At 44.9% G+C, this 144,179-nt stretch overlaps 2 protein-coding genes across 2 annotated transcripts; one reads left to right on the forward strand and one right to left on the reverse strand.

Moving 5' to 3' along the window:
* Window positions 1–18,062: 18,062 nt before the first annotated feature.
* Window positions 18,063–24,588, forward strand: GPHB5 (glycoprotein hormone subunit beta 5). The gene is made up of 2 exons (XM_042841278.2): window positions 18,063–18,410; window positions 21,209–24,588. The coding sequence occupies exons 1-2, from the start codon at window positions 18,177–18,179 to the stop codon at window positions 21,395–21,397; spliced, it is 423 nt and encodes a 140-aa protein (XP_042697212.1). The 5' UTR covers window positions 18,063–18,176; the 3' UTR covers window positions 21,398–24,588.
* A 16,466-nt stretch (window positions 24,589–41,054) lies between these two features.
* RHOJ (ras homolog family member J) lies at window positions 41,055–113,171 on the reverse strand. Its single transcript, XM_008168225.4, has 5 exons — window positions 112,472–113,171; window positions 57,955–58,013; window positions 46,850–47,014; window positions 44,008–44,103; window positions 41,055–42,258 (listed from the first exon to the last, which is right to left on the reverse strand). Exons 1-5 carry the CDS (start codon window positions 112,647–112,649, stop codon window positions 42,112–42,114), a joined length of 645 nt encoding a protein of 214 aa, XP_008166447.1. The 5' UTR covers window positions 112,650–113,171; the 3' UTR covers window positions 41,055–42,111.
* Window positions 113,172–144,179: the final 31,008 nt, after the last annotated feature.

Here is a 144,179-nt window from a genome sequence, read left to right on the forward strand (position 1 = left end):
TTCCTGTGATTCTCTTAAGCATATCACATGACTAAACTATTCCCAAGTTATTTTTACTATGCTTGCATTTCATTAGACGCTGAGACCCCATTTAAAAAACCCAAGTTCTATAACTTCAAGAGGGCAAATTCTGCCTTTAAGCACATAAGGCCCTGGTCCTACAAGCTGCTTTGTGTGGGCTGCTCTCTGTGCAGTGGAGTTGGAACAATTTGTATAGCAGGCATTGTGAAAGCCGTTGAACAAAACTGTTAACACTGTATATGATGGAAACCACTTCAAGCCAGGGGGTGCAGCAGCGTCCTTGCCCCTGTGCCCACGTGGAGCCCTATTGAGATCAGTGTGGCTCCGTGAGGGTGCCTCAGTCCCCAGCAATACAGCATAACTTGCAGGATCAGGGATTTAAACTGGAAATGCCCTGAGCTGCCAAGTTGAAATCCAGATCCAAATTTCCCCAGAGATTGGGGGGTGGTCAAGTTATGGGGATTGGTTCGGTCTGTTCCAGAGATTCTTGGCGTATTGTTGTTTAGGGCTATGCCTGCTGGGATCCTGGCTCTGAACGTCTCCGGAGTCAGGGGCTGTTCACGGATTACTTTTTCCCCCTCCTGATGGTGGATTTTGACTAGTATAGTAGCTTTGTGAGATCATTGTAATTGGAGTCAATGGAGGAGACAGTTAGATGCTTTGTTTCAAGAGGCCTCAGTTCCAGCTCTGCCTGTAAACTTCACTGATCACCAAGGCAATCTGGAAAACAGAGCATGAAAACTAGTGGGATGCATGTCGGAACAATGTGTCTGTTTTCTGGTGCACTGGACATGAACAATAGGGAAATTAATGAATTAAGATAACGTATCTTTGAACTGCTGCAGTTTGATTATGGAGCTTCATCTTCAGCTTTTGAGCCTAGAGGAGGGGATTACTGGAGTTATGTCATTGCCCAGCAGGTTGTCAGGAAAGTCTAACACCCTCCTTTCAAAAGACCATTAGAGGAAAGCTATGGAACGCAGAAATGATTTGAGTTAATTGCTTATTGTCAGTCAGGTATAATTTACATAGTACCTACATTTATTTGGCAATATGTTCCAAGTTCTAATGAAATTAAAGTAGATTTCCAGGTAATTACATGAGTTAGAAACACTGCACCCAATTCTGATTTTACCTGCATTGGCCTTGCACAGGTGGACTCAGGTGGAACTGAACTCTTGAATTATACTGGACTAGATGTGACCAGAATTGGGGCCAATGAAAGTCAAATAAAAAAAGCAAGAGATTTTGGCTCCGGCTCCAGCAGGTTTATGTGCGTACATCATCTCAAAAGTTGGAGATTGGGGATGCAGGTGTCGTTTCACGTAGTGCCCAATACTTGAATCCGTTACATTAGTACAGATTTGATAACTATCATAGAATAATAGAAGATTAGGGTTGGAAGGGACCTCAGGAGGTCATCTAGTCCAACCCCCTGCTCAAAGCAGGACCAACACCAACTAAATCATCCCAGCCAGGGCTTTGTCAAGACAAAACCAGAAAAAAGAGCTGCAATACTTAAGGTTTAGATTCCAGTTCCTTAAAAATATAAAGCTAAGTGAAATGAAATATTACAATTTGAGCATATTTGTCCACTCTTCTAGGTGTTTGGTGGTGGTTTTTTTTAATGGCAATATGCAGCATGTGAAAAATGGCTTACATACAGTTCATGCAGGAAAAATCATCGTAACAATGTGCAAAGTTCATGGAACAATGATCTTTTTGCCCTTTTGAACAGCAACTTGTGGATCTAACCCTGCAAGCATTGCTCGGGCAATATTTCCTGTTGAGTTTGCCTCATTTAGGATCAAGCAGTAAATAAAGGACAGTATTGATCTTGGAAGCTTTCAGAGCCCCCTAAGTTTTGCTTTGAATTGTGGAGTTCAAAAGTGCCCAAAACTAAAAGGGAGCCAAGAATTTTTGCATGGATTTGATGCAAAGCAACAGTTAGTTTGAGTTTTCGAAGGTTTGCAAACCTTTGATGAATCTGGGCTGAGTTTCGAATTTGTGTCTAATTAGATCCATTTTCTGTGGTTTCAAGGCATGCTACCCACTTGCACTGATTTAAAAGCTCTAGTGAATTGCAGGTTTGCTTTGGGAGTACTGAGTTCAGGAAAATCAGCCAATTTTGATTTACAGTATTTTTTCCCTGAATGTTTTCCCAAGGTGTCATTAAAATGTGCAAAGAGCTGAAAGAGAAATATGGGTTGTTTGTTGAATGCTACTCACTAGGTAGGCCGAGGTAAAATTTACAAAAGTGCTCAGGTGAAGTACCATTGTACTGAGCCCAATAACTTGTTTGCCTAAAACATATCTTCCAGAGAAGTATTCAGTCTTGATTTGAAGACAACACAAAGGTAAGATAATGTAGCAAGAAGAATGGGTACTACTGGACGAAACAGGCCAAGCCCTGAGTGCTTGCTTTCATAGATTCATAGTTTAAGCCACAATACACCTTTAGATCATTGAGACTAACCTCCTGTATGTCACAGGCCATTAACTTTCACTTCATTACCCTCATATTGAGCCCAATAACTTGTATGACTAAAGCATATCTTCTAGAAAGATATCCAGTCTTGATCTGAAGACATCAAGAGATGTAGAATCCGTAGCTCCCCTTGGCGGTTTGTTCCATTGGTGAATCATCCTCGCTGTTAAAAATTTGTGCCTAATTACTAATTTGAATTTGTCTGGCTTCAGCTTCCAGCCATTGATTCTTATTATGATTGTCTCTGCTGAAATTAAGAGCCCTTTAGTATCCAGTACTTTCTCCCCGTGAAGGTTCTTATACATTGTAATGAAGTCACCTCTCAATCTTTTTTGATGAGCTAAACAGATTGAGCTCTTTAAGGGTATGTCTACCCTTCAGTCTAGAGGTGTAGTTTCCAACTCAAGAAGACATACCTGTGCTAGCTCTGATAAAGCTAGCATGCTAAAAATAGTGTAGAGCTGTGAAATCATGAGGCACGGGAGGGGCTAGCCGCCACAAGTAGGTATGCATGCAAGACACTAAGGTACAACTCCCCGTTCTGTAGGCGCAACCAGAATTCCTTGTTCCTAGATATATATAACTTGGCACTTAGCTATATTAAAACTCATTCTGTTAGAATGGGCCCAGGGTTATCAAGTGATCTGTGTTGCTGCCCTGTCCTTGTTGTGTACCATGCTGCCAATCTTTGTATCATCCACAAATTTTATCAACAATGATTATATACTTACGTCCAGATCATTGATGAAAATGTTGAATAGTGTTGGGCCTAGAACCTCACTAGAAACACTCTCATGTGATAATGATTCTTCACTGATGGCCAGTTTTTGAGATCTATCAGTTAGATCACATGTTATCAGTTAACATGTGCTCTGTCAATGTTGTACAGTGCACATTTTCGAATCAGAATGTTGTGAGGTACTAAGTCAAACATCTTGCAAAAGTCTCAATACTTTACACCTACGCAGTTACCTTTATCAACCAAACTTGTTGTCTCCTCAAAGAATGAGATCAGGTTTGTTTGACAAAACCTATTTGCCATAAAACCACACTGACTGGCATTAATTACATTCCAACCCTTTTAAAATGTTTTATTATTTGAATCCCATATCAGCTTTTTGATTATTTTGCCCAGGACTGATGTCAGGATAACTAGCCTATAGTTATCTGGGTCATCCCACTTACCCTTTTTGAATACTGGCACAACATTAGCTCTCTGCCAGTTTTCTGGGAAATCCCCTGCATTACAAGATTTATTACAAATTAACATCAATGGGCCAGAGCTATCCTTAGCCAACTTTTAGGATACTTGGGTGAGAGTTATCTGGCCTGCTGATTGAAAAATAGAGTAGATGTTGTCCGAGATCCTCCTTAGTTACTAATAGGCTGAAAATACCTCATCATCCTCATGTAATATGAGTACATCATCCTGCTGCTTTCCAGATGAAGAACAGAAATATTTGTTGAATACTTTCTGCCTTTTCTTCTTCATTATTAACAGTTTTACCGACTCCATTTAGTAATGAGCCTATACAATTTCTAGTGTTTCTATTGTTCCTAGTTTAAAAATTTCCTTATTGTCCTGAGTCCTGCCAGCCATGGATTTTTTCCAGTGTCTCTACTTCCCTTATCAATTTTCTGCACTTCATAACTTCCAACTTATGTTGGTTGCTATTTATTTTCCATTGGTTATATGTTGCTTTTTTATTTTTAACTGATGCTTTCACTTTGCCACTGAACCAGAATGGACTTTTAGCCAAAACTGCCCTCTTTCTTGATTGTGGAATAGTGGCTTTTTGGCCATCTAATAAACTCTTCTTAAAGGACTCCTGAGGCACACATGGGGACTCCGATGTTCAGCGCAATCTCCTTTCAGCAGTGTCTCTTCATTTGGACTTTACTCTGGTTTTCAGGATTTGGCCCATAGGAATTATCATTAAGGTACTGTGGAACCTTCGTCTACTGCAGGTGCAGAAAACCGACCAAGCTCCGGCCCCATTGTGCTAGGTACTGTATGAACATGTAGCAAAAGACAGGCCCTGCCCTGAAGAGTTACAATTTAAATAGACAACACAGACAAAGGAACAGAGGCCCAGAGAGGTGAAGTCTCATGCCTAAGTTCACACAGTAGGTCAGTGGTGGAGCCCAGGAATAGGATCTAGGTCTTTTGGTCCCATTTCAATGCACTATTCATTGGACCACATTGCCTCTCCTAAGACCACACAGGTAACTAAGGTGCTTTCCTTGCTCCAGTAATACTGTGGTAATATTTTTGTAAGAAGGGCCATTCTCCAATCTGCTAAGTAATACATGATTTATTTAAACACCAGGCTTGAAATATCTACTTTTCTGACCCCCCCCCTTTTTTTTCTCCTGGACACGTTACATTTCAATCAATTTATGTTCCTCCAAGTTCAAGAAGCGTGATGGGCAAATCTTCTAGAGCAAGAGGAAGTTGAGTTATGGATCCCTGAAATCTTCATTTAGGGTTACTTCCCATTGTTATCAGGGCAAGTCAGTATTTATCTAGCTACCATCTGAGAATACATTTCCTGATTGCTGCATTGTGACTACTCTGTTTATACTTGGCAATGTTTCAACTGTAACAATTAGCAGAACTTTACACATTGTCTTTTATTTTAATTTATGATTCAGCCATATCCTTTCAAAATTAAACCTGTTTCAGTTCCTTTCCAAGCCTGTTCTCTATACCTTTTATACATTTAGCAAATTGCGAAAAGACACACCCCAAGACAAATATGTACCAGTTGTGAGGACAAGGAAGAATCTTAAAGTATTTGCTGGCAATGATATTCTTACAAAACAAGGGTTATCTTCCTTATAGTGCTATAAGCAAAAAAATAAACAACCCACTGAAGCACAGCCTAATGTGGACAAAATTGATGTGGGGAAAAAATGAACTTTGCACCATTTCTTTGGGTGATTTCATTTGCTCAAACAGCTTCATCTACCACCTCTACACTGATGGCTCACAAATCTGTCATTCTACCCCTGACGTGTCCTTACATCCAAACCTCTTTCTGAGCCTGTCTCTCTGATACCTGCTTCCGGTGGTTTGCCATCAACTTCTTATCACCCCATCCACTCCTCTTTCTGTAGCTTTTGAACACACCGCCATCTTTAAAACCTTCTTATCCCACATGCTCAGGTGTGTCCAGATCTTCCCTCCTCTTCTTTCATGAGCTCTTCCTCCTGTCCATCCTTCGTCATGTCTTGATTACTGCCAACTCATCCCTATCCCTATCCCCCTCCTACCACCACTAGGTATTGAGTCTGGTCTCAATTTCCTGTTCATCATCTTCTTTCACAGCAAAGTCTCTGCTCTTTCTTTGGTGCCTCTCATATGGATGTGCTTCACTTTCCAATCCCTCCTCCTCACCCACATCTGCTTGATGCCAACAAGAAATTGGGCAACTAAGAGTGGCAGCTTAGAGTGGGCTGTTGAGGACATTGTCAGAGCTGCTCAGAAAATGCTGATTTCCCCCCTCCTGTGAAGCATTTCAATGAGAACCAAAAAAATGTTCATTTTTCGTCAACATTTTTCATGGCACGTTTCAACTTTTTGTTGAAAAACTTGAAATTTTTTGACCAAAACGGTTTTAGTTGGAGTTTGGTTGAAAAGTTTTCAGATTCTCAACAAAAAGTCAAAATTTTCTTTGGAAACCAGATACCGTCCACAAAATGTTTAAGAATATTCAAGAACCCAATTTCCCATTGAAAAACAGTTTTTGAAGGAAAAATTTCAACCTGATCTAGTTGTCACTCAGAACAATTCAGATGTGCAGAATCATTCCCTAGACCACTTTCCTTGCGCACTGGTACCTCTTCCCCTATTTTTTGTTTGTCTGTCTCTTTGAACTGTGAATGCCACAGCACAGGACCACCCATCCTACATGGTTGCACAGTGTCTAATGTTTTGGGGTCTACTGAAATAATAATACATATGCTGATAGGGTAGAGCCATTAAGACAGGCTGGGACAGAGGGAGACATGACAGAGGGACAAAGATGGAATTTAAAAAGTCCCTAAACAGTTTCCGAATTGGGCATCCAGATCAGTTTGGAACATCCCGGCCTTGGACCTTTTTTGGTGTTGTGTGGGAAGGACACCACAGACGGTGGTATTGGTGTGGTTCTGCTTCCTGGGGGGCAGGGCACAGCTGGGGAAGGCTGTGTGGGGGTGGCCCGGAACCCAGCCCTTTGAGAGGTTCTAGGGCTGAGCCTCAATTAGACTTCCTTTCTGCCACGGAGATCCCTCGCGCTCGGCTGAGTGTCTGCGGAAAAGGCTCGTCCCTCAGAAGATACGTTTTGGAAAGTCTTCTAGAGCAGAGATGTGGTGGGTTAGGAGCTTTGTCAGTGAGTGAACTATGGTTTGCTGGTCAGAGAACAAAAACATCTTCAGCACTGACAGGGACCATTTTGGGTTCAGTCCTGCAAGGGGCTGAGTGTCATCTACTGCTACTGGCATCGTGGAGTGCTCAGGCCCTCCCAGAAAGTGCATGGCACCTTGTTTGATCAAGCCCTTAGTAGGATGGTGTACATGCTTTATCAGCAGCTACAGCATTCATTGCTGGAGGGTGCAGCAACAGAGTGGTCCTTCCCCACAACAGTATAATATAGAGTACTGAAGGAGATTGGGTGGGAAGAAAGGACCGGGAGGCCAGGAGATGTCCTCTACTGTTTTGGATTAGTCTCCAAACTCTGAACATGCTCAGGTTCCCTCACCACTAAGTTTACATGGAGTTGGGCAACTCTGGGCCTGTTTCATCACTGGTTTCATGTGAAGGGCAGCTTTGCTAATGCTGGGATTTGCATTTCTTGTTAGCCATTCCTCTTGCAGTCATAGTGGACAGGCCATGAGTTGCTCGTGGTTTGTTGATAATTAGGTTGGCTCACCACAAATATTTGTGTGTAACCCTTCTGCCCATCTAAGTTGGCAGCAACAAGGGCCGGGTTCTGTATCTAGGGGTTCCGTTTCAATAACGCAATGCAAAACCGGCTCGAGCCCCCACCCAGTGACCTGGGACAATTACATACCACCCCCTGGGCACCTCTAAGAGGCAATACTTCCCCTCTCGCAAGCACGGAGTCTGAGTGTAACAGAAAATGTTTAATAACATGAGGTAAACAACATCAGCATTAAATGGAAAAAACACCACAACTAGAGTTTTTAGACCAAACCATGAGCGAAGACCCACCCCAGCAAATTGGGCCGCGTCCTCTCCCGTTGGTTCTTGAAACCAGCGACCCAAGAATCACCAAAGTCCCAAAAGTCCACCAATCCCAAAGTCTCTTGGGTCCAGCAACCCAAGAATCACAAAAGTCCGACAACCCCCCAAAGTCTCTATCCATGATCAGTGCAGCCCCAGAGTTCAAGGGGGGGGGTGAGCAGGGTGTTAAGGGGCACCTTACGTGATCCGAGGCCAACCGGTTGCTTCTCCGTGGCTCTTCACTGCAGCCTTCACCACGAACTGCTCCACTCCACCCGCAGTCCCACGAACTGCTCTGGCAGCTGCTCCGCTCCGCTCCCCGACCTGTGAGCTGCACCGCTCCGCTCACCGACCTGTGAGCCGCTCCGCTCCGCTCCGCTCCACTCCACCCGTTCCTTGGGCCGCTCCCACAAGGCTCTGCTCTGCTAGCTGCTCCTCCAGCCACTCTGCTCACCGACCTGTGAGCCGCTCCGCTCCGCTCACTCCCCGCTAAGCTAAGTTAGCTTAGCTATAGCTTCAGGCTCCCCCACTAGTTAACACAGCCTCAGTGATCTCAGCTCTTAAATAGCTTTAGCTCTTTTGTGATTTCAGCTAGTAGTAGGGGAGCCCCAGTGCTGGTGCACTATTGGCCCAAAGCGAACTCAGCTCAGCAGTCTGTAACTAGACTCCTAAGGGAATCAAAGTTAGCTCTGACATTCAACAGTGGAGAGAGGAGGTAGTGCAATTGGTGTTTCAACCCCCTTGGGGAGGGGGCCACACCATCAGGTACAAATACCTGTCCCCATCCTCTCTCAACTCACTGGGTTTTGTAACCCATGCCCCTTGACAAGCAAATGCTACTTAGGTAATGGTGAATGACTCACTCAGTCCTTCTGTCATACAACAGTTCCACTGGCCTTGATTCACAGAATCAGGGTAACAAAACTTTATTCTTCCTGCCCCAATAACAGAGAAACTGGGGATCCCACACCAGCCAAAGTAACCACTTTGAGTTGCTGTGGTTTCATGCCAGGCGAGTGGGTGTGCCTATGCAAACAAGATCAGCCCCTGGAGTTCTTTTCCACCCTCGCCATAATTCACCACCAGATGTCAGGGTAGAGCTCATCCTGACTCTGCTTACATCCGGTATAATCACAAATAACCTATGACAATAACCAAGATGCCTTCAGCCTGATACTTGATTCCTTTGGCCTGGCTGTGCAAAATTGTGAGGAAAAGTCCCACTTCCCTTGGATGGATGGGGGCAGGATGCTGGTAAAAAGCCTAGTGACGCTTCTTGTAGTGAAGCTCACACCCACACCTGACCTAGCTGGCATTAGAACTAGGGATGCTGGGGATGAGGCAGCATCCTCTGGCTTAAAGTGACTTCCATCATAGACAGGGTTTACAGTTTTGTTCCATGGCTTTCAGCACCCCCACTATACAAATTGTTCCAGTTCCACTGCATGTGGCTTTGTGTCTACACATCTGTGTATATAGCTCTCTCTAAACAGGTGTGTGATTAACTATTTGTCAGTCTGTCTCTCCAGCTCCTCTCACCACAGGCCAAAATCACCAAAGATGGCTGCCATAGTCCTTCAGTGTGACACTTCACATGGGCAAAATGGATCACCTGAACTGCAAAGGCTTTAGAATCCTGTACATTTTTAATTGAAAACAATATTTGGAAGGCTCAAAACCCACAAAAAGTAATGGGTGAAAATTGGGAAGTCCCTTCAGGTCTCTGTGCCTCAATTTCCCCATCTGTAAAATGGGGATAATGATACTGACCTTTTTTGTAAAGTGTTTTGAGATCTATTAATGTAAGGTGCTACACAAATGGTAGCAAAACTGGTCCCAGAGAGTTATCAGTGGTTCACAGTTGAGCTGGAAGGACATATTGAATGAGGTCCCTCAGGGATCAGTTCTGGGTCCGGTTCTATTCAATATCTTCATCAATGATTTAGATAATGGCATAGAGAGTACACTTATAAAGTTTGTGGACGATACTGGGAGAGGTTACAAGTGCTTTGGAGGACAGGATTAAAATTCAAAATGATCTGGACAAATGGTCTAAAGTAAATAGGATGAAATTCAATAAGGACAAATGCAAAGTACTCTACTTAGGAAGGAACAATCAGTTGCACACATAGAAAATGGGAAATGAATGCCTCGGAAGGAATACTGCGGAAAGGGATCTGGGGGTTATAGTAGATCACAAGCTAAATATGAGTCAACAGTGTAACACTGTTGCAAAATAAAAAAAAGCAATCATCATTCTGGGATGTATTAGCAGGAGTGTTGTAAGCAAGATACAAGAAGTAATTCTTCCTCTCTATTCCACGTTGATTAGACCTCAACTGCAGTATTGTGTCCAGTTCTGGCTGCCACATTTTGGGAAAGATGTGGACAAGTTGGAGCAAGTCCAGAGAAGAGCCAAAAAAATGAAAGGTTTAGGAAAAAAACGACCTATGAGGGAAGATGGAAAAAACTGGGTTTGTTCAGTATGGAGAAGAGAAGACCAAGATGAGACATAACAGTTTTCAAGTATGTAAAAGATTGTTACAAGGAGGAGGGAGAAAAATTGTTCTCGTTAACCTCTGAGGACAGGACAAGAAGCAATGGGCTTAAATTGCAGCAAGGCAGGTTTATGTTGGACATTAGGAAAAACTTCCTGACTGTCAGGATGGTTAAGCACTGGAATAAATTGCCTAGGGAGGTTGTGGAATGTCCATCATTGGAGATTTTTAAGAGCAGGTTAGACAAACACCTGTCAGGAATGGCCTAGATGATATTTAGTCCTGCCTTGAGTGCAGGGGACTGGACTAGATGCCCTCTCAAGGTCCCGTCCAGTCCTACGATTCTATGATTCTATAAGAGCTAGGTGGTGGTGGTATTTTATATATTACCCCACCTAGGTGTGGCACTCTGACCTCATTCCCTGTTCTATCTTCAGAGAAGTCTTTCATATAACCTACCTCACGCAAATGCATGAAAATAGGCTTTGCATGATCCCCTACAAGGTCAAACTGTGCTCTCATGGACTGACAAGGGGAGAAAGTTCTAGAGTCACGGACACTCTCTACCAAGGACACCCTGCCTCCACTTCCACCATAGCAAAAATCTGGGGGCTCTCAGCCTCATTCAGACTGGCTGATGATGGCCAGGGAGAAAGGGGATATCTCTTAAGTCTGTGAGCCTCTCTCATGCATTCAGAATGATGGGGTTCTCTCTTCCTGGCTGTTTTAGGTACTTTCTTCAGGAAGAGCCCCGTGTATGCTTTTTTTTTTTATTTGTTCGAAAGAAGAAAATGTGTTTTGTGGCTCATTAAGCACCTTGTCATTTCTGTGCGGGCAGGCACCTGTCTGCCGTGCCCTCCAGGAGTATGTGGTTCAAAAAGGGGACAGTCAGGTAAAAGTCAAATATATTCATATTTAGCAGCTAAAGTATACATCCTCTTTCATTTGAAATAAATCTGAAAAAGTTGACAAAAGGGTAAGCCCCCTACCTTTTTGACTGTCTGGGGAAAGCTTTTCTTTCTCTCCTAGACCCACCCACTTACCAAAAAGTCACACAGGTGGTTCATTTTTTCTATTCAGTTTAATAATAATAATAATAATAAAGTAACCATGGCAACTACTACATTGCAGGACAGTGATGTTACCCATTAGACATGACGCAGCGCCTTAAACACCAGCACCTGTCCCATGAAGAGCGAGGGCTTTTGAGATGCGGGGAGGGGTGGAAGGAATAGGTTTGCAATAGAATGGAATTTGTTTCCAACTTGTTACTGCTCATTTTATTTTATTGTTTTAATTGATGCAAATGATGACCAGGGACCCCATTCTCGACAGCTGAAAGATCCAGCCCTTCTTTTTCTAAACACTGGAGCCAGGGGAACCTGTCAAAGGTGTCAGGTCTAAAATCTCACCCGTTTTTTCCTTTTTTGGAACCTGGGCTAACGCTGGTAAACCCCCCCCCCCCCAAAAAAAAAAAAAAAAAAAAGCAACAACAAAAAAATCATGTAAACTTTTTTTTCTTGTAATGAGAGAGAACTTTCTGAACACAACGACTAGTTTTGTGGAACCTTTTTGTTTTGGTCAACATTTTTCAATGAAAAATGTTTTTTCCCAAAACCAGACTGTTTCTGTTTTTGTTTTTTAGTTGGAAAAAAGGGCAGGGGCAGCAGAAAATTTAAAAAAGGATATGTGGGGCTTGCTTTTTAAATTTTCTCTGAAAAATAATTGGCAGTTTGGGATCAACTCTAAGCTGAGCCTTTGCTCGTGAAGTGCCTAGTGCTCCCATTGATGTCGCTGGGATTTAAAAGTCCTCAGCAAGGCTCAGGATTGGGCCCTCGGGGAAGAGCCTGGGCAGGAGGGAAGGAATAGGTCAGATTTTGGGCCTACCACACTTATCAGCTCCTGTTGATTTCATTTGGAGATGTGGTTGCTCAGCACTTCTGATAATCAAGGACATGTAGGGCTTCCACTAACCAAATGTTTACGTAGTTTTTCTAATCAAATAAGAGGCAGCACGGCCAAGCACTCGTGAGCAGCAAGAATTACATTAAAAGGGCTCCTCTACAGCAGCATTTCCCCCTCGAAGACATTAAACAAGAACAAGCTGAACTGGGCATTTTGAAGATTTCTGACTTTGGGTTATAGCGTGGTATGTACCAATACATGGGCAATGAAACTAAGGGTGGGACATAACCATACACTGGTATTTATATTAAAAATCCTCCCAGTTCTTCTAGCTTCTCTTTACGACAGGCTCGTCAATAGTTCCTGAGAGGGAAGATGGTCTTGTGGTTAAAGCCCTGGACTGGGCTTCAGCAAATTCCTGGCTCTCTCTGACTTTGGGCAAGTCGCCTTCATCTCTTTGTGCCTCTGTTCTCCATGGGCCTGTCTCATACTCCTTGTCTGTCTTAGCTACTTGAACTGTAAGTTGATGGGGCAGGGTCTGTTCACTTCCTACATATAGAATACCTAGCATGATGGGGCCTCAATCTGGAGCGGAGCCTCTAGGCTCTACAATAGCACATAAGAACGGCCATACTGGGTCAGACCAAAGGTCCATCTAGCCCAGTATCCTGTCTTCCAACAGTGGCCAATGCCAGGTGCTTCAGAGGGAATGAACAGAACAGGTAATCACCAAGTGATCCATCCCCTGTCACCCATTCCCTGGCAAACAGAGGCTAGGGACACCATCCCTGCCTATCCTGACTAATAGCCTTTGATGGACCTATCCTCCAGCATAAATAATATTAATAAACAACGGCTTGCTAGGGTAGCATCAGGAGTGTCTTTAACCAAAATCTAAACTGTTTTGAGCTGTCTAGTTAAACTTCTGTTTGCCTCCCACAAAATGCCCCTCATGTTTTTCACAAAGTAAATACATCTGTTGGAGAAGCAGCGGCTGCAGCCCTAGTCCTGTGTCCTGGTTCATGACCATACATAGCACTTGCACAACACTTGTCAAACACGAACAGTCTCCCTGTTCACTGCTGTTTCACACACAGGCAGGGGTGAAGTCAAGCAATGACTGTCTGTTTCACATTGGCCACAGCCTGGAAACTGTATCAGGAATTGGCAGTGCTCAAAGAGAGTCAGAGCCTACACGACCTGAGCACCAGTACGCTCTTCTAGCACACACTGAGAGCCAATGCTTCTCTGCTGTTTCATGTCCCATGTGCTGGGTAATAACATGGAAGGCCTCTCTGTTTCTACAATGAAACTGGCTCTTCATTGAGTGAACTATTTACAGAGATGCTGCAACTGCAGCTAGCATCCCAGCCATGGCCATGTGGCATAGCTTCCTGGGGCCTCCACCAAATTAATCTGTCCTGTAACCTGTGCTCCTGCCTGTCATGATGAGGCATGGATCCTGATGGGGATCTCTGGGTGCTACCTTAGTAACTATTTAAATATCCAATATAGCTGCAGGTTAAAGGGATAAACTTTCTGGGGAAAGAATCAAGGAGAAAAGAGTGAGTGTGATGCAATTAAAGTAAGAGGATGTCCTGGCTCAGTTGGCTAAAGCATCCGCCTAGGAAACAGGACCTCTTGGCAGGGGCAGCTCCACGCACCAACGCAGCAAGCGCGTGCCTGGGGCAGCAAGCCGTGGGGGGGTGGGGCGGTGTGCCGGTTGCCGTGAAGGCAGCAGTCAGGCAGCCTTCGGCGGCACGCCTGCGGGAGGTCCGCCAGTCCCGTGGCTTCGGTGGCAATTCGGCAGCGGGTGCGCTGAAGGCGTAGGACCGGCAGATCACCCACAGAATCGCTGCCAAATCCGCGTGACCAGCGGACCGCCCGCAGGTGTGCTGCTGAAGGCCGCTTGACTGCCATGTTTGGGGCGGCAAAAAACATAGAGCCGCCCCTGCCTCTTGGTTTATATCCCAGCGGTGCTTGGTGCAGGATTTTGTTCAGTCTGGTTAGCTTGACAAAGAAGATTAAGGGCTGTTGATTACAATCTAAATGGGGGATAAAAATTGGATAATGGGCTCTCCAGTTTAGCAGACAAAAGTACAATGCAGTGCAATGTCTGGAAGCTGAAGCTAGCCACGTTCAGACTGGAAATAGGACATAAATTTTTAACAGTGAGGGTAATTAACCACTGGAGCAATTTACAGGGGCTGTGGTGGAGTCTCCATCACTGGAGACTCCATCATTAAATCAAAATTGGATGTCTTTTTAAAAGATATGGTCTAGTTCAAAAGGAATTATTTGGGGCAAGTTCTTTGGCCTGTGTTATACAGGAGATCAGACTGGATGAACACCGTGGTCCCTTCTGGCCTTGGGGGCTATGAATCTATTCTGCATAATTCAGTCTTGCTGTAGCAGACACCACCATACAGGGACCATTAGCTTAGACCTGTACTCCTGCATTGCGTCTTTCAGGGCCAAATCTGCAGTTCTTGGTTGGACAAAACTCTTGCCTGAGAATGGCCAATAGGATTGGGTGCCCCCATCTAATTTAAATAATGGAGGCCAAAGTCAGAGGTGATGTGCATGAGGGGTGTACCTCAAATCAGTGGCAGTGAATATAAACTGGTGTCATTTACAGGCGGAGAGATTGGCAGGACACCACTGTGGCAGGAAAAGCAACCAACAGGAGGATATAAAAAGGTAAAGAAGGGAGACCTTGCTGCCTGAATATTTTCAGCAGCATTAGAATATATATAGACACAAGTCTTGATCTGCTACTGACCCGTGTCATGGACTCCTGTGCCTAGCATAGTCAATGGGCTCTATATGGGCACATGATTCTGCTCGTGGATGCAATTGCAGTATCGGAGCCTGTATTACTGCTGTAGGAAAAATGCAACTAGAATCCTGAAACTTGGATAGTGCATGAAGAGCATTGTTAACCTGTGTAACATACCTGCACGTTGATGGAGCTCTCGGTTGCCTTCTTTGGTGCTGAATGCTAAATGATTAATGAATAATGCATTTATTGGTTGATTTCTAGATACTCTCTCTGGAGGCACGTATACGTCCTATCAAAAGGGCATGCAAGACAAACAGAAAGATCACCACCATCGTGCCCGGGAAAAGAGATGGGCTTTGCACTACGTCCTGGAGGCCAGCAGAATTTGGCTTTGTCAAACCAGTGGTGGTTGGGGGTAAATTTGAGTTGAGATCCTTCTTGTCCAAAGCTTTCTTGTCTCAAGAGTGGGGTCCCACTCCTGGTACCAACTGACCCTTTCAGATTAGCAGTGAGCAACTTGATGGGCTTGTTCTAATAACTGGCACTTGTGTAGTGCTTTTCTGAGATGCACAGATCTCAGAGCACTTTGCAAAGGTGAATGTTAGAGATGGAGAAACTGAGATTGCAGGGAAGTGAGATGACACATGAGCCTCTGACAGAATTACAATGATTTGCATCTGGACCCCTTTTCCTAGTTCCACGTTGCCTGTTGTTTCTGCCCCAGGACTGGATGAAACTTTTATATGCAGGGCAAGGGAAATGGAAGAGTTTCCTAGTGTGAGCCTGGGCACAAGGCTATATTTGCATAAGTGGTGAGGAGACTTTTGCTTTCTGTGAACATTTTTGCAAACAAAAAATATCACTCACTGATGGTTACAGAAAGTGACTAGAAAGGGTCTTGTTCACAGTGTGAATTCTGGGTTTTGTGTGCATGACTGTTTGTGAATACTTCCTTTGTGGTGTTTGCCCATCTCTTGCTGACTGTGGGATAATGATTACCTGAGTGTCTGACTACAAGCCGAATTGCAAGGGGTTGAGATTTCACTAAGGCAAAGAAGATCCATCTTGCCCCAGTGCATGCTCATTATTCCACTAGAATTATGTCACTCACCAGATACCCCTTTTGTTTCAGTGGTGATGTTATGAAACAATTCCCTTTAAGTTAATCAGTATTGGAAAGCTGAGGCTTGCTTTATAGTCACTGTCTTTGATGTCTTCGGTAGTTCATGTAAGGATCTGCCTCTATTTTGCTTTGATTGACAAGCCCTTTTCTATAAATTTGAGCAATTAAACAGCCCAGTAGCAGCTGCTAAGGAGATCTGCTAAGAGCAAACCTGACACAGACTGCTGTGCGGGTCTCCTGCCATTCACTTTGACATTCTGAAACACCATCTGCAATTTAAAACTGCATAGGCAGATTTGTATCCGACAAGTTAGGTAAGTGTACTTCTGTGTTTTGCTGTATGTCACTGCTCCAGCTCAGGATTAAACCAGGTCTGGCTAAGGTGGCAGAGAATAAATGTTCAATTTGTACTGAAATCTGTTCTCAAATATTACTATTTAAACAAGGAATTTTAGGATTTCTCTACATGAGAAACGCAAGATTAACTCATACATACATGTATTTAAGTCAGTATGTGCATATAAGGTGTGTATGTATATGTTTATATATATGTCTTTCCAAAGTTTAACCTCAGTGCATGAAGTTTTCCACACTGAAAACTTCATATTCATATGTGTGTATACTATATATGGTCAGTGTGTGTATACACGCATACAAATATGAAGTTTTCAGTGTGGAAAACTTCATGCACTGAGGTTACATTTTGGAAAGACATACCAAACCGAGCTGTCAGGTCGATGGGACTTAGATAGTCAAGCGTCTATTTAATCTGGCATATCCTCCACTGGTGTAAACTGATGTAGCTCCATTGACTTCAATTGACACCGATTTGTACCAGCTGAGAATCTGGCTCAGTGGGTGCAGTGCTATTTTCTGTACGGTTGGCTATGCCCCCAAGGTTAACTTTCAGTAGCTGGGGTTTTTACCTGGAAAACTTTATATGAAATAAAGGCTTGAAAAGTAAAGGAGGAATAAATTGGTGTAGGGCTTGATTCACTCATTTGTTGCAGTTTCCATCTCCCTTCTCTGGGAGGGGAAGCCGCATTGGGAAGGGGTGGGGGGTCCTTTCCCAGTGGGTTTTGCTGGGCCGAAGCAAGTTTCATAGAAATTTGGTTAGTGGAAGTTGCCTACAAGATGTGCTGAATCAAGGCATCTCTCAGGTACCTTGGCCCGGCCCTCCCTTGTCTAGCAACAGTCACTTTTTGGGCTGCATTGGCAGGTTAGCTGCCCTGACCAGCTCTGTCTCCTGGCAAAGTGTGTGGGTGGCAAGTGGCATGTGTTGCTGCATCTCTGTCGGCCTGGGCTGCAGCCCCCAGGGAGTGAATTAAGCGTTTACATTCTGGAGAACAAATGTGTGTGCAAAATATTCAGGGTATTCTTAGCAACAGGTATACTGTGGTAGTGCACTCCCTCCCATCAGGATCAGGGTTTACAATCTGAAGACAAATGAAACATAGGAATGAGGGGTGGGGAGAGAAGACAACTGTTATAGACAAAGGTGTGTTTGCAATTGCCCCCCGTTAATTTATTTTAGAGTAAGTCCCAACTGTCCCCATCTGTCCCTGATGCCATTATGAATTGGCTGTTATTTTTTAACAAGCATTTCAGCAGAGGTGAGCCTCGAGGAGGAGACCCTGGCTGTTCGGTTCAGCCTGTTTCCTTGTTCCTGGCAGGGCTGTTTAGTGAGCCTGTGACACCGGGTTTCCTCCCTCCCGCCTGCCTCTCTCTCTCTCCACTCCACCCTATTTCCAGTGAAGCTGGAGCACTGCCTTGCCTGCTGCTCTGCAAAATTTGCTATGCTCAGGGGTGGGGAAACCAATGGCCCACCGCGCTCGATAAACCCCACAGCTAAAGCTTATGAGTTTAATCCCAGAAGTTATAGCAAACTCAGCCACTGCCCTGCATTACCTAGCAGCACTGCCTGGGTTGTACAGAGGGAGGAATAAGGGGATGTCATCTTCTCACTCCTCCTCACTACTGGATGCATAAAGGAAATGGGTGGCTAAGAGGGGATGGTGCCATCTCTTCCCCTTCCCTTCTCTTCCTAATCTCAGCACTGCAGATACAGTACACACGCCCAGGACTAAGAGTGCTATCTCCTCGGGGCTGAGCATGTCTCACAGCTCGCTATGTGTCTCCTTTTTACCTTGGGGTGCAGCATGAAGCTCCGTCATGTGGTCCTGGGCTCCCTGCCTCTCCTGATACTGGCTGGCTGTGTCAGTGCACTCAAAGCCTCCAACATCAACCTGCGCACCTTCATTGGCTGCGCTGTGCGTGAGTTCACCTTCCTGGCTAGGAAACCTGGATGCAAGGGGATGCGCATCACCACGGACGCCTGCTGGGGGCGCTGCGAGACTTGGGAGGTGAGCAATCCCTGAGGGGCACCTTGGGGGACAGAGGTGGCCTAAGGAGCTAGCTCTAAACTAGTGGTTCTCAACCTATGTACCATTGTGGGCTGCATGTGCAGCTCTGTGTGTTATGTGGGTCGCATCCATACAATATATATACTACCTGTATGGGCCTGAGGATGTCACATGGGCCGCAGCTGTGTGCTGATTGGGCCACAAGCAGGCCGTGGGTTGAGAACCACTGCTCTAAACAGCACCAGTGTTAGTGTCGCTTTATTATTTTCAAATGGAGATTGGCAAGTGGTGCAGGAAGCAGCTTATGATTATTCCCTTAGCACCAGGGAGGCTGGTCTTGTGGTGAAGCCCCTGACCTAGGACTCAGGAGATTCGCATTCGACTCCTGGCTCTGCCACGGACTTCCTGTATGGCCACGGGCTAGTTGCTTAATCTAGCTCTGCCTTGGTTCCCTGACTCTAAAATGAGGATATTTCCTTTCTCCCCGCAGCTAAATCACACTTAGATTGCCAGTTCTTTGGGGCAGGGACTGTCTTTACTATGTATTTGTACAGCACCTATCACGATGGGACCCTGATCTCAACTGGGGCCCTGATGCACTATCGTAATACAAACAATAAATAACCACAATGACAAGACCGTGCTTGCAAGTCAACAAGTCAGCATGAAGGCCCCTGGTCTGGTGAATGACGGTCAAAATACAAGTGCCAGTGACTGACAAATTTGCCTTGAGTTATTCATTTGAACCATTGTTCAAGAGAAACACCCGCATCATGTGGTAATATTTATAAAGTGCTTACGTAATACTCTCATTATGCAATTTGAAAGCCTCTTACGGCTTAAACACTTAGGGGAAAGAGCCCTGTATGACTTTACCGAAAGAAAATTCCTTTGAGATTAAAATGGGGCCCTTGATTCATGGGTAATATATTTTGTTCCAAACAGCAAATCCCAAACAGAATGTCTTTCTAATTTGGTCCCATTTAAATTGCAGCCCAGGATGAAAATGAGGTAGTTCTGTTCTGGATGGAGGCGTGGGGGTGAGTGGGCGAGAGAGCAAGTCTACACACATTAGAGATCAAACTCATGACTCATTTTAGCTTGCTGTAATGTAAAAATTTAATGGGCTGGATCCGTATGCCTTTATTCAGGGAAAATCCCATTAATGTCAGTGGGGTTTCGCTGAGTAAAGCCGAGGGACTCATTCTGCTGATAACCGACGGGGAGAAGTTTTTGAGTTTTGGTTCAGACTTTCCTACTCCTTCTTTTATTGCCTGGGGGTGAGGAGGCTGGGCCGCTGTTTGCTACCCTTCCCCTGTGGAATAAACTGGGGAAGTGGGGACGGGGGGGGGGGTTCCACCTCCATAACCTAAGGAGCCTTTGAAAGCCACATGCATCTTGTCACCTTGCTCCACCAGCTCCCACTGCTCCTTGGAGAGCCACAGATGTTGCTGAGGCCCTTACTTGACTGCAGCTGCCACTGGAGCAGAGTTAAGCTAAATTTATAAAGTTTTTGGCCCTCCTGTTCCTAGAGAGTCCCCGGATGTATTGTATGGGGGACTTAATAACATGAGGGACTTCTGACGCACATGGTGTCTGTGATCAGTGTGCCCGGACACCTGGGACTCCCGTAAAGAGCACGGCAAACCCTTTCCACATCACAGAGGGGAAACAAACACAAATTAAACTATCCCTATGCTGTACTCACTTGTGCTGCTTCCCCCTGCAAGTTGGAGGGGGCAGGAGAATCCAGAGGAGTCCAGTTGGCTCCTTCGTATCCCTCTGCCCTCCATCCTGCCCCACCCACTCTTTCAAACTTCTCGTGAGGAGAAAAGAGGGATCATGCTGCAGAGGCATAACTTCCCATCCCCATCCACTGGCACAGGCTGCCCTCCCCCTGCAAGCTGCAGCTGTGCTGAGTGCAGGGAGCTCTGGTCAGACCACGGCAGCCCATCCCAACACTGGAATGGATCAGAAAATGGGGTGCTTTTTTTGTATTAAAAAAAAAAAAAAAGTTTAGACTTTTCAGTGAAAGTCAAAACCACAATTTTTTTTGGCCCCAAACTGAAAAATAAATCTCACGGGTGTTGTACTACAGGTGCCTCATGCTCTGTTCTCCCTTGTGGGCTGGGCCAGACTACATCTCCCATGATGCACTGTGGTTTCCCCTTTTTGCTGAGCCTCAGTAGTGCATCATGGGAGTCCCATTGCTGCAGTGCTTTGGGGACTCGATAGGCTGGCTGGGGAGCCTGGGGAGCCTGGCCCATAGAGGAGACTGCAGCATCCAGACTACAACTCCTCCCACGCAGCGTTGTTATTTGTTTATTTATTTTAGTTGTTATAAATATTTATGAATATTTTTTTGTTTTCAGGTGTTTGGGTTTTTTGACAAAACGTCACAATTTTCCACAGAAAGCAGCGTCACTTTTTGTGCAATATTTCATGTAGCTGAAACCCCAATTTTCTCTTAAAAAAAAAATCAGTTTTGAGAGAAAAGGTTTTGACCAGCCCTAGCCAGCACCTTCCATTTCAAAAGAATTCTCAGGGAAATGGTCATAAGCCAAAAGGGAAATAGTTTAGTGGTACCCATACAGCAATCAGCCTAAGAATTATTTCTAGACAGTCTCTTTATGGGCCTGCAAACCAATTGTCCCTACTTTTGTGATTAACCCCAGGGAAGCAACTGGGACTGTGGGGGTTGTAGGATGTAGCCCCAGTGCTATTCGTGCCTGCTCAAAGCTATCCTGAATTCCTCTTGCCTTTGTCTGATGTCAGCATTTCCCCCTCCCACCTAACAGAAGCCTGTGCTGGATCCCCCGTACGTCGACGCGCACCATCGAGTTTGCACCTACAATGAGACTAAGCTGGTTACGGTGAAGCTGCCGAATTGTGCTGATGCTGTGGACCCTTCCTACACATACCCTATGGCCATACGGTGTGACTGCGGGGTCTGTTCTACTGCAACTACTGAATGTGAGACTGTCTGAGTCCCCCGCCCCTTGCTGGACAGCTGCTCTAGGCATTTGGGGCCAAACTCTGTCCTGATGTACACCCAGTGTAACTGCAGGATTGCGGGTGGTGTAAGTCAGCATGGAATTAGCTTGGCTCTAATGCTTCTTCACTGACCCTTCTGTACAGTAGAGACATAAGCTTCTCCTAGCTGCCGGTTGTTTAACGATCTAGTTGATGCAGTAAAGTAATAAGGAGCCTCACAGCAACATATCAGCTGGAAAGTACTGATACAACTTGCTCTAGCCACAGGCATTTCACAGTGTGAACTTGCCTTATGCATAAAGGGCACATTTAATTAGAAGTCATAGACACGTTGAAATTGACAAGAAGAGCATTAAGGGCTTAGTAACAATCAATTTGTACATTTCAGGTTTTATTTCTCCCAACCCTGAGCCCTGAATGCAACCATGCTCAGCAGAATCCCCTCAACTCCCATTAGGCTGGTTTCTCTTCTAATTTACATGGGTGTAAACCAGGAATAACTACATCAAGGAAAATGGAATTATAGGGCTTTGAGCCCAGTATCAGTGAGACCAGAATTGGGTTCCGAAACATCTATAATATGAATGCTAAGATAATTGCATCATAATGACCCTGATGGCCCCATTCCTTAGTTTAATGGGAATGGACTTTGGCACGTGCTTCAAGTTGGCACGTTTACATGTTTTGCTGAATTGGGGCCACTGTGCATGAAATTTTACGCAAAAGCCAAGCCAGGAGAAAATACCTGGAAAAAAAAAAAGAAAAAGCACTTCAAATCTGAAAGAAAAATTAAACATTTCTTCCCCATGCTGGTTCTGCTTGGAAAGAGGGCAACGCCTGATTTAACGTAAATCAAAGAGGCTCTCTAGGGCCTGTGAGTCTCTTGATGATCTCTCCCACTTTGTCAAGATGATCCCAACCACAGGCCCAAGAGGGGCTATGTAGGATCACTCTACAGTCCCCTGTGCAGCTTAGCTCCATGGAGACCTGTTCTGTGGGAGGATGCACGTGCTATGGGCTGGGGTAATGCGACTAGGATGCTCACCATGAAAGCTTTAAAATTGTGCCTCTGATGCCCAGCTAGCATTGCCACAGTATGTGTGATATTCCCTGTGCTTAGTGCAGGAGTTTCATTTAGTTACAAAGACCATAGCAAAGTTTCCAAGCATGATCCACAAGTGCTTAGAGATCCACTGGCCACCACATGGGGAGGGGGATTGCAGCTACTAGTACCCCAACCATGGCCCCTGACCAGCTGCATAGCTGTCCTGTGCCCTGGCTCCAGGTTGAAGAGGGGGATTTGGTGTCTTCTATCCCTGAATTGTTTCACTCTACATAAATGGTTGGTTTGGGTTGTTGTGAGAACAGAAATTTTGCCCAGTGTGAGCCGTTAGCAGGAGCACACAAAATAAAACAACTTTCCAACATAGTTGTTCTGATCGGATTTCTGACCAGATTAATGTTAAACACATGGTTTACCCACCTAAACCCTGATTAGGGCTTGAAAATCAGGCAAATCAAACAGCCTTGTCTCTTAGTTAGATTTTCTTCCCATCCCATGAATGCATGCTCAAAACTACCACGAAAGCTTACTTGAAGTTTCTTCTGCCCTTTGAAATATATCTTTTAATTTAAGCTGTAATTTATTAAATGCTGTAATTTTGTGTCTGTTAAATTGTAAAAGCTGCATGCCACTTGTGTAGGAATAATGGTGGATTTGAATAGCTGTGCCCTGCCGATCCTTTGAATAGGCAGACTGCTGCCCTGAGCAATAGGGTCGTAGCAGTTTTCTGCTGACCAGGATGTTAACTGCCTTTAACAATTCTGCAATTTGTTTCAAGTTGCAGCTCCCATCTCTCCAGTCGTGGTGGTGGTGTAAACGGTATTGCTCATGTCCTGAGCAACTTACACATTTCTCTGTGTCCTTAATAAATCTGAACTCATACTATGAAAGCAATTTGAGACACTCTTCTGTTTCTGACTTCTTGGTTAGCTAAACTGCAGCAAGGCAAACTCTTCTGGACACCTGCTAAAAACCTCTGTGAAGCTCAAATTCTGGTCATTTGCCTCACAGATTGATGTCTTACCATGAGCCTGATTGCACTGTCGCTGGTAGTCGCGGGATTAGGACTGAGGTTTGAGAGTGGTGAAGTGCTCTTCAGAGCCAACAGGGTATTCAGACTTTTCCCAAATGTAGGAGGAGATATTACACGCGATGACTGAGCGTTCTGACTGATGATGGGGCCAGACAGATCAGGAGATGGAAGAGGGAGAGTGGGAAGGAAGAGCTGAGTGATTAGAACCAAAGTAACACTTACAGATGCAAAGAAGCTGAATGACAGACAGCTAAGGTAGTGGGAGGCAGGAAAAAGGTGAGAGACTGAGGCCACCAATTTATTTCACATGAACTACACTGAACTCCCATCAGTTAATTGTGGGCACTGCTAATCTGGGTGGGTTCATGGTGCCCTAGAGGCGGAAGATGCTATTGCTTATTTCCTATGCAATTAACGCTGGAGATCATAGAGTGGGCAGGACCATAATAGTCATGTAAGGGGCTAAACTCAGCACTGGTATGAACAGGCATAAATCTGGGGTTCAATTCGGAAGTCTTTACTCATGCAAGTTCCCACTGATCTAGTCCTTGGAATCTGGCCTCTTAAGTTCAGCCGAGGAAATATCCTTTTATGCCAGGGCTGAATTGGGTCCTAGGCTCTCTCGCGCTCTCTCTTTTAAGGAATTGTTTTGGTGGGTTACAGAGATGATGCTGATTAAGAGTACAGTTGAAGTTGTCTGAATTCTGCAACCGTCTTTGGTGCAATATAGACAATTCACAAGTGGGTGTTGGCTAGTGTTGCCGCCTTGCAATGGTTTAAAGGAGGACAGGCGCATTTTGTGACCTGTGCAATACTGGATCTGCACAGTACTGTATCCAATACACCTGTGAGAGAAAACGAGGATAACAAGTATGTGGATAAGGGGCAAACACTTGACTTTGTGATCATCACCACTCATTGGGGATCATTTGGAAAGCCATCTGGCAATAGTCACTGGCAATAACTTTCCAAAGCTTAGCTGAAAAATGCATCTTTGACAGATTACCCATGGCAGCCAAAATGCCCAACAAAGTTCAGTGACTTTCAGTTCAGTGTGTGGAATGTACTTACCAACTTGGTCTTTATTTTCACTGGTTTCAGAGTAACAGCCGTGTTAGTCTGTATCCGCAAAAAGAAGAACAGGAGTACTTGTGGCACCTTAGAGACTAACAAATTTATTAGAGTATAAGCTTCCGTGGACTACAGCCCACTTCTTCGGATGCATATATATGCATCCGAAGAAGTGGGCTGTAGTCCACGAAAGCTTATACTCTAATAAATTTGTTAGTCTCTAAGGTGCCACAAGTACTCCTGTTCTTCTTTATTTTCACTGTGGCACACTGACTGGGGCTTACGTGTCAGCCAGGTCCCCTAAAGCCAGAGGTTCAGTTCTCAAATCTTCATCCATCCAAGGTTGAGAAACTGACTTCCCCTTTGTGGGCAATAAGCTTCTCTTTGTAATAGTAGTGGTTCCTTGAATGAAAGATTCTCTTTTCCCTAACTCTCACCCATACCTTTGTTATTCCTGGGCAAATTCTGCGCACAATATTTTCAAATTCTGCATATTTTATTTGTCAAAATAACACCATATAATCACACCGGTTTCAATTATTTTTGGTGATTTATTTCAAAATACCTGTCAGCAAAAATGTCTGTAACAATACAGATGACAAAAAAGATTTGGAATATTTTTTGACAAATAGATTCCTTACTAGGCATATTAATACAGAACTCTGAATCTACAATACAGAACCATATTTCCTGCACCTCCCAGAAGCAGGGTAAAGGCTGGGGGGGGGGCGCAGTCAGGGGTAACGGAGTAGCTGAGGAAGTGGGAATTAATTGCTGGGAAGGAGCCTGGGTGCCAACTTTGAGGGTTGTTGGGTATGGGTGGGAAAAGTATGGAACAGGTTTTTTGCAGGGGCTGGGAGGGACTGTTAGGGAGCTTCCCCCATGCAGATCCTGGCTGACTCCGAGCCTCTCCCATTCAGTCAGGCACATGTGTTCCTTCATCCCCACTCAGACACCCACTCCCCCATCCCAATGTGTCCTTGCACCCCTGTCCACATGTCCCCCCACCTCCACTCAGAGACCCAGTCCCCGCATCACCATGTGGCCCTGCACCTCCCTCCTCTCTGTGGCTCTGTGCCTACACTCCCATTCAACCCCTGCCCCAGTTTGTTGTCCTCCACTAGCCCTTATGAGCCCCTGTTTGACCCCACACAGCACCCCACGCTGTCTGTCTCCCCATAGCTCCTATCTCCTGACCTGGCCCGCTGTGAAGAAGGCTCTGCAGGCTCTTTCTCTTCCCTAGCTGGCTGGGAGCTGCTGCTGTGTTCTATCACCACAGGCCCTCTGGTGGGAAAAAGGTGGAATTGCAGAAGTTATTTTCTGCTGGTAGCTGCTGCTGTGTTCTATTGCCACAGTGCCCTCTGGTGGGCAAAAGTCAGAATTGAAGCAACTTTCCAGCAGAAGCTTTTTTCTGTGCAAAAAATTAAAAATATGTGTGGCTCGCTAATTATGCGCACACGCAGTGGTGCAGAATTCCCCCAGGAGTATTTTGTGGAGCACGCTGGTTATCACCTTCCATCCAAGACTATCCATTGGAGCTGGTCAGAGATTTTCAAAATTAGAAATTTTGACCAAAAAGAAGGGTAAAATTTCATGAAAATGTATTCTGACTCTTTGCTCAGCTTCACTTTCTGCTGTGCAAAACCAAGATATAATTCTGCCTTTGAATATGTAAGGTGGCCGTTGGCTTTCATGAGACTTGCGTATGCACATCTGAGAGCAGAATTGTTCCGAAGAATGAACGTTACAGGTGCTTCTGCTTTGCAAAGTCTGGACAGAAAAATGTTACTCACCTGCTGAGAGACACCATGGGTCTAAGCATCCATGTCAGTTCAGTAATTTTTCTAATGAGGGTTGTATTTATATTCTGAATGGTCATGAAAAGAAGGATTGTTTCATGATTAAGGCACTGGGCTGGGACTCAGAAGGCCTGTCCTCAATTCCTGGCTCTGCCACAGACTTCCTGTGTGACCTGGGGCATTGCATTTAATCTCTTTGTCCCCCAGGTCCTCTTCTGTAAAATGGAATTAATGATAACAAATCTTCTTACCTCCCTTTAGACTGTGATGTCTTTTGGGGTGAAATTGTCTCTCACTGTGTGTTTGTACAGCGCCTAGCACAATGGGGTGCTGATATTGGCTGGGCCTCTAGGTGTTACCGTAGTGTAAATAATAAATAGCGATAGTAATAATAATATGTCAGCTTTTTTTCTTTTTAGACATTCATTATAAATGCTCATTGGATTTTGAAGTGCTCTCTCGCGCACTTGTTTTGCTGTCGCGATTTACTCCAGCACATCTGAGAAGAGAAGCTCTGCTATTACATTCTACCCCCTTTTCAAACCTCCTTTGCTAGTGGTGCCTAGAGGAGGCTGCGGGAGGTCCGATACAAGCACCTGCCGGCTTTCTGGCTGGAGAATGGGAGCATCTGTTACCGTGTTCTCGTATTCTCCTTGGACTTCCTTATCCTGGATACAGCCTAGCCCTAGTATCTGTGATGTCTGACATCAGACTCATGAGACTTCACCAAGGACGGTTACATTAAACAAATCCAGGGCCATATTCTCAGCTAGTGTGAATCAGTCTAGCTCCATTGACTTCAGTGAGGCTATCCCAATTTATACCAGTGAGTTTCTGGCACATCATTTTAGGAGCAGATCTTGTTGCCCTTCCTTTTCTCTCCAGTGTTAAGTTCACCTAGGCTGCTGCTTAAGGTCACCCAGGTTCTCAAGGTGGGGAAACCTGGCAGGTTTCAAAAATGTCTTTCTCAAACAAATATGCTCTAACTCAACCTGACTTTACTGGCTGGATTCAGGACGTACTGGGTGAGGTTCTCTGGCCTGTGACGTGCAGGAGGTTCAGACTAGATGATCACAACGATCCCTCCTAGCCTCGGAAGCTATGAAAGGAAAAGGTTTGACCATAAAGGCAGCGTCTTTTTTAACAAGTTCTCATAACTCTACTTTGAAGCCCCAGAATGAGGCCAATCAGATTCTTGTTTCCATCCAGCAGATACGGGCTGCCTTACCCGCTGGACTTTCTTTGGCCCCTGAAACATTTCACTTCCTTTCCCCCCACCCCTTGTTCAGGAGGAAGGTTATATAACTAATCATCTTTCTTGTCATCAATAAGCTTTTGTTGGAGGGTTTTTATTACCCACTAGTTAGAGTTGTCAGTGAGTTGCAGAAAACTGACACTTGTGTTAGTTATTAATAGCTACTGTACCAGGAGTGCTCGAGCTGTCTGTTAGACTGCTTCACGCTGGCTTCTTTCCAAAATGCCGTTAATATTCCCAGCCACACACACAAAAGCCTGTATGATACTGTAATGTTCAGGTAGGGACCTGAGCCAATAAGGCCAAGTGACAATCTGTCCTTCACTAAACTCCTGCTTTTAAAAAGTGCTACCGTCAGCTAGAGAGATGGAGCCACTAACGTGTGATTTTCTGAGGTGTGCTGATTAATTGTAACAATCCCAATGCTGTTTGAATACAAGACATCAAAGACACCACTTAGAACTTCAGGCTACTCATAGCTGATGAAAGCCAACTGGGGGAGAGGGGGAACATAGCGGGGGGTGGGGGTCTGGTTCATGGAGATCATGAATGTCTCCCTTAGAGATGACAAGCTGCCAGCATACCTTCAACATGCTGTGGCCTCGCTCTTGCTCAAGAAACCATCTCTCAGCATTAACAATCTTGCCAAATACTAGTCGGTCTCTAACCTTTGTGGAAGTAGAGAAAGAACTGACAGGCATTTGAAGGGGATTTCAAATCCATGCAGTCCCCTTGCGTGAGCAAGAGTCAGGCTAGATGTAACCCTAATAACACGAGATTTGTAGAAGCGAGGATTGGGTGAGGCGAGTGGGAAAGAACTGTGTGAGAAGTTGTTGCGACCTTGTGTTAGATAAGTATGGAATGTAGGCTATAGTCTAAATTGTTGAGGAAAATAAAATATCAGGAGGACATATGTATAAACAAAATGCAGCTGTCGCCCATTATTGTATGTAACAAAAAGTATAAATGCTTGTTGTAATTGTTTACCTGGAGAGAGACCTGTTCTGCTCTTTCCTTCCACGCAATTGCTAGAGAAATAAAGTGTCTGACTTGCTGCACCCAACCTGAGAGCGAGAAGTCTGTTTTTCTCCGACACCTTCCATTCTTGTGAAAGTTGAGAAGGGAATAGCAGGCCAATTCCAGCATCGGCTGATCATGTCCAGTCTTTAGCTATCTACCTATGCTGCAGAAGTGGGCCTGGCATGGAGATAGTGCTGGGTGAGTGAAGTATGATCTCAGGGTTACGATATGCCCCATGCTGATCTCGTTGGATCTGTTGATAGCCTTCAGAAATGCTGTCCAGCACCCCGTGGGATCTCTTCCAAAAGAGTGTCTGAAACCATCATAGTGACTTTATCACCATTCTCCCCATTCAGGGCTAAGAACATATGAATGGCCCACACTGGACCAGAGCAAAGGTCCGGCTAGCCCAGTATTTTGTCTTCTGACAGTGGCCAGTGCCTGATGCTTCAGAGGGAAAGAACAGAACAGGATAATTATCAAGTGATCCATCCCATGTCATCCAGTCCAGCTCCTGGCTGAGTTCGGAAACAGTTCTTCCTTGACCATTCCCACCTGTGGAGTCAAATAAACCTCTGTATTGTCCCTTCTTGTTCAAAATGTGTGAGGCTGAGAGTGTGGGTTGCAGTGCCTTCTGGATGTGACACTAGATGTTTTTGCAGTTCTTTTTGTTGGCGCATCTGTTTACTGGAAATGTCCTGAAAACTAGAGGTGATTAAAGTCTGTTTCCATCTGGGTAAATAAATATAGAGGCATTGGACAGTTACAGAGTCCCTCTCCAAATAATACCATCAAAAGACCTCGTTTATTTTAATGGAATAAATGTATTACTATGTACAATACAAGATATTAATGAGTTGTTATAATATACAATAATTACATGTTTAAAAGAGGGTAAGCCAAAGCATACAGAATTCTGGGTTTTAAATAGAAAATGAACACTGTTAACAAACTTTTGAATAAGCAAAATATGACTGTTGAAAAAATGTATTTGCTTGGTTTCAAGTTATTTCTTTAATTTGAATTTTGAAACTGAGTCAACATCTAGCAAGGATATGAAACCTTCATGTCAAATATAGCTGTCTACCATTAAGCCTTTGTTTTAACCAGACCCTGAACCCATTTGTATCGTGCATAGAATGCTTCTAGGAAGAACTTTTAGCAGACACCGAAATTCAGTTGCTTGTATGAAAAAAGTAAATGTCTCAGTTCTTAACCTGCTGTCTTCTCAGAAATTGGCTTATAATATGATAGAGGGAATACTAGAGTCTGTGTCGTAAGCAGGTGAGTATGTTTTCTTCATGTTTTCTTCACTACCGGTTTCAGACAAACACAGTGGGACTATGGAACTAGTGCTGAGAGCCGGCATCACAGTCCTGCTATGAATATAGTCACTTACTCTAAAAACAAACCATTTCTACAGTCTTCAGGTTAGTATTTCTACCTGTTTCTCATTAGATTGTCTGTTACATTTTGAGACAGGAAGATTGCAGATCAGTGACAATAGTTGTGAATCACAATGCAATCAACCTTGAATCAAAGTGAAAGTGAATCAATGAGGAGGTTACAAGTAGCCCAAGCTGCAACCTGGGCAATCAAGTACAAAAGTAAAGGTGGAAGTCTGCATAACACACACAGGCTGACGTGAAACAAATGTGATGCCAACCAATCCAATGTCAACCTCTGAAAAATATTGTTACTATAATGACTTTTGCCATGGTCCTCAACAGGGACTGGATCCCAAAGCTAAAGCATAGCCTCAAATGCTTGAACTAAAGAACTAAGGCCCAGTGCTGAAAAGAAGGAGTCTAACTCCCATTGAAATCAGTAGGTGCCTAAATACCTTTAGGGATCTGGGTCTAAGTCCCATGGGGCATGTCTACACTGCAATTAGTCACCCACAGCTTGCCCATGCCAACTGACTGCGGCTCACAGGCTCAGGCCGAGGGTCTGTTTAACTGAGGTGTAGACTTCTGGGCTTGGGCTGCAGCCTGAGTTCTGGGACCCTCCCACCTCGCAGGGTCCTAGAGCCAGGGCTCCAGCCTGAGGCAGGAAGTCTACATTGCAATTAAACAGCCCCTTAGCCCAATCACGAGTCAGTTGACATGGGCCAGCTACAGGTGTCTAGTTGCAGTGTAGACGTACTCTTAGGTAATCCTTTGGAGACCAGGTGCAGAGGGAGACATGTAACACACACGGAACAGTGGGTTACATTAAGTTATGGATAATCGTGCTTCAGATGCCTGACAATTTCATCACCGAAGACTCTATGGGTCCAGTCCTGCGGACATAACCCAGATAAAACACCCCAACCAACAGCCCATCAAATTTCAGTGAGATCTTTCCCTGGGCTAGAACTGTTGCCTTGGGTCTTAGCTGAACGCTAATGCAAAGGCGGGTGCTCAGTTACCTTCCACTGTTCTGTTCATGCAGCATTGACAATGACAGAGGAAACTACATGCAGTAAGTAAGAAAGTAAGTCCTGCTTTAAAAACAAAACAAAAGAGTTGTCCTCGCTGCCCAGAGGGCAGGGGTCAAGATTACAACTAGTCAAAAATTTGTTGTTGACTTTTTTTTTTTTTTTTGATGAAAAACAATTATTTGGCTTTTTGACTGGATCTTTTTTGTACAATTTTCCTTTTGGTCAAAATGTTCTGGGTTCTGATGGAAAAACCAGAATCCAAAAGGATTTCCTTAAAATAATTTCTATTTTTGGATTTTTAAAAAATCAGTTTTTGGTTTTTGAAAACCAAAATCTTTTACCAAAAACTGATTTTTTTAAAACCAAAATGGTTTTAGAAAACTGAAAATTGTTTGCAAGATTTTTTTTAAAAAAATGAAATTTTTAAAATGAAAAATAATTGGCATTTTCCAAACAACTCTAGTAAAAACGCACATCTACTTAAGAAACTGCTTTTAAATTCTGGACATGCATTGCCAGCAGATCGAGGAACGTGATCGGTCCCCTTTATTCGACATTGGTGAGGCCTCATCTGGAGTACCGTGTCCAGTTTTGGGCCCCACACTACAAGAAGGATGTGGAAAAATTGTAAAGAGTCCAGCGGAGGGCAACAAAAATGATTTAGGGGTCTGGAGCACATGACTTATGAGGAGAGGCTGAGGGAACTGGGATTGTTTAGTCTCCAGAAGAGAAGAATGAGGGGGGATTTGATAGCAGCCTTCAATTACCTGAAGGGGGGGTTCCAAAGAGGATGGAGCTATTTCACTAGGAGGGTGGTGAAGCACTGGAATGGGTTACCTAGGGAGGTGGTGGAGTCTCCTTCCTTGGAGGTTTTTAAGGCCCGGCTTGACAAAGCCCTGGGATGATTTAGTTGGGAATTGGTCCTTTGAGCAGGGGGTTGGACTAGATGACCTCTTGAGGTCCCTTCCAACCCTGATATTCTATGATTCTATGATTCTAAGTAGGTCAAGAACAGCTTGCTGGATGCATAGGCAAAACTGACTAACTTAAAATAGTTGCAGCTAAGATGGGGAAATCAGGGTACATCTATACAGTAAACAATCTTCTGCAGAGTATCTCTAAGTGTTATATGGTCAGCTGTATTAAAATACTTCATTACAAGGTCACTGGAGTATCCTTGGCTCAAATTCAGCCCTCGTGTGACTAGAACCGAGGATGGAATTCGTTCAATCTGTCTATCTGCTCAAAGATTTGACAGCCTTAATAAAGAAGACAGAATATGGGGGAAATTTGAAGAGACGTTTTCAAATGCACTCAGCATTGGCCTAATTCAGCTCCTAATGAAGTTTTCCATTGACGTCACTAGGAGCAGAGTGAGGCCAATATGTAAGGCTGTCACGGAGGTCACAGAAATCATGTATTCCATGACTTTCTGTGACTTCTGCAGCAGCTGGTGCTGGCTCAGGTGCTGCGTGAGCCGGGCAGCCCTATGGCCAGCAGCAGCAGCAGTTTGGGTGTGTAGAAGGAGGTGCAGGGGGTTGGGGTGTGGGACAGCGCTTACCTCGGGTGGGGGGCTCCCCGGCTCCCACCGGCATGTCCCTGCAGTTCCTAGGTGGAGGGGCCAGGGGGCTCCGTGTGCTGTCCGTGCCCATAGGCCCTGCCCCCACAGCGCCCATTGGCTGTGGTTCCTGGCCAATGGAAGCTGCGGAGCCAGCGCTTGTAGTGGGAGCAGTGTGTGGAGCCCCCCTGGATTTCCCTTGCCCTAGGAGCTGCAGGCGCACTCCTGCCAAACCCATCCCCCAGCACCAGCGGTGGTCCCAGGCCACCCCTCCACCACCTGTGGCACCTCCAGACCGTCACCCTCTCCCCGAGCACCCGCAGCCACCCACCCAAGTTTTAGTTAGGGGTATATAATAAAAGTCATGGACAAGTCACAGGCTGTGAATTTTTGTTTACTGCCCGTGACCTGTCCATGACTTTTACTGAAAAGACTGTGACTAAAACGTACCCTTACCAATAAGAAGCACTTTTGAAAATCCCACGCTAGAGTCTTTAGTTAGAGCATTCCGATGGAGATTGCTATACAGACCCCTCCTACCATACACAGACTGTTGTGCAAAGTGATTCTTTCAAGGGGCAGTAATTACTAGCAACATCTTATAATATTAAAACAGCACTTCAAAACTCAAGTGGACTTGTCCTGATTTATGCCCACTTATATAATGTTTGCATGACTTGGAATATAAAAACTAGATTTGTTAGTTCTTTTTCTGTTTCTAGTAAGTTTCATGCTATGGTTCCTATTATTGCTGTGTTTGGGGTCCCAGACTAGCCCGGAAAGTTTACCTTTGCACCCACGGTTCAGAAAATTTTAACTGACATTAAAAACAAATACTGAAAGCATTTCTATCAATAGCAGCTATTGGATACCCATATGTTCCGCAAAAATTTCCGCAACTCAAAAATTCTATTTCTGGCTTATGGAACTTTATCCGTAAATGCTAATTTGCGTAAGTCAGGTCTTGCGTAACCCGGGGAGCGTCTGTAAAAGGAAAAACTTAATTTTGGGGGCCCAAATTTACTGATTGTTGTCTTTGCAATGTGGCTTTACAATTCTGCTCCAGAAAATTATAATGAAACTTACCATTTGCCTAAAATAAATATCACACTTTCACTGCATTCCTTACCTGACTGGCTTTTCTATTCATTTTGACTATGCATAAAAATTTCCATGCATATTTCATTTCATTATGTTCTGTGATAAGAATGGAGGTTGCAAACCAGCAACACTGAAATCAATGGAAGTTTTCCACTGACTTCAGTGGATCCTTATTTCCTCTAGAAAAATATTTGCTTTTGTTACAGATTTTTTTTCTTAATTTTTACACAGTACAAATACATCTAGAAACTGTCTTTGATCTAAATTGTTTTGAGCTCACTTCCTGGTAGAAGAGATGCTGCTCCACTCCAGCGAATGCTATGAAACTAGAAAGAGCTCAGTCATTTACAGCTGTAGGAAGGAGATGAAACATGACAGAAATCCCCTGGGACAGGGCAAAATTTTATAAAGGATAAAGCACGTGCAGTGAGGCACATGTAATCTACTGATTTATATAACAAACAGCACCTGTGTTGCTGAGAGTGCATGCTGCATTGCTTTCATGCTGCAGTGCAAACGTGCTTTCAAACCAACCTGGTTTACTGTGAAAAGAATCAGCAGCAATTCAATTTAGTTTTGAGCCGGTAAGTTCTAATACTATGAACAAGGAGCCATCTGTTCCCTCTTCATAGTAAAAAGGCTAAGAGCTACACCAGTATTACACAAAGCTGAGCTGTGTTAATTAATTGGTATTATCCCATACAACTAGGAGAGAGTTTGCAGGCAGCAGCAGCCAACCTGACTGTAGAGAGCCAATGAAGAGCTTTTCCTGCAACGAGGCATGTGAATTATGGAAATGGCAGCACACTTTTCTAAGAACTTGTCCACACTGAGGATTTGCCCCAGCTACCACCGCTGGTGTTAACACCAGTGTAGCTACACGAGCAACAGCCAATCCTGTAAAAGTGAACTACTAGACACCACAATTTGCACCAGTGTAAATGAACCTGGTTTCAAGCAGGTCTTAAGCTGCTCCAATGCATATGGTGGTTATAGCCTACGTTAGAGGTGTGCATTGAAACAACTACACTGCGGGCTGCCACCATTGGTTGAAATCTCCAGTGTAAACAAGGGCCAAGAATTTCAACAGTGGCTAGTGACTATGGGTGCTTCAATTTCTGGGGGTCCAACTTGAAAGACCTGAGAGGAGCCTAGTTTTCAGAACGGGGTGTTCAGCGCTTTCTGAGCATTGGGCCCTTTAAGGTACCCAGAGATTGAGGCACCCATACTTAGGAGTCACTTTGAAAATCTTGGCCAAAACCAAATTGACACTGCTAGCCATGTGAGATGAAGCACAGACACACCCCACAGTTGAGCAGATAAGTCCCTGAATACTGAAACATCCACTGTATAGGTCTGGTTCCATGCTATGATGTGGAATTTTGCTCCTGCACTTAAAACGGAAGAATCCCATGCTATAGACTAGGGACCGAGTGGCTAGGCAGCAGTTCTGCAGAAAAGGACCTAGGGGTTACAGTGGACGAGAAGCTGGATATGAGTCAAAAGTGTGGCATTGTTGCCAAGAAAGCTAACAGCATTTTGGGCTGTATAAGTAGAGGCATTGCCAGCAGATTGAGGGACATGACCATTCCCCTCTATTTGGCATTGGTGAGGCCTCATCTGGAGTACTGTGTCCAGTTTTGGGCCCCACACTACAAGAAGGATGTGGAAAAATTGGAAAGAGTCCAGCGGAGGGCAACAAAAATGATTAGGGGGTTGGAGCACATGATTTATGAGGAGAGGCTGAGGGAACTGGGATTATTTAGTCTGCAGAAGAGAAGAATGAGAGAGGATTTGATAGCTGCTTTCAACTCCCTGAAAGGGGGTTCCAAAGAGGATGGATCTAGACTGTTCTCAGTGTTAGCAGATGACAGAACAAGGAGTAATGGTCTCAAGTTGCAGTGGGGGAGGTTTAGGTTGGATATTAGGAAAAACTTTTTCACTAGGAGAGTGGTGAAGCACTGGAATGGGTTACCTCGGGAGGTGGTGGAATCTCCTTTCTTAGAGGTTTTTAAGGTCAGGCTTGACAAAGCCCTGGCTGGGATAATTTAGTTGGGGATTGGTCCTGCTTTGAGCAGGGGTAGGACTAGATGACCTCCTGAGGTCCCTTCAAACCCTGATATTCAGTGATTCTATGATTTTGATGGGAGACACTGATCAAGCAAATCTCTTTGGTGTTGCGGCTTGTCTTTCAGGCACCTGAACCTGCTCTTGTTGAACTCAGTGGGAGTTTGGCTACTGACACCAGTGGGAGGAGGCATGGCCCCTAGGGCTTCCTTTCTCAGCTATCTTAATCTTTAGCATTTAATTATCAGATTATTAACAATGCAGGCTTTCAGGGTCGAATCCAAAACCCACTGAAGTCAATGGAAAGACTCCCATTGACGTCACTGGGTGCCGGATTGGGCCCTTCTTGAGAAAAACATTTTGTTTCTTGATCTGATGTAACAGCTTGTTCTTTACAAGTTGCGCGGTAGATATTTAAAAGGCAGATCAGTGAGAGATATGCATACTCACTAGGGCTAGGACCTACAGGGCAAAAGGGAGAGAGACATACTGGTGCTGTGGAACCTGCTACTGCCCATGTGCTACAAGGGGTGGTATGACACACAAAAGAATAAGGGTGCGCCTCACACCCCCTTACTCCATTGCACCAGCGTGCAGGGCCAGCCACAATCTGACCCACACTAAGTCAGTAGCATCCTCTCCTACATGACATGACAGGGGAACAGGCAACATGGGCAATCTCGTTAAAATAGATCACAGAAATACCACTAAACATAGTGTATATTATTGTTGAATTTAGGGCCTGATCGGAAGCCCATTGAAGTCAACTGAAAGGATCCTATCAGCATCAGTGGTTTTTGGATCAGGTCTTTAAATATATGTGTGCAAACATTTTTCTTGTTGCTCCTCATTAGATACCACTTTGGTACCTTTAGGCTGAGAGATCCAAAGATGCCTAAGAGAGCTGAATGCCCAATTCAGACAGTTCTGAAAAGATCAGCGTTAGTTTTCAAGTCCAGGCCACATTCCCCAGGCTCTGCATTCAGTTTTATGGACTTAAGAATGTTTGTATGTTAAGAGTACCAAGCTTAACAAAGTTTGTCGCTGGTGGCAGCTTGGTTCAGAATTGTTCCCGTAAAAATAATAATTAAGACAAAAGCCTTCTTCCAAATTAATTAGAAAAGCTCTTGAATTTTATTAGGCTGAAGAAATTTCTCATGCAAGACAGACAAGCCCTCCTATCTGCAGGAATATATTTTGTTTAATTGCTAAGTGCCCTCTCCTGCATTACATATATATACATAACTGAGGTTGAAGTCTCTGGAAGTCCTGTAAGCATTAGGATTGTTTGTTCAGACCCGGAGTGACAACAAAGCATCCATTTATTGGCATGCACCGTCAAAGAGCTCACCACGCAAATTTTTGCTGGGACCCTATTTACATTTTAGTTATTAATTAAAACCAACTCTTGATAGAATATGTAGGTTTTTTAAAAAAGGCCCAGGGTAGGATTTAGCACATTCTTTTTAAGATCTGAAAGCATTTGAAAAGATAATAGGCTATTAACAAAAGTAGGTCTGTCAGAAACGGCTTTGACATCAATTGGGATAAACTATTATCATTGTCAAATAATTTCTTGGAGTAGTTTTTACTCTTTACTTATTCTAATAGGCTTTAAAATAACATTTGCCTTCCTTATGAATTCAGGGCCTGATTTCCAGTGGGCACTGCAGGTGCTTGGCACCGTAACATTAGATTGCTGGTCTACAGCCTTTCAGTAGGCAAATGTTTATTGTTTCTGTTGTTTCTAATGGTGCTTGAAAAATAATCTGATGTTTCTATTCATTTCCGTGTTTCTGCTTTAGAACCATCAGTGTTGTCACAACAAGTCTTTGCTCATCAGTTCATACTCCATCTGCTGGCTCCGTAGCAGAAAAGGTACTGTAGGCCAATTTTCAAAGGTCATCCTTAACTCTGCCCACAATATTTGGAAAGGGCATCAACTTGTGCCTCACATTTACCCATGCAAGCCAAGCTCCTTCTCTCAAAAATACATAGTGAGTTTTACAGCTGGGAAGTTACTGGGCATAGAAATATGTGCACTCACAAATACAGGGCTGGGGGACAAGGGGGCAATTAAAGAGGCTTTTTGAAAATTTGGCCTTGTAGGACCTACATAAAGTGTGGGTATATTTAAAACATTTCTTTTTGATGGCAGGAAATTAAAAAATACATAGAATCCAGAGGCCATTTCTAAGTGGATTGTTACCCTTTGAGGATAGGTCAAATTTTGGTCATAAGCAGCTTGAAAGCATCACTTTAATTCACAGTTTTATCACCTTGCAAAATTGATTTACTTCACTTTATAAGTGCAAAAAAGTCTTGCCTCGCATTAATTAAAATATTTTTTCATGAATAATAATATTCCTCCATCTGCTTTCTCTGCTATGCAATGATTTGTACAGAGGTCTGTAGTTTTCAATATATGAGGATATTAGCATTTTAGCATCTATTATCACAGTATTTAGTTTCCCAAAATTACTGCAGTTATAGTAATGATATAATTGGTAATTTAATTTCTGATTTAACATGCCTATCATATGTCATACCATCATTATTAACAGGCACCATTGATATTAAACAGCACCCAAACCCCATCATTCGATTATTTGTGGCTTCCTCAGAGGCACGATGGGAATGATATATTGCATTTTTCCAAAGTACTTATTATTTTATGATAAGCTCAGCTGTCAAGCTAGAGTTTTCGTTTCTCTTCAGTTTAGAGAAGCTGTAACATTATCTGGCAGATCCAACCTTAGGGCATGTATTGCAGTTCAGGTGAAAGACACTTGGCCCCCATTTCTCCCATGCCCAGGGACTCATAGGTATATGTATACTGTATATCGACTCAATTCCCGGGGAACAGAATAAGCATGCCATCTTCCATTGAAATCAGTGGCAAACCTCAGTGAGGTCAGATTGAGCTCTAAATCCTTGATACAAAGTCCTTTGAAACAAATTGATGGGGGAGCGGGGCTTTCGTTCATGTCATGGGGATTTGGGTCAGGCCCTAAGTCAATAAAATAGTCCCCAAACATTTCTATATTCAATCTGCTCCTAGCTTTCCTGCTGCACCTCTGATACGTGGGAGTCCAGGGAACCCACTGCCAGACATGCTACCTGCAGCCCAACTGCACTAGGAAATTAACACATTCACCTAACTGAGATGCAAACCACAGCTCCTTTCGTACGGAAGAAAATGGCATCATCGCCGGGCTCGCTTTCTGGTCTGAGCTACGTTTCCCAAACTTTCTGTCAACATATTCTAAGGCAACCCCTTTGACAGGATGAAACGGGATCCAGAGTGTTCACTAGGGATTTATACCCTAAGGCACACACAGGATTTCCTTTAGCATCTCTGACTTACTACAACTTCATTTTCAGCCATGTCCACGGAAAGTGACCCAATGTTTATCACAATTCCACTGTGTAATAATTAAGGTTAAGATTCTGTCACGGGTATTTTTACTAAAAGTCAGGGACAGGTCAGGGGCAATAAACAGTTCCTGACTTTTACAAAAAAAATACCTTGCGGGGGCAGGATGGGGGACTAACAACCAGTGCTACTGGGGGCTGACCCCGCTGCTGCTCCATTCTCAGGAGGGCTCATCCAAGCCCAGCCACTGCTCTGGGGCAACTGCTGGCCAGCTGCTCCAGCTGCCCAGGGATTGCTGCTCCGGCAGCTCCAGAGCTGACCGCTGGCCAGCTGCTCCGGCAGCCTGGAGGATCACTGCTCTGGTGGTCCTGGGACCGGCTGCCATTCCAGAGGCTGGGGGACTGCTGCTCTGGTGACCCTGAGATCAACCACCAGCTATCTGCTCCAGCGGCCCCAGTGGGGCTGACCACTGGTCGCTGCTCTAATCCTGCTGCTGCTCCTGTGGCAGGGGCTGACAGCTGCAGCTTCAGCCCCAGTGGGACTGACTCAACGTTGGCCGTTGCTTCAGCCCTGGAGCTGCTGCTTTGGCGGTCCTGGGGATGACACCTGCTCCAGCCCTGCCCTGGAAGAAGTCCCGGAGGTCCCAGAAAGTCATGGAATCCTTGACCTCCACGACAGAATCGTATCCTTAGCAATAATATAGCAAAAGACGCTTATTTACCAATACCATAGCTAAATATCCCTTGCGTCTCGGAGATAATGGGAGACCTGTACTGATATAAATGTTTTGGCATCTGATCCTGCTCCTCTTAGAGTCAACGGCAAAGCATAAATTAGTGTCCTTAGGATTGAGGGCCCTTGAATTCTAATGAGTTGCATTTACTAAAACAGAAATTGCTTCATTTACCCTTAAGTTACACCCAGTACATTCTAGCCATGTACTCCCCACTGATTTTAATGGGCGCCGTGCAGCTGGAATCCAGAGCAAGGCTTTTACAATATAATGACAACGATCTCACATAGGAAAACCTTCTATAAATATCTGTGTAGTAAAGGATACTGTCATCACTGAAGTCAATGGGAGTTTTGTCTTTGATTGCAATGAATATGGGATTGAGCCTTGTATCTATGGTGTTGCTTACTTTGGGCCGAATGCTACAGTCCTTACTCAAAATCCCACTGAAGCCAGTGGGAGTTTTGCCTGAGTAAGGACTGTAGGATTGGTTCCCCAATCTCCTGTTAATGGCAGAGGCTGTCTAGCTGCCCTTCTGTAGACTCAAGCACTGTACAGTACATCCGAAGAGGAGAATGCTGGCTGTTCCAAGCACTGGGTGGGTAAATTAATCCCCGTGCTAGTACTTTGCTGGTGAGAGAGGGTGCAGTTCCATACTAGGGCTGGAAACACTGACTCTGGCTGTTGCTTTTTTCAGGGAATTACTTTATAGATCTAGAAACATGGATTTGCTGGCACTGTAATTGTATGCCTTGGAGAGGTACGATCAGAAATGAAATCCATAACAAGACAGCTACATGGGCATTTCCAAGGCACTCGTAGGCAGATGTAAGTAATAAGACACCCTCACAGTTCACCTCCGAGTGTCTGTGGTATAACGGCATCTTGTTGTGATGTGCAAAACAACAGGCTCCCTGGAGAAACCTTAGCAAAAAGGCCCACTTTATTCAACAGTAAAGAGTGCTTATTGTCAGCTTTCATTCCCTTGAGGTTCAGGCTTCCTGTCTCCGGACTGCATGCCGCAGCACATCATCCTGCATATTGTCTGAAAGAAAGTTCCTGAGTAGCATACCCACACTATACCTTAACTGCTAATTGCAATAATGAACATGGACGACACAGACAAAGCAATGAAGAGCAGAGAGAGGACTACAGTAAATAGACATGTTTAAAAGTCCGCTCCAATTAATACCTTTACACAAGATCATTTCTAAAAAACTATTTCAAATAAGGCAACTGGATCATTGTAAAGCACTTCACATTAATGTGACTTTGGCTTGTTTGTTTTTGTTTTCATCCACTGGGTGAGATGTGGAAATGCACCCAATCTGTAGAGTGACTTTATAATACTCATGCTAATGCAACATCTCCCTGGTTTTTCATGTCTGTCACAAGATTTTTTGTTGATATGATCACTTTGTTTCTGCAAATTTATGCTACAGTTTTTCACTTACACTGTTTTCCCTCACCCAGCTTCTGAAAACCTCCTGGCCCAGCCTGGACACATTCTGTGTAAAACAGCGATATTTGTCATTTTGTGTAGTAAAAAGAACATTCCTTCAATCTGGAGGTAAATATTGATCCATTTTGATGGCTTGATGCTGTAACATGAGTTAAATGACTGGGAATTGGAGTCACTACCGCTTTGCTTTCATGTCATTTTAAACAAACTAAAGTAGATCCTGAAATTAGTGAGTATTTTATAAAGAAAAGTAATTTGAAAGTATATCCTATATATAATGTATATGATTACATATTAAACTCCTAATGATTTCTCAGTGCTTTTGATCCATTCATATTTAATTCTTAAGTATTATAAATTTATACTTTTGATCAATTCTTGCTTAAGGCCACAAATGAAGTTTTTCTTGGTGGTTTTACAGTGTCTTTAAAGTTTTCAACACAGCACCCTAACCTGATTCAGAGTCAGCCATTAGCAGACATCCTGTTTTATACTGGCTCAGTGCAAATGAGCATAGTGTGGGAACAGGCTGCATACAGCTCTATAGGGTTAGGAAAGCAAATAGACATTAGCTGGCTAACATGTTACAGCCTGAGGTTTCACAGAATGGAGGAATCGTATATGATTTAATAGGTCTCCTTTCTGGTCATGTTCCCCATTTCAGTTTGCGTGTGACGCTCATTGCCATTCTAACCTGGGGGGTTTAGTTGAACAATAGCACTGTCCTGCTTTGCTTTTCAAGTGACCTCATACAACTGTACAGCAGCTGTGGCACGTCACGCAGCGTTTCTTCTTTTTCTTAGGGTGAAAAATGGTGAGGATTGCTTCATCGAAGACTGTTTTAAGGCCTTTCTGTGTCAGGGCTGAACATTCCAAATAACACTGTGCTCCAATCTTAAGCAGGAGAGAAAGACAGAGCGAGAGAGGTCATAAATACACAGTTTGGAGAAGAAGACAATAGGACATGTTTATGACCCACAGATCCTGTTGTCCTCATGTGCACATAACTCCCTGATATAGAGTGAGCCATGCCTTTAAGATGGATTAAAGTCCTAGCTCTGCCTTGGGCCTGGCTTCCTATCTGATCATGGGACTACCAGTAGGCCTTGTGGGACAGGAATTGAGAATAGATGCCAGAGCATTGTCTCAGTGCAGAGGGAGATGTGGAGGGAGCAACAGTCTGCCGGGGGGCTGGCCAGAAAGAGGAAGCTCCATGTATGCCAGCTGAGAGTTTGTAGGAACTCTTCCACTGCATAGGGGTTCCTCTGAACAGAAGAAGCTGGATCTCAGGGTTTCCAGGAGGCATTGGATGGATCGCAGGGTTTCCAGGAGGCATTGGCTCAAGTGCTCCCTGGCAGTGTGGTTGAGTCACTTAACATAACTATCCTTAGCTCCCCTTCCATGCTCTCGGCCTACCCTATCAAACTCCACAGAGATGAAGCCGTTGCGGAGGCGCTTCTACAGGCTCAGGGTGATTGACGGGGGCATGCCACTGAGTCAAAAATACCCTCCTGTTCTGTGGGCACTTGCACACGTGTAGTGTGGACCTTGAGCCTGCCTGTGGAAATGAATTTGGATAAATGCAAGTCCTCCTGCTTTTTAGCTCTGCTTGGTCTTTTAGAACCCTCCGACTAAATATCCGCATAATCAATACGTGCAGTGACGAGCTGGAACGTGCTTGTGTCTGAATGCAGATGCTGCTGGCGTTGATGTACATACGTATTTCATGTTCATTTCTCCATCCCTTCTCCTTACCCAGAGCAATAATACATTATGAACTGAAAAGAAGATCCCATCAAATAGAGGTCTATGGGCCTGAGTCTTTTTTATGGCTCCCGTACTTAGCTGTGTAAAGTGGCCTTAAGTGTGTAAACGAGAATCAGGCGGGTTGTGTTTGTATGGGAGTGACTAAGAGTAGAATTTGTCCCATTGTGATTAGCCCATGTAGCACCAGAGAGAATACATACGAGCGTGTTATTTTAGACAAGCTTTAGTAACCGTCTTCTACATATGGGCCTTAGTGCTAAAAAGCTGGATCCAAACACACTGAAACTTTGGGACTGCTCCAGTCCAGATGAGAACTTTCCAGCTCATTCCCATCTCTACAGCCTAAATGCAGCTTTTGTAGTTTGCGATTCATTTTTTTTTTTTTTTTTGCAGCGACTAATGTTACTTTGCCAAACACAGATGTACATTTTCTCCCAGGAAAACCACGGAATGTCTTTATAGGCTCACATAAACGAATAACATACACAACGTACAGTTTGTTTTACCGTGATGTGTAAAACAACCTGTTATGTATCCGTTTTGTTATGACCAAATACGGTAAAACACTGCAGTGGCTGATCCTAAATCAAACATAAGAACATTAGATGTTTCATTTCATTCAGATGTCTCCTGTATGGAATGTGCTTGTTATCTATCAGAGATTTATTAGTGGGATTGCAGAACAATCAAGGTAAGACTAGAGACTTGCAAAATTCAGTGTGTTTGGAATTGAGGTTTTAGTTTGGGTCCAAGTTAGTGAAAATGGAGGAAAAAATGAAAGAATTGGATTTGAGTGAAATATACAGAAACTAAAGTTATGGCCAAACTATTCTGCAGCCTGGGTCCTAACAATAGGGACATGCAAAACAATGATACCTCTTTAGCCAGCTTCACTCCATGTTCGTAAGTGAGGGGTTTCTCCTTCATATAAAGTAGTCGAGCCAAAGTTTTGGGATCGTCACGAAGATCAATCTAGCAGTAAAACACACATACACACCGTGCTAAACACAACATTCCTGTGGATGAGTTGGCGCCACAGCCCCATGCTAGAACGAATATTTCAGTGACACCCCCATTTCTCCCCTATTAGAGATGATAATTTTTTTTTAAAAGGTGGTTCATAATGTATCTCTCTCGCTCACTCGCTGTGTATATGCACACACATGTGGCCTCAATGTCTCCTTTCTAGTTTCTGGTCAAAGCAGAAAAGAGAGAAAAAAGACATTGTGTAAGAGGCATATAGGCTTAATTCTATGTATTAGAGCTGGTTGGGAATTTTCCGTCAATGTTTTTTGATGGAAAATGCAATTTTTGCAAAATTGAAATTTTCCAGAGGAAAATCTTAATTTTGCAATTTAAAAAAAAAATTTCTGTTAAAATTAAGTATTTAGTTCTGGGTCAGGTTGCCCCACGTGAAACATTTTGGTTTGTTGAACTGAAACAAAACATTTAATTGTGGGTCACTTTGATATTAATCTCTGATTGCCACAACTGCAGTTTTTAAAAAAAAAAAAGAGAATATGAGTTTTTACACCTTACTAAAGAGGGACTAAGTAGGATACTGATTGTCCAGTGAAATGCTATTCTGCAAAACTGCCTCCAAAAGATCTTGGTATAAAGGATCGAATGTATTTCTAACTCACCGTTATTTGCAGCATCCTTTTAGAAGTTTGAAAAAATGTTTTACTCATTTGGCAAACCTTGATTTTTCTCCAAATATTTTTATAGGCTTGTGGCCTATCCTGCAAGAGGCAGGAGCACCTTCAGCTCCCACCAAAGGGTGTTCAGTGCTTCTCAGGAGATGCTTGGCACCTTGCAGGATTAGACCCTCCACAAAGAGTGGGTGTGGTGAGTTAGCTGTTGCTGTAGAACTGGCCTAGCTGAATCTCACAAATGTTTTGGCAACAGAGTGACTGATGTTAAAAACCCAGCTCTGCAGAATGTATCCATCTTAATATGACCATTCGACAGTAGGTCAGAGCTCATGCCTACCCATTTGGCAGGCGGGACCCTCTGAGTTGGGGATTTCCGATGACATTTGGAGGACGATTATGACAACGAAAAATACAGGTCTGAACTGGTGGTCATGTGCCTACTACTCTGCTCCGCAGCTTGAGAGTGAATAACAATAATAATTGATCTGGCTCTGATTTCTGGGTTGGTTCAGTCTCTTTCTCCCAAGGAGGGGAGATCCTTCCTTTGAGAGAGATGTTAGACTTAGGCCCTGAAGCATGAGGTTTATTAGGGATCAGGATGAGACCGAATGAGGTGGGCAGATTATCCCACATCTGCATCATGACCCACAGGGCTCAAACCCAGGGCCAAAGGATTCACAGGAACAGCCATGCTTCAACCTTCCTCTTGGTAGCCTGCTGACAGCTGCTGACCCAGGACTCATGAAGCCCAGCCCCAGTTTGAGGCTCCTCCCCTGACGTCCTATTGGCGGAGCCACAGAGCAGCTGATTGGCCTGCTGGCCCTACTTAAGCCAGCAACAGGAACAGGAAGCTGTCTGAACAACTGGGATCCAGCCTGCTCTGGACTGTGTGCTTCCTGCTCCCCTGCGTAGGCTTCCTGGCATCCGACCTGGCTTAGCTCCTGACCTCTGACTTGTGGTTCTGATCTCTGCTTTGTCTCCTGCCTCTAACACCCTGGTATCCTGACCCAGCCTGACTGTGGTTACAAACTTGTGGTTTGTCTCCTGCCTCTGATGTCCTACAGCTGACTCTTGAATCCTGACTATGGATTCTGGCTCTGACCACTAGATCTGGCTGTCCATGACCTAGCTTTGCCAATGTGTTTACTCTGTGGTTCTTACACCTTCCTCCGAAACAGCTGGTGCTGGCCACTGTCAGAGACAGGATACTGGACTGGATGAATCATGGGTCTTATCCACTCTGACAATCCCTAGGTAAACTCTGGGGGAAGAAAGTACTCTCAGCAGGGCTGGCTGGTCTAGGAGGAGCTGTATTGGCTCTAAAGAGGTTGTTAATCCTTGTTGGCTCCAGGAAGGCTATTCAGGGAAGGGGGCGAACGTTGGCTCCCCCACTCCAGAAAAATACAATGAATTTAAAGCTTAGTTAAAAATCACAGTGATATTGAGGAGCCCTAGCACAGAATATGGGTACAGTAGAGCTAGAGGTGTAATTTCCTAAATGGGTAGACATAGCTGTGGTAGCTCTGATCAAGCTAGTGCACGGGAAATAGAAGTACAGCCGAGGCAGTGTGAGTAGTGAGGTGGAATCACCAGCCTGAGTATGTATCTAGGGTTTCAGACGGGATTGTATTTGGGTGGCTAGCCCATACTGCTGCTTGCCCTGCTGCAGCTACCTGCTATTTTTAGTGTGCTGGCTCAATCGGAGCTAGTCTGGGTATGTCTTCTTGACCTGGGAATTATACCTCCTGCTCCAGTGTAGTGATCCTTCAGAGGGTTGGGCAGCTAGATGCATTACGTTTGCATGGGGCTTGGGGAAGCCTGCTTGTTTCAGTTCATGTGAGTTGCAGCCCCTTAGGTTTCCTTTGAGTTGCAAGTTTGGTATCAGGTCTGCCAGAGTGGAAGCAGGTGTGTGCAGAACAGCAGAGTTTTCAGGGGACCCCAGGACTGCCGCCAAACCTCAATCTGGGTAAGTTCCACCTTGCTTTGAGGTTTCACAAGGCCCACCTGACTGTAGAGTTCCAGACCCCTTGTGCTGGTCAATAGGCTTCCCAGTTAGTAGCTACCTGTGTTCCTATGAGCACATAAGGCACATGCGGCATGCTGACTTTCAGTTCAGGCACCCACTCTTCCTGGACGTTGTGGTAAGAGGCAGGGTTCACCACAGAAAAACAGATCAAGAACACATCTGTGCTGGGATAGGAGAGAGGTCTCAGCTGATTGTAGTCCTCCTATCAGAGAGCAAAGGCAGGTGTTAGCAATGGGTCTCACAATCTGCGTAACCAAGCATCTGCAAGCACTTTATGAGTTGCCCAACATTGTCACTGAATGTCAGTAAGAGCTGATAAATTCCAGGGGTTGGACCGACCACTGCGAAGGGGCGGAGGAGGTATCCCGCAGCTGAGTCAGTCTCTGAACCCCTTTTTACCTGGGCTTTGCGCAGACAGGCAGCGGAGGGGGTATTCTGTTTTCATAGTGACTCCAGTGTACCAGGGAGATAAGCTAAAAGGGATACCTTCAATGCCATTGAACAGTAAAAGAAGAAATACCTTGGGGTAAAAACAGCTCTTTAGGTTGCGCATATTGGCCTCAGCCTTCAATATACCATAATCCTAGGAATTATTATTTGACTGCCATTGTCCTTGGAGCCAGATAACATCTGTAGAGGACATTCATGCCATGCATTTTACAGTTGGTGTTATGTGCAGGGTGTATAAAACCTCAAAAATGCTACAGACATGACTATGCACAACAAAAATGGGCCTTTAGGCTGTTCAGTTACATCATGCTATCTCCAGTGCCATGTCAATCAGAATGAGAAACTCTCATCCTGGAAATGTAGCGGCAGCTCGGATCCCGTTTGTGACTCAAGGTGATTTGAGATTTCCACAGGCCCCTGTCTTGTGAGAAGAGATGTCATCTTGCCCCCGAGGCTGTGCAGAGAGCAGCATTCAGTTACCTCAAAGCACAGACATTCCATGTAGTTAGCTGATTTGATAACAGGGAAGCTTGTTAGAAGGACAAATTTGGGTCCCTTCCCAGTCTCGAGAATTGGATTTTGCAATCCATGTGAAATAGATAAATGAATCTGGAGTAACAGCATATGGAATCTCACAGGCCCATTCTTGGACAAGTGAAATTCATATTGGAGAGGCTGGGTGGAAGCTAGCGTTTCCCAATTTTCCTGCAAGTGGTTCAAAAATTACTTGTAAAGTTACCTGTTTCCTTCAGCAAATGTATAAAAACACAGCATGGGAACAAATGATCACCCTATGCCAGGGCTGAATTAAGGCACAAGCAATATCAGCCTGTGCCTAGGGCCCCAGCACCTGGAGTCATGTGATTATATCAGAATTTAAGACATGTAAGTTCTCATGGTTGTGAAGAAAAGTTTGAAAATATTAATTGAGTGTAACTGAGGCTGAGTGATCTGCCTGAGGGCTTGTCTACACTTACAGCGCTGCACAGCTGAAGTACTTAGTGAAGACGCTACCTGCACTGACATGAGAGCTTCTCCCATCGGTGTAGTTAATCCACCTCCCTGAGAGGCGGAAGCCCTCCAGTCGACTCAGCACTGTCTGCGGAGGGGTTAGATTGGTATAACTACGTAGTTATACTTAGTTGCTATTGTAGACTAAGCCTTAGTCTACAGACAGCCTGAAGCAATAGCTCTGAGAGATGTGAACTGCCCCATGCATCTTGTACCACCCTGACTGAGGGCTCTGAATGGGGCAGGACTGGAGAAGGAGAATGTGGAGGGGTCTGGTTGACCAAGATATCCCAGCTGCTGGAGTAAGTACTAGGACCCCGCCCCTGCAGTGCTGCCACTCCTGTCTCTCTGGGTTGGAGAGGGCATCCCTGTTGCTCCCAAGGAGAGGGGGGTCCCAGCTGCCATTCTTTGGGTGGTGGAGAAAAAAGGGTCACATGCTGCTGCCCCTGTCTCTCGGGGGGGGGGGGGGGGAGGGGAGGGGCATCTGTCACTGCCACTCCAGTGGGGGCAGGACTGCGGAGGGGCTTCTGTATCCTGGTGTGCCCAGGACATCATCTTGCCTTAATCCAGTCCTGCCCTCCTCCTCATCCCATGTTGATTGGGTCAGCAAACACAAGCGTTCATTACTAGGAGAGCTTGTCAGGCTGTGCTAGGACATGCCTTTGAGGAATTGAATTAACCACCGGGGCATCAACCACGACACCACAGTCAGCGTAGACAAGGACAAGGTGTGTGAACCATCCTGTCAGCTGGTCGTGGCTGAACCCTGGCATCCGTAGGTTTTACCCCATACTATCTGACAAAACATTACGCAAGGATGGTCCCTGTCTATGTTGACTGGAAATTTCATGTTTCCTCCCCCACAAACTTTTCCCATCAAAACTTCATTTTGACAATAATTTTCGGACCAGCTAGGGGGCGTTCTTACTCGTGAATCCTTGCGAGGCCTAACTCTGACTATTTACTCATGACTTTTCCTCCTGTGTGTGTGTGTGTGTGTGGTTGGGGGATACAGTAGGGGCATTAACCTGTTTCCCTTTCAAAGCCAGAGTAATGGGACTTTGTCAGCCAACCCCAAAGGCATGGGGGATGCAGCACAGCTCTCGTGTGGATGGTGTTAGCCTGTGGGTGTAGTTAGTGTTGGCTGCCCCTCTGGATCCCTACTTAGGCTTTTTGAGTCATTGGATTGGCATAAGTGTGGCTCCAGCACCTCCTGGCCTAGCTCATACCTGGCGACCCTCATCTAATGTGGTCGTCCCTGACTCACAGGGAGTAGAGCTAGCTGCCGCACAGAAACCTCAGGGGAAATGTTCTGCTGCTGCCTCCTCCAGGATGGAAGCGTGGGCCATGTCACAGCGCAGGGTCTTTAATTAGCTGAAATATTTTCATTTTTTATATCCTGGGAGTCACCCACTGCTCGGTGTGGTGCTGTGTGTCCCTCTGTACCTCGATTGTGAGGCTGTTCCAGGGGTTAGCTATACTGCCTACCCATCATCTTAAAATGTGCAGACTTAAGCTTTTGGCGCTGGAGGTGTCCGGTTCAATCCCTGGTATCAGGCAAGATGGCGGCCATCATATATGCACTGTGCGAGGGTAAAGGAAAATGCAGTTTCTATCCCAAAAGACAAAGAGCGGGGTAATGGGCGACCGTGTTCTAGTAGGCTTGGCAGGGTGCTGGCTGGCCCAAACGCTGCTAGTACCCCCTCACCACCGACTTTTAAAAAAAAGTATAAACAATCCCCAGCCGCTTCCCTACCTAGTGATTATTAACTGACCAGTATTTTGAAGGGGTCGAGGCAGGTGTGGGTCTCGAGGAGGGATTGATTGGTGAGAAGGAAATGGCCTGTCTTATCAGATCAGGGAGGATGTTCCATGTGCAGGGATTAGCATGAAAGAAAATGCAAAGACACTTGTGGGAGAATCAGCTAAACGAGGCCACACCACTGCTGGTGGAGCAGAGAACATGATGTGACTGACAAGAGACAAAGCAGGGAGGGATGGACATATGCTTGAGGATGACCAGAAGCTTCCACTTGATGCAGTGGAGGGCCGTTATCTGATTAATGGAACAATGAGGTGATCTTGGCAGCTGAGTTTTGTGTGGCTTGGAGGAGGGATAATGTGAGTGTCAGAGGCTTGGCCTCATGCCGACCCTATTACATGATATTTTAACCAATGAAATCCTTTACATCGAGAACATTAAAGCCGATGACTTCTCCGAGGGTAAACACACTTATTCACAATCACCATGGGCTGGTCCTGGGAGCTGCTTGGCAATTGACTTTTCATACACTTTTAGTTTATTTGTTACAAAACAGATCTTTGGGATAACCACAAGGTGGCAGCAGATACTCTAGGTATCTTTTTTTTATTATTTGGGACCTTGGAAATCAGTTGGCTAAATATATGTTTTAAAAATTCAAGACTTGCCTATTTAGAGGGGTTGAAACTTACTGTGCTGTTAAAAATCACAGACTAAAAGCTATGAACATTCTGCATAATGGTGACAGGTCCTTTCAGAAGGTTCATTTCATTTTACACCCCTACCCCGATATAACGCGACCTGATATAACACAAATTCGGATATAATGTGGTAAAGCAGTGCTCTGGGGAGGGGAAGGTCTGCGCACTGCAGCAGATCAAATCAAGTTCGATATAACGCGGTTTCACCTATAAAGTGGTAAGATTTTTTGGCTCCCAAGGACAGCGTTATATTGGAGTAGAGGTGTATTTTGCTTGTCACTTTGGAGCTTATGAGGACTGTTTGTTCTCATTTTGTGTTTGCAGCACGGGACATTATATAAGCAATAGGTTGGAAGAGAAAGGATACCTACAGATTACACACAGTAGTCTACTGTCAATACACATTAGTAGCTCAGGATGACACTGACAAACATGGGAGTTATGCTTCATGTCAAGGGAACAGTAGATCTAGGACTCTCATGTTATCCAACTCCCTGGGACCACAGGAATTGCCGTACCAGGTCAGATTTGCATTCTGAATCTGACAGGGCCCACTATCAGCTGCTCACGGGGCAGGTGGAAGGAAACCTGTAATAAACCATTGGGATCACCTGCCCATTGGATAGTGCTGGATTGCTGCAGGAAGTCACTGAGGCCAAGAACTTAACAAGATTCAAAAAGGGATTGGGCATTTTGCTGGATATGGGGAATATCCAGAGTTGTTGTTTTTAATAACAACAAATTTTGGAAGGGATATGAAAGCTTGTGTGTTGGGGCTTTCGTTGATCTCTAACTCTTTGAGATCAGGATTAGATCTTTACGGGGTCCAGAATACCTCACAAGCATCCGGGGCCGGCCACTGTCAGAGACAGGATCCTGCACTAGACAGACGTTGGGTCTGATCCAGCCTGGCAAGTCCTATGTTCCTGTGCTCCCAGCTGGCCATTGGATTTGTGCCCTAAAGCATGGGGCATATCAAAATGATTTTATCCCAGCTAAAGTAACAGTGGACGCGCTCATTAGCCATACACATAACTAATACAGTTGTCCAGATCTTTTCTCACACTGTGACCTCCAGGTTACAGCAGCAAAACGTTCAGGACATCCTACCCACCCTGCGCCAGTCTAACCAGACAGATAGGAAAGGTGCTTGTGCCTCCATAGACCTGTCCATGTGCCCCACTTGGGGTTTCAACCTGTAGGTTGAGAACTCTTAATCTAATACACTATTTTACAATCCCTTCCTCCCACCCCTTCCTGGTATGTCTTGATTTTCATAAGGCAATCCCATGCCCTGTAATCTTGGCTTTCAGGATGATAAAGGGTTCTGCTTACAGTTCTTCTACTGGTTTACCAGATGACCGTGGGCATGACACTTCATCGCTTTGTGCCTCAGTTTCCCCATCTGTCAAATGAGGATATTGACACCTGCTTTGTAAAGAGCTTTGAGATCTATGGATGGCAAATGCTATATAAGAGCTAGGTATTGTTAATATTTATTAAAAGGACTCAGAATTACTTTCATTCCCACGCAGTATGATCTTAGAATCACAGAAGTTTAGAACTGGAAGGGATCTTGAGGGGTCATCTAGTCCAGTCCCCTACACTAGAGGCAGGACTATGTAATAACTAGACCATTCCTGATGGTATTTGTCTAATCTGTTCTTAAAAACCTCCAATGGGAGATTCCACAACATCCCTAAGTAATTTGCTCCAGTGTTTAACCACCCTTATAGTGAGGAAGTTTTTCCTAATGTCCAACCTAAACCGCTATTGCTTCAATTTAAGCCCATTACTTCTTGTTCTGTCCTCAGTGGATAAAGAGAACAATTTTTCTCCTGCCTCCTGGTAACAAGCTTTTATGTACTTGAAAACTGTTATCACATTCCCTCTCAGTCTTCTCTTCTCCAGTGTAAACAAATCCAACTTTTTCAATCTTTCCTCATAGGTTATGGTTTCTAGACCTTCCATCATTTTTATTGCTCTCCCTGGGACTTTCTCCAATTTGTCCACATCTTTCCTGAATTGTGGCACCCAGAACTAGACACAGTACTCCAGCTGAGGCCTTATCAGCACAAAGTAGAGCAGAAGAATTACTTCTTATGTCTTGCTTACAACACTCCTGCAAATACATCCCAGAATGATGTTTGCTTTTTTTTTGCACAACACTGTTACACTGTTGACTCATATTTAGCTTGTGATCCACTATGACTCCCAGATCCCTTTCCGTAGTACTCCTTCCTAGGCAGTCATTTCCCATTTTGTATGTGTGCAATTAATTGTTCCTTTCTAAGTGGAGTACTTTGGATTTGTCCTCATTGAATTTCATCCTATTTACTTCAGAACATTTCTCCAGTTTGTCCAGATCATTTTGGATTTTAATCCTATCCTCGAAAGCACTTGCAAACTCCTTCTAGCTTGGTATCATCCGCAAACTTTATCAGCATACTCTCTATGCTATTATCTAAATCATTCATGAACAGAACCGGATCCAGAACTGATCCCTGCAGGACCCCACTCAACATGTCCTTACCGCTTGACTGTGAACCATTGATAACTACTCTCTGGGAACGGTTTTCTAACAGATATGCACTCACGTTATAGTAGCTTCATCCAGGTTGTATTTCACTAGTTTGTTTATGAGACGGTCATGTGAGAGTATCAAAAGCCTTACTAAAGTCAAGATATACCACATCTGTTGCTTCCCCCAATCCACAAGGCTTGTTACCCTGTCAAAGAAAGCTATTAGGTTGGTTTGACGCCATTTGTTCTGAACAAATCCATGCTATTACTTATCACCTTATTATCTTCTACGTATTTGCAGATTGATTGCTTGATTATTTACTCCATTATCTTTCTGGGTTCTGAAGTTAAGTTGACTGGTCTGTAATTCCCTGGATTATCCTGATTTCCATTATATTTGCCTGCTTCCAGTCCTCTGGAATCTCTCCCATTTTCAAATTTCATCTCTAATGGATCAGATATCTCCTCAGTCATCTCCCTGAATATTCTAGAATGTAGTTCATCAGGACTGGGCGACTTGAAGACATTCAACTTGTCTAAGTCATTTTTGACTTGTCCTTTCCTTATTTTAGCCTCAGATCCTATCTCATTTGCACTGGTGTTCACCATGTTAAATGTCCAATTGCTACTAAACTTTCTGGTGAAAACTAAAACAATAAGTTCTTTAGCACTTTTGCCACTTCCACATTTTTTTGTTATTGTTTTTCCCCCTTCGGTGAGTAATGGGCCTACCCTGTCCTTGGTCTTCCTCTTGCTTCTAATGGATTTGTAGAATGTTTTCTTCTCACTCTTTCTGTTTCTAGATGGTTTAATCTCATTTTGTGCCCCGGCCTTTCTAATTTTGTCCCTACATGCTTGTGATGGTTGTTTTATATTCATCCTTTGTAATCTGACCTAGTCTCCACTTTTTGTAGGACTCTTTTTGACTTTCAGATCACTGAAAATCTCCTGGTTAAACCAGGGTGATCGTGCTGGAAGGCTGGAAAATGCCACTAGTTCTGTTAGTGCTCTGTGCTAATGGGAGTGCCTAGGAACTTGCTTCTGTGGAGTTCAGGCCTGGGACCCAGCTACATCCTTATTCTAGTGTCATTGTCACAGGCACCTTCTTACCCTACAGTCTCTCTTCCAGCAAAGTTGTTCAGGAAGGGGGCCAGACTACCATAGAGCGACACAATCTCACAGCCCGTTTTAGTAGCTAATGAGGCTGCTTACGGTGTGTGTGTGTGTGTGTGTGAGGGGGGAGGGAATATAATACCCTGCTGAGTGATTGTGCTGTCTTTTGACTGACTGACAATGGAAAGGGCAGAGCCAGGTCAGGTATTGTTGGACATGACTCTAGCAAGTAGCAGAGGGCTGGGAGGTTTGTGCAACACAATGCCGCTGCCTCCTACACTTGTTTGCCATGGTGGGCCTGGCTTTGCTCAGATATGTGGAGTACTCTGTGTACTTGTTGCTGCTGTTTCCTCCGTCGTCTTTCTATCCATGTTCCCTGCCTTCAGTGTTGGGCTCTCAAAGCACTTTGCACCTGAGCATGGTGCTGAAAATGTCCTATCTGGGATTGTTCATGCCAAAGATGCAGAAAACCAAGCAGCTGAGACCAAAGTTCCCTGCCAGAGCCCTCCTCCCACGGACAGAGGGTAATGCTGCACCAGGGTACATTTTTAAATTGTTAGTTCATCAGCATGTGTTTTAGAGCATGCCAATGTCAAGCATTATTGTTAGCTCTGACTTCATGTTGATTTTCTTTGGAAAGCCACACAACTCAAGGAGGTGTGTGTGTGTTGGGGGCAGTGAACCCATATGAGCTGTCATTCCCGCAACAGCATGTGGGAAAGAGCAACCTTCTGGACTCCGTTAAGATATGATCTATTAATCACGAAGTGATTCATGCTCCGTAATGTCTTGACTCAATGACAGTCTCCTTTGGACTGAAATCTAAAATGAAAATGGTTCCGACAAATCAGTTGCAGTCAATGAGTGTCACTTGGAGACAGGCATGCCTGGGCTAACTTGAACTTCGTCACGGGAGATGGCAAAATGATTGTCAAGAAGGAGGGGAAAACACATTTCTGTCAGCTAGATTCACAGCTTAGTGTTTTCTTTTGGCTCAGGAAAACAAATAAAAGGAAGTGTCGTTGACAGAGTGGGTGACAGGTGGAGTATACACAAAACATGTTAAAATAATGTTAAGGTTCTGGATTAGCCTGACAGAAGTGGTAAATTAAGGCATGAATGTCAAGTATCAGAGGGGTAGCCGTGTTAGTCTGAATCTGTAAAAAGCAACAGAGGGTCCTGTGGCACCTTTAAGACTAACTGTTAGTCTTAAAGGTGCCACAGGACCCTCTGTTGCTTAAGGCATGAATAAAATTCTGGCCAGATATTCACAGCCCTGCATTACTGCCGAAGGGTGCAAAATGTGAGCACACCCAGAATCCTGCATCTGTGTGAACGAACTATCCTTTGCATGTGCAAATTGGGTAATTGAATGTGTACATTCCCTGATTGCATGTGCAATTATGTGATAGGTTATTATTTATTACTTGTAGCATGGTAGTGCTTAGATGCCCTGACAAATATATATGGACCCTCTTGTGCTAGGCAACACACACATACTCACAGACAGACCCTGCCCTGAGGAGCTTACATTTTAGACATGACAAGCTGAAGGGTGGAGGAAGGAGTGGAAAGAGAGGCATATTAAGGTGATGTGTCTAGTGGTCGAGCTGGAACTAGAATCCAGTTGATCCTATGCATTGGATCACCCTGCCTCTCAGTATATGTGACTCTGGAGTGTGGCCGTACAACAGGCTGTGTAGGCTTGTCTTACTGTATTTAGACATCTGCTTGGGCCTAGAGTGTGGATCACAGTCTATATTAGTTATTTTTAATATTGATTTTTAGGTAGTTAGGTATTTCAGTTCATTATTTTTAGATCATCTATTAAAAAAGGACAAACAAACCATAACGGATATAAAACTAGCCACTACAGCTAGCACTCAGTAACTGGTGCTGCCTACGGAAATATGAGCAGCCAGTGTGGAAGGAATAAAATAGACAAAACACAAATCAGGCAAAAGCAAAACCAGAAGGGACCCAATCTTGCAAGCCCCTACTACAGGTATAGTGCTTATTGTAGTGACAGTCTGTTTCTCTGTAGTGCTTGGGGTCTCTGAATATTATTAATCTGTGTAACCGTATTCTTAGTAGTGTGGTGTCTGCTACTGCATTTATTATGCCTGGAAGTGTTTGAAGGATCAGGTCCTAATATATCTGTGCCTTGCCCTGAAGTTTGCTAGGGTTGGTCTTTGCTGGACCACCAAGCAGAGGTGAGGCTCAGTACTGAAGAAAATCAGCTACCAGTTCATGCGAGTCTTATCCAATCAAAAATGACAATTTCACACACATTGGTAAGATATGCATACAAATGCAGGCAGGGTTGATGTGAAACCCACATGGTGCCTAGAACTTCATGTGAGCCCTCTGCACTTCAGGCAACAGTGCCCCCCAATGACATGTCATGGTGCTTTTTACGCCTATTGTGTTCAAGGGCAAGTGAGAATGCAATAGTTGTAGGTTTCCTGCTTGTTTTCTGAGCTGGAAGCATCAGCTAATCCAGGGCCTTATCCAGTGTCCATTGAAATCAACTGAAACTTTTCTACTGACTTCTGTGGCACTGACTAAGGTCCCAGTGCTCTCCTTTCAGACGAGTTAACTTTGGGAATGAATGCTTCCAAACGGCTGGTGAAACGATGGCTTGTCTACGTGAGAACATTGCAGTGGTTTAACTCAAGGTGGGATATTTAAACCGATTTAGTTAAACCGGTGCAAGTTCTGTGTGGACACAATGATTGAGAACAGAGAGTATTCTGTGGAATAACAGTGTTTCCCTATGACTGATATAGGGGAGAGAAGAATTAAAGGGCAAAGTTTATAAACTGGAGTCGCCATTATCTTAATTCCACAGTTACTAAGAAAAGGCCTCATTGTAGTACTAGATGCTGCTTCTCTAAGGATCTTGCAGACCCAACAATGTAAACAAAGAAAGATTCACCAGCAAGAGAATGAGATGCTTAACAAAAAATTCTCTACATTTTTTCTGGGTTAATTAATTTGGATTAGTGAGACAGCCACAGCAGTTTAGGTGCATGTACGCTTCTCAAAAGAATGTCTGTTAGACCAGGGAATAGTCTGGCAAGGGAGGTGGTAAAAGCCTCATAAATTGCATTACGTAAGTTGAGACTGGGCATAGACATTGGAGGCTACATTGTAAGTGACAGTCTTTCACTGGTAGGTATATGTTGAACATTACCTACAGTGGTTGCCATTTAAAAGTTAATAGCTGTTGAGAGTTACCGCACAGAGTTGTATTGGATATTTGCTGTTTTCTATACTCAGGATAGGAAATATTTGCTCTATCTCAGCTGCCGCTACATGAAAACTGTTAGTCATCGTTGACTCATCAAAGAGAGCTCTGTGCCTGTGACAGAAGCCAGAGGTGTAAAAGACCTAATAGTTTAGCCTGGTTTTATTTTTAGTTAGAAAAATTCAGTCTGTGGCATGTTTTTTGTGTTGAAATCTCTGCGTAAGAAACAGGTAATCAGTTCAGCCATCACAAAATAGCACGGATGCTATTTTTTTATATGGAAAAAATGTGTGTAATAAAAATCAGAAAGGAAAGAAGGTAAAATAATTTACCTGCCCTGCAGTATCATATAGCCCCAGCAAGTGCTGCTTGCCTCCGACAGTCACAGTCACTGGAAGAGAGAAACAACAGAGAGGTTGAGATACAAGCTCCAGCCAATAGTTATGATTTTACACTTCTTAACTACGTACCCTGGTGCAAGGCAGATTAGCGGGCGCCTTACAATGTGCACCCTAAACTACGCTGACAATCAGCTCAAAATGAAGGCAACCTAAGGTCACAGCAAAAGCAGATGGTTTTGGTTGTGCTCTCATTTCTTAATAGATAGATCAGGGTTTCTCACACTTCATTGCATTGCAACTCCCCCCTCCCCTTCTGACAACAAAAATTACTACATGATCCTGGGGGGGGGGCAGGGAGGGAGGGAAAGCCTGAGCCAAACCCCGGGCGGTGAGCCAAAGTCAAAGCCCAAGGGAGGGGAACCTGTAACCTGAGCCCCGCTACCCAGGGCTGAAGCCAGTCTAACGCCAGCCCTGGCGACCCCATTACAACGGGGTCAGAACCCCAAAGTGGGTCCCGACCCGCAGTTTGAGAACCGCTGAGATAGACGAATTGCAAGCACTGCTGCTGTTTGGGTATTCAGAGATCTAAGGACATTCGCTAATCTCTATGAGACCACCAGCTGACACCAGCAAGTCATTAGGAGTCCAAAGCACAGGGAACCTTCCTCCCCACCAAGTCTGTTTGGGTTATGTCTGGTCTTGGTGTTTTCTCTGTTCAGACTTTTTTTCTTCCTTAATTCCAGAGCTGTGAAACAATGATGTATTTGGAACTGGGCAGCCCTTAGTCTGGATCAGTGCAAATGCATTACTTTTTTGCTCAGTCTCTCCTTTTTGAATGCGGTGATGTTTAATACCAGTTAATACAGTGATAGTATTACAAATCATTGTGCTTCATGCACACTTTGAAACAGGAGTGGAATCTCGGAGGTCAAACGTTTTCCAGGATATTCACCAGATTTTATAGTAGGGCTGATGACTTGATTAATTGATCAAATTCTGTACTTCAGCACACATGCTCTTAGAGTCAAATTCAGCACTGGCTGTCTGGGCCTGATCCAAAGCTCATTAAAGTCAACTGGAGTCTTACCATTGATTTCAGCGGACCTTTTGGACAATATCCTTTATAATTTGATCTCTCTAATCAACATAATTTCATCTAAAATGTCCTCTGCTTTAATAAAGTTTAGTTATCCAGCTAATGTGCTTAAATCATTAAAGTTCCATGTGGGGAGAGAATTGGGAATTCAATCCCCCCTTAGTCAGTAGGAAAAGTTTTTAAGCAGGTGTCAGGAGAGTCACATCTCAGAACAATGTTGTTCAAAATTATTCACTGGGTATACAGGATATCAGGGTGTCTTAAAACATGCAGGCGAAGGGACTCTGATGCGTGCTGGAGATGTGGCTGGGGCGGGCTATCTTTGATACTTTTTTGCTAGTCATCTTCTAAAATTAATGAGTGCAGGGAAAGATTAATAGTTGACATTGAGAAAATATGGGACTTGAAATCATCACATAGGCCATAGCTGATGATTTTACATGATGGGTCTTTTGCAGATGAAAAGTACCCACAGCATTTCAGAAATTAATTTTTGCTGCTGTGGGGAACTGTAATGGGCTGTTGACCCCATACTAGACTGGGAAGCATTAATGAGGCTCAGAAGATGCCAGTTATCCTGATAAGAAACACCTGAGGGGGAATTAGGCTTGATAAACAATCGCTAATGGAGGATGGCGCCCAGCTGAGCAGGAAAACCCTGGGCTCCTGGCCTTGAGGGTAGGGTGTATTTGGAGAGGTGGTGAAGCAAGAGTCTCAGGGAAATGGTGGCAAGGTTCGGGACAGTGCAGATCTTGGTTGCTGATTTGAGAGTCCTGGGCTGGAACTCAGAGTAGTGGATGAGCCTGGGTTCCCCTACCAGCCAGTGGGGAAGTGGCACAGTCTGGGCGCTGAACTGGACCTGAGACAGTTCATATGGAGAGACTCTGAAACTCCAGAAGAGAGAAAACACATAGTGCCATGGCTGGAAGGCCAAGCCACTAAGAGGGAGCATCCCGGTTCACAAAGAGGAAGCACAGCAACTCCTGGAGCGTGACCGGGGATGCAGCATGAGTGAGAGACCAAAGGGGACATCAGACCAGGAGAGAGTTGTTCCCTAGACGTAGCCATGAAGAGGTGTCACAGCAGTAAGTGTACCCCGATACAGGGCATAACTTGGGATGCCATTTGTTACACTTAGAAATCTCTGTCAATGTTGTTGGACAGGTTGATTATTCAGCAGGTTTACTAGCTTGCAAAACAATTCGGTAGCTCAGCTGAAGTATAAACTTAATGAAGCTGACCACCTCATATAAAATACAATGGATCATACTGCTGGAACAGTGAGGACCAGATTCTCGGTTCCAACTTGGCTGTGGCTGGTACAGGAGCTAGAGGGATGGAGAAGTGTCTCAAAGCCATTTTTTCACGCTGCATTCAGGAGAGCTGGAGGCTGGTGTGGCCCCAACATAACTTGAAGGAGCCTAAATGCTGCTGGGACAGCTCCCCAGAGGATGCTCTACTAGCCCAAGCCCATTGGTGTGCAATTTGCTTCAGCTACACTCTTCTTCCACTGGCCTACCAGGAATGTCCCCCTGAGGCAAGAGCAGAGCCGGCTGTGTTAATCTGACACCACTCAGAGGTTCACCACCCATCCACTTAGGGCAGTTTTACATCAGCATTGCACTACCTGAGCAATACTACCTGGAAAGAGGTGGTGGTCAAGGATCTAGTCCTCAGTGTTATGTTTAGAACTTAGACTGAAATAAATAAGGCCTGTTCTACACTACATAGTTAGGTCGAAGGAAGCCGCCTTAAGTCGACCTATTAATGTATGTGTCTACACTACTGGGTCCTTTATGTCGACCTAAGTCGCCTCTGATGTTGACTTCTGTAATCCACCTCTGCAAGAGGTGTAGCACTTATTTCGATTTTCATGGGCCGACTACAAGGTAGTGCAGACGCAGCGTTGTGTAATTCGACTTAATTGGCCTCCAGGTGGTGTCCCACAATGCTCATCTGTGACTGCTCTGGAGATCATTCTCAACTCTGCTGCACTGCAGCCAGGTACAGAGGAAACAGCCCCTCCCCTGCTAAAGTCCCAGGAACTTTTAAATTCCCATTTCCTGTTTGGTCAGCACTGGGAGCATGCCAACTTGAGCACAGCTGATCATGGAGACTACACACCCCAAACGCGCTCCAGTCTGGTCTGCACAGGAGGTGGTGGATCTCATCGCTGTGTGGGGAGAACAGTCTGTGCAGGCAGAGCTCTCGTGGAATGGGGGAGAAGGGCTACACGAGGGACATGCAGCAGTGCTTTGTGAAAATAAAAGAACTTTGCCAAGCGTACCAGAAGGGAAGGGAGATGAATAGTTGTTCTGGAGCTGAACCCCACACATGCCGGTTCTACAATGAGCTGCATGGGATTCTTGGGGGTGACCCTACCAGAACCCCCACAAGCAACGTGGACACCTCACAGGTGTCTGAGTCTAGAGACAACAAGGAGAGTTATATGGTGAATGAGGAGGATAATGGGAGAGAGGCAAGTTGTGGATCCATTATCCCCCGAGAGCCAGGAAATATTTTTAACCCTGGAGCCCTGTGGGTTGCAGAACATCATGGTGGCCGACTGTGATTGCTGGGGAAGGCAGCTCTGGTGAGTATACAGTTCAAATGAAAGTCCAGTTAAACTTTAGCGGGCACACACATTTGGTGGTATTGCATGTTTACTGTGAAGAAAAAGTGAGGCGCTGTAGTTCTCTGCTTACAAGAGGCCGCTCCAGCTATCCAGAGGGTGGCCCCTGGAAAAGACTGTTTATGTGGACTGAGATAGCCCGGGAATCCTCTATGGATATCTCTAGGAAACTTTCATGGAGGTACTCTGCAATCTTTTGCAGAAGGTTTCTGGGCAGGGCAGTCTTATTTCTTCCACCTTGGTGGGACACTTTCCCACACAACTCCTGAATTAATTCTGCTGGCATCATTGTGGCACACAGCATAGCAGCATGAGGACTGGGTCTATATACAGACACTTGCAGCATCTTCCTTTCAACCTCTATCACCGTCAGGAGACGGGGGGGGGGAGGGGGCTACTCACCATGGCTGGAGCAGCAAAATGGCACAGTGAACGGTTATGGATTCTGATTAGGTTATGGTTTGCACCTACCGTAATAAGGTTTTTTTTTAATGAAAACAGCCTTGCTATTGAAACATTTTATTCATGTACAATGGCTCCTTTATTTTTTTTTCTCCTGACTGTCAGCTGGAAATGTGTCCTTCGGCGGGTCACCAACACCGAAAGTAGACTTTCAGTGATTAGAAGGAGGAGAAAGAGAATGCGGGAAGACATGTTCACTGAGATAATGAATGCCTCCGGGACAACTGACGCAGAGCTGAGAGCATGGAGGTTTTCGTTGTCTGAGAAGTTAGACATGGACATGGAGAGCAGGAAAGCTTCCAATGAGCGAGAGCGTGCGGCGCAGGATGAGATGCTTCGGATTATGAAGGACCAAGCAGACATGTTGAGGCCTCTGGTTGAACTGCAGGAACAGAAGCAGGAGGGTAGAGTCCCTCTGCAGACCCCTGGTGGACAGCCAGCCAGCATCACCTGGTGCAGAATTACCCTCTCCCAAGCATTCCATGAGGCATGGGCGAAAAATCCATTATCTCTTTCACTTAACTCGGGAGGGGAGTACAAGGAATAGAAGGTGCCCATTCACAGACCTTTGATGGTCTGGAATGCGTGTTATGTTACACAGCTGAAAATATCAGGGGGTAGCTATGTTAGTCTGTATCTACAAGAACAACAAGGAGTCTGGTGGCACCTTAAGTTCTTAACATCTGAAGAAGTGAGGTTTTTACCCACGAAAGCTTATGCCCAAATAAATCTGTTAGTCTTTAAGGTGCCACCAAACTCCTTGTTGTTCTTCACAGCTGAAAATGTTTCTCCTGTTCCAACTTTACAACTCCTTTTCCCCAAGGTTACCTTTTCTTTCTGTTCTCTCTCTTTACCTATGTTTGTTAAATATAGTAAATGGATTTGAGAAATAAATGTTCTTTATTGAGTAGAAGCAGTGGGCTCAGGCAGGGGGTTGGCTTTACAGGGACAGTGATACAAGCCAGGTGAAGGTTTGGGAAAGCACAATGCCGGTAAGCAGCTCACATTACTGTGACTCATTTTTGAGATGGCTTTTCAAAGCCTCACGGATATGCAGCGCTCCTTGCTGTGCTCTTCTTATTGCCCTGGTGTCTGGCTGCTCAAAAATGGCTGCATTGTGATCTGTCTCAACTGCCCACCCCTGTGAAAAATTTCCCCCCTTTTTTTCACAGATATTATGGCGCACACAGCAGGCAGCTATAACCATGGGGATGTTCTCCTCACTAAGGTCCAACCTTGTTAGTAGACTTCTCCAGCGCCCTTTCAAATGACCAAAGGCTCATTCAACCACCATTCTACACTTGCTGAGCCTACAGTTGAACCATTCCTTACTGCTGTCCAGACAGCTGGTGTATGGCTTTATAAGCCATGGTAGCAAGGGGTAGGCTTGGTCCCCCAGGATAACTATAGGCATCTCAGTGTCATCAATGTTAATTTTGTCATCTGGAATGAAAGTCCCAGATTGCAGCTTTTTGAACAGACCTGAGTTCCTAAAGATGCGCACGTCACGAACCTTTCCTGACCATCCTACGTTGATGTCGGTGAAATGCCCCTTGTGATCCACCAGCGCTTGCAACACCATTGGAAAGTGTCCCTTTTGGTTTATGTACTCTTTGGCAAGGTGGTCTGGTGCCAAAATGGGGATATGTGTGCCATCTTTCGCCCCATTGCAATTAGGGAACCCCATTGCGGCAAAACCATCCACTATGTCCTGCACATTTCCGAGACTCACTACCCTTTGTAGCAGCTGCCACGGTTGATTTACCTACTCCAAATTGATTCCCCACTGACCGGTAACTGTCTGGCGTTGCAAGCTTCCAAATAGCGATAACCACTCACTTCTCCACTGTCAGAGCAGTTCTCATTTTTGTGTTGCTGAACTGCAGGGCAGGAGAAAGCTCTGCACAACGTTCCTGGAAGGTGGCCTTCTGCATTCAAAAGTTCTGCAGCCACTGCTCGTCATCCCATACCTGCAAAATGATGTGGTCCCACCAATCAGCGCTTGTTTCATGGGACCAGAAACAGCGCTCAACAGAGTGCAGCTGCTCTGTGACAGCCAGCAGCAACTGTGAATTGTTTTTTTCAATGGCTTGCAGCAGGGTTGCTTGCAGGACATCACTATGTTCCATGTGGCGGACCCTACTTTGGCTCTGGAAACACTGCAGAAGAAGGCGCGAGGTGTTTGAGATGCTCACAGCAAGAGCACACAGCTGAGCCAGCTCCATGCCTCTGGGGTTATTGCATATGTGCAGAGGTTTGAAGGCGTGAAAACCACTGGGTTGTTTGCTGTTGATGTGAGGGAGGGAGCACAGTGCATCACGGGATGCCGATACAATGTTCCCATTCTCCCCTGCGACAATGTTTTGGTCCCATGAGGCATTGCACAAACTTCCCAAAACACACTGCGGCAAGTTGCACTTTGGAATAGCTAAAGTGACACACTGCTTTGTGCATCGATGCAGGTGCTGCTAGTGAGGACGCACTCCATCGAGACAATGTGCGTGGCCACACACTTCATTAATTCGTGGGCTCAAGGTCGAATTAGATAAAGTTGACTTAATTTTGTAGTATAGACAAGCCCTCAGACACATCAGCTGCAAGTCAGCAACAGCCACCTTATTTGTTGTTTTTTTCTTCTACAGAAATCACGGACAAAAAATGACCCATGCTATCCCATTACCTTTCAGGCAGACAGGTAAGGTGGTGCAAGGCACACAGGTTTCTATTCAATTCAGTAATATGGTGTTGGCATGACAAGCTGTTGTCAAAATGTAAACGAGACAGACACCTCTTAGGGTACATCTACACTACAGGGGGGAGTCGATTTAAGATACGCAAATTCAGCTACGTGAATAGTGTAGCTGAATTCGACGTATCGCAGCCGACTTACCCCGCTGTGAGGACGGCGGCAAAATCGACTTCTGCGGCTTTCTGTCGGCGGCGCTTACTCCCACCTCCGCTGGTGGAGTAAGAGCGCCGATTCGGGGATCGATTGTCGCGTCCCATAAATCGATCCCCGAGAGGTCGATTTCTACCCGCCGATTCAGGCGGGTAGTGTAGACCTAGCCTTAGGAATCTACATTAAATTGGCATAGAGTAAAATTTTCAAAAGTGTCTAAGTTCCACTGAAATCAGTAGCACTGAAAGTCACCGAGTCTTAGACTATTTTTGAAAACTTCCTCCTCAGTCTGCCCAGGCTACACCATGCACTTGGAGTTTTAATCCCCGTCTCTGTCTGGATTTACTGTCCATTCCCGATTCTGTGGCAGGTTGCTATGTAGCATGAGTCATCTCTCTCTCTTTCTTCTCCCAAGTTTAGGTGCAGTTTTTCCTCCTCACTTTTTATTGAAAAATCTTTCATTTTTTCTCATCATCTGAGGAAATATCTTTCTTGAATTCATTACCACTATGTAACATATTCCTCTCCCACTAGTAGAATTGGTTTATTGACATGAATTTAAATTAGGATGCAGATAGTCTGCTGTACCCTGAATTCTGGCTTTGCCTGTGGATTGTTCAGCTCCCAAACATGGGGATTACCAAATTTAAGCAGGGTCTGAATAGGCTCTCACCTGACATCTATTAATGAGGTGGGGGAGAAGACTTCAGGAACTGACCTTGTTTGCATAGACACACCCACTCTGTCTAGATGCGCAGCATGATGGAGTTGCTTTGCCCAAATGATCACTTTTGGCTGGTGCTGGATTGCAAAACACTTTGTTATTGGGGGGCAGGGGTAATAAAGTGTTATATGAATCAAGGGACGCAGAACTGTGCTTGGCATGGCCTGATCGAAGGGTTCACCCTCACCTGAACTGTACTCACTAAGCAGGGGACAGGGGTGCCAAAGCTCAGTGGAGATGAGAGAAGGTGGGGGACAGGTGTCTCTACTTGGTAGTCTGGGCTTTGCTTAAGGGTTCTAGGCACCATTTGATTGTCACCCTTCCCATTGTGTAATGACACAGCTGGTTAAGACTCAATTGAGAGTCTTTTGTTGTGGATTACTAGAGGTGAAATCACTGATAACCAGCTCTAAGTATTAGACCTGCTATGGGATAGTTTCTCTGCTGAAGGAGACTACCCAGCTCACACTAGTAGTGAGTCTCCCCCATTAACAGATGAAATCACTGAGAGCTGTGTTAAGTGCTAGGGCCTCAAGACATCCAGTGGTGGAGTGAGTGATGGAAAAGCAGCTGAGGTGCCTTTCTCCTCCGCCCCACCCCGCCAGGGTAGGAGGTGAATTCACGTGAATGCACTTCTGAACTCTGGGTCTGCACTGACCAACGACAACTGCTGTGAGTGGGGTGCACTGGGGGGAGGGGCACATTAGAGGAACTTTTGTTTGTTGGACTTTTTCGCTGCAAGGTGAGAACCTGAGGCGAAGGACAGTGCCCAACATACTCTGGGGTGGGTGTTTTGGTCATATGCTTCTGAATCATGCTTGTGGAACTTTCCCAAATTAATGCTGGGTTACTTTCCCCTTTTTATTAAAACTTTTTTTTTCTACACACCGACTGAGTGCTTACAAGAGGGGAATTATTGGAGGCTCCCAGGGGTGGTGTGTAATTTTTCCAGGTTACTGAGCTGGTTGTGAGTTGTATTGTTAAAAAGGAACCCCCTAGATATTGAACCTGTCCCTTGTCACTGCCCACTCCACCTGGCAGAAGGCTTACACTTGTGTAACATAATGTCTACATTGTGATGTTCTGGTACTAGAACTTCCATCATGTCATGGACGTGGTGCTTGTAAAACAGACATCAGAGGTGAATTAGTTGATTTTTCCAATGAAGATCTCACAGCTCCTGCTAGGAGATGATCAGTATGCCTCTGCAGTGTGAGTGATGACTCAGCGTATCCACCCGGTAGATAGTGGTCAAAGCAGTGACTACATCAAGTAGCATATCTATGAGCTGCAGCCAATGTTCCCTCAAATTTTTTACATCCATGTGTGGAATGAATTTTATGTGCACCAATATGGAGGTGATGTGTGGTGGGGGCGGGGCTGAGGGTTTCAGAGTGTGGGAGGAGGCTCAAGGGCTGGGGCAGACCATTGGGGTAGAGAGGTGTGTGGGCTCTGGGGTGGGGCTGGGGATGAGGGGTTCAGGGTGCGGGAAGGGACTCAGGGCTGGGGCAGAGGGTTGGGGTGAGAGGGATTGAGGGCTCCATCTGAGGGGTGCGGGCTCTGGGGTGGGCCCAGGGATGAGGGGTTTGGGATGCAGGCTGCCCCGTCACTGTGGCGGGGAAAGAGGACTTCCCCCAGTCCTCTCTTGCCTCAGCAGCCCAGGGCTGGGAGAGACCGCCTGTCCCCACTGCGGCAGCTCTGGGGCTGGAGCCAGGGGAGAGGTGCCTCTCCCCACCGCGGCAGCTCTGGGGCTGGGACCGGGGGAGAGGTGCCTGTCCCCACTGCGGCAGCTCTGGGGCTGGAGCCAGGGGAGAGGTGCCTCTCCCAACCGCGGCAGCGCTGGGGCTGGGGCCGGGGGAGGGGGAGAGGTGCCTGCATGCCCCGTACCTCTCTCTAGTCCAGGTCTCTGTGGCTGCGGAGCCTTGATAGCCTGCTGCACAGCTTAGAGGGAATTTAGCTGCAGCTGCTTTTCCAGGTTCATAAACCCTGCTGTTGGTTTATATCCTGCTATTAATCTACTGTTGCCTGTTGCTCTTGCACTAGCTGTTCTTGGACCATCCTGAATTATTTCAGTAAACCAAAACCAGCATATAAGTGTTATCAAGTCATTAGATGTGATACAGCTGTGTCTCTCAAACACTTTTACTGTTGACCCCTTTCACATAGCAAGCCTTTGAGTGTGACCTCCCCCCCTTTTAAATTAAAAACACTTTTTTATATATTTAACACCATTATAAATGCTGGATCCAAAGCGGGGTTTGGGGTGGAGGTTGACGGCTCGCGATCTCCCATGTAATAACCTGGCAACCCCCTGTGGGGTCCCGACCCCCAGTTTGAGAATCCCTGTGATACAGACTCATTTGCAGAAGCGTGAATTGGAGCTTCATAAATTTTGGGATAACAATATATAAACGAAGGTAAATTTTCATCTTCCAGCTGTTCTGGCCAAACCATGATGATTGAATGGTTTTGTAGCTTTTGGATGGTGAACTTGGCATACAGAGGTCTTCTAGATCCCTGGCTACGTCAATTAAGCATCATGGTCATGTACCCTTCAAGAGTAAACACCAGCACCTCTGAAAATCAGACCCCTATGGGTCTGCAGCTGGGCACCTGGAATTAGAGGCCATTTTGAAAAACCTGGACCGACTGACTTTCCCAATGCCGCTCAAGAAAAGAGTAACAAGCAGGTCAATTTAGCGCTAATGCCTGCTGACTCCCAGGTGTGTACTTTGTCTTTCCTCCCCTGCTTCTGTATCCTTCTTCCTTTATAAATATTTCCTTTGCTTTCATTGAATGCAATATTAAAACATCTAATTGCAAATGAATCCCAGACAGAGATAGGAATTATTGGGTTCCTGTGTTCACAGTCAGAGAGCCTCCAAGATCCATTGGTTTGCAATAGTCAGCGTGCCCAACCGTTCGTTACTTCTGTATGTTTGAATCATCACCAGGAAATTAACCCCTGGATTGCTAGAGCTGTGTTCCCACTTTGCTCCCTTAAAATAAACAAGATTGTATTACGGGCAGATTGGTTCCTGTCACAGTCTTAAAGCCTGCAACTTCAGAGTAATCTTTTTTGAAGGAAAAACCACTTGCACCTTAATTGGCCTAAAATCAGGATTTGGGGTATAAATGGAACTAACAATCTTTCTTTAATTGTCCTTGTAACCATCTCATGTCAAAACTACAAACCATATACATCTTTGGTGGTTAACATTTTCCAGAAGTTGTTCTCAGAATAGCTTGAAGCAGACTGGCATTAGCCACACCATTTCCAGTCACAGCATGAAAAGATGAGTTTTGTGTCGCGCAGAGTGCATTTTTTGTTTTGTCTGACATTTAAAAGGTTTGAAGAATGGTCACAGTGTGTTTCCTGAGGTGAAGGCATAATAAGGTCTTGAGTGGATTTAGCTATATCTTAACCCCGAGATGTAGCTTTTGGCTTATTGAGGTCATTGCTTTTGCCTTCAGATTCACAGAGGTTTCAAGGCCAGAGGGGATCATTACATCTGACCTAACTACATTACATCTGACCTAACTAAATAGAATTTGCTTTTTTAGTGTCTCAGTATAAGGCATGTTTTCCAGATCTCGAATCATGTTTGTAGCTTTGTTCTGAACGCTTTCCAGTTTTCCAACATCTTTTTTATAGTGTGGAAACCAGAACTGGACACAGTATTCCAGTCATGGTCTCCCTAATACCATATCTAGGGTTAACATTACTTCCCCCCACCTGCTTGGTATTCCCTGTGTATAACTCCAAACAGTGCATTAGCTCTTTTTGAAAACTCTGATGATTTTATCATAAATCACACAATATCTGTTTTTTTCCCCTAAGCCTCACCTCCTGGAGTCAGGTGATTCTGTGAGAATCTCAGCTTTCATTTTTTCCCACAAGTTTGTTTCTAGCCTTCATTGCTGCTGAGAAAAGCTTGAAAATGTGACCTGGGTGCACCCTAAAGACTCAAAAACTGGAAGGTAAATAAAAAGAGCCCCCCCAAACCTCATGATTTTTTGGGATCTGAGCCATGGTTTTCAAATGCTTGGAATTGGCAATGCTGAAAGAAGCAGTGGCTGCGGGGACCTTTGGATGCTCATGGTGTCATCACTGTCCAACACCTTTTTTTGGTTTCTGGACATTCTTTCCCCTCTGCTGATTGGCTGTTTGTTCCAACTCCCTCCTCCCACCGCCCTCAGATTTAATTAAAAAGCACCAAAAGAGGCGTAATGAGGAATGCCTTCCCTGTGGTGTGCTGTATGTCTGTATTGGTTTTAGTAGTTTGAGAATTCAGACTGAGTTAATGAGAAAATACAGCCACCTCAACTTGCATTACAGCCAGGTTAGAAAAGCAGGCCTACATCAACTGACAGCTCTGTCATCCAGTTCCCAAATAAAAATGGATTCATCTAGACAGTGCAACCCCCTAAGAGAATATGTGCCTTGCACCGAGTACGTCTTCTTATAGCATCATGTTTTACAAGGACTTAGCTCTATAAATTGTTCCCAGTTTTCCACAGCTAGGTACGTGCTGTGCAGAGAAGGCTAATAAAAGCAGGAGACCAGTCCGCTAACCATTTTTATCCAAGCAGCTTATATCGAATGCTATAAATCTTTTAAAGTGCCTGGAGAACATGGAATTTGGTGTTGGCAAACTTACATGACAAAGAACACACAGGCAGTGGAGATGGATTAGAAAGAGCAAACAGCATAAATCTAGCCCAGAAATAGATGAAAGGGAATGGAAATTCCCAAAGCCTTCAGCACACAAATGCAACACTAAAAATATGAGCTTGTTCCTTCCTAGTCCGGGATGCGGGTTATTTATAGACAGAATGAAATAAGATGATTTATCAGAACCATTGACCTCATTATTTGTAAATTCAGCACCGGAGGATGTCCACTGCACCCCAGTGAATTACAGTATTGCTGCACTAAACAATCCTTGAGCAAAGTAACTTTGCCTGAGGGAGGAATGTTAGATAGCCTGGTTCGGTTTTCACATACCCAATTCCCTCCGTAACCCTGCCCTAGGGTGTTATACAGAGGTATTGTACAGAGGTATTGTAAAGAGTGAAATGCTAATGTGATTATAAGGTTTGGGGAATAGAGGAACAATTATATCTAAGGGCATGTCTACACAGAGACTTAGTGCACAGGAAGCTGGGGTGTCAATCTAGGACTCTCTAGCCTGCCACACATTGAGTTTCAAACAGCAATAGATCATGAGTGTTTTGTCAGAGAGTCTTGTGGCAGTCTAGGCACATGAACTAGAGATGTTTGTAGATTGGCACTGGTGTCCTCGTCTCAATGGTATTTATAATCGAGAGTCCTGTTGTTCAGGAAAATCTGCGATGGAAGGTAATAGTGGTAAAATCAGAGCAGATGGTGGACAAAGGAATGAGTGCAGCAGTAAATAGTCTGAACATCTGCAAAACCTGGGCAGTAGAGATGCTAGGACTAACTCTAAATAATGACAGTAACTGTAGCACCTTCACCTGGATGGAGTGGAAGTGCTCTTGTAGCACCTTCACCTAGATGGAGTGGAAGTGGTCTTGTGAGAGATCAAATTGTTTATGTTGCAGAAATGGGCTGGTGGTGGTGGTGGTGGTGAGATTTTGGCTGAGATTGTAGCGTGAGCCTGGGCAAAAATGAAACTAACAGCGTGTGGGTTAATAATGATCTATATCTATCGCTCTCCTAAGTATTTATAATGCTTCCATCACCATAGCACAGTAACTATTTTTCTGGAGCTGGGATTTAGGCACAGATCATTAGCAAAAGAAGGAGAACAAGCGGATTATTAAAGAAACAATAGGTTTCAGAGTAGCAGCCGTGTTAGTCTGTATCCGCAAAAAGAACAGGAGTACTCTTGGCACCTTAGAGACTAACAAATTTATTAGAGCATAAGCTTTTGTGGGCTACAGCCCACTTCTTCGGTATGCATCCGAAGAAGTGGGCTGTAGCCCACGAAAGCTTATGCTCTAATAAATTAGTTAGTCTCTAAGGTGCCACAAGTACTCCTGTTCTTTTTTTTAAAGAAACAATAGTTGACGCTCTGAATAATCTTAATATTTTCAGCTGATCACAGAGCTGACCTGGCTGGCAAAAGAGCAGATGCTATGTCTTTTTCAACTTTATTTAACAGAGATAAGATCAGTGAAGGCTATTGAAATCAACTGTTTGCCATAACATAATTCTCCTAAAGGAGAATTTGGCTTCCCCTAACAATGGCATGCTAGGTTCAATAAGCAGAGCAAACAGTGTGGGTTCCATTGCATGGGGCTGGGGAGATCTAGAGAGTCTGAAGAGCAGTGGTCCCCTATGGTGGAGTGCGCCCCCTAGGGGGGCATGGAGGAACATTCAGGGTGTGTGTGGCAGGGCCCAGGCTGGACGAGGATGGAGCGCAGCCCTCAGCCCAGCTCCGACTCCAGCCGCAGCTCCACTCCACTCCCAGCTCCCCCCCAGCCCAGCTCTGCCTCTAGCTGCAGCTTCTCTCCCATCCCCAGTTCTGCTCTACCTTTAGCCCAAGCTCCTTTGCTGAGGAAGCCTTGGCTGTGCAGTAATGGAGGGGGGCATGGAGAGATTGCATTACTGGTTAAGGGGGACGTGTCAGGAAAAGTTTGTGCACCACTGCTGTAGAGCATTGTTCCCTCTCATGCTTTTCTCCTCTATGCACAGGAAGCTTGGGGCAGGAGAGGGGAAGAGCTGGGCAGGACTTTTGTAGCAGGGAGTGTCCAGTTTAACTATATAACCCATCCAAGTCAGAGAAAGTTAGTTGAGCTGGAAAGACTCTATGAGTCTGAAGAGAAGTCATGAGCTGCAGGGAAAGGATAGTGGACACCCCAGAGGGCTCTCCCCAAGCCCAGAGAACTCTCCAGAGTGGTGAGGCAGGGCAGGTGGGATTCAGTTTGGAGCCCCTACAGCAGTCTAGTGAGTGTCCAACAGGGGGAGCTCCCCCAGATTTGTGACTGGGCTGTATAGGCATAGCTGGAGAGCTACAAGTATTCTGCAGCAAACAAACCCTTTAACATGATAAGTGCCACTGAGAGTTATCAATAATCCTTATTCGCTGTCTACAAACACAGGAGGCTTCAGAGTACAGTGATGCAAATCCAGAAAACATTTTAATTCCAAGCAGCTGCTATAAGCTTATACCTGTGCAGGTTTAGCTGGCTGAATGCTTAGGGAAAGTCGATGGCTCAGCAGATTGGCAATGATCTTGGGGTCTTTCACCTCTATGTCTGGTGTGAATTGCCCCCTAGCTGGGAGCGAATAAAAGTCCTCACTCTCAGAGGGCTAGCGCTCAGCATGGAGTTACTTGGTGATCTCAGTCTAGATCCTAGTGTCCACTTCCCAGAGACCATTAGCATACCGGCATTAATCGGCACACTTTCAGCAGAGGAGGCAAGGAAGGGGCATGGTGCTTGAACTGGAAATGGATATAGGTGTGTTCATTATTTTGTATAGATCTGTGTCTTCCTCGTGCTTGTAAGTAAAGAGCAGTGGTGATTTAGAATTGTGTGCAAAGTCTGTCTGTCTGGCATTAATTATCGCGTATCCCTGAAGAAACAAACTCTGAACCAGAAGGCTTGCACCATTGGTGGGATTCTGGGAGATGTGGAAGAGCTGCTGGGGAGGCTTGGGAAGACAGCACTAGTTCAGAGCCTAGGAGGCAACAGGATCAGTGGGGATCCCCATTCCCAAGAAGGGTGTTAGACATGAGGTCTACACCAGGAGATGTGCCTAGAGGCCCAAAGCCAGGAATGGTGCCTAAAGTCTGCCCAGCTCCAGCAAGCAGAGGTCCAGCTCTCCTTCTGGAATCTCACCCAGTGCGGATGACCTATCTTCTTGGAGAGATGCTGGGGGTAGATCGAGGGCGTCAGTCCGCAGGGCTGTCAATCCGCCCCTCCTATGATTACTGAATACATTTAAACAAAGAAAAGTTGGATTCTCTCTTTTGCCAAGGTACAAAGGAAACAGGTGCCGGAGATAGATAGGAAAGGTCGAGGAAGATAAATCTAGCACTGAAGTGCATGGGAGGGGACAGAAATTCATGCTTTCCATAACAGAGTGCTATCAGGAGAAATATGATTAAGATTCAAAGAATGTAAAACAGAATGTATTCCCAAAACACCAATTACAGAGACTTTGTTTTAACTGTACAAATATTCCATTTATCTTATTCATCATATTTACCTTATGATAAGGTTTACCACATTCACATTTAGGCCAAGTGCATTAGTGAAAGAAAGTACACATAGCAACATCTTGGCATGCTAATCAGACATCATCAAGTGCACCTGCTCCAGGAATCTGTGCCCAAACTCTGTTTTCCACTGCACTGGTGTAGATCTGAAGTAACTCCAGTGTCTACTATAGCAGATGACAATGGAGTTACTCCAAGTTTACAACAGTGCAGTTGAAAGCAGAATCTGACCTGCTGTTCCCTATCCTGCCAAAGCAGAAACACCTTGGGCACACTGAATTGAATCAATGTACATCTGAGCCTTTTATTCATGGCATAAGGGACACAGGGAGACAAGAGTGACATGGGGACAGGATGATGGAAATAAAGTCTGAACAAATTCCATTCCGTACCTTACGTGTTCAGGTCTCTTAAGCTTAACTTCAACACTGACTTTACTGCATGTGTAAGACATGAAGTCTGGTCCTGCTGCCACGGAGGGCAGGGGCAGTACTCCCATGCTCTGTTTCCTGGGAGTGGGAGCAGCCCTGTAATGATTTAGTCTTGGGTGCCAGCTTTTAGCTGCTATTTATCATACTGCTGACAATGATTTGCCAAACACTGTGTCTGGCAGTCATTCGTCCGGTGCTGTAAAGACGTTTTTCAAAGGCCAGGGAGGTATGCGGGAGCAACAAACCTTTATTAGAGAAAGACCTTAGGTGGTCCAGTGTAGCTCCAAAAGGAGGTGGGAGTGGGGATATACCTGCCCCCTGTGTCGATCCATCCTAGGCAGCCAGAGGGACAGTGTTTGGGCTCCCTGAGCTCATGGGCTCCACCCCCAAAGGGTCATGGCTGGGGGAGGTGAGGCTGTGTGTAGTGACTGGGGGCTGGAAGCCTGAGCTGAAAGGAGGGCATGTTGCCCTTAGAGACAAAAAACTAAGGGCCACTGCTAAGTGCCTACTCCACTTAGTAGGCTGGCTCCTTCCACATGCAGGCTCGTACCTTTCAGGGCCGGCTCCAGGCACCAGGCACCCAAGCACATGCTTGGGGCGGCACCTGGTAAGGGGCGGCGGGGGGAGCCCAGCGCGGCATTCTGTGGGGAGGGGGGGTGCGCTCCGGCGGCGCGGCAGTCGGTGGGGGGGCGGGCTCTGGCGGCGCGGCAGTCGGCGGGGGGCGGGCTCTGGCGGCGCGGGGGGGCGTTCCGGCGGCGCTCGGCGGGGGGCGGGGGCGGGCTCCGGCGGCGCTCGGCGGGAGGGGGGGCAGCACGGGGCTCAGCGCTCGGGGGGGGTTCTGGCGGCGCTCGGCACGGGGGGGGCGGGCTCCGGCATGCAGCGCTCGGCGGGGGGGGCGGCGCGGGTGCGGCGCTGGAGGGGGGTTCCGGCGGCGCTCGGCAGGGGGCGGGGGCGGGCTCCGGCGGCGCGGCGCTCGGGGGGGGGGGTTCCGGCGGCGCTCGGCGCAGGGGGGGAGGGCGGCACTCTGGGGGGGGGGGTTCTGGCGGTGCTCAGCGGGGGGGCGGCGCGGCGCTCGGCTGGGGGGCTCAGGGGGCGGCGCTTTTTTTTGCTGCTTGGGGCAGCAAAAAAGCTAGAGCCGGCCCTGGTACCTTTCCAGGCTGCCTCATCATGGCTGTAAGAACTATAACAAGGCCGTCGGTCTTGAATTCTGCAGTGTCATGACCAGGGAAAATCCAGGGAGTAGGGTGACCAGGAGCCCCGTTTTCGACTGGAAAGTCCGGTTGAAAAAGAGACCTGACAGTGTCCAGTTCTACAGTCTTGTGCCAGAATGCTCATACAGCGAGAATTCACTGAGCTCATTAGATAAGACACTCTCACCCTTCCTGTCCAGTCTGGGTAATGCATACTACAGATTCCCAGGAGCTCATTCTGAATGTACATCCACGAAGAATCAAGATGTCAGATTAAATCAAAGGGATCTCAGTTTAGACCTTTAAGCTCAGCTGAAAACATTGCTCTGCAGTAAGGAAAGCCATGTTGGGGAGAGGATGAATTTCTTGTGAATTTCTACAGATCTGCTCAAAACACTCTGCTGTTTGTGCCCTCTTAGGAACAAATGTAGAACACACTATTAAAAAAATCACCTCCCCCCACCCCACAAAGAAAGGTCTACTGAATGAAAACATCCACAGACTTTTAAATGAAGTACAGAAGATACACAATGTGTTTGTTTTAAGGAAGGCTGTACAGTTTAAGGGCTGGATTCTTAGCAGGTGTAAATCAGAGAAGTCACTCTGTGAGGCCAAGGGATCAGTGCTAATGAGCTAATCCTAAATATTTCCTGAAAATTATAGGTCAGATCCTCAGGTACAGTGTGGCTGCCTTATGCTGCATTTCTCATGTATGTTGGCTATAAAATCCTGAGCAACAGGTCCAAGAAAATGTTCTCAGTGTAAGGATGATCCTGTTGTGGTGTAGAACTGATTTGATAGCTCATGTGCCACAGCCCTTCCTTGCTGCCCAGTGTTGTAGGGAAAAGGAGTATGGTTACTATCGAGAAGGCAGGAAGCCCCTCTGCTATACCAAGCCTATGACTTTGTGGCATAATTTAGACAGCTTTTATGCTGCTCTAGTACACGGTGCATGGGGTTTTCCCAGAATAGCACCAGGATCAGGAAAGTGCAAATGGGAGCTTTACACTGGTTTGGAATACGTACCACTGACTTTCACTCTGAGCATTTTGGGGGTACCTAAGGAGTATAGGGAGCACCCTATACATCTGGATCACTCTGGGGCATACAAACCTTTCTGCTTTCTTGTCTGCAAAAGCTCTTATATGACAGTTCGCTTTGCAATTAGTGACTGCACCATGTGTTCATAATGGCTTGTGGCAATACAGAGTGGAACTGAAGAGGAAGCAGCCATGAACCACAAATCTTTGGCCTAGAACCTAGACACGCTTTTAAAAGAGAAATCTTTGGTCTTTTCCCCTAACTGCTGATATTCTCAGCACTCTGATCAGTGCTTGTGTTCCCCTTCCCTTCGCTCCATCTTTTTCTGCATTTGCTCTGACCAGATCATTGTACTAATGAGGACTAACACAGCAGCCAAACAGATTTTCATTTTACAAAACATTTAAGGTAGAACAAACTCTGCTGCTTTCCTGGCGATCTTTTTCTGGGTGACCTTTGGGTCAGCCTGAATTGCTGCAATAAAAGCAGCGCAAATCTCTAGGAATTGGACAAAAACAGTGCCTGAAATTGGGTGCCAGCATTACAAGCTCTAATTGAAAGCAGTAGTTTTTATGCATTTCTGTGTGGATTATAGCATAAGGCTCCGATTCTGAAATCTGAGCCAGGTGGGCAGACACCTGCCCTCATGCGGGGGTACTGTTTACTTCATTGGTTTATGCCAGTGCCAGTCAGACTGCAGGACTGAGGCCTAGGCTGGCAAAATGTCAGTCTTCACCTCCCTCATCACTTCCTCTTTCGGTGGTTGTTTCCGTTGAACAGTTTTGTGAATTCTGTGATCATGGGAAAAGCAGATTTTCTTCCTCACTTTTCCACAAAATTGATTACAAAGCAAACTTCTATGATTTCACGGTACATGCAAACTGTTAGCCACGTCTAGGCTGCAAGGATTTCCCTAACATCCTGTGAATAGGCCTCCTCTTGCCTTCCAAGTGCTGTAGCAGATGTTCCACCTCTGACAGGCCTGAATGCTTCTCTCATGGGTTATGTATTTCCAGGTTTCCAAGTAATGCAACCTCATGTGCAGCAACCGACAGAGCAACATGTTCCTTTAAAATTTGCAGTAAGCGTGGGGATCAGCATAGCTGCCTTCTAGAGGCTTTTCACTGGGCTAACTTGCTATTCTGTTCCTTACAGGAACTCAGCAAAGCCAATATCTTATCCTTACATAAGTGACAGTTTAATGAACCTTGTAGGCTACAGTATAGTAAACAGTTTACATATGCACTTCAACAGGGCTCATCATCATGCAACGTGCGATATATATTACAGTAAATTCATAGATTCCAAGACCGGAAGGGACCACTGTGATTATCTAGCCTGACCTCCTCTATGACAGGGGCCAGAGAACATCCCCAAAATGATTCCCAGAGCAGATCTTTCAGAAAAAACATTAAATCTTAATTTACAAAATGTCAGTGATGGAGAATCCACCACAAACCCTGATAAATTGTTCCAATGGCTAATTACCTTCACTGTTAAAAATGTATGCCTTATTTCCAGTCTCAATATGGTTAGTTTCAACTTCCAGCCTTTGGACGGTGTTATACCTTTCTCTGCTAGATTGCAGAGCCCATTATTAAATATTTGTTCCCCATGTAGCTACGTACAGACTAATGAAGTCACCCCTTAACCTTCTCTTTGTTAAGCTAAAGAGATCGAGCTCCGTGAGTTGATCACCATAAGACAAGTTTTCTAACCCTTTAATCATTCTCATGGCTCTTCTCTAAACCCGCTCCAATATATCACCATCCTTTTTGAACTGTGGACACCAGAACTGGACACAGTATTCCAGTAGCAGTCACAACAGTGCCAAATATAGAGATAAAATAGCCTCTCTCCTCCTGTTTGAGAGACCCCTGTTTATGCCTCCAAGGATCGCATTCGCCCCTTTGGCCACAGTGTCGCATTGGGAGCTCATGTTCAGCTCATTATCCACCATCACTCATAAATCTTTTTCAGAGTAACTGCTTCTCAGGGTAGAGTCTCCCATCCTGTAAGTATGGCCTGCATTCTTGTTGCTCGATGTATACATTTACATTTAGCTATTTTGAGCCCATATTGTTTGCTTGCACCCAGTTTACAAAGCAATCCAGATTGCTTTGTATTAGTGACTTGTCTTCTTCATTATTTACCACTCCCCCAATTTTTGTGTCATCTGCAAACTTTGCCAGTGATTATTTTGTTTTCTTCCAGGTCATTGATAAAAAGGTTAAACATCATAGGACCAAGAACAGATCCCTATGGGACCCCACTAGAAACACATCCACTCAATGATTCCCCGTTACAATTACATTTTGAGACCTACTAGTTAGACCTATCAGATGCCGTATAGTGTTAGCTCACCAACAGGGCATTGACACTATAAATCAGTTGTCATGGATATTAATGCCACTAGTAGAGAATCATGACTTCTTTCCATGGAGATGAAGCAAAAGCATCTGCTCCCAATTCTCTGGGAAAGGGATGGGTGGGAAAGGGGATCATGTGATTTGCATACATAAGAAGACAGCTGTGATGTGAGCTATACTGATGCATGACAGACATAATCTGTATTATTACACTGAAACTGAGGTTTAAATCAACCAATGCAAGCTCTGTAGTGCAGAGAAGAGGCTCTTTATAGCTGCACACATGGACAACAGAGGCTGAAGCAAACCAGAATCCAGTTCCACAAGCCACGAAAACGAGTACTACTTTTTCACTCCTGTTGGCCTAAAAGATCACGTTTTTAGAACATGGTGCTAGTGCATTATGCTTATGAAAAGAATGCTGAGACTAATGTTCCTAAGGGACATTAACAACTCTAACTGAAGTCCATCGCAGATCCAGGAGCTCTGCACCTCTATAGGTTGCCATTACCAAGCACCTACATGGTGTAGTCTCTTGGGCTCTTTCTACTTAGATGCTGGGCTGCCAGAGAGCTTCTTCTGGAATGTAGGCCTAGGTAGAGTGAGTTACAATAGTCTAACCTGCTTGTGACAAATGCATGAACTGCTGAGGTCAGGTCATCATCCTAGGGGAATGGATAGAGGAGTTTTCTTGCTAGCCAGAGGTGGAAGGAAGGCGCTTTTGGTGATGTCTGTTTAATTGGCCAGGGGTTCAGTGATGAGTCTAGCAGGACATAGTTGTCAAACTTAACAGGTGGTGTTCAGATGTCCTCAGCTAAGCATGGAGGGGTAGTATCCGAGCACTTCTCTCTTCCAACTAGCAACACTTCAGTCTTTTCTAAGTTTAATCTGAGCCATCTGTTTTTCATCCAGACTCCAATCTCCTTCAGGCACTGAGATATCTGGGAGTCAGGGCTGGCTGCACCCAATGAAAAGGATATAGAGAACTGCATATGGCTGGTATCACAGCCCTGGTTATCTCATGACCTCCCTTAATGTTATACATAGATGTTAAGTACGTGTGGTGGCAGGCACAAGCGACATTGTTACTAAGTCCTAGTTATTATTTTATTAAATACCTTGTCTTTTTTATGCCTTCACACCCTTTCCCCTGAATCCTGTAAAATTACAGCCTGGCTCTAGTACAGTGCATTAGAACATTACCCAGCTCCACAGGTCAGGGAGTCAGAATAAATGTCTTTTACTTGTCCAAGTGTACACAACTGGATGTGAAGTGTGTGCCTGCAGGGAATCTAAAGAAGGATAGCTACTTAGGGATTAATCAGCTCAGTGAAGTGTCCCTGTGCAAACTGTGATAAAGGGCTGGAGGCCAGCCATTTCTGTAAGTGGAGTTCACACTCCCTTTCTTTACCGCTGTGTGCTTCAGGGAGTTTAACCACACTGTGACTTTAAGGAGAGTTCAACTTTCTGTTAGCCAGTGATAGAAGCCAATCCTAACCCCAGACACAGCCCTGGAGCATTCGCTCAGATGGACCAAGTTTATGCTCATGCTGAGGAGTAAGGCAAGTGGCAGGAGCTGTCCACTTGGTTCATTCCCAGTTCAAAAGTGTCCCTCAATTACTACCAGGAACGACATGATAAATCCTGCTGAAGAGGTTTCTCCTAGAATGCTGGAGGCTCAATTTCCCCCTTTAAATTCCATGTGCTGTTGTCATTAGCATTAATGTTGTTAGTCAGCTTCACACCTCTCTGTCCTGCACCATTCCTTCTTGGTGAGAGACTTCCTGCATGGGAGTCAGTCTTTTACAGTAGGAGTGGGAATGAGCCAGTGGCGTGCATAGGAATACAAATTTGGCCACTTTTGGAGGGGCATTTTCTGTGCCCCTTGTGGTCAGAGAAGCTGGCTCTCCTCACTCCCCCTCTGGCCAGAGAAGCTGGCTCCTTCCCCCGCCATGGCTGATGGAGCTGGCTCTCCCCCGCACCCCAGGGCAGTGGAGCGCTCTCTCTCCTGGCAGCTGGAGGAGTTGGATCTCGCCCTCGGAGCCCCAGGGCCAGAGGAGCTGTCATCTCCCACCCTGGACGGGCTGGAGGAGCTCACTCTCCCGGCTCTGGCCCTGGAAGAATTCTCTGCCCCTACTGACTGGGGGGCCCCATGCCCCTGTTTGCCCCCCTTGTGCAGGCCCCTGGAATGAGCTGATGGAAATAAAATTTGATTCCTCTTAAAAATTGCATCTCTTCATGCGCACAAATAAGAGGCAAAGTATCACTTTGCTTGGGTCAACACCAGGCTCATTTTCTAATCATCATAGAAGCATAGAATCACAGAGATGTAGGACTGGAAGGGACCTCAAGAGGTCATTCAGCCCATCCTCCTGTAACGAAACAAGACTAAGTATATGTAGAAGTCATAGAGAAGTTCATAATTCAGCAGTCATCTGCATAGTGCACATTTACATCTCAGCAATCCAGCCCCTAGTTAATTTCATTTTTAAAGATTGTTGACTTGTATTTGGGGGTCAACAGAAGGGGTCTCCTGCACAGGGATTGACAAAACTCATATTACAATGGTTAGGCGATGTCTATGATATAGCAACTCATTAGGGCTTGTCTCCACAGTGCGGTAATGCACTGTAAGTGGGTGTGATTTCTAAAGCACACTTCAATGTTGCATATTAATTGGTGTGTGTAGACCCTGCTGATGTGCACTAAAGTGTGCTTTAACATTGTGCTATTTAAAACAGTATAGGCACATTAAGTAGGTCAGATTAACTATTTGACACATAGCTCATAATTGAACTGCTCTGAGTAGTTGCCTGGCTACCTGTGTTGTGTACTATAGCAAGAGAAGGCACGCAAAGGCTGTTAATATGCTTATTGCTTATCTAATATGGCCTACTTTGTGCAATATCTTTTGAAATCCATCCATCCCCCACCTGACTTAGTCTCTTAGCAGTTTGTCTTCTGCAGAACTGGGTGAATGCTGGAAAAATCTTTCCACAAATATTTGACTTTTACATAGGCTCACTTTGACAGAGTTCACATTTGTTATAGAAAAGAAACGTTGTGATGTATAGTAGTATTGAATGTTATAAGGTGCAAATGAAGAATACAATTAAAAACAATGTGAGCATGTGTTAATGATTTATATATATTTTAAAAAAATGGAAACCTAAGTCCTGATCCTGCGAACACTTAAGCACATGCATAACCTTATTTACTTGGGGTCTCATTGAAGTCCATGGGACTTTGAGGTGTAGGTGTAAGATCAAGCTACTGGATAGTCTCCTAAAAGCAAATGGCACTACTTATGTGTAATGCATGTGCCACAAGTGTTTGTAGGATTGGCCCTCAAAACTGTGAGCTCCTCCTGGCACGGTTGGAGCCTTCTCTGTTTGGAAGAACTTAGTGCTTTGTGGGCACTACCATAAATAAATAATAAATAGCAATAATAATTTAAAGGGGAAGAGACACTTCTGATCCTGGCTCAGATTTTCAAAACCAACTAGTACTTCAGAGTGTTTTCATTTTTGGGAGTCCAGCCTGTGACACTTTAAAAAGGGCCTGATTTTAAGACAGTGCGGGGAGCACCTGCCCTCTCAACATCAGGCTCCTTTAAGGAGTCTCAAATTAGGTTCCTAAAAATGGAGGCACCTGATCACTCCTGAAAGTCTTGGCTCAAACTCTCAACAGGCCCCAGTGAAGGACTGTATTTCACAGAAGGTGTTTTATGCCCTCCTGCCGCTACAGGCATTTTAATGAATGCAGAATAAGGCCCTGCTTGTGGCACTCACTCCCCCTAGGCAGACCCCCGTGCTCATGCAGCGCTGATTGACTTCTTTAGGAATTGGCAGGAGAGCAGGGTCTAGGAATACGGCCTAACTGCCCAGAGACACAGCTGGTAAACAAAAAAAAAAAAAGAAAAAAAAAAAAAGTCAGTTTCTTGTGAGGAATTTTTTGGAGTCAAAAAGGTAATTTTTCTCTTTTGGATGAAAAAGGTCAAGCAGAACATTTTTGCTGAAAGACCCAAGTTTTCAGTTGTCAATGAAAACCGAGGGGGGAAAATTCCTTTTTGGGGTTGCTTTAAAAATTGTGACTCAAATGAAAATTTCCTGTGACAAAATTTCATTTAGAAAAAAGGCCATTTTCAACCAACTCAACTCTCTGAGGTTCTTTATGCAATTTCTTTGACCCAGGTCTCATGAGGAATGAGCAGCTCCCTTTGGTCCTAAGTGGGAGATCTATTAGATACTGTGGTGACATAGATTACAGATGCAATCCAAGCCCAGCCCGGCTGCAAATTATTCCTATAGGCATAAGCATAGTAAAATGGGTGTTTTTATATACACTAAACTGCCAATAGCTGACATCATGCTGACAACAGAATGAAAAGAAAAAGACAAAGCAACTATGGCTACATCTACACTAAGGGGGGGTGTCGATTTAAGATACGCAAATTCAGCTACGCGACGTATTGCAGCCGACTTACCCCGCTGTGAGGATGGCGGCAAAATCGACCTCTGCGGCTTCCCGTCGACGGCGCTTACTCCCACCTCCGTTGGTGGAGTAAGAGCGTCGATTCGGGGATCGATTGTCGCGTCCCATTGATCCCCGAGAGATTGATTTCTACCCGCCGATTCAGGCGGGTAGTGTAGACCCAGCCTAAGTGAACGTGAGAAGATTCCTTCCTTCCTTCCTACAGGCCAGTCAGCCTCACCTCAGTCCCTGGAAAAATCATGGAGCAGGTCCTCAAGGAATCAATTCTGAAGCACTTAGAGGAGAGGAAAGTGATCAGGAACAGTCAGCATGGATTCACCAAGGGCAAGTCATGCCTGACTAACCTAATTGCCTTCTATGAGGAGATAACTGGCTCTGTGGATGAGGGGAAAGCAGCGGATGTGTTATTCCTTGACTTTAGCAAACCTTTGGATACGGTCTCCCACAGTATTCTTGCCGGAAAGTTAAAGAAGTATGGCTGGATGAATGGACTATAAGGTAGATAGAAAGCTGGCTAGATCGTCAGGCTCAACGGGTAGTGATCAATGGCTCCATGTCTAGTTGGCAGCCGGTTTCAAGTGGAGTGCCCCAGGGGTCGGTCCTGGGACCAGTTTTGTTCAATATCTTCATTAATGATCTGGAGGATGGCGTGGACTGCACTCTCAGCAAGTTTGCAGATGACACTAAACTGGGAGGAGTGGTAGATACGCTAGAGGGTAGGGATAGGATACAGAGGGACCTAGACAAATTAGAGGATTGGGCCAAAAGAAACCTGATGAGGTTCAACAAGGACAAGTGCAGAGGCCTGCACTTAGGACGGAAGAATCCCATGCACTGCTACAGACTAGGGACCGAATGGCTAGGTAGCAGTTCTGCAGAAAAGGACCTAGGGGTTACAGTGGACGAGAAGCTGGATATGAGTTGACAGTGTGCCCTTGTTGCCAAGAAGGCTAATGGCATTTTGGGCTGTATAAGTAGGGGCATTGCCAGCAGATCGAGGAACGTGATTGTTCCCCTCTATTTGGCATTGGTGAGGCCTCATCTGGAGTACTGTGTCCAGTTTTGGGCCCCACACTACAAGAAGGATGTGGAAAAATTGGAAAGAGTCCAGCGGAGGGCAACAAAAATGATTAGGGGGATGGAGCACGTGACTTATGAGGAGAGGCTGAGGGAACTGGGATTGTTTGGTCCGCAGAAGAAAAGAACGAGGGGATTTTAACTACCTGAAAAGGAGTTCCAAAGAGGATGGATGTAGACTGTTCTCAGTGGTAGCAGATGACAGAACAAGGAGTAATGGTCTCAAGTTGCAGTGGGGGAGGTTTAGGTTGGATATTAGGAAAAACTATTTCACTAGGAGGGTGGTGAAGCACTTGAATGGGTTACCTAGGGAGGTGGTGGAATCTCCTTCCTTAGAGGTTTTTAAGGTCAGGCTTGACAAAGCCCTGGCTGGGATGATTTAGTTGGGAATTGGTCCTGCTTTGAGCAGGGGATTGGACTAGATGACCTCCTGAGGTCCCTTCCAATCCTGATATTCTATGATTCTATTCTATGATTCTATGATTCCTAGCACAAGTCAGTGCACAGGTAACATTTATCAAATCATAAAATGTATGATGTGTTATATTGACACCTTTGCTGTTTTATGGATCCCAGGCTGATGCTGCAGGTGCTATAAAAGGAGTTTTTTTCCCTTTAAATGCCACTTGCCATAAGACTGGGAAGATTCACATGTCAAAGCTGACATCAATAAGGATGGGTCCGCTAAGTAAAAATTTCATGTTAATTTCATGATAAACACTGTAGGCCTAGTCTTGCAACTGAATCTGTGTGGGCAGATCATTGCATTCATACAGATCCCCTTTGACTACAGTACTTAAAATTAGGCATGTGTTTACATGCTTTGCAGCATTGGGGCTTCAGAGGAGGATTTTCAAAAGCATCTAAATGATTTAAGAGCACCAAATACATTGACTGTGGATTGCATTTGTGCTCCTAAGTCACTTAGTCACTTTTGAAAACCCACCCTCTGGTTATTATTTAATAATGTTCTTTGGCCAAGTTTTTTCAAAAGCAACTGGTGAATTGGGGTGGTTCCATGTTTTGGGAGTGTACTTTGAGAAACCTTAAAGGGGCTTGAGTTTCAGTGGGTGGGTGCTAAGCATTTTCTAAAAATCAGGCCTCTTTAACTTGTCTCAAGTTGGGCTCCCAAAAATTAAAGGTGCCCCAAATCACTTGTCACTTCTGAAAATGTTGCCTCCCCTTTTTTGCAGCATGTTGCCTAGGGTTTAAAATGATACATTTGCAACCACATAGATTGTTTTAACAATAGGTCCTTGATGTAATATGCTTTCCAAGCTTGCTTTGATATTATCTTCTAAGAATGTATTTATAAAGGACTTTACCCTCATCCTTCATAAGGGGAAATTACAGATTGCAGCTGCATCTATTAATTGTATATTATTATTCAATCTTTTATAAATTGACATTTAATGTGTTCCTAAAGTGCCAATCTCTGCTCATGTCATAATGTTAGAGGGATCCTTAATATTACATGGTTAGATTAATTGGAATTTAAATACTGTTTAAATCACCAAAGCATTAATACTCTTACACCTTAGTAAACATCATTTGCATTGCTTCTAATCACCAAGGTTCTAATTCTGCTCACAGTTATTCATACAGCTTCAATGACTTCAACTCAGTAGACATCAAACTGAGTGAAGATGGGCTTTGTATGGAAACATGCAGAAATTCTTGGGGCTGCTCTCTGCCCTTCTCAACCTGCACCCCGGCTCATAAAGGGGCAGACCACCCTGTTATATGTATTAAATGAAATTTTGGGAGTGCAAAATTGCACACAACATCAAAGCTTTGAATGTGACATTCTGTTAACCTGAATCATGAATTTCACTCATTATAACTGAAGTCCTTGTTAAAAGTTGTTAGAGTTGTATATTCTGACTTCTGTTCTATTGACATCTCAGTATTTCTGCCTGAAGTCATGGGAACTGGGTGAAAACATTCCAATAAAGGCAGCACCAGTAGCTCCGAGAAAGTCTCAGTGAAAAATTACCACCTCTTTCTCTCTTAGGCAGACCAAGGGCTAGAAACATTTCAGGGAACATCACACTGGCAAAGAAGCCCTATGAGCGTATACAAATGATATATGCGGAACAGGTGGGTAGAGCAAAGAGTACTTTTCCAAAACATCTTCAGGGTTGTTGAAGGTCAGGGCCTTCTACACCGTGCGTGAGAATCTGTCATTAGTGTGCTGTGGAGCAATGAATGCTTTTGGAATCTATTTTCACTACTTCACCCCTTTCTGCTCACTGCGTTATGGCCCTAATACGTCAGTAAAAATCCCGCCAGTGTTGTCAGAAGCAATGACAAGCCTCCGTTTTGGACTATTACTCTTTTTAGGCATCTTTATGGGACCTCGGTTGTCCTGCTGCAGGATGCTACTGGCTCCTATTGAAGTAAAGGTTACTTGTATTCAGTAATGGGAGAATGAATAAACTCCTTGGATTATTGGGTGTTGACCCGTTCAGCCCCATGGCTTTGCCTCTCTTAAGTGATATGAACACAAATGAGATTCTGATTCTTTGAATGTCTTCGCTCTTTCCTCTAAAACTTTGCTTCCATTGGAGCACGAGACACCCACCCCCATTGGGCCACGTTTCAGTGCCAAATCTTGAATAGACTTTGAATCTCTCTTTTCCATTCGAACTCTGAGCTATTAAAGCATTGTATTAAAATCTTTCCTTCCCACCCTGTTGTGCTCCAGAATAGCAGTTCGTTTGTTACATTTTCACCTCTTATAAGGAGTAATCCTGATGACTTTACTCAGGCACCAAGGTTAGTCCGTGGAGCTACCACAAACTGTAGTTGTCCCAGGAGCAGGCTGTGGACTGAATTGTGATGCAGGGTTTGTCTACACTGCAATTAAAAACCTGCGGTGGGCCTGTGCCAGCTGATTCGGGCTCGCAGGGCTCGGGCTAACGGGCTGTTTAATTGCAGTGTAGACGTTCGGGCTGAAGCTGGAGCCTGGGCTCTAGGACCTCGCAAGGTGGGAAGGTTCCAGATGTCAGGCTGCAGCCCAATGTCTACACTGTAATTAATCAACTCTGCAGCCTGAGCTTGCTGGCATGGGCCAGCCATGGGTGTCCAACTGCAGTGTAGACATACCCTCATAGGGTGTAAGCCTAGGTTAGTGGAACTCAAGTCAGCAGACCCTGACTGATGGTCAACCCTAGGTTAAGAATTTTCTAACATGGGCCTGAACTCAAGTCTCCAGCATCCACACTGCAGTATGCAGACCCAAGTCCAACAAACCATATCCCAGACTTCCTAGCACACTCCTGAAATGTGACTGCTCTAGCCATTTGTTCATGGAGCAGCGTGGGAAAACTTGACTGTCCACCAAACTTGATTGTCCAGAGGCCTGTGGGATTGTGGGATACTTTTGGTGGACTCGCAAATCACAAGTCCAGTGGGGCTGTCTCTACATTTCAAAGCAATAAGGCTTGAACCCTAGGTCCTGGCTTGACTCAGGCTCAGACCCTCCACCCTTGTGGGATACTGGGATCTGAGCCCTGGATTAGCACGATTTGTGTGTAGATGGAAAGGAGAGTTAGGCTTGAGCCTGAGTTCGAACTCTAGGCTTACACTGCAGTGTAGACTCAATTCAACCACTATCTCCCCCTTGCTCCAGGGAGCAAGTGAGCTGTGCCAGCCCTATACATGATGTAGCTAACTTCCCTCTCCATGTCACTCACTTCACTGTTTGCAATGTTGGATAGTGTAGCCAAGGCTCTGCCCACTCTCCTCCAGCTATTCAGGACAGGAAGTACAGACCCTGTATGCAGAGGCCCAGTGAAGCTGGTTGCCTGTGTGTAGAGTAAGGAAATGCCTTACCTCTCCTTCCTTAACTGCAGAGACGTGCCTGGTGGCTCATGCCTTAAGGCTAAGCTCTGCGCCTTTCGCTCATGTCCGTAGTACCTTGATCCTTGATTAGCCCCATTGCTTTCAACAGGATAACTTGCAGATTAAGACCCTATTCAGCAGGAGTAAGGGTATCACAATCTGGGATTTAGGAAATGATAGAGAGCAGAAAGTGTTGTGCCAGAAACTAATTTAACACAGAAGGATTAAGAACTGCCATTTTCCATACAAGAGCAAACCAATAAACCTTGTCAGAAAGTTTAAATCAATGTTATTGAAACTAATCAAATAATCTGAAATGATTCCATGAAGCTCTAGCCTGGTAATAAATTACAGCAGCTTCTCTCCCTTTAATTGTATACCTCAGATTAGTTAATACTAGTTCTGTGGATATATGCAAATTGTCTCTCTAGGCAGTCCATTTACATCCAGATTTGAGCCCAGGTTTGGAGATGTGATAAATTAGATCCCTGACATGATCCAACACCCAATTGTTGTTCTATTTTTATAACACTCAGTATAAGGGCATAGGAAATTCACCTGTGCTAACACAAGGCCTATGCATAAAGATGTCGACTCATGCTGGTAAGGGGGCTCTTCTAGTGCCAGTCCAGGATATAAGAAGGGTTGGATTGTCTCTTAAGGGGCAGAAGAAAATAGGGACATGGACAGAGACGTCCTGCAGGGGAAACCCCCAGGAACAACTGAGCTCCGGAGAAATCTTAGACTGAGGTTTGTTTAGTGGACTTTTTGTTTAAGGAAACAATAGAGGTAAACTCCAGGCAAGAGGCAAGTTTGGGCCATATCCAATATGTGCATATACTCCATCTGGAGCATGGTGGAAACTCCATTTGCTGACAGGGAGGCTGAACTTTACAGAATGTTCCCTGCATTAAAACAAGCCAGTGTCTCTACTAAGTGAAATAGAATACTCCTAGAAAAATGGCTCTATTGTGCCCAACTTTCAGGCCTGTGTTGTATTTTCTGGACAGAGCCTGCATGCAAGTTGAGAAATGCAGTTTTGATAAAAGTTACTATGGTTGTCTTGCATCCATATTAATTTTCCTAATGGACCTGACTTAATGAAATGTTAAGACCTTTATTGAAATTCCAGTGCCAGCGTTACCAAGAACAGCCCTCAACCCATAATGCACCAGGAATCAACGTGAGTTATAGTAGCAACAGCCTTGTGACAAGTATCTCAGTGCTCTCTCAGTATTCTTTGAAAATTTTCCATCATTTTGGTGAAGGGGCTGGCACTTGATTGACTACTTATCTTTATGAAGTGGAATCTCTTTTGTGCTTTCAGCCAGTGTGTTTTTTTTTTAATCAAAGCACAACCTAATTTAAAATACATGCTTATCAAAACTGGAAACCAGCCATTGGATGGCTTTGCAAGGCCATATTGTAAATAAGATTTCCTTCCCTGGTGTTTCAAGAAATAATTAGTTGGAATGCCCAACTGGTGCCAATATGCACTGCTCTTCAGGATCTCCTAGAAGAGGGAAATCCACATGTACACCGCTACCTCGATATAACGCGACCTGATATAACATGAATTTGGATATAACGCGGTAAAGCAGTGCTCCGGGCAGTGGTGGGTTGCGCACTCCAGTGGATCAAAGCAAGTTCAATATAACGCGGTTTCACCTATAACGCGGTAAGATTTTTTGACTCACGAGGACAGCATTATATCGAGGTAGAGGTGTACTTTTCAAATAGAGGGCAGAAAGTGTTCTGAGAATGCTCTGTGAAGAGGGACAAAGCACTGAAATTACAGTCTGTTTTTCCCTTTCCTCCCCCTCAGATTTAGCTCTTAGCTATTGTAGTCTTTGTTCCATTGACTATAAGGTGTAAAATAGTTTACATGCCTGTTTTGCTACAATCAAAGCCCCAGACACTGAAATGACGTTCCAGATAGAACTAGAGAACGCTAAGGGCTAGGTTGTAGCTTTAGGCACAGCCTTAAGTAAGGAGTGGTGTGTAAATTACACCCCTAGGAGTAGCCCAGGATACAGCTCCTCCCCTGCTTTCTCTATGCTACCTGGGAGTAGAAATTACAAATGATAAATTATGATACCCCCTGCTTCCTAGAGCCATCTCAACTGTGCTGGGCAACAAGTAGAAAAGTAGAGCCAAGCCTCTGCCCATTTCTGCCAACCCTACTCCAGAGAGAGAGGGAGGAAAAGAGTGTGCAGCACCTCCTTAGTCCTATATGCCTGGACCCTGGTCTGGGCTGCCCACACAGGTTATAAAGGGGGTGGTTCTTATTCTCTGTGATCCCTGTATAGGTGAGTAGCTCAAGTCACAAGCTAGCCCCACCTGAAAAAAGATGAATATTAGACAATGACATGCACATGATTAGATCAATTACACTCTTAAATGGGAGTCTGTTGGGGTTTGAATATCACTCAGGAAACATCTGAGGGACCAGCCCAATGGTGTGGCTGCAAAATCTATGCCAAATAGAAATCACTTCCATTTTAAACGTGGAAGGCCAGACCAACTCAGGCTGAGTGCATTTTGCAGGTAATACATTCTCTGGATAATTGCAACACTGGCTTTATTGCTGCTTTGCTGATGCACTCAACTGATGGAAGGAAATTACCTTCCTGAAGATGCCATTCAGCCTGACCTAGCAGCTTAAGGTAAGGCATTAGGAAACAGCAACATGACAGAAAGCAGGGGAAGGGCAATTCCCAGCACGCAAATGTGTTGATAGATGATTCAGCTTCCTAATTTTATAAAGAGCTCTTGTGTCTTGTGAAAATATGGATTCCCATTTTTACCAGCGTTGGCTGTACAAGCATGGGCCTGATTCGTCTCCCATTGAGGGAGATTTGACACTAGCTTCTGTGGGCCAATAATTCATCAACTGAATGAATGCTTGTACTGCATACATTTTTAGAGGGACTTTGCAGATTTCAAGACACTTGCTCATGGTAAGCATTAATTCTGCATATTCAATGTCACCATTAGCAACATTTTATCAGATCACATGTAATTTCTACAGTTGTTGTTATTTAAGAATCAAATGTCTGCCACACATCAGACTGACCAGTTCTCTTACTCTTACTGTGAGACTCTAAAGTTATAGAGCCTGATTCTGATCTCACTTACTCAGGTTTTACTCCATCGAGTTTGACGGAATTACTCCTGAATTTCACCAGTGGGAGTGGGATAGCAGATGATGTTTTATGCTGGTTCAGTTCTGAAACTGAGTGGGGAGGAGGAGGAGGAGAGACGGAAATACAAAAGAGGAGGAAGAGGTAGACAATGTAATAAAACATGTAGGCTATATTCCTAGTTTTATTTAACTACTGCTTTGAATAGGTGTGAAGTGATTCTAGGGATTTTATAAAGACAGAGTATCTGTTTAAATGTATAATTATACTGCTACAGTGTAGTGATGTGGATAATTGTGCTATTAAAAAGAAGCACTTTCGTCCCCCCCCCTTTTTTTTTTTTGTATTATGGCTCTTTTACGCATCATAAAATACAGTATTATCCACAGCAGTGTTTAGAAACAACCTTTTTGTCTTCAGTCTCTACAGATCACTGCAGCAAGAGGGTGAGCGAGCAGACCACTGCTGAGTGATCCAGCCAAAGCCTAAAATGATGTCTCTGGGCCAAGTTCGAATAGCGTTATTCATTGTGAATAGCACTTTCCTCCCAGGGGAGCGAGGTGCTACTCAGAATGAGTAACATTGTTAGGATATGGCTCTTTGCGAGGCATTTCCACTTGGTGGTAGCATCTTCACTGATCCATGTGCACACACTGGGAAATAGAGTCCAACATTTCAAATCTTGTATCTTGTGCATATATGTACACACCCAGAGAATAATGAAATTCCAATTAAAATGCCAGTTATAGATATTACTTACATTATAAAGCAAGATATATTTGTTTGTTATGGGAGAGCTGGGTGAACCATAGATAATTAAATCTTGCCCCTCCGGGGAGCATTTTTTTCCCCATGGAGCAATTTTGTGTGTATTTTGACGGTTACAGCTCAATAGCCTACCGGCATCAAAAATATCAACTAGAAAACCGAGAGCTCACTATTATAATATTAAATGCCTTAAAGCTCAAAACCAGAAGCTATAACAACAAATGGGCCATCCAAGGTTCATTTTCCTACTTGATCCTTTCATGTAATTCCAGTGCAGGGTGACAAAATGCAGGATATTTTCTAAGTCTTCCAGAGAACAAGATAATTCAACATCCCAAAGTGTCTTGGGTGTTGCTCTTTTTTTTTTTTGATGCTATTGGAAGATCTTATTCATCAAGACAGATGCATCAGGGACAAAAATGTATAGTGTCATGGATTAGAAATATGAGGGTATGTCTACACTACCCGCCGGATTGGCGGGCAGCAATCGATCCAGCGGGGATCGATTTATTGCGTCTAGTCTAGATGCGATAAATCGACCCCCGAGCCCTCTCCCGTCGACTCCTGTACTCCAGTGCTGCAAGAGGCGCAAGCAGAGTCAATGGAGGAGCGGCAGCAGTCGACTCACAGCGGTGAAGACACCATGGTAAGTCGATCTAAGTACGTCGACTTCAGCTACGTTATTCGTATATATGTAACTTAGATCGATCCCACCCCCAATGTAGACCAGGGCTGAGAGTTCTTGGTCACTTATACCACCCCTCCCTTGAATCAACACAGGGTAGCATTCATAGATTTCTATAGCAGCCCCATTGGTTTTCTGCCTAGTCTTACCCTGAATACAGTACTTGCAATCATAAATATCATAAGAACCTCCTGTGGCAGTTTACTCAGCTTTTTGGTTGGTCTATGCCATACTTCTAAAAAAAAATGTTCTTAATTTTAGGCCATTATATTTTCTTCTGCTTGCCTGGAGTCCTTATAACTTCTTTGCCTCCAAACTTCCTACTTGTTTATTCCTTGTAGGTACTTTTAGGCTGTTGGTTTGTTTTTTCTAGGCTGGAGAAATCAATTTCTATTAACTTCCTTTTTTTTTTTTTTAACCTGGCATTATTTGTGTCTTTGGATACTGTCCACTTTAATGTGATCATTTTTGGAATCCGGAGCTCCTTGCTATGCTCCAGATGCTATATAGAGTGGAATAATTGCTACCTGGTCCTATATGATACCTCTTTTTCTACAGCATGTCTCAGCGTGGCATTGGCATTTCTGGCATCAGTCACAGTGCATGGTCATGTTCAATTGTTTCTCTGTAAAGCACCTGTTTACACCCACTTAAGAATGGTGCTTTCTCACAAGTGTACAGATTGCAGAGCCATACAGGGGTTGCTATTTTTAGCCTGGTTAGAGTGTTGCAGCCAGACATAGTTCTTTGTCTCTCCTATAACTCACAAATAATCAGTGATGCGTAATGGTACATTTTATAGTGCTGGAGCCCTACCGAAATGCACCCATCACACACACAATCTTTCTCCATCTCCAGTCTCTTCACCTACACGTACCGCACATGTGTCCTTCTGTCCTGCAGGGCAGAGCTGAGTCTTGATGCATTCTAATGCTCTGTCCTTCCACACAGAAGCGCAGTTCCTGGCGGGGGAGGGATGAGGCTGCAGTGCTGTTGTTACTGAAAGTGGGTGTTGCAAGAAAATTCCTGCTTGAGCTGCGAGGAGCCAACTGGCTTTCCTGTCACCTGTGGCTTCTAGAGCCTGGCCTGTTCCACCCCTCACCTAACCCTGGTTCACTGCTGGCCTGGTGCCCTGGCTACTGCTCCTCACCAGAACTAACCTGGAGTGGTAAGAATGCAGGGAGCAGGGGTGGTAGGGAGACCAGAGGTGAAGAGGATATTCCAGGGGTCTCCCCATACATTACCCATCCCAGACTAGAGGTGAGTGGGATACACACACTCCACCAACCCTCATAGGAATCCCATCACCGTAAGCTCCCCCTAGGCTGGGGGAGGATTTCTAAAACTTCCCCCATGCACCACCTCAGTGAAAGGGGACCCTCTCATAGGGAATACCACCCCTAGCCTCCATTTTGAATCCCTCCGCAGGTAGCAGGCCATGCCTCTGGTCCTGTGTCTGGGCTTTTGTGTGGGGGGAGGGAGGGAACAATACTGCCCAAGCTGGTTACCTCAGGGAGCAGGGGGCAAATCCCCCACCCTCCTTTCAGCTTCAATTCTTCTTGCCTCCACCCCAGCCTGGCTTGGGGCTGCTCTAGCAGCCCGACACCCCTGTCCCTAAATAGAGATAAGATGGCTGACAAATCCTCTATGACTGGCATGTGGCTGTGCAAGTGTGTGTGAGCCCTTCTGCAACCAATGGAAGAAGCCCCTCAGCACTGCTGCACTTGCACCAGTACTGTCCTGAGGACAAGACACTGCTGAGATTATATCCAGGAGGGGCTTTCACAGTCCATGCAGGGAATGCCTCCCTGAGCTGAAGCAGTTAGGTGCTGCTGATTCTTGTTAGCTCAGAGCCTTACAAGGAGCTAGGTTACTGTGACGAAAGGTGGAAAGAGAGGTTTCTGGGCAGAAACCAGGAGAAGGAGACGTAAGGGCTACCCTATCTGTGCTTTCCCTGATGTTAACAGATTGTTCAGCTGCACAAAGAGAGTGTGGCCCGGGGCTTCGTTTGTTAAACACAAACCCTGTAAGTAAAATGGAAATCCCAGGAAAGGTTTTGTTTTGCCCATCGCAGGCCTCTTGTGAATGTTCTGTCCAGCTGCTAAGACCTCCGACACTACCTCCTGAAATTTTCAGTTCACCACGTGTCATCCAATCATACTCTGGCTTGTGTTATCTGAACCTACAAACGCAACATATACCTGAATAAAATGCTGGAATATTTAAGGTGAGACCTGCTGATACCAGTTAATCAAGGAAGTTTCCTCACACAGTGCAAGTCATCAGTTAAATACCGGAGCATATCTTCTGCTTAAAACAAAAGCAAACAAACAAACAAAAACCACTTTTTTCCAGTTGGAAGAAATTTTGATCTAAATTGTCCTGTGTCTGTACTAACTAATTCACGCAAATCCCTGAAGGAATGATGGTGTGTTCTACTCTCTGTATACTTGAGAAACAAAAGTTTGGATCATTTTAATGAATCCTGAAGAAACACAAGTACAGCATCATTTCATCTGTGGTTAAACACTTCAGCACAGACACAGCACTGAACTGGTGGCAAGAGCATGGGGCAGCAATTGCTGCTGTGAGAATTGTACTGGAAGGAAACAGAGAATTTATGTAACTCTCCAACTCACCACTGTAAGTTAATTTGGACATGCTGTATTCCCCAGCACAGCTATACATTTTAAAATAAGCACAGCCAGGTGTCTAGCTAAAGAGAGACGGTATGGTGCAACCAGGGCCGGCTCTGGCTTTCTGGCCGCCCCAAGCAAAAAAAAAAAAAAAATGCAGTGGCAAAAAAATAAAAACCTGTGGCGCGGCCGGAGCCAGGGTGCAGGGGGACTCCCTGCCCTGCAAACAGGGCCGGCTCCAGGCACCAGCTGGGCAAGCAGGTGCTTGGGGCGGCCACTCCGGAGTGGGGCGGCAGGTGCAGCTATTTGGCGGCAATTCGGTGGACGGTTCCTCACTCCTGCTCGGAGCGAAGGACCTTCTGCCGAATTGCCGCTGCAGATCGCGATCGCAGCTTTTTTTTTTTTTTTTTTTTTGGCTGCTTGAGGTGGCCCAAACCCTGGACCCGGCCCTGCCTGCAGATGTGCCCCAGCTAGTGGGGGGAGGAGGAGGGAGCGAGGGGAGAGAGAGAAGGGGGCGGCCAGGGCTTCAGCGGGGCGCTGCCACGCGGCCCCTCCTGCCATGCCCCCTGCCGGGAGGGCTCCACAACACTCCAGTCGGCTGGGAGGGAAGGACGCGGGCTGCCCTGCCGGGCTTGCTGCAGGGCACTCCCATCTTCCGCGCTGCCGCCTCCTACAGGGCGGCCGGAGTGGAACAACAACAACAACAAAAAAGCGGCCGTGCCACCCTAGGATTGGGCAGAATGCCGCCTCCTACAAGCTGCCGCCCCAAGCACCAGCTTGCTCGGCTGGTGCCTGGAGCCGGCCCTGGTTGCAACGTAATCCAACTGTGCTCTGAAATATACTGGTGTGTATTTTAAACAAGCTGCCTTTTAAATCTTGTGCCTACAATTTATTTATCTCTGGAACAGAAACATGGCAACTGCACCTCACTTTCTGAAATGTGGCATGATATTGCCATCTTGCTCCCAGTATAATTGGAGCATACCTGTTGTATGAAGTGGTTAGAAGTATCTGGCTAAGAAGAAAGCTGCAGAATCTCTTATGTACTGTCAAGGCATGCTTAATAAATGGATCCAATTATTTTCATACTGTAGCAAAAGTAACTGTGTAGTGTGAACTCTCAGAATTATGACCCTGATTCAGTAAAGTGTAACACCAACAGACCCCGGTCGTAGGCGGGCAGGGTCAAACCTGGGCTCTCTGTAACTAAATGCAGCTCAGTGGTTTCAGCATTAGCCTATTAAACTCAGGGTTGTGAGTTCAATCCTTGAGGGGGCCACTTAGGGATCTGGGGCAAAAATCTGTCTGGGGATTGCTCCTGCTTTGAGCAGGGGGTTGGACTAGATACCTCCTGAGGTCCCGTCCAACCTGGATATTCTATGATTCTATGAGCCTCTACTACATGAGCTAAAAGCCATATGACTCTTAGCTAAGGGTGTAGAGGAGACTCATTACTCTCTCTCGAAGTGGTCTTGGCACCACTTGGTGACCAACATGTGTATTCATGGGAGAGGTAGTGTTGTCTAGTGGATCGAACATTGGACGGGGGCTCGGGAGACCAGGTTTCAATTCCTGGCTTTGCTAATAGTCTGCTGGGTAGCCCTAGGCAAGTCACTTCCTTCCCCATGCCTCCATTTCCCCTTTGGTTAAAAATGGACATCATGACACTGACCACCTTTATAAAACACTTTGAGATCTATTGATGAAAAGTGATAAGTATTATTATTACTATTATTTATTATTATTATTTATTGTATTATATATATTATAGCATTATTATACAACATTTCTAAACCAAATTTAACAGCCATTTAGAATGCTTTCCCATTAAATAGTAAAGATGTTTTTAAGAACTATGATGTTGTGTAATAATTAAGAAAACAGTGATTTAAAATAATAGCACTAGTGTGCTCTAGGTGTTGGTGTTGAATAATCCTAGCCACTTTCACATCACAACAAAACAAACAAACAGATAATCCTATTGAAGGAATGACTGATTATTTTCTTCCATGCTTTTGCTAGAGACCCAAACAAACTGAATTTATATCATTGTACTTGGACTGTGGTTAACACAGTGAACAAATAGACCTGCACATTGCATTTTTCATGGGCAATATGTTGGCAGCAGGTTAATTTGATTACTATGTATCATTTTACTATTAGAGTTTATGTCGGTTTCATTTTCTAATAAATGGAAGAAATATTTTAAAGATGTTGACGGGGGAGGGGCAGGGGGGGGGGTCACACCTATCAGGAGTGATCCTGCAAGCTTCATTGTCACATGAGGTCATTCATTGTTGCTGTACACTGGGGCATGACATCAGATTGGGGGAAAGCTGAATGTCTAGCAAATGTGCCTCTGCTACACTACAGTGCCAAGAAAGGAGAGAGAGAGGCATTTATAGAGAGAAATTCTGGTTGTGGCTCCTCCATGTATAAATGCAGCCCAGAGACCCCTTCTCAGAATTGATGTTTCTCATCTGGCAATTGGCTGATATAAATCCCACCAGAACAATATGGGGTATATTGATTAGATTCTCTCTGATGTCAGTGCATATCGCCTAATTACCATGTATATCTATTGAGCTGGGTGGATTTGTGGGCTTTCTGGTGAAGGGGTGATTACAAGTATTGTGATGTGTCTAACATTGACTTTTGCAACCACCAAGTAGAGATGGTTGTTAAAAAAAAATCAACATTTTTGTTTAATATCTGTGACCGTATAGCCAAGGATTAGCGTTAACTAGCATCCATACAGGCTATTTTTTAAGCCCATGCAAAACAACATTCAGAGTACTGGTTGCTCTACACTTTTGAGAATCAAAATCTCTTTGGCTGGGCTCATTACCGATGGAAGAATCTCAGGATGTTTAGCAGTTCAGAAGCGCGTCTCTTTGGAATGGGAAGCATGGGAGGGAACTGTCAAAGAAGCTCAATATACTTATGTACCTTATTCCCACTGAATTTTATTGGCAGCTGGGTGCCTTAGGCACCATTGAAAATCCCAGCCGACAACTTTGCAAGGGCAGGAAGTCTCATGAGATTTCCAGGTCTTCCACTTCTGGTTCCAACTGAAACAGAGGTACATAGACAGGAGAGGGTAAAACATTACTAGCCAGAGTTTTTTTACTATCCAAGGAGTGGCTCAGCTGTATAAAATTCAAGATTCAGCTTCAGTTTGGGTTTTATACAGTGAAATCCGTTCTTGTTTTTGTCTGAACTACTTTGACTACCCAGACCGTCCAGTTATACCATTATTGTTCTCCTATAGTTGCCTTTAGCCACTGGGCTGTGTTGCATTTACTGTGGAATTGTCCTGTTCTGAGGGATACCTGGGAGGCAAACAAAGGTGTGTTTTGAACTTGAGTTAGCTAACCTGAGTTAAAATAGCAGTGAAGGTTTGGCAACTTGGCTTCTAACTCAGGTTAGCAGCTCAAGTTCAACCCCAGGGGTTGCCCTATAGGCTAGAACTCGCACTGCTATTGTCTTCACTTCCATTTTAACCTGAGATAGCTGACCTGAGTTAAGAACAAACCTCTCTTTGCGGTGTGTAGACGTACCCTCAAGTGTGCAGGGGAAGGTTGCCCGAGCAGCATACACCACTTCAGGAGAGGCAGCGTACTCAGCCTTCTGTGCCCAGTTCAGCCCCTCTTTATCATCCTCACCCTTTTGGGGTGTCTTGTATCCCATGGGGCACTAGAAGGCATCAGCCCCTGTGCTTGGGGCTCCTCAGGACTCTTCCTTGCACACTTGCCCCTTGCATACCCATGTCGTGGTCAGGCACAATCTGCCCCGTAGTGGGAAGATGTAGTGTGATTTTTCTCTGCTGATTTACCACTTTCAGTTCAGTCCATATGTACTAACAGATGGATGGACACAAAGCTCTTGGGGTTAAATAATGGGCTTGCACCTGTGTGACTGAGAACAGAATTTGGATCACTATCTTCCTGTAGCAACATACATCTGTGCAAAGGACTTGGGTGAATATTCCCCAGAGTGCATTTCTCTAAACGCTTACGTAAGTCAATATAGTGAATGGGGGCGGGGGAGGAGGGAGAAATCAGGAAAAGCAAACAAAAACAAGGCTTCTTTGTGACCTAATAATTCTTGCCTTGACAAAAATAAATGGCTCAATTATTAATATGTGACATTTTCATTGCATCTCCTGCAAATAAATGTATACCTCCTTCCTGATAAATTAACTGTTGTGCTTCATAAATGACTTTGTTCCGATTTCTTAGGAGCTTAGCACTTTGCACAGAAATACTTTAAGAAAATTATCTGCTTCCTTCGCTTCTATATAGATCTTCTAGCTGGCATTTTATTACATGCAACAAATTCCTTCACTTCAAGGATTTCCTTTTGCTTGGAACTTATTTAGCCCACCCTGTTATATCTTACTATGACAGCTACCTGGGTCAAACCCTTATCCCTCAATGGTCATGTCTGTTACAAACCTGGCATGACTAATGGTATATTCCAGGATGAGCACAGCTGTAGTTTTATCCACCTCTTTCTGTATTCATTGGCAGGAACAGTTCATCATGACTAGGAGCTTCTAAAATTTACTTGCTCCCTTATCAGCAACAAAATATATTTCCCCCCGAGCTGTACTGTGGTTTGCAAGGCTAAAAGCTAAATGCTGTGGTGATCAGCATACAATAAATGCCTAAGACAAATAGATATGATCAGCCACTGGTCCTCATTGGGGATTGAACTCAGAGTTTTCAGGGTTAAAACCATGTCCATGATCCTCTACCACTTTTGCTAAAGAATTAACTCATTAACTGCCATCTATAGTATGTTCTTATCCTCTTAGCACTGAAGGTTCTGGGTTTATTTCCCCACTGATAATCCATGGTGTGAGGTTGTTACAAATGGTTGGCCATAAAGGGATTTGAACTGCTTTGGACCTCAAACTATCAGGATGTGCTTATCCAGGTTGGGGAAGTACGTAACCCATGCTAGGAAAAGAGACTTGGAACCCTCTAGTACAGGGGAGGGCAAACTACAGCCCGTGGACCGGATCCGCCCATCAGGGCTTTCAATCCAGCCCATAGGATTGCCAGCCCTGTGGTGCAGCGGGGCTAAGACAGGCTCCCTGGGGGAAGGGGAGGCACAGGGCTCCATGTGCTGCCCTTGCTTGCAGGCACTGCCCCCACCCCCCGCAGCTCCCATTGGCTGGGAACAGGGAACCGTGGCCAATGGGAGCTTTGGGGGTGTTACCCACAGGCGCAGTCTCCACCCCACCCCCAAGAGTCACTGCTGGACATGCTGGCCACTTCCGGGAGCAGCACGGGACCAGGGCAGGCAGGGAGCCTGCCTTAGCCCCTCTGCATGCCGCTGCCACCCCGGAGCCGCTCGAGGTAAGCGGCACCAGGCCAGAGCCTGAACCCCAAATCCCTCCTGCACCCTGTACCCCAACCCCCTGCCCTGAGCCTCCTAACCCCCTGCCTTGAGCCCCCTGCTGCACCCTTCCTGCACCCCAACCCCCTGCCCTGAGCCCCCTCCTGCATCCTGCACTCCAACCCCCATCCCTAGCTCTACATTCATGGCCCTGCATACAATTTTCCCACCCAGATGTGGCCCTCGGGCCAAAAAGTTTGCCCACCCCTGCTCTAGCAGCTGGTTCACATAAGACGACAGGACACAACTGCCGCTGCTAGCTGACAGAGTTACTTCTCCAGGTCAAGCAATATGAACTTGCATTTTTAACATGATAGATTCCAGGCTCAGTTCCCTGGCAACCCAGGATGACAGTTTTCATATCACTACATTTGGGTGATAAAAATAAATATAAATAAATATGATGACCAAAAAACCCCCTGGAATTGAACCCTAAAACTTGGAATGTGGGTATTATTCTGATCTCACGCAGGCTTTACACCAGTATAATTCCTCTGAGTATAGTGAAGTTACTCCTGCTTTACACTCGTGTGAAATCAGAAGCCAGACCCTTTGTCTTTATTTATTCAATGCACCACATAGCCATTGTGAAAATTAGACTACATACAGTACGCAACATTTTAAATTTTTAATACGTGCTCTAACTTCCATTAACTTTAGTGAACAGCCCCTGGAGAAAAGAACCCTTAACAGATAGTTTATATCATGCCTGAAGTCAAACTTCAGTATGAGAAAAGTTACATCTGCTGAAGAACGCCCGCATTGTCCAATCAAAACACATACCAGCCTCCTCTAGGGATGAGGGTGTCCAACTGGTTGTCTGTCTAACACCTAACTGGTTGGTTTATGGAGTGCTCCCTGGTCATATGGGACCCAGTGTTCAGAAGTGTTCAACGTCGTAACTGGGCCCAAATCTTCAAAAACGGTCAGTACCTCATGTTCTGAGCTCTTTTGAAAATCTCTCTCTTATTTAAGTGTCTCAGGGGATCGTTGTAGTGCAATCACAGGCTGTGCCTGCAGCTTGAGTAGACATTTGGGTATCTCTACACAGGGATAAAAGACCCATGGCAAGGCCACAGGTGGCCTGGGTCAACTGACTGGGGCTCACGGGGCTTGGGCAGCAGGGCTAAAAATCGACATTGAGGTTCGGGCTGGAGCCTAAGCCTGAGCATCTACACAGTGATTTTTCAGCCTTGAAACCCGAACCCTGGGAGCCTGAGTCACCTGACCTCAGCCAGCCATGGTTTCTTTTATCCCTATTAGCTCAGGTACCAGATTAGTGAAGCAGCAACAGTGCATGCTTCAGCACAGGCTGTACAAGCCTGCCCGGAGCCCTGGGTAATGACTCGTGGAGCTGGCTTGCACTGAAATGCATCCTGCCGTGGCTTTGCTGCTCCAGGGCCTGAGTAGGTAGATTAAAGCTAGCATGGGTATGCCGGCACAAGCTGTAATCACACCCTAGGATTGCACCATAGACATTCCAGAAGTGGGAGCTCAGCTCAAAATCTGGCCCCAGTTTTGGATGCAGAGTACTCGAAAGGCTGGCCCTCAGCTTTTCTGAATATCTGTTCCAGGGTGCTGCATCCCTTTTTGTTTCCTGATGCACCTCTGCTAGTCACCCCTGCAGTCGTATTGCTCACAGAGAGAGGAAGTCTCAGCTAACCTGGTCTCCAAGGTTAAAACCAGCATCAAGGTGCTAAGAGGCACTATTGCAGGAAAACTTATTGAGTGAGATTAGCAGGTTTTGAACTAGAATGAGCACGACTGCACAGAACTAGAAGACATCACAAGTCATGGAGGGTCTGCCCTTCCAGGACAAAATTGCTCATCGCGCCTGGATCATTGCCTGTTTTCAAACTAGAGCATGAGACAGTTTATGAACTTAAAACACATTTTCCAACCTTAGGAGGGTTTTTTTTGACTGCCTGTTCTCAGCAAAGAAATATAATTATAAATAGGCTCTTTTTGGCAGGGGGCAGGAGTGGTATTTTTGTCCCATTTCCTAGAGGATAAAAAATTACAATATGCTTGAATGTGCATGTTTTCCCACTTTGTGCTACAGGGGCTGCTTGCCATAAGGACTGCCGAAAACCCAGCCTTAGCCGATAGTGTTAATATCCTTACTGCGCAGTCACCGCTGAATGTCTTTGCCAGAAAGTCTTAATAAAAGACATTGCTTCTTTCCCCTTAGAATGGCTGGGGTTGGAAAGGAGCTCTCATGAGTCATCTAGCTCATCTCCCGGCACCGTGGCAGGACTGATCAGCCCAATTTCCCTGCGCACATTCGTGTTAACTCCCTGTCTGAAAGGCTGAGTATTGACTCTATCCATGCTGACGGTTTATGCTTTTATTTCTCTAATAATCTGATTCAACTTTGGTTTGGTGCTGGACTGAGGTGCAAGGGACAAGGTCCTGGCACTGTGTTGTGAAGAGAAGGAAGGCCCCCTCACCCCTTGCTACTTTTTCCCACTCCAGCAACACTCTCGTCCCTCTCCCCCTGTAGATGGGCAATTTTTACAGCTGTGCCCCCATCCTCTTTGGGAAGGAATTTTACTCAGCTCCCCTCCCACCCAGTGGTGGATGTTTTTTCCAGCAGCTGCTTTTTCTCGCAGAGACCGGTGCTGGAGTCATGTGCTTCAGGAGTCACTGCTGTGCCAATGTGCTCTGCAGGAAAGACTCTTCTTCCCCTGCCCAGCAAAGGACAGAATCTCGACTGGTGGCTTGGGGAGGTGCTAAGTCTAGAGACTGACTCTTGTGCCAGCAGAAACAGCATGACCTCAAGATTCTGCCTGCTAGCCCCACGAGCCCCAGCACATGTGGGGTTGGCAGTAGGGCTTAGCAGAGGGTGCGTGCTGCTCTTTAGCAAAAGAGAAACAAGATGCACTTGGCACTGTGTCCCCCAAGTCTGTCTGAAGCCATCTTGCCCTGTGACGGTACAATGCTTCCCCTATGCACAGAAACAGCAACATCTGTGGATGGCAGGATTTAGCTCTTAATTTTAAATTCATGAATGTGTATGGCGCAAAACTAATAAAGGATTTAAGATTTGGATGCGATCTAAGGTCCCTTCCAGATTCCTAAGCAGGACTTTGGGGGAAATGAAGAAGTGAATATCCTTGAAAAATCAGTCCCACGTTTTATCCTGATCCCAGTGCACGCTGGGACAGGTGATAGTTCGGTAATGAGCTGCAATCCTTTGATTCAGTTAGAAGCTTATTAACCAGCAATCTCCTAGGATTCAGGTAAATGAGCATCTATTATGAAGGTAGACATCAACTATTATAACTAGCATTTGCTCATTTTAAAGGTAAGTAATAATATGACAAAAGATGTCCTTCATTTTGAATAGTATCAGGGGGTAGCCATGTTAGTCTTCATTTTGAATGACTTTGTCTTGATGGGACAAGTTAAGGAAATATATTTTCTCTTCCCCATCCCCTGCCAGTTCCATGATGTAGTTAGTCCTGGTTATAGCCACTGAAATATTAGGACATAGGAAAGTAGTGGTGTATATGCTGAGGGAAACAAACAGAATGATAAACTGTGGCACTTATAGGCCCCAATCAGCTAGGCATCTGCAGCAACTCTTCCTAAGTGGACAGCACATGAGAAGAAAGTTCAAGGGAGCATTTTTCATTGACTTAATCAGCAAAGAAGCCATTCTGCTGATGACTCAGTACAATACGGCCACACCACATCCTGCAGAAATAGAAAGATTTGTATAAAGCTAGGGTTTTCTGTTGTTTAGAAGCTCTGGGCAAGTTTTTCCCCCTTTTTTTTCAGCTAGGCATCTATTCTGGAAATAGTGCTGCCACCTATTGTAAATTGGTCATTCTGTTATAAGAATGAGTTATGTATACATATTTGCATGTCCATCATTTAGACTTTAAGTTTAACTCACTGCTCAGTATATTACTTGTTGCTGTCTGTGCTTGGATCCAGAGGGATATGAGTCTGCTACCAGCTAGGGGAGTTAGTTCTTTAACTCAAACTATAGATCCTGGGTTCTGACCAAGTAGACAATCATTACATGTAAGCCAGTGACTAGGGCTCTACAGAGAAGGTGCGCTCTGTGCCATCTGTTGGTGGTCCAGAGGAAGAAACAGAATAATTCATAGATTCCAAGGCCAGAAGGAATCATTGTGATCATCTAGCCTGATCTCCTGTATAACCAGGCCATAACCCCCCAAAATAATTCCTAGAGCAGATCTTTCAGAAAGACACCCAGTCTTGATTTAAAAATTGCCGGTGATGGAGAATCCACCAAAAACCTTAGTATGTTGTTCCAATGGTTAATTACTCTCACTGTTAAAATTTCACCTTATTTCCAGTCTGAATTTGTTTAGCTTCAACTTCCAGCCAGTGGATCATGTTATCCGTTTCTCTGCTAGTTTGAAGAGCCCATTGTCAAATTTGTATTTGCTTGTTTGCAGTGTTGTAGCCATGTCGATCCCAGGATATTAGAGAGACAAGGTGTGAAGTAGTATCTTTTATTGGACCAACTTCTGTTGGTGAGAGAGACAAGCTTTAAAGCTTACACAGAGCTCTTTCTCAAGTGTAGCTCAAAAGTTTGTCTCCATCACCAACAGAAGTTTGTCTAATAAAAGATATTACCTCACCCACCGTGTCTCTCTATTCCCCTTGTAGATATTCATAGATTGTGATCAAGTCACCCCTTAACCTTCACTTTGTTAAGCTAACTAGGTTGAGCTCTTTGAGTCTATCACTATATAGCATGTTTTCTAATCCTTATGAGCAGATCTTATTTGCATGGGTGACACCTATCTTGCCCGTATGATCATTTTTGTCTCTTTTGGGTTAAATCATCTAGTCCGACCTCCTGTATTACACAGGCCATAGAATTTCACCCAGTTACCCCCAGAATTGAACCCAATAATTTGTGTTTGACTAGAATATATCTTCCAGAAAGGCAGCCAGCTTCAAATGAAGACATCAGGAGCTGAAGACTCTGTAAAACTGCATTACTGGAGTTTTGTTTTGTAAAACCTGAGGTGGTTTTGATCAATCTCCCAGATTCTCTTGATTCCCAAAGGTGATGGGAAAACAGGATTCTCACATGCTTTTGCCAGCAAAATGAGCACATTAAGCTTGTTACTATTAACCTGAAAGGGCCAGTTGTACAAGGAACCAATGCTTTCTTGTCTCAAGGCTGGGGCTCAAATCTGGTAGCCTAGATCTGGGTGAACTTTGGGGGGGGGGGGGAGAGGGTGTGTGTGAAACATCCCCTCAAGTAAAATCACAAATTTGCTTCAGTCGTATTCTTGTCCTTTTCTACTGAGTCATCACAAATGTTTGTATGAATGACTTCTCTCTCTTGTTTGCAAGAATGTTTATGGGAAACAAACTTCTCGTGAATACACATTGGTGTGAAGATTCACACAAGAAATGTTTACGCAGCTGTCTTCTCCTCTTTCTGGTTATAGAATACTCCTGGGGGAATTCTGCACCAAAAAATTAAAAATTCTGTGCACAATATTTTAAAATTCTGCAAAATTCTGCATCTTTTATTTGTCAAAATAACACAATATAACCAGACCAGTTTCAATTATTTTTGGTCATTTATTTCAAAATACCTGTCAGCAAGTATGTCTGTAACAATACAGACAACAAAAAAGATTCAGGAAATGTTTTGACAAATAGATTTCTTACTAGGCATATTAATACAGAACTCTGAGTAATAATTCATTTAAACTACAATACAGAACCGTATTTCCTGCACCCCACAGAAGCAGTGCAAAGGCTTGAGAAATTCAGGGGTAACGGAGGAGCTGAGGGAGAGGGAAGTAAATTGCTGGAAAGGAGCCTGGGTGTGATCTTGGAGAGTTGTTGGGTATGGGTGGGAAAAGTATGGAGCAGGTTTTTTTGTGGGGTGGGGAGAGATTGTTAGGGAGCTTCTCCCATGCAGACCCTGGCTGACCTCTAGTCTTTCCCATTCAGTTGGACACATCTGCCCCTGTCCCCATGTGTTTCTGCACCCCGTGTGTTCTTGCACCCCATGTCCACATGTGCCCCTTCACCCCTGCTCAGACACCCCTCCCCGTCCCCATGTGTCTCTGTGCCCCCACCCAGCCACCTCCTGTCCCTATGTAGCTTCCCCCCCCCTCCCCATCACCATGTGGCCCTGCACCTCCCTCCCCCTGTGGACCTGTGCCTCCACTCCCAGTCAGCCCCTGACCTAGTCTAACCTCCCTCACTAGCCCTTATCATCCTCTGTCTGACCCCCCCCCAGCACCCCACGCTGTCTGTCTCCCCCATAGCCCCTGTCTCCTGACCTGGCCTGCTGCGAAGAAGGCAGCTCTTTCTTTTCCCTCGCTGTCAGGGAGCTGCTGCTTTGTTCAATCACCACAGCGCCCTCTGGTGGGCAAAAGGCAGAACTGCAGAAGCTATTTTCTGCCGGGAGCTGCTGCTGATCTTGCACCACAATGCCCTCTTGTGGGCAAAAGGCGGAACTGCAACAACATTTTGGCAGAAGCTTTTTTCTGCACAAAAAATTAAAAATATGCGGGACTCGTTAATTATGCACACAGGCAGTAGCGCAGAATTCCCCCAGGAGTAATAGAAGTTTCAGTCAATCAGTCAGGGGACAAAAACAGTATCATCTGACTTAACTAACCACTAACACACCATGAACAATAAAGAGGTGAAGCAAATAGTTTGGGAGCCACTCAACAACTGAAACATGTCCATATAAAGCATTATCAATCAGTTGAAAATTACAAACATTTCTAAACAATTAGTATCCTAATTTGTGAACAGAAGAAAGTAACGGCTCTGGTCATTCTGCATTGCTGTTAGTTTGCCTGGCTGCAGTCATGACTGAACCACTGCATACAATATTCATTTGCACGAATACAGCTAACATTCCTCCACCAATCAGAGTAACCATGTTCATCTTGTTAATATTCAACCAGCTCTGCTGGTGGTTGAACTGAATTTTTCTTGGTACAGTCTCAGTCCTAAGTAAACATTTATAACATCACATAGATGGATACAGTTTAACTCACTTTGATTTGAAGTACTTGTGGCACCTTAGAGACTAACAAATTTATTTCAGCATAAGCTTTCATGGGCTACAGCTCACTTCTTCAGATGCATAGAGTGAAACACACGGACAGAAGATATTTATACATACAGAGAACATGAAAAGGTGGAAGTACGCATACCAATTGTAAGAGGCCAATCAATTGAGATGAGCTATCAGTAGCTGAGGGATTGGAGCAAATGCGGTTGTATCTTAGAGCTTGGCTGTAGATAATGGATCGTGTGGTGTGTCCTGGATGGAAGCTGGAGGCATGTAGGTAAGTATAGCGGTCAGTGGATTTCCGGTATAGGGTGGTGTTTATGTGACCATCGCTTATTAGCACAGTAGCGTCTAGGAAATGGACCACTTGTGTGGATTGGTCTAGGCTGAGGTTGATGGTAGGATGGAAATTATTGTCTACAGCCAAGCTCTAAGATACACCACATTTGCTCCAATCCCTCAGACAGAGACAAGCACCTACAAGATCTCTATCAAGCATTCTTAAAACTACAATACCCACCTGCTGAAGTGAAAAAACAGATTGACAGAGCCAGAAGAGTACCCAGAAGCCACCTACTACAGGACAGGCCCAACAAAGAAAATAACAGAACCCCACTAGCCGCCACCTTCAGCCCCCAACTGAAACCACTCCAGCGCATCATCAAAGATCTACAATCTATCCTGAAAGATGATCCCTCACTCTCACAGATCTTGGGAGACAGACCAGTCCTCGCTTACAAACAGCCTCCCAACCTTAAGCAAATACTCACCAACAACTGCACACCATACAACAAAACACTAACCCAGGAACCTATCCTTGCAACAAAGCCCGATGCCAGCTCTGTCCACATATCTATTCAAGTGACACCATCATAGGACCTAACCACATCAGCCACACCATCAGGGGCTCGTTCACCTGCACATCTACCAACGTGATATATGCCATCATGTGCCAGCCATGTACATTGGCCAAACTGGACAGTCTCTAAGCAAAAGAATAAATGGACACAAATCTAACATCAGGAATCATAACATTCAAAAACCAGTGGGAGAACACTTCAACCTCTGTAATCACTCACTGACAGACTTGAAGGTGTCAGTTTTGCAACAAAAATTTTTCAAAAACAGACTCCAAAGAGAGACTGCTGAACTCGAATTAATATGCAAATTAGACACAATTAACTTAGGTCTAAACAGAGACTGGAAATGGTTGGGTCATTACACTAATTGAATTTTTTCCCCCCCATGTTAAGTTCTCCTCACACCTTCTATGGATCATCTCGATTATCACTTCAAAATTTTTTCTTCTGCTGCTACTGATAGCTCATCTCAGTTGATTGGCCTCTTACAATTGGTATGCGTACTTCCACCTTTTCATGTTCTCTGTATGTATAAATATCTTCTGTCTGTGTGTTTCACTCTATGCATCTGAAGAAGTGGGCTGTAGCCCACGAAAGCTTATGCTGAAATAAATCTGTTAGTCTCTAAGGTGCCACAAGTACTCCTGTTCTTTTTGCGGATACAGAGTAACACGGCTGCTACTTTGAAACCTTTGATTTGAAGAGCATTGCTCAGAGAAGATCAGCATCAGAATTTTAAAGATGGCATAAAACTGATTTGGCAGAAATTGCTATAAACTATGGAAACCAGCATCTATTGTTATTGCCTGCACTGTCCTTTTTGCCACTGGGGTAGATTTTTTTTTGTTTACTTGCCACTAGAAAACAGCTGTTTATCTAGCATGTGAAGTTTTCAGCACATGACTTGGATTTTTACTATTCTACAATAAAAGAGCACCCAACCAATGCTCTGAGCATCTTGGACAGTGTTTTAAAAGTACACTGATAAATAAGCAGACCCACCAATTAGCCCAGATCAAATCAAAGAACCCAGTTAGAACATATATATAACAAATTAATCAACCTCCTCACACAGTCCCCAGAGTCCCACACCACTACTACGCAGCCCTACCCAACATCCATCATGGGTACTGATGGAAAGGCTGGCCTTACCATGTACCCTGAAATTTTACAAATTCACACTCTTAGAGACCGTGGGGGGCGGGGCGGGGGGGAAATAGCAGCTGATCGATGCAGGGGAACAATTCACATATTTATTAACTGGCCTAAAAAGTTGTGTCATGCAGCTGTTTGCATTGTTATACCGGTGCAATGCTTTGCTCCAGAAGTGCTAGGTGAAGTAACTGCCATCTATAGAGGGCCTTTTGTTGCACTCATTGAAATCAACTGAGTTTTGGTTTTGACTTCATTGGAGCAGGATTGGGACCACAGTTTGCAAAGTGCTTTGAGGTCTCATAGTGTAAATGGCATTGTATAAATATAGGATAATTATAATCCTAATTGGAGTTTAGCCCCCTGAAATTTGACACAATTCCTTTGCGACACCCTTGTTGCCTGCCTCCATTTGCATCAATAATGTGAAAATCTGCCGCACATCTGTGGCCCATACAAAGGATAGAGAGCAGGTAGGGCAAGTTAGTGTAATTTGTGATCTGCTGCTATCAATGGTTAACACCCTATCATCAGTGACAACTGTGCAATTAAGCTATTCCCAGTTCTGTGCTAGTTAATACTCTGATAATATAATATTTTGACATTATCAAAATGAAGCATTGTGACATTATCAAAATACATTTTTTTTCAGACTATCTGTTCCATGGAAAATTTTAACGTTTTTACTTTTCATGCTGATTTGGAACAAAGGCAGATTTCAAAATGTTGGAATTTCCCGTGGAATGGAAATTCTATATTCTGACTATCTCTAGTTTTTAATCACTCTAATCAGAGATGGTTTGTCCCACAATAGTATATTAATATCGAAAGACTCTGAACAATCTGTTTGCTTAGCTTTCTGGGCTTTCTCCTAAAAAACACTTTTCCTTGTACTAGTTGCTATGAATGCTTCAGAATTCCAATAAAAATAACTGGAGATAATCTCAGAAACCTAATTCTTCAGTCTCTGCAAATCGAGTTGTAAAATCTGCATTTGAATGGGAATAGATATTGTTTCATACATTATATTTATTAAATTGTTAGTCTTATTTCTGTTTTGTGTAAACAGCTTTTTAAAAATGGGAATTTAAAATAAATGGGGAGAGGTGGTGGAGAAAAGACATTGTTATGTGGAGCTAGAGATGAAGCTACACACATTTATGGGGAAAGAAGGGTTTCACATTGCCACATATCAAACTCAGCATTTACACAGTTTTCTTTTTTTGGCCACGTCCCTCTGCTAAACCTGACATGGAGCCAAGGTGAAAGCAGAGATTTTCCCATTACAGAATACCAAATCTATGATAAGCCATGGCATGAAAATCCAGTTGAGGAGAAACCTAAAATAAAGAACAAACAAAACTGCTGCAAGATCAGTGATGAGTTTTGCATTACTTGTAAAATCTGTTTTTTCAGGGATCTTATAAATAAAAAGACACAGGATCAGTAATGTAACATGATGAGAACAACCAGCGCTTGCATTAGGAGAACTTAAGCAACAGTAAAAGCATTTTCAGCCTGTTGCACAGTACACATGCTAACTTTTGAAGCACCTGAAAAAGTTGTAAGCAGTTGCTACAGTAAAGGTGGTCTGTGAATACTGTACCTAAACTGTGGTCTTCTTAAGATATGTGTGTCAGCTTGCACTGTGATAAACTGAATATCAGCTATGATCTTTGCTATGTTCTGTGAATGGTTGTTCTCTTTTTTCCTAAGACAAGCACGTTCATCATTAAGAATTAAAACTAATGAACACTGCTGCTTTGCTCATCGTCATACTCTGATATTAACTACTATTAATAATAAATGCCAGTAAAACAGAGTGAGCTTCATTCTGGCAGCACTGGGTGAGATTTCAGTGCTTTTCTCAAAGATTAGTTCATAAAAAGGATTTCAGTATTGCAGCTTCTGAATCATTTGCCACGAGGAAAAAGATGACTGACAAAATGTGTGTGTTAGAGTCTGGAGGACTTAAGTGGGCAGAGTTCAGCTTAGAACTTCAGAAACCCCAGACAAGCCTGGCAACTAGTTATGCAAACGCTGAATTATATCTACTGCCTTCAAAGCCCAGTGGAGGTTAATTCAAGTTGTGTTTCTAATTCTGCGTATTTGCCAAAAACAAAATGGGAAACAAATAAGTTCTCTCCTAACAAATCCTTCATTGCCCCACTTGTATGTGCTGCCCTCTAAGCTGTCTGGCTGCCTTCCAAGCCTGAATCACATCCCTGGGCTAGCAGTAACCCCAACATCCCCTTTGACCCATCCTCCTTTGCCCTTGATCTCCCTTCACCTCCCTCCTGGAGTTTTCTGTACCTATTTAGACTTTTTACAAAGTATTTCCTTACCTGCATAGTGGTCAAATACAGTGGGCACGTACTCCTCCGGGAAGGCATCATTGGCATAACTCATCAGCAGACAGGTTTTCCCAACCGCACCATCCCCAACCACCACGCACTTCAACATCTTCTTCACGTTATTGCTGCTGCAGTCGGTGCTGTTGTCATCTTCTTCCTTGCAGTTCATTCTTGCTGGTGCTGCTGCTGGTCCCAGGACTTCCAAGTGCACATGAAGGAAAAATGAAGTGCGATTGTACTGACTCTTCCTGAGTTTGGGACGCTCTCAACCTCAGGAAATCATACTAATATTTCCAGGCTGTTCCAGCCGCCTCGAGCAATTACCATATCCGTAAAGAGAAGCATTGAGGTAAATAAATTATACATCGATTTTAAAAAAAGGATTGTCCTTTCTTGTGAGCTTGAGTCAGGAAACACTCATCCTGTCACAGAGACCTTGATATTTATTGCAACTTTAAAAATATCAGCAGTCTGAGGTGTTGATTCTCTTCTCCCCTTCTCCAGAGGAATCGGGGATTCCTGCTAAATCCACTCCATTTTCCATTTCATGTCTAACATGGAGGAAAGCTGGAGGTTTTTAATGGAGTTTTTCCTTTCTTTCTTCAGCTTGCTGTGTGTCAGGAAATCATGGGTTTCCTGCTGAATTCCATATTAGGATCAGTGGGCTTGTGAAGGGCTGCAAACAATAGGAGCTCTGTGTGTGTTTGTACTTTAGAGGAACTATGCCAGGACATAGAGTAAGAAAAACACTAGAGGTCTCACTGCGGGCTAAAGTTGTTAAGCTTCCTGTTTCATCTAAGCACTCAATGCTGTTCTCCGGGCTGGCTGAGATGAGGCTGGTGCTGACTGATAGATACGTAGATGATTTTCAATGGGGAATGCTATGCAAAATGGGGATTCAGGCTTAAATGAATAAGCAGGGAATGGCAGGAGTTCTATAAGGGAACCAGCCTGTAAAATGTGCAATACAGTCTATCTTAGGGTTTTCTGCTGCCACCCATCACTGCAGTATCGGAGCATCTTGGGGTGTGCTTTTTCTTTTGGGGGTGTTGGTACATGGGAGTAGAATTGAACACAAATGCTTTCCTATGTAAATACCTCTTTAACAATTTGGGTAAAGTAATAAATCAGTCAAGCCAGGAACTAAGAAAATATCCTCTCCTGTCCCCCCCAAAACAAACAAATGAAATTTTTTCTGGTATAGGTGTGTGTGGAGGGAGGTGGGGTGAAAGAAAGCAAATGATGAATTGGGAACTACAGCTCTTCAAAGGGAAGGCTACAGGGCAAAGCTACAGAACAGCCTGCGTAAAACCAGAGTTAAATGGCATAGCTTTTACTCCCTAAAAACTCGAGCAATGTGTGGTCCAGCACAGTTTTGCTATAGTATTTCATATAGTTCTGATCCTCCTTTTAATTTTATTATATAACTGTCCCAAAGATCCCACTGTGGGTAAACACTTAGGGCCAAACCTTGCTCTCTCTACACCTGGAAAACTGTGCAATCTCTAGCAGAAGTGAGTCACTAATTTGAAAACAACCCCTTTCTCATTTCAGCCGTTCTCTTCCCTGGGCATCCCAGTGCATGCTGCCCACTCTGTGTCTGCCGTACTTAGACTGTAAGGCCTCAGAGCAGGGAAACAGATATGGAGCTAATCCACCGTGAGGTAACAACAGGCAAGGCTTTACTGAGGTGTGACAAATGCCCTGCCTAGCTCATGGCTTCCCAGAAACAACAGGCTGCAGCCTCACAGTGTTGGTGGGGAAGCACCCAGGGGTTGGGCTCTAAGAAAGAGACCGCTCCCCACTTCAAAGCAGTAAAGACTAATAGGGCCATCTTGGCCACATAACTACAGTCCTGAGTGGTCACACCCCACTGTTGTAATGCAGCAGGTACAGCAGGGACCCCCTGAGACACCACCCTTTAAGGGCCCAGTCCAAAGCCCATTAAAGTCAATGGGAGTCTTTTCAGTGATTTAAATTGGCACTGGAGCAGGCCCTCACTCCTTTCCCATGGAGCAGCGGATGTGTGTAGAACACTGGGTATTGCAGAGTCTGTACTAGCCAGAGAGCCGAGCACGTCTCCACTGTCTGCCTTTAAACTCTCCTCTGGGGTCTTGTTTGTGATGAATCTTTGATCCCCCCCATTCCTCCTCTTGCTCCCTTTCATGAGCTGATCTAAATACGAAGCCTTAAGCCATCTGCCACAGAGCAGCGCTCCATACAACAAGGGTTACGGAGAGGTTCCTGAGTAAACTCTTCACAGCCTGCCTCTCCTTGCTCAGTGTCCTGACAACGTGTGGCAGGACAGGACCCACCGTATTGGCTTCCTTGTCCTACATGGGCAAAGTTACCCAATTACCTAGTGATTTTAATGAAGGGTTTAAGCTGCTCTATTCTGCTGCCCCCTCCTTCCTTTAAAGGGACCCTCAAAATTGGCCTTTTGCTGGTGGTTCGGGAAACATTTGGGAGGAATCGGTTTTAATTAAGACCTGACAATAAAGGGATCTAAACCCCCCTCTCTCTCATCTTGGCAGCAACTATTACAGTGCAGTGTTCACTTTTGGCCATGATCTTAAAGACCAGCTAATGGCTCTCCTTGAAGAGGCCAACATGATGATTTATGAGATTAACTTTAAAGTGAGCAACGCTGACGTCTTGCCCATAAATCTCTCTAATTCAGCACCATCATTTTGCTCTACAAACATAAACAATGTGAATAGACTAGCTTAGCCGATTGACCAAAAAAAAAAAAAAGCATAAAGGTCTGTACCTGGACTAAAAGCATATGTTTTCTTTAACATGGGTTGGCCCCATTCACAACGGCCAGATCAAAATGTGGTTTAGTTGCAACCAAGTTTATTAACTGTTGTTACAGTTTCTTTGGGCTGTATAGACAGAGCCACAATTAACCCTTCTGCTGCTCTGGGGGGCCCAGTGCTTTTACATCTGTGGTGCTGGCGCGAACTTGGCTGTGTGGATTAACAGCTCAGTGCTGCTGAACTTGAACAATGTTTGAGGCAATGCTAGTTGTTTTCTGTAACAGATTGCTGCCCCTAAGATACGTCTCTGAGATTTCTGCTGCGGAGGATGGTGAGCGGTTGAGTGGTTGTTCTCACGTCACCAAATGTTTTTCTTGCCTTCAGTGCTGGGTAATGGATGTTTCTTCAGAACTTTTGATTTCTTAACTGGCAGATTGGAAGTGTCAGTGTTGTAGGCGCACCTGATCCTTCTGCTGCATTTCAAATCTCCCGAGTCTATCTCTGCACAGCAGAGCTGTGTGGGAGTTCCGGGTTGGAGGATACGGGGTTGTTGATAGTGATAGGCAAAGCTCGAAAGAGCTGAAAATTTAGTTTTAGGTTTTCTGCAATTCTTTAAACCTCTCTGATCTGGATATCAGGTTCGAGTTTTTCAGGTTCTTTTTCATGAAATTCCCAGTGCTTCCTAATTTGCCAGCAGTTCACAAATACTTGAAGAGCAGCCTAGTTCCCTCAGAATTTCTGTACCGCCACTTCCAGCCAAAGTCCTAAAGAGATGAGGAGTGTGAACATTCAAAAGACATAAAGAAAAAGTTAACCCAATTCATCCGAATCTCCAAAAAGGCTTGTTTAGCATTTTGGGTAGAGACTATGGTCAGTCCCTTCCTTGTCCAAACCAGTTTGCCCATCATTGCTTGTTGCAAGGTGCTAGCAAAGGGCACAGCCTCAAGTGGGGAAGCTGACCCAAGCCAACGGGGGAAGTTAGCAGGGGTGGAGGGAACTGTGGAGTGTAACTGTCATTTGAGGCAGCTATCCAGCAGTTTGTAGGCAAAGCAGCTGTGTTCTGGGTGGCGTGCCTGCATTGCTCCCTGATTAACAGAGGGGTTACTGGCAGTAGGCCTAATCCTGTGAGCTGCTGAGTTCCTCCAACTCCCACTCATTCACCCGCATGGGTCACTTCCATCTTCAGCAGTGTAATTCTGACCAAGAAAGGAGCTGCCTTGTCCGTGATTCTGCCTGGGCCTGAGTCCCCACAGAGATTTCTGGCAGCAGCCACAGTGTTAACTGGTGAGATGAAGGACTTTTTAACTTGGCTGGTGCTAATTTGCTAATTAGTTCTACCACAGCTATTTGAACAATGCGTTTGCTAATTAAACCTATCCTACGAATCTCGTATATCCTGTAGTTAGGGCAGAGCAAATCAAGGTGAAAAAAAGAGTGGTACTGTGTCCTCCCATCCCCTGTGATCTCACGCTATCTCACCTTGGCTCGTGGCCATGCTATCTCTCCACTGCTTTCACCGGATGAGATGTCTTCTGCTGCAGAAACATAAACAAACATAAAACTTGCAGAATCATCTGAGATTGTCCCATCACTGTTTTTAATATCATCAGATGACTCAGGTAGCATCAATCTGACAGTCAGATGCTTATCTGCCCTTTCTTTAGGCCTTGTTGCCCTATTCCTTCCCCCCTCACCTAACCAACCAGCTTCTTTCCAACAATCTTATCCTTCCTCTCTCCCTGCCACTCAGCTGATACAAAATCTTCTCTGCCTCTCACAGTACCATTAGCTCTGGATGATGTCTGTGGTCCAGACCTTGACTCCCTTTCTTGGCACCCACAGCTTCATTTTCCTCTCCAATTCTCAGTTTCTCTCCCCATCTCAGACCCTCAGCTTCCTTCCTCCTTCCAGCCTTCAATACCCTTCCTTTCATGTGGTTTCAGTAGGTCTGGCAGGCTCTGCTGGGCTCAGGCCAGCTCCCGTGTCCAAACCTCATGCTCTGAGGCTTTTTGGAATGGCTGTCAAGCACTGGTCCCCTTGGCCCCAGCTCAAGCAGAGCTGAAAATAGTTTGGCCACCAGCGTAGCTAGAGTGTTTTAACATTCAACAGCCCAGAGTGGGTTAGATCCTTAGTGCCAGCCTTTCTGGGTGCTCAGTGGGGATGGCAGCAGCAATGGATTCCGTCTCCCTCCCGAGAATGAGAGAAATGCTTATCAAAGACGTGAGCTGCAGAAGAGTCCGATGTAGCGTTTTGCAGAGAGGCAGTGTGGTCCAAGGGATAAGGCAGTGGCTTGGTAGCCACCGGACTTCAGATCTAGTCCCAGCTCTGTTTGTGACCTTGGATGAGTCACTTCACCTCTTTCCCACCTGTTGCCTAATCTACTTAGATTATTTAAACTCGTTAGGGCAGGAACCGTGTCTTCTTCTAAGTCTGTACAGCACCTAGCACAATGGGTCCTTGTTCTCACTTGGGGCCTAGAGGTGCTACTGTAATACAAATAAATACAAATGAAAAAAAAAAGATTCATCCGATGCTCTGTCTATACTTATGGCAGCCTGTAGAGTACAGGCACTACATGTGTAGCTACATGGCACAGGGACAGGTGGGCTGAGTTCCGACTTGTCACTGCAGTGTGTGTAGGTACAGTGCTAGAAACAGCAGTGTAGACGTGGAAGAGCCATACTCAGTGTTCAGGCAGGTAGGGTACTCTACTTGCCTAACCCAGGCCACACGGCTATTTATACATATGCTAGCTGGGCATGCAGTGCCCGTACGCTACAGGCTACCGCAACTGTAGACACAGGCTAAGAACCACAGTTTGGGGATCACCGCTCAAAATATTTGTAAGGCAACAACAAAGAGCCTGGTCAGTTCATTCGCAAAGCATCACTGCTTTGGATGCCAGAGCTGATTTGGGATATCCTGGGTCAGGGTCATGGGCGGAGGGTGAACACTCGGCCCGGCCCAACCCTCCCACCTGAGGCCCCGCCCCTCCCGTTCCCCTTTCCCCTGCCAGAGCCCAGAGCCCTCTTCCCACAGCCACCAGCCCTGGGCTGCCCACGCGCCTCCAGCCCCAGAGCACTGGGCGGGCGGGCAGTGCATGGCTCCCAGCCCCTGAGCGCCGGGTGACCAGTGCCCCCAGTCACCCCAAGCACAGGGTGGGCAGCGTGGCTCCAGCGCCCGGGAGCACCCCAGCACTGGGCGGTTCCAGCCACCCCAAGTCCTGGCTGCAGGCTGGCCACAGCCGCCCTAGTTTCAGCCCCAGCATGCATCCCAGAAGACAAACAGCTGTACTGGGGCCAAGGGGGATGGGCAAGCAGGAGGGGGCCTCGGTGGGGAGCATGGGTGGGTCCACGTCGGGCTGTTTTGGGAGGAATAGGCTCCCCCGGCCTACGATACGGTCTGCCCATGGCCAAAGACTGGGCTTGGATACGCCATTGTCTTTGGCTTGGGTCATTAGGGGCTCCGTTAGAATTAGTGGATTTGTTCTCGTCGTAGCTCAGTGAATTAATGCTGAGTTTAGTTCATTGTTTCCAAAATCTGAAGAAAATGTTACACTGTAGCCTCCTTTATGATATTTTATCGCTTCCTTGATCTTTAGGCAAAGAGGAAAAACTTACTCCATTCACTGGAAACAAGGCTCCATAGTATTCCAGCATCTCTGTGCCCTTGGAATTGAAACACTTTTACTTGGCGTCTTCGCCCACTTGTGATTTAGAAGACCGTTTTCCATAGTGTTGAAGATCTCATTATGCAGCGGGGAAAGATTTGATCAATGAGATGAGATTGTGAAGTCTGCTAAACAAAGTTAGGTTCAAAATGAAGTTCTCCTGACCAACTAGCTCAGGGCATTCTCTGCATTCTAATATCAAAAGGGGCATGCACCGTGAAATTAACTGAAAGCTGGATCAGTGCGCTTAACCTCTTGTAAAGATGTAGACCTGCTTCTCAGAGGCTCTGTAACTGCGTTTGATGGCGGAACTGCATGGAGAGGGCCAAAGTTGCTATAAACCATCTCTGTACTCCCCATATTCTCTGGGTAGCCTGCTCGGCCCCGGTCTACGTTGGAGCAGCCTCAGGGTTGATTCTACTTATGCTTAGGGTGCCTAGGTACCCCCCAGTAAAGACTGAGGATAGCTGGAATGAAATGCACTTTGGGCACACACCCCTCCCTGACCCCATCCATGTGATTTGCCTTGCCTCTGGCACTAGCCACTTCCCACCCATGTGATTTGATCCTCAGGCCCCAAATGAATTTTACGTATTGGAAGGTGAAAGTAGTACGTTAGAAAAAATCATAGCAGTTCAGCACTAGCATCTCCATCCCCCTTGTGATATGTCTGAAGAATTTTTTGGCTTTACAGTTTGTTAGGGGACAAGTGCTGAGGTTTGGCTCTGGGGCTTGTTGAGTGAGGATGGATTCCTATACAGTCATCCTATGCAGTTATTAGTGACACCTGCAAATTATACAACAATCTAGTCTTTTTGGAGGCCTATCCAAGCAGGAGAGGTTTCATGGCTACTGCTGCTAGAGTGGCTATAATAGCTCTGGTGATGCAGAGGACTTTGCCTTGAAAAGTTTCGTTTATAAAGAAAATGACTCAGGAGACAAGATCCAACAGCGAATGATTCATGTCCAGCCCATCAGATTACAGTCATCTTTAAACTATGTTGCCTTCCCCTAAGGCAACTGCTATATAATGAGAATCACATATTGCTAGGGGGTTGGTTTTGGTTGGGCGGGGAGGGGTTGACCTGTTAATTCACAATTATTTCTGTGTAATAGCAACTGCAGATAGTGTCAAGTTACTTACCCATAAATACAGCTGGTGGCACTTGGACGGTGTCCTTATTTCCAGCTGTTTATAGCCTCATGCATTTTTTGGGGGGGGGGGGGGGGGGGTTAGTTTTTCATGGGAGATGCAACAGTTCACATTGGCCTCTGAATTTATTCATCCAGGGATCACCATGTTCTTCTATTTCCATCAGTGCTCTCTGGTTTCCTTTCCAACCTTGGCTGTCACCCGTCCCCTCTCTCCTTTTTGCTCTAGCTCCTTCTTGACTGACTTTTGTTTTCTTTGTTCTTTTAGTCTTTGCCCCTCTTTATGCATCTTTTCTTTTTTTTTCTCCCTCTGGCTCCACTTTTCATCTTCTTCAGAACATCAGCCGACGAGTGACTAAAGTTGTAATCTTCTTGTACAGTCACCCTCCCACTACTGAGTAGACTGCAGAGAGAAATTGACGAGGTCTGTGAGCACTATTGGAATTGCAGGGAAAATATCCCCTTCAGGCAATTTCTTCCTTGGTGCCTGTTACGTTTTCCATATAGACTTTTAATCTAAATTTCTTATATATAGATTGCGAGGTGCAATAAAACAAACAACAAAAGCCTAAGTAAGGGGGAACCCAGTGGGCTGGTCTCATCTGTAACAGATGGCATTAGCTCTGCCTCGCAATTTGGCATCTGCCTCAGCAGACAGGGGACTGCTAGGAATATAAAAGTGCTGCAATCAGAAAACAGGATCATAATTAAAGTATACACCACAGTGGTGGCCCGGATTGATGTGTGGGTGGACTTGGTGACATTGTAGAAGCAGGAAAGAAGCATTTCCCTTCTTGCTTCAAGGTGCATCCCATGGTTACCTCTGGCTAGTGTTTAGGGGTGTAGTTTGCCTTAATTTAAATCCAGAGAAACAGCTCAAAGTCAGGTGTGACTGAATTCAAAGCCTCTAAGGGAAACTATATTTTTAAAATGTGCCAGTTGGACTCTCGATTTCCAGCTCCTCATTTTCGGTCCAAATTGCCAAGCTGGGTTTATTGCTGAAACATACACACAGCTGATTCAAAAAGCGTTTGTGCAGAGTTTTTACGCTCTTGGGAGGGAGGGAAGAGTGGATTCTTTCCAAGAAGAGAATGTGCATTTGTGCTTTGTGTGATCTTTCTGCCTCCACATGCAAATAAATAGAAGGCTCCCACTGTCTTCCACATTCCAGGAATAGGCATCTGAAAGAGAGGCTGAGGCGCAAACAAAGGGGATGAGCAAATAAACTGCAAGCACCAGTCACTTAAAATAATGTAGGAAGAAGCCAGCCAAGATTAGTAAATTGCAGGTTACCCTGGGTTGTTTCTATTCTCTGTCTTTCTCTGGAAAGCCTACCGTGGAAGGAAGGATGGTTTTGCAGTTAAGAGACTCGATTGGGACTTGGGAGGGTTGGGTTAGTTCCCAACTATGCCACAGCCTCCCTGGGCCATCTTGGGCAAGTCATTTAATCCCTCTGTTTCCCAATTTCCCATCTGTCAAATGTGGATAATGATGCTTCCTTTGTCTCGTCTATTTAGATTGTAAATTTCGGGGGGGGGGGGGGGACAGATAGCTCAGTGGTTTGAGCACTGGCCTGCTAAACCCTGGGTTGTGAGTTCAATCCTTGAGGGGGCCACCTAGAGATCCTTGAGGGGTCAAAATCAGTACTTGGTCCTGCTAGTGAAGGCAGGGGGCTGGACTCAATGACCTTTCAAGGTCCCTTCCAGTTCTAGGAGATAGGTATATCTCCATTATTTTATTTTATAAACTCTTCAGAGCGGGGACTGCCTCTTACCATGGCCTGGTCTACCCTTAAAAATTAGATTGACCTAGCTCTGTCTCTCAGGGCTCTGAAACATTTCATTCCCTGCATGCCGTAGTTAGGTTGACCTAGCCCCGGTGTACATGCAGTTGGATCAATGGAAGGATTCTTTCATTGACCTAGCTACTGCCTCTCAGAGAGGTGGGTTGGCTACATCAATGGAAAAGTCCCCTTCCATCAATGTAGGAAGTGTCTATGCTATGGCACTCCAGTGGCACAGCTGCAGTGCTGTCTATACCTGTGCCACCATAGAGTCTGTAATGTAGCCATACCCTATGTAGGGACCTGGATGCTACAGTAATACAAAGAGTAAATGCCATAGTAATGGGGCTACCAAAAGATGCTCCCCATCTGTGAAAAATGTTGCTTGGAGCCTAAGAATAAGCAAAATCAACTAGGAGTCCTTGTGGCACCTTAGAGACTAATAAATTTATTTGGGCATAAGCTTTCGTGGGCTAGAACCCACTTCTATGTGAATCTTTCAAGATCTATCTTAGCTTTTTCACCACAGCAATATTCTCTAATTGGAATAGCAGTTAAAAAGAGGAAACGTGCCACACCACAAGACAGGGAGTCAAAAGGCCTGGATTCTATTCCTGGCTCTGTCAGTCTTTTTGTTCCTCGCTTTTGTTAGTCAGGGCAAGTCAGTTCACCTCTCTCTGCCGTGGAAATAATAATAGTGCTGACACCTAGTTCATTCATGTTTTTAAAGTGCTTTGAGCTCCCTTAATAGGAAATGCAATAGAAGTGCAAAGTAGTAGTAGTAGTAGTTATTAATTAGCAGTGCCGTTAGTGAAAAGGTGTAAAGTGTTATTCTGGAAACAGGGATAGCCAGCTGTTGCTTTTTATGACTGTAGCCTCTACTGACAATACCTGCTCTTTGCTACACCGTAAAGTAAACTATATGGTTGCAGTTTTAATTTGCCATCTTATCAGAACTGCTTTAGACTGTTTCTGACCCCTGCCATGAAAGATCAGAATCACCCACTTGTTCTCAGTCCAGAAACATTTGAGACAATGCTAGCTTCATGGAAGTGAATGTTTACAATAATAATAATGCCATGTGATTAGACTCGGAGGAGGAAGCCAAGAGAGTTCCCCATTTTAAATAGTTGTGGATTCAAAGTTGCTCTGCAATATTCCAGGACCCACAATGCAATTTGATCTTTTCCCACCCCATCCTTGAAATATATGATGCAAGTTCCATATGTATTTCTCTGTGTTTATACCTCCTCCCTCATGGGTTACCAAATGCCAGGACTGTCCTCGCAATGCATTTCAAGAAGTTGTCCATATAAAACCCTCTAATCATGCTAAAGATTCCCTCATTTCTACAGCCCTACAAGGGATCTCAGGCATATCATTCTCTGTTTTATAATAACCATGCCGTATGCTACAACTGCAGTGAGAAAGGCAGAGACTAGCTTGCAAGAGTGTCCGAACTATTTGGCATTTTAGAAATGTCATGCTATTCATCTAGTTGGACTCAGAGTTTTTCTAAGAAGTTGCTGCAACAGAATTGACAACAATCAAACATAAGTTATTATTTGTAACAGTGGGGCCTAGAGTCCTGCACCTCCATTTCCTTTCTGGTCTCTCTGACTGCACCCCTATGGTGTCAGACCTCGTGACCTTGCCCGCTGTGTGGTGGAAGTTCACAGTGTTCTCACTCTCAGACCAGGATCTGTCTATTGCAACTGCTTATTACAGTACAGGTCCAACTGGACACCTGCATCTCACCCCCTGTGGGAGTCTGTGCCCAGTGATACACAGCAACAAATCACTTTAGAACAAGAGGGCTTGTTATTAGTAAATGGAACAAGGCATTAGAGAAAATGATTTCAAAATAACCAACAGCCTATACAGACGTTTGTATGCATCTGATCTTATGCTTCCCTATGATCGCCGTTAGATGGATTTCCCCTCTGATTTACAAGAATAGACTCACCCTACATGCTGCTTCTACCAAGCTCAGGGGCTCTTGGGACCCAAGCTGGTCTCATTTTACCTTCCAGAGAGTGTCACCCAGTCCCAGTCTGTTTTCCTGTCCTCAGGGAAACTCCCTTTTCCCAGAGCCCCACCCTCCCTGTGTAAGCCTGAGCCCAACTGCCATATATCTCAATGGCTTTTGTTAGAGGACCTAGGGGTGAAGTCTTCCTTTTTCCTCAGACTGGTTTTTGCTAGTTGGCCAGCCAAGCTGTCTAAGAGCAGGCCCCTGTGATGGCTGCTCCACGGTTTGGCAGTTAGACCCATTCAGCCTTGTGGCTGTTGAGGAAGGTGCTGAGACCCCCCCACTCCAGGACATTCCACCACATCATCTCAGGAATCCTCTCGTAAACCACGTTTTTGGGTACAGATCCATATTCACCACTGAACATCCCCAGATCCCTCATAGTCCCCAACCAAGGTCAGAGCCCCCGGTGCAGCAGGTGCTGTTCAAGTACATAGTAAAGAGCTTACAATCTAAACAGACAAAAAGGGTGAAGGGGAAAACAGGCACAGAGAGGAGAAGTGACTAGGCCAAGATTACACAGCAGGTCAGGGAGCAGAGCCCAGGTTTCCTGGCTCTTAGTCTAGTGCCCAGCATTGCCAGTGTAATGGGGCACACAAGCCCCTGTTCAAGGCAGGAAGGGGTTAACAGGCTACAGGAGGCCCAATTAGTCCAAATGGAAACACCTGGAGCAGGAGGCAGGCTTCCAGGAAAAGATGAACCCTGAGCCATATGAGGGAGAAGCAGGCAGAGAGAGTGGATGTGGAACTCTCACAATGGGAGATAAGGCTGGCTGTGGCCAGGGACTGGGGCCTGGTAGCTCTCCCAGAGGTAATGGGGAGTGTTTATGTAGCTTCATACATGTTTTGGATGTTGAGTGCCCTGGAAGGGGTAAAACTGAAAGTGACCTAGCTGGAAGGCTAAGTTTCTGCAACTCGGAAGGTGATTGGAGAAGAGGAAGACCAGCTGGGAAACTGAGGTGGAGTGGCTGCTGCAGAATAGACCATCTATCTGGCTTTCTAGTACATCAAAATCTTCTCAAAGGTTTCAGACTGTAGAGCTCACTTTAGTGGGAGTTGGATCAAGCCTTTATTCAACTTTCAGATGATGCAGGACATGAAGCAACTGCCTGAGACTAAAGGAACTAGATGTTTTCAATTAAGCAACAGGGGAAATTTCTGGGCACTGCGATCAACTCCCAAGGGAGGTGTTCAAGGGACCATCACTGGACACGGTCAAGATAGGCCAGGATAGATAAAGACCTTAGAGGAAATAGTAGAAAAACCATACTGAGAGACATGGATAGGACATTGCACATTGCACTGAGAGTCAAGAGACCTGTCTCTACCTAATCCTTGGCCTTGGGCAACTCACTTTGTCTTTCTGTATCCACTCCCATCCTTCATCTGTCTTGTCTATTCAGATCATAAGCTCTTTGGGAAAGGGACTTCTGTGTCTTACTATGCCTAGCACAATGGGGCCTGATCTCAGGTTTTTAAGCCTTCCAGGCACTAGTATAATACAAATAATACATAGCAGTGGTGAGTATTTATAGCAGGAAGCAAAATGCACTGGGTCAAATAAGATAAGAACTGTCCCCCAATCTGCATTTGTTTTTTCTTCCCTAAGTGTAGCACCTTACATTTGTGTCTGCTGAATTTCATTTTGTTGTCTATAGCCCAGTTCTCCAATTTAATCAAGATCCCTTTGCATTTTAGCTCTATCCTCCAGAGTGTTTGCAAAACCCCCAGCTTTGTGTCATCTGCAAATAGAATGCTCTCTATTCTGACATCCAGGTCATTAATAAAGATGTTAAATACACCAGACCTAGAATAGACCCTGTGGAACCCCAATTAAGACCTCCTTCCATGCTTTTTTTGCAGTTGTTTAATCACTTAATGGTTAATGTAACCACTTAATGGTAATTCTGCCAAGTCTGCATTTCTCCAGCTTACTTATGAGAATGTCATGTGGGACTATGTGAAAAGCCTTGCTAAAGTTCAGGTATAATGTCCACTGCATTCTCCCTATCCACCAAACCAGTTACCCTGTCAAAGAAGGAAATCAAGCTGGTTTGGCATGATTTGTTTTTAGTAAATCCATGCTGGCTGCTAGTGATTACCCCTTCATCCTCCAGGTATTCGCAAATTGAATGTTTATACATTGCTCTAGTACGGGGGTGGGCAAACTTTTTGGCCCGAGGGCCACATCGGGGTTGCGCAACTGTATGGAGGGCCGGGTAGGGAAGTCTGTGCCTCCCCAAACAGCCTGGCCCCTGCCCCCATCCACCTCCTCCCACTTCCCGCCCCCCGACTGCCCCCCTCAGAACCCCCAACCTATCCAACCCCTCCTGCTCCTTGTACCCTGACCGCCCCCTCCTGGGACCCCTGCCCCCTATCCAGCCCCTCTGCTCCCTGTCCCCTGACTGCCCCGACTCCTATCCACACCCCCGCCTCCTGACAGCTCCTCCGGGACAACCACCCCCATCCAACCGCCCTCTGCTCCTCGTCCCCTGAATACACACATGCATCCGATGAAGTGGGCATTCACCCATGAAAGCTTATGCTCCAATATGCTCCTATAAGGTGCCATAGGACTCTTTGTTGCTTTTTACATTCTTTGCCTTGGCTTTCCTGATTTTTGTCCCTACATGATCATGCTATTCCCATGTATACTTCCTTGGGTGACAGACATCCTTCCATTTCCTATATGTATTCCTTTTGATTTTTAGATAGTTAAAAAGCTCCTTGTGCAGCCAAATTGGCCGCGTGTGGCTCTTCTTATCTTCCCTCTGCATCGCAATAGCTTGATGTTGAGTCTCTAGTATTACGTCTTCTAGGAACTGTCATCCCCATTCGACTCCTTGTAGGAGCTGGATTTTATAATGTATTATGAGAATTAATGTATGATTTGATTTCATCCTGTCAGCCACCCTTTTTGAATAGCAGAAAGGAATGACAGACCAGAACAATCTTTATGACTGATTATGGTCACCCTTATGTTTTAGGATAAGTTATAATGTCTACTATGGTTTACAATATATATATTACAATATAGGCACTCTAGTTAAATATACATTTCTTTGTTTTAAGGTTTTAGCAAGTAAGAGACAGGATTCTCTATTATGTCTATGTTAAGTAGATTAGAGGAACATTGAAGGCCTGGGTCTCAATGTAAATTGTCTTGGTTATTGATTGTAAAACTTAGCAAGGTTTAATTTGCAATGCCTTTTTGCTCGATATAAAATACTACTGTTTGTATTCTCAATCTGTTTGTGTGAACGAGGAATGCATGCATCAGGAAAAGATAAGGTGTGAAGGCCATTGTTATAGCCAGAGTCAAGGAAGAAGGAGTGAAGAGACTTAAAGGACATCAAAGAATCATCAACGCGCATCCATAATGAAGGGCAGATTGACGACCCTGAGGTGAAGGCTGGCACCCCTAAGGACAATTGATTAAATCGGAACAAAGGACAGGATAACCCTCTCGAGGTTTATTGGAATGTTTACACCAATTAAGAAGGAACCAGTCACAAACTGACACAGCAAAATCCATAGGCTTCAACAGAGAAAAAAACCTATAAGAACAGGGTGCTTGGCCATGGGACTTTGGGTTCATCTTGCCACACTCCAGGAGCATCGGATCGCGACCGATAGAGCCTCGCTCCCCTCTGCGACCAATCTGGCTGGCCACTAGATTGATCCAGACTCTGGACTGGTAACTATAAACATCACTGGCAGGACTCTGTGGGTGTGGGTGTGGGTGTGGGTGTGATTGAAAGCATATGCTAACTGTGGTATTCTGAATAAATGCTGTGTTTTTACCTTCCTCTATAAAGATCCCGTGTGCTTTGTATGAGCATAACATCCTTGTCTTCCTTATTGGTCTTTCCACGGGACCTTGGCTACTATTTCTCTGAGTTGGTTGAAATATGTCTTTCTGAAGTCCAGTGTCCCTGTTTTGCTGTTCTCATGTCCTCCTTTCCTTATCGTCTTGAATTCTATGAGATCATGATCACTTCCTCCCAAATTCCCGACCACTTTCGCATTCACAACTAATTCATCCCCGTTGGTCAACACCAGATCCAAAATGGATGACCCCCTTGTTGTTTCCTTAACTTTCTGATTCAGAAAGTTGTCTCCTCATGCTAAGAACTTGCAGGACATATCATGTTTTGCTGTGTTAGTCTTCCAACTGACATCAGGGAAGCTAAAATCCTCCATTAATGCTATGTATGTTTGTTAGCTTATCTTGTTACCTGCTTGTAGAACGCCTCATCCACTTCCTCTTCTTGATCTGGTGGTCTATAATAGACCCCATGCCATAACATCGCTACTCTTCTTTTCCCTTTTTATCCCCACCCAGAGACTTTCAGTAGGTCTGCCACTCATTTCCTCTTGGACCTCAGAGCAAGCGTATGCATTTTTGACAATGCCTCCTCCTTCCCAAACAAGCTATATCCCTCAATGCAACTATTAAGAGAAATAGTGAAACTGTCCCCAAAAGTTATTTTTAGAAAGGGTTGACAGACTACTGAGAAGGCAGGAAGGAATCCAACCAGTTTTGGAACCATACTGTCTTGTTCGATTGTCTACTTTAGTCCTTTTAAATGTTGATACTCTGAAAAATGTTACTGTTTTTCAGGAGTGTTCTCCTCCCATCCCCCCTTCCCTTAGGCATCCTACAGGAAACTGGCAAAGAAACTTTTATTCTATATTGGTTCTTGTATGGTCATCATCACTAACATCTGTCACATGCAGTTCCTTCTCTCCCCATCTCTGCATGGTGGGGATTGTGCGTGCTGTGCACTGTTTTGTTGGGTTTGTTGCTATGTATTTATATTAGAAAAGGCAGGTCAAAGAAGTGCCCCTTATAATTGGAGCTGAGGGTGGTGAGGTTTGTGATGATCCTTAGATCCACTATAGGTTATTCCCCAGCCCAATAGACAAGCTATACTCTTTTTGTAGAAGCCGTTATAGTCCCTGAGAGAAGTTGTCGACAACGTTCTTCATCCTGGAGCTTTAGGCAATCTTTTAGATATGCTGGGTCCAGGCCATCAGCCACCTTGAAGATAAGAACCAAGACTGCTATCCTGTGGGAATCGAGCATAGGGAGTGGAGGACAGATGTGTAGCCAAGTTTCTGAGGAGACACGCTACAGTGTTCTGTAGTGCTTGGCATTTCCAAATGGCTGATGGCTTTGTGACCAGGTATATTGTGACTTCACAATCATGCATCCTCCTCAGCTCACTAATCTTTTTTTAGTTGCTTATTTTGCAACATGGTGGTGGGTTACTTTCTTTCTCTCCTTTCTGAGGCTACATTTTCCACCACAGGTTACTCATATGGTTGAAAAAGTGACCGAGTACTAGCAATGAGAATGATGGAAGATCAGCCTGTCACATAAAACGCATAGAACTTAGAGTATGTCTACACTGTAGTTAGAAGCATTCTTCCCACTTCAGATAGACACACAGGCTCTACTAAACATAGAAGTGCAGCTGGGGGATAGCGTGGGTGGCAGCTTGGTCTCGGCACCTGAGGACACACCTGCCTGGACCCCTTTGGTGCATAGTCTGGCACCTAGCCCAAGCCGCTGCCTGTGCTGCCCCTGGCTACACTGGTATTTTTAGTATGCTACCTCAAGTGGAGCTAGCATATGTCTGTCTAGGACAGGTGGGAAACATGCACCCAGCTGCTGCATAGATGTATCCTTACAGAGGCAACATGGTGGATTGGGCTCTCGGTACTGCCAACCTCACGAGAGCAAAGATCGTGAGATTAGCCCACAAACCCATCAAAATCATGTTTCGTAGTCTGTCATTAGTCCGACTTTTTAACTCCCCACTACACCTCTGCAAATATTGGTGTGAGAACTGCAGGTTTAAAAGTCAGCCTTAATGGACACAAAATGCATGTCTCTCCCTGGAGGCTCAGCGGGACTTCTGCCAGGAATGTTCATGCTTAGGGAGGTTATCTTGACACCATAGCTCGTAATGTTAAAGTCCCACTCTATGCATAGAACAGCAACAACTCAAAATCAGTTCCATAATCTGGGCATTTAAAACTCCCCAAATGCACTTACAGAGGCTATAACTGATTAAAAACCCATCAATAATATGGTGCTTACGCTCCCCAAGTGCTGTGATTATTGAGTGCTAAAATCTAATCACACAGCTCGATTGTGTTCATTTTATTCTTGTGTGTTTGGACTCAGATTTTAATGAGTGTTCTTTATTATTTTAATCAAATCTCCTGGACAAATTTGTCCCACAGTTGCTGAAGGGGGGCTCCCATTGCTTTCATAGGAGCTCTGCAGGTGCCATCTCAGAACGGCAAGTAGCCGCCACAGAATGCATAGAGTAGTGGGGGGGGGGAGGCTTCTCCCTCCCCTTCTTCAATGAAGAGCTGCCCAGCAAGAAAGGCTGCACAATGATGCTGAAATCCAATGGTGGGTATGTGTCGCAGGTCCCCTGCTGTGACCGAAGCACTGAGGACAGGAGTCCTGGCTCTCTAGGTCAAGTGGAAGCAGCTCATGCTGTTAAGTCTGAAGGTCCTGGGTTAAATCCCCATGTGTTGTCATTGTTATGCCATGCTTGCTTGGCTCTCCCATTTACATTTCAATAGCGAGGGATCCTACTCTGCACTGCTTCGCAAAGGAAAAATATTCAATATAACAGGTGAAGTTGCGGGATGAAAGATGAGGAGGAAAAGGCAAGAGAGACCAGCCATTGTGAAGCAGCAACCCGTGTCAGAAGCAGACCCTGATGCAGTTTCACAGCTGCCAGCGAAGAAGGGTAGCCAGCCATGTAGACAACAGTCGACTCACCCAGGAACAAAGTTAGGGAGCCAGATGTTACTTGTGGAAAAATGTTATACTGAACTTGGCAGATTAATTCTGCTGCTCTCCAGCGCAGTCAGAGGTGATGCTGCTTCTGGTAGAGAAGGTAGAGGGAAAAGGAAAGAGATCGCACAGAGAAGAGCCTCATTAAAATGTTACAGTTGAGCCATTAACTTCCAATATCAAAGTGATTCTGGGTCTCCATGGCAACCTTAACATCTTGTTTGAAGGGTGTTTGTTTACTACATGACCAAAGTGAGAACTCTGCAGTCAGTGAAGCCAGTGCTTTCAAAGTCTCTGCTGCTGCAAGGCTCCTTGGAAGCTGGGATTGATTTTCTAGCAACCCTAGTTGTAATTCTCAGATGGGACTGCAAGTAAGGAGGAGAGCTGCTGGTCTTGCTTCTTTCTAATCTTGTCCTCCCAGGGTTCAGGGTTGGATCAGAGGTCTCCTCCAGGGCTTATGGATCTGACCTCCAGCTGCAGCCATCAAAATGATACAGTGGCATGGGAAGGATTCTCAGTCACTCTGTCTCACTAGAGGTCAGATCCCACAGTCCTTACATCTCCACGCTTGTGAACACAAGTTCTGTGGTTGCTTGGGCAGACCAGGCAATGCATGTGCAAACAGCAGTGTAGGTGCCCGACTGTATTATAACATGTATGCAAGTACAAGTGGGCCTCTCTCTTTCAAAACTTGGTCTTGGCAGGGTCTATAAATGGATGATTCTCTCACTGTTAGTGTCCTGTGATTAATACTTCCTTAATAATCACAATTGATGAACAAATTACCCATGAGATGCACAGTAACACCTTCACATAGCAGGTTTGTGTTTAGCAGAGGCTCATAAGGAGGGATCCTTTCAAAAACATTGTATCCATTTCTCTGTTACACAAATTAATAAAACTTAATGTTCATAGATGCCCTATAGAGAGAGGAAAGGTGGCCACTGGCCCAAAGGAGTGTGGGATTCCCTTCTTGGCTTTGCCATAGACATCCTGTGTGACCTTGGGCAAGTCACTTAATCTCTCTGTGCTTCAGTTCCCCATCTGCAAAACTGGGTTAATATTTCCCTCTCTGTTTTGATTGTAAGCTGTTGTGGGGGCAGGGATTGTCTCTTAGGCTATGTCTACACTGCACACCACAGGCGGGAGCGTGTACTGTATGTATAGTTACACGTCACAGTGAAAAGCTGGCTGCGTCCACAATGTGGTGTGTAGCTACATGCACCATTGAAAGCCTCTGGCAGGTGGGAGACAGAGGGCAAAGGCTTTGCCAGTGGGGAGCTGCTGGAGCCTCCCCCCCCCCCCGCTGGTGCCTTCCCCTGCTGCCAGCATCTTTCCCTCAGGTGGGGAAAGGCTCCAGCAGCGGGGAGGCAATGGGACACTACACTGTTAAAATAGCCATGTGGATGGGGCAGCACTGGTTGGGCATGTAGAGAAGCCACTGCTAGAAAAATCCACAGACCCCAAATAAAAGGTGCAGATCTTATACAGGGATTTCTTTTAAAAAAATCATAAACACAATGAAAAGTACAAAAAGGTAAATGACTTACAGCTTGTCTATGTTTCCAAATACTGCAGCCTTCCCACTGTCTCCAATAGAATTACGCTTATAACTTGTCAAAGCTCCAAAACCAGACCATACAAAATGAGACAATACCACACAGATATAACACATTAGAGCAGGGGTAACTATAAAAAAATAGGAGAAGACATACACTGGCGATACCCCACTCATATCCTTGAACACTCGTTCATGAGTTACGGAAATAAAAGTTCCCTTCCACAAATGTGGGGCTGAAGCTTAGATTTTGCAATCCTGGGTTTGACATCTACTGCCTTCTTCTTTAAGGTCAAGTTTCTTTTGCCACCTAGTGGCCAGTGAGTAAGACACTTAAAATGAAGAACAGGAGCAGTGTGGACAAATGGGTCATTATGGCTCTGAGGTGGTGTGTGTGGTGGTGGGGAACTGATGGGATGTATTGTTGCCTAGGTAGTAGTAATATAGCCACTTTATGAACTTCATACCCTCATATCTCAATGTCTGTACTTTGACCCATCAAGCTTTTACCCCCAATCGGGGATATTGCAGATTATGTATTCCTCATGCCACCTTATCTTAAACCAAACTTTGCACCCTCGATAATCTGTATGTTATTCCCTGATAACCAGAAACTTCTATGCTCAAACTCTGTTCACTATTTTTTTTTAACATCATCTTAATAAAATTTTTAAATCTGTTCTTATCTCTAAGTAGTTTTTTGATGTTCCTCTTTTCACTAAGATGAGAGCTAAGGATTTGCTTGTCTCCATTATGTGCAAATCAAAACAAAGTGACAGAGACAAAGCCAAGTGAATGGTAAGAAATGGCACTAGAGAAGCCACTGGTGTTATACTTCTTCCACAGCTACCCTCCTCCTCCAGTAATGCCCAGGGGAGTGAGAGACTCAGAATCTCAGGACAAACATCCCTGTATGGGGGCATATAATCCTTTGTGTGGGCCCTCCATCTAGAAGGTGTGGGGACAGGACATACTGCCTGTCCAGTGTACTACAGAAATGTGTTCCCAGTGGCTGAGTCATCCATTTGACAGAGTATAATTTTAATAAAATGCGAATCTTGTGTAAGGGATAAACATGCTGGTAACAGGCACTGGTGGGAAGGAGTCCAACCAGCACAGCTTAGCCAAATTGGATAGAGGACCCTGTTGCTGGTTTGTGTACAGATCTTCACAAATCACAGGACCTTTTGAGAGATTTGGTTGGGCATGTTTGGAACCTAGGAAGCTTGAGTGAAATTTACTCATCCACCATCTCAAAAGCATAGTTATTACTTTCTCCATTAGACTTCATTATGACCTTTTGTGTGCTGACGCACTTTCTTTCAGGGGCGTAATGAAGCATGTAGAGATAAATGTATGCCTTTCCTCTAGCCTTCTTATCAATACATTTATATTACAATAAATAATTGTACAACAGGAGCTCACTTTCAGTTTATTAGTCAGCTGTACTCGTTTTTAAACAGATGGCCTTGTAAAAATAATTAAGTGTATGTCTGACACTTCAGAAACATATGATAGTACAAGACAATACTCCTATGGATCCATTCATCTAGGTCAGGTCTTAGTCAGTATAACCCTTTTACATGTTAGTTCACTTCTATTTAACATGCCAAAGAAGGCAGTATAATTAAGGCTAAGTTTTAGTCATGGGTATTTTTAGTAGAAGTCATGGACAGGTCACGGGCAGTAACAAAAATTCATGGTCCGTGACCTGTCCATGACTTTTACTATATACCCCTAACTAAAACTTGGTCTGGTGGGCCACGGGGGCTCTGGGGGTGGTGGTCCAGGGGTGCCACTGGTGCTGGGGGCGTGGACTGGGACACCTGCTGGTGCTGGGGGGGAGGAGGGCAGCAGTGTGTGGCCTGGGACCCCTGCTGGCACTGGGATGGGGAGGGTGGGGCGGCAGCGCCACATGGCCCAGGACCTGTGCTGGGGTGGGCGGTGGGTGGTTGTCGTTGTGCAACCCAAGACCCCCGCTGGGGGGGAGGGGAGAGTTGGTGGGGCTGGCAGCTCCTTACCCGGCTCCAACCGGCATGTCACTGCACCTCCTAGGGGGAGGGGCGCCCAGGGGGGGCTCTGCGCACTGCTCCCGCCACAATGGCCGGCTCCGCAGCTCCCATTGGCCAGGAACTGCAGCCAGTGGGAGCTGCAGGAGCAGCGCCTGCAGGTACATACAGCATTCAGGACCCCCGGCCCCTCAGTCTAGGAGCTGCAGGGACATGCCAGTGAGAGCCGGAGACTCCCACCCCTGAGGTAAGCACCGCCCTCCACCCCAACCGCCCGCTCATAGACCCCTCCCACACACCCAAACTGCTGCTGCCCCAGGGGCTGCCCGGCTCAGGCAGTCCCTGAACCAGCTGCACCGACCACTGCAGAAGTCACGGAGGTCACAGAAAGTCACGGAATCTGTGACCTCCGTGACCTCCTTGACAGACATGCAGCCTTAAGTACAATCCCTTACGAAGGAAAACTAGTATCTGAAGGAAGTTAATACCTAACCCAATTTTAGATTTTGGCCCATAGAAGGGGAGCATAGATTGAGGTGCATATTTCTTGGTGGGTCTGTGCCTCTGCTTAGCCAAGGTACTTAAGCACATGCCTAACTTTAAGAACTGTCTCATCTACGGAACTACTCATCTATGTGCACGTCTAGTTTTCAGCACCTTGCTAAATCAGGGCCTATTCCAATATTTTAACAATGTTTAAGTGGGGCTAGCTTGGTGGCTTAGTGACAACTTTTACATGGTGCCCATCTACATATGGGTCTGACTTTGGTCACAATCCCCAGGCCAGCAGTCAGTCATTTCCCTGGGCCTTCTGTAGAGTGATGGCCCTTGGCCTACATTCAGCTGGGTATTGAGGGACTCCAGCAGGGAATGCATTCAGCCACATTTGACTGCTCACCATGACATAAAGCCTTGTGACATGTGTACATGGCTGGGGAATTAAGGGTGACTTGGAACAATGCTGGAAACCTCTCTGTTTTCCCCCCTCCCACCTCCAAAATGAAAAAGCCTTAGGAGGTGGCAGAGGCCTACCTGGAACATGCTTCACTCCTGTGATCACGAACCAGCACAATGACCTCTTGGTGTGCTGTTTATGGGTGGTGCAGGTCAGAACTGTCCCCTGGATTGGTGGATGGGAGGCAGAAAGGGGGCCGAAAAATATTAATGTCCCCATTGACCTCTGAGGAATAGTTTAAAAAAAAACTGGGCATGTCTAGTCTTGAGAAAAGAAGACTTGGAGGTGGGGGACCTGATAACAGTCTTCAAATACGGAGGTGATGGATGGTGATCAATTATTCTCCATGTCCACTGAACGTAGGATGAGAAGTAATGGACTTAATCTGCAGCAAGGGAGATTTAGGTTAGATATAAGGAAAAAACTTTCTAACTATAGTAGTTAAGTTCTGGAAGAGGCTTCTAAGGGTACATCTACACTACAGGGGGGAGTCGATTTAAGATACGCAAATTCAGCTACGTGAATAGCGTAGCTGAATTTGGCGTATCGCAGCCGACTTACCCCATTGTGAGGACGGCGGCAAAATCGACTTCTGCGGCTTTCTGTCGGCGGCACTTACTACCACCTCTGCTGGTGGAGTAAGAGCGCCGATTCGGGGATCGATTGTCGCGTCCCGACGGGACGCGATAAATCGATCCCCGAGAGGTCGATTTCTACCCGCCGATTCAGGCGGGTAGTATAGACCTAGCCTAAGAGAGGTTGTGGAATCCCCATCAGTGGAAGTTTTAAAGAACAGGTTAGACAAACACCTGTCAGGGATTGTCTAGGTTTACTTGGTCCTGGCTCAGTGCAGCGAGCTGGACTTGAAGACTTCTCAAGGTCCATTCCAGCCCTACATTTCTATGATCCATAGCTCTGGTGGACCTGAGGATCTGGCCATCTTTGTCCTCATAACTATTTCATTATTAGAGGGGCATTATATAAAAATACTGGGCCTGATGATCAGCTGATATAAAATGGCATAAATACACTGATATAAACCAGCAGAGGATATGGCCCATTGTTGTCAGAGTTATGTGGGGGAGGTGATTCCCCGCATAAAAGAAACAAAACAAACATTGCATTTAAAGCACAAGAATTATGACTCATTGCTGATTGTATAAATCAGAAGCAGTGCTAGCAGCAAGCCAGGAACACCCAGAGCAGTAATAAAACAGCAAGGAGAAGGAAGAAAACCCACACAGCACAATCAAATGATGTGCCTAACTTTTGGATTAATATGTTAACCTCCAGAGCTGCCATTCTAGTGCTCTTCAACAGCATGAAATTCAATAAAAAGTTTATGGGAAAATATTTTATTAAGAGAACATTTCTTCCCAGACCTGTTTTGTGATCCCGGTGACACTGAGTTAAAAATGGAATAACTCTATCAGAGTTAATAGGGTTACTCTGGATTTACATTGGGGTCGCTGAAATCACAAGCTGGTCCTTCAATTTCCAGCAAGTATGAACAAACATAAAAGACCCTAGGCCCATATCTGATTAATTCTTTGATCGCATACATACTAATCCATGCTGCTCACAGAGGGAAAGGGTTTTTTTTTTTTTTCAGTTTAATAAAAAATGAATTAACTTTCTCAAACAGTTTAAAAATATTAGACGTTAATATGTTGGCTTGTTTTGGAGGATTAGTTATTGAGATACAATGATTATATAAACTTTCTTGGTAAGCCATAGTAAGCACAAATATCCTGGAGGACAATTATTCATTATTTACCATTCATAAATGGGTCCTTTTTTATTATTCAGGACATGACAACACAGGGCAAAAGAACAGAGTATACAGAAGGTATTTGTGGTGTTAGCAGCTTTATAATCCCCCTTTTTTCTCATCTTTGCATTTCAGAGAGAGAAGTTTTAAAACCCAGTGTATTTGTCACAATGTTTGCACTGTGTTTATCCTTTGTATGTCTCTCAGCTTGGAAAGTGAAAGTCCAGGGCAGCCACTTTCATTCTGTTTATAATGAGTTTTAGTTTCTAAAATCTTTGGGTTTCAGACACTACAGGAAATACATATTTGTTTAACTTTAACTGGTTTTAATTGGAATTTTTTGAAAATATTTTTGCTGGGCTTCAGTTGTATAAAATCTTTGTTTTTAAAGAATTATGGCCCAAGTTTAGCCCCTGGTCATGGAAATCTTTATGCATGTACTTTAAGCACATAAGCAGTTCCATTAGGCTCTGGAACAGCCTTCCAATAGGAGTAGTGGGGGCAAACAACTTAACTAGTTTGAAGATGGAGTTCGAAACATTTATGAATGGGGGGTGATACGACGGGGTTGCCTGCAATAGCAGGGGACTGGATTTGGTGACCCTGGTAGTCCTGTCCAGTCCTGGTTCATTGACCAGTCAATGGGTCTACTATGTGCTTAAAGTTGAGCATGTGCTTACGTGTTTGCAGGATCAGGGCCTTAATTTGACAGTGTCCCTTTCCGTTACAATGTAACTCTTTAGTATTTCTGGCTAGACTGCACATAACAGTATGTTGCTGAATACATAGTGGAGAAAAGGGAAAAAATACATTGAGATTTCTAGATTTTTATAACTAACTAAAATGTCAATAAAAAATCTTACATCTGCATACCTTTACCCAGAACCTCTGAGAGTCCTCTTCCCATTCTTTCACTCTGCACAGGCATAATTGACTATCCAAGGGGCAAGGCAGTGAAGAATTAGGCTCCCTATTTATAGTTTCATAAATACTTAAAAACAAAACAACCCTCCAGGCACACAAACTTCCAGGGAGGCTCTTGGAGTGTTTAAAAGCTGTTCCTGTCAGGTTGCCTTGTAGATTTTCAAAGGGGTTCTGCATAGCAACTGCAGGAGCCTACAAAATGTAAGGTGGAAATGCAGTGATGAATTATATGACAGTAAATGCTCTGATGTAAGCTTGTCATGAATGGAAAATGGCTATTTTCTAATAAAGCCCTTCATTTGCCATAATCTCCTTTCCTGGAATTTTCAGTAACACTTGCAGATGTCACACGTGTTCATCTTTCTCTCCTTACTGTAATTCAATCACAAGTCATTCTATCTCTGCTGTGAACATATTTCTTAAATATCTTTCTGCTTCATAGGTAAAAAGATTAGAAATAATTGTGCTTCCTCGATATTAAAACAGCTGTTTAAGGTTCCCAGATCAAGCACCTGGACTATAATTTAAACCAGAGATTCTACTGACTCCTTCTAAGCTTGTGATCTCTGGTTAGTAAGTCAGCAGACAACTTTGAGTGAAGTAGAGCCTAGTTTTCAAATATGAGAACTACAGGGAGCCTTCAGTCAAGTGCTAACTTTGCAGTTTTAACTGGGAAATGAATGGTCCCAATATGTAATTGAGTTCTTAGAGTACCTTAAACAATGTAAGAGAAATATTCAGAGGAACTTCTGAAGATCAGTCATGTTCTGGTAAAAGCAGAGGTACCACTATTTTCACTTAAAAAAATTAAACTGGAAGATTCACCTGCAAAATCTTTACCAGTGACTAGCAGGGAAGACCCTTCTGAAAAATCCAGGAACATAACATATGAGAAGGCTGGAGAACACCCCTTAAAATAGGTACCCTATTTCCAGTGGAAAATCCATAAGGGAGAGACCCAGTTAAGAGTTTCACCCTCTTGATTTCAATGGAAGCAGAAGCAAGATTTGGCACCATCACCCATCAGTTTTGATAGTAATTGATGATAGAGGGATGAAATACATCCCTTTGACTATCACCCGCTATGTCAATTGAAAGATCCATTTCAGATCTCAACAAACCACTGTTATGGATTGTGATACAGCAGGGCCAGGGAGCAATGGAAGAGGGGAAATATATAAGCCCTAGGCTAATTAAGGCATGGTTCCCTGTAGACTCCGGAGGGTTGCTACAGGTTAATTGGAGCACCTGTAGTCAATTAAGGCCCTGTCAGGAACCTAATAAACCCCCCTGCTTCAGGTAGTCAGGCTGGGTGAGGAAGGAGAGAGAACTGGAGTTTGGAGGTGTGTTGCTGAGATTCAAAAGACCAGAAAACAGAAGGATAGCCATACCCAAAGGGGAGGAGAGTAAGAAATCTGCAGGGGTTGAGAGGGGCTGGGGCTCAGAGTGAGATGCAAACCCAGATGCCTCCCCTGCTTCCCTCCTATACCACCTACCCAGGTCACTAGCAGGGCCCTTGGTGCCCCAAGAACAGGGGCAAGGGGGTGGCATCTTAGCCCCTGGCCAAGAAAAGTGCAGGATCCACCATACCAACATTGGCCATTTTGTCACAATATATATGTGTAATTTTAATTTTCTTATTCTCTATTTGTAGGTGACAAAAAAGTCCCTTATTGAGAATCTTTCTCTTTAAGGGCTCAATTATACCTCATAGGCTGTGTAGCACTACATTGCCCTGCATTGCTCACTAGGGGACACTGAATGCTGAAGCTCCCAAATATGCCAGGGGAGCATGCTAACTGGTGCATCTTTTAGGGGATGCCACATGCAGTCCCCCAGCATGCTCATCCAGCTTCGCTGCCAAGTGCGGCTAAGAGGAGCATGGTTCTGCTTCCCCTCTGCCCCCTTTGGGGTAGCTAATGTCCTAGTGGATGCTAGGAGGCCGCAGTCTCTGCAAGGAGAGGAGGGTCTCTTCACAGTCTAGGCTTTACTATGAAAAATCCAGCATATATAGGACCCTGATCAACTTCTGTGTGAGAAAGGAATTGCATTAGTAAAGGGAAAATGGGAGTGAATTTAGGAAAATAAATAAATACAGATTTGTGGGACAAAGTGCCAGATTGAACCCTGGTGTTGCTCCATTGACTTCAGTGGAGTTACACATGAGACGAATTTGGTCCAAATGGCAAATCCAGGTCAAAAGCTAATGCAAGTAAATTGTTTTACATATAACACCGAGGGCTGTCTAGTTAAAATGATATACAGTTAACTGGGAAGTCTCAGCTTGTTTTAATAAATACAGATGCGTGGGTTTTGTTTTGTGTACTTGTGATCTGGTTTTAATGTAAATTCCAATATGGTGCAGAAATATGCCAGACACAGCAACTCCAAAATACTTTTGTTTGAACCCTGAATGCCGGTCCAGTTATGTGGACTGGGATATGGAGATTAATCTCCCCAGAGAGGATTACAATTTTGTATAGTGCAACAGTGGTGGTAAAGTGACAGATTGCATTCCCTTGAGAGGAGAAGGTCTCAGGTTCAGTGCAAGGACAGGTCCCAGATCTAGTTACTTACATTGCACTGAAGGAAACAGTTGCCCTAAGAACCAAAGCACTGTTTTCAGTGATGCTTGGCCATTCTCCTTGGAGTTCATACATATAAACTGAACCCTTGATATTGTCTATTCACTGATTACTGTACACCGGGATTTTTTTTTCTTTTCATTCCCTATTCGCTCTCTACAATATGCATTTGGATGTTGCTCATGGTAATATTCACCCGGATCTTCCCTTCATGGACTCCAAGGCCTTGGCTGGATCTCTCCTGGGAGGGTGGGGATGATGACAATAGAGAAGATAACAGTATGCCATCCCTGCAGCCTCCTCTGCAGTTTCTCTCCTCTGCCTGCCTTAGGACCGGTGAAGGTTATTCATGGGGTGGTGGCATTGGGGCAGCATTCTCCAATCCCGTGACAGCAGATATCCTGGAGGATACACCATGCCTAAATGCAGTTGAAGCAGTTAACTCTGACTCAGTGTCTGGATCCCCACTCACATAAGCAGGGTTTGCACAGAATACTATTCTATCCTTCTCCCGCTCTCCTCATTGTTGTATCTGAGCACCTTCCAGTTGGGCATTAAGCAATGAGACTAACAGCTGTCAAGGGTGGTTCATTCTCTCTCTCATCAGCTCGCATCCCAAGGGGGGAATTGTGACTGCAGATGAGTGTTTTAGTAGGCTTTTGTTTAGGGGGTGGGGGGCTATATATGAACACGCTGCTCTGTGCTTGCATTAGAGCAGACAGGTTGAAGAGGGGCACTTTGCTCGTGCTGTAGAAGATGAGGAGGTTTTTGATGGTTCTTAATCCTGCTTTGAACCACCCTGAGAAAGCTCCATGTCCTACACAGATGAGCTTGATCCTCATGGTAGAAAGTTCCATTTTGCTAGAGAAGTTAAGTGGTCAGCCATACTCTTCATCCTGGAGCTTTAGGCAACGTTTTAGATATACTGGGCCCAAGCCATTGAGAGCCTTGGTGATCAGGACCAAGACCTTGAACTGGCCTGGATATTCTATGGGAAACCAGTGTAGGAATTTGAGGACAGGTCTGACGAGTTCACGGTAGCCAGTGTTGCTGAGAAGATATCCTTCAACATTCTGTACTGGTTGGAATTTCCTAAGGACTGAAGACTTCCTGACCAGGTATAATGCATGTCTGTAGTCTGGACAGAAGGTAACAAAGGCATATATCATGAAGGCCAGGTCATTGTCCACCAGGAGGGGACACAGTCTCCTAGCCAACCAGGGATGGTAGCAAGTGTTACTGGTGTATGCTGCTATGTGAGAGCTTAGCTTCAACCAAAGGACATCGCACAGTGTCTATAAACTCAAAGTGCTTTCCTCTGTCTGCCAGCATAACCTCTGTCGTGCTTGGCTTCAGCTTCAGCCAGCTGCTCTTCATCCATGATCTGCTCTCGACCAAATGCTGGGCCATCTTGGTGGTAATCTGGTCCTATGTGATGGAGGTAGAGTTGTTTCACCTGCATATTTCAGGCACTTTGAGTCCATGTCATTTTACCAGTTCATTCATATATGTCTGTGTGTACACACATATAATGCAGGTGTGAATTAATGGTTCAGGGAATTAGGGGGACAGGAGAACAAAGGAAAGGCACATTCAAGGGGCTTCCCTGCACTCGCTATCTCATTCATAGACCCCAAAGAACCTCTTCAAAGAGAGATTTCATGGAAACTGAATTGTAAACTCTGTCTCACTTGTTGCCTCCCTGCTGTTAGTTTTGCAGGAAGATTCAGTCTGGCCCATTGTAACTACAGGAAGTTGCATTGAATAGTATAAGAGTTACCTCCTCGTTACTGGGATAGAAGTTAGACTAAAAGTAAAACAATGGAACAAATAATGGGGGAGGGGGGGGAGAGAGGGGGAGAGATCAGTAGACTTCTATAAATGCAGTGAAACTATAAGTAACAATGCAAGAGCTTAATAACAAAGGAAAATCTCAGTCTGAATATTGGGAAAAGCTTCCTGGCAGTGAGTTGTATTATGCTGTGGTACAATCTGCTTGGGGAGAAGTGATGGCAGCCCCATCAGTTGGGACACTTAAAACTAGATTGGGCAGAATGCTAATAAATATGTGATAGGGCTCAACCCAGCATGAACAGGGAGATGGACTCGGTGAGCTAATGCCATAGTTTTTATTCCCTTTTAAACTCTTCTAATCTTGGGATTAATTATTGAACGATGACCACTGCATAGCTTGTTTCTTGCTTAATTCCAGCTATTGTTAAAGCATTTTCTCTCTGTCATTTCTCCGGGGAAATATGAAATGATTTTGTGCCCCTCTGTTACCAGTGTTTCTTTATTGTTGAAATCCAGCTTTGTGATTCATAGACTGCAAACAGTAAAAGGCTCGATTAGTAAATAAAACATTATAATGCACCTATGGCCTTTCTGCTGTAAACATTTTAATGATTTGGGCCAAATCCTCAGCTACTGTAGCCTGAAGTCAGTGGAGCTACGCTGATTTACACCTGCTGCGGATTTGGCCATTTCTTTTTAAGAAAAAGAATTGCTGCTTTGTAAAGGTGCATAGACAGCTATATTGTGGCTCTTTGAGAGAACAAAAAATGCAGTTTAAAAAAAAAATCAAAACAGTGAGGTGATGAGGAGCTATATCAGGTCGGCACGCGAGCTGATTTTCAGTGGCACTCACACTGCCCGGGTCCTGGCCACCAGTCGGGGGGGAGGGGCGGGGGGGGGGGGGCCTCTGCATTTTAATTTAGTTTTAAATGAAGCTTCTTAAACATTTTAAAAACCTTATTTACTTTACATTCAACAATAATTTAGTTATATATTATAGACTTCTAGAAAGAGACCTTCTAAAAATGTTAAAATGTATTACTGGCACGCGAAATCTTAAATTAGAGTTTATAAATGAAGACTCAGCACATCACTTCTGAAAGGTTGATGACCTCTGAGCTATATAATAGTAATGCCTTCCCAGAGGAGGGTATTTTTGGATTGGCTACTCTTCATAGTCTCAGTTTAGGAGAGACATTTTTCTCATCTGTCTCCTGGCGGTCTTTTGAATCGCCTGATATTGGAGACGGGCCAGGGCTGTTTAGGCCAAATTTTCAAAACTAGCCTCCAAAACTGCACGTCCACTGGTTTGTTTGCACATGCAAATCAAGTAGGCAAAGTAGCTGAACTCCTTGATAGGGGCGCTCAGATGAGGTTTGCAGGCAAAAACACTCATGTGCACAAAACCCAGGGGAGCTGCTTGGCAGGCCAGTTTGGTGTTAGCTGAAAATTCAACTGTTTAGGCCTATATTGTCCATCATCCTGCTGTTCTCTGCAGCATGCCTCCCTCTCAGACCCAGGGGCAGCCTCTCCTGGCAGCTCTGCAGGACCCAGACCTGTGTGCAGAGAAGGTGATAGGGCTTGATAGATGGCCACATGCTACTCGATTCTTCCCCAGCCCAAAGCCTTGGGGAAAGACAAAGCAACATGCCACCCACTGCGCCTGCAGAATCTCCTACAGGATACTACTTTAACCTGTGGAACCTCCCCACCAAGGAAGGTGCTGAGAGCAGTGGTTGTCTGGGAAGCCCCTGCCAGGACAGCTGTCACAGGAGCTGTGCTCTTCAAGGGCGGCAGAAAGAAATGGGGGAGAGGTGTCAGACATCAATGGGGAGGCACTGTGGGCCAATGAGCAGATGGTTCCTCAAGATCCACTGCTATAGGAGGT

The sequence above is a fragment of the Chrysemys picta genome, chromosome 4 (assembly GCF_011386835.1).
Source record: "Chrysemys picta bellii isolate R12L10 chromosome 4, ASM1138683v2, whole genome shotgun sequence".
NCBI classification, from domain to species: domain Eukaryota; kingdom Metazoa; phylum Chordata; order Testudines; family Emydidae; genus Chrysemys; species Chrysemys picta.

Coding starts and splice junctions, on each gene's coding strand:
- GPHB5 (XM_042841278.2), top strand. CDS start 18,177: ATGTGTCTCCTTTTTACCTTGGGGTGCAGCATGAAGCTCCGTCATGTG. Junction 18,411..21,208: donor GGCGCTGCGAGACTTGGGAG/GTGAGCAATCCC, acceptor CCCACCTAACAG/AAGCCTGTGCTGGATCCCCC.
- RHOJ (XM_008168225.4), bottom strand. CDS start 112,649: ATGAACTGCAAGGAAGAAGATGACAACAGCACCGACTGCAGCAGCAAT. Junction 47,015..57,954: donor TATATGATACTGCAGGGCAG/GTAAATTATTTT, acceptor GCTCTCTGATAG/GAGGACTACAATCAGCTGAG. Junction 42,259..44,007: donor GAGTGAAGCTGGCTAAAGAG/GTATCATTGTTT, acceptor CTCCTGCTTAAG/ATTGGAGCACAGTGTTATTT.